Here is a 121,896-nt window from a genome sequence, read left to right on the forward strand (position 1 = left end):
TGGTCTTATCTAATCTAAGCGTGTTGACCCTCATTGATTAGTCTGCATGGCAAACTCACCACGCGTCTATATGGTCTGAACAATGCCGTACTCGTGCCACTATCAAAATTTCAACTGCAGAAAACACTTAAAATGGAACCTTTGTGTATATATGGTGGGATCTCTCGAGCGATAACCTCGAGTTAAAGGGAGGCAGTGTCTGCAGACCTGACTGGTACCTAAAAGTGTATTTGCATGAGGGGGCAAATATTACAGATGTCTGTACATCTCCTGTAGCCACACATACAGTTTCCTATTCAGACTAGTGGTGCTGGATTATAGATGTGTCCACTGGAGACCGCTTGGTATGTGTGGTGGGCTAAAATGAGAGCCTATAGGAGCAGCAGAGAAGACATTTGTAAATAAGATGTTAATCAGAGCTCTCAGGCTGAGGGTGGGTCAACCTCTGCCGACCACTTGAGAAACCTGCCTGTTTATTTTACCTTACATGAGGAATCTTGTACCAGCATCCAATCTACACAAGCTTTCAAAATGGTTTCTTTGAACATCAAACTTCATAGACTGTTTTTGTTGAAACTCCAACACTGAGGTCGAGATTAATGGAAAGGCTGGTAATATGTAGGTCACCTGGATTGGGTTACTTAATTATGGAATACAGAGTGATACAAAGTCATTCACAATATAGATGGCATGGACACTTGGTTTTTATTACGATTAAATTTAGTAGTTCTAACCTATAACAACCTATATTCTACACATTTAGTTTTGTTTCAAAAAGGTTGAATAGAAAACTGTTTTCTTTCCTTTCCTTTGTCATGATCTTAAAAACTATTTAAATAACCCTCCCTAAAAAGGTTACTTTTAGTTAGTTGTATTTCGTTTGGGAATATGTTCACAAAAGGAATAAAATAGGAGACATACACACACACATATAAAATATACACACATAAAAACCTAGAAACCTAATTGTTTTTCTTTGATTTTGTAACGCCATAAGATTGTGTTAGATATACAGATACGCTTTGGGTTTGAAATACATTATATTTTAAGTTGTTATTATGCACAGGCCCAGAGTAATGAGTGTGGTGTGTCCGGACTCCCGTGACAGACTTGTTTGCGTGTCACAAGAAATAATGGAAATGAATAAAATCAAGAACTTCCTTGATTCCATTGAATATTGAAAAAAAAAAAAAAAGAGGCTGATATTATGTTATGTCATTGTGCTCCTTTTCAGTCCCAAACATAAAAGCTGATATTGTATGGTGAAAACCCCCTATTTTTTTAAACAAACAACTTATTTTTTATGCTCCCAATATATATATATATATATATATATATATATATATATATATATATATATATATATATATATATATATATATATATATATACAAGGGTTGTAATTCCTTCGTTCATTATTCTATTTATTAATATATTATTACAGGGTACCTTTACAGATTCACAAGAATCTGTAAGAAGAATCTACACAGATGAATTTGCAAAGAATATGCTTCTTTTCATTGTATTTAATTGTGCAGAATAGTTTTCACGTTGCTTCAATTGGCGTGGATTGCATATATATATATATATATATATATATATATATATATATATATATATATATATATATATATATATATATATATATATTAAACTCTCAGAAGTAAGAAATACCAACTATTTAGAATTAATCAAGCAAAATAGGTGCAAAACAATGATAATAAATATCGAAATGTGAGGAGGAAAAAAAGCGCAAAATATATGGCGTCTAGTCACTTCAATTATATACTATCAAATGAAGAAAAAACAGGTCTTAACGGGTTCGAAATTGATTCGGAATCATTTCCGATCGCAGAATGTGGGGCGGGTCCGGGGTGGTGACGTGGCTGGAGTCACCCGTTCTGACGTCGAAAATTTAAACACATGTCGAAGCACAAATGTGGGCGGGGGAGGTTTTCTACTACTCCTCTCACTGAATACTAGAGAAGAAGACCACTACCTATCCGGGCGTATTCCTCTTGGAGAAGCGTAGAGTATCTTTACAGCGGAGCTCACGGCATTTTTTTTCTATACAGTCGTACTCTTAACGTTTGTGTAAAATCTCTGCCATGGCCAAAGGCGAGGGAGGAGAGCAGTACTCGAACGCCAGTTTGTTGAATAAACCAGACAACGGCACCGAGGTACATCCGAAGAAGGTAAGAACAATAATTTCCTTTGAGATTCATGCTGTGGTCGCTGTGGTGAAGCCCACATGAGTGGGGCAAATGCCGGCTCAACGTATGAATGGAGCGCGCCGCGCCGCGCCGGTAGCATGACATGTCAATGAAGTGAGTCATGTACGTTGGCTTCTGAGGCGGGACGGCGGTTCGGTCTCCTTCCCGAACCCGCTATCTTGGAAGACCGTGCGATGGATGGGAGGGAGATGCTTATTTAGGATCATCCTAGGAAGGCGTTACATTCATTCCCATTTTTCTTTATTGCCCCCCTCGCCTCCTCCGTTGACGCCGTTCATGTAAGCAAAAATAGTGTTAGAACGGAGTAAATGGTTTAGGTTGGAGGCTAACCTGATAGTGGTATTTCGGGTAATTGTGAATCAAAAGCGTCGTTTTTTTAGTGGATATTGGCGCCTTAGATGTGACACGGCGCTTGTATAAATCACATACACAAAAATCGTCACTCATTCCGTGTGGTGTGTATAATTATTTATATGTATATGTTTTTTTTATCAAGTCCATTTCTTATCAAGTGGCGGTGTGTTCTGTGCTGCGTTCACGTGTCAATAAAAGCTCGTTGTGGTGAAGCGGTTGGTCGTTACAATTTGGGAACTAAATTATTTTTTCTATTTCAGTCGCACGAGTGGCTAAATTACAATGTTATTAATAAATGGAAGTGTTAAAATACAAATAACAACTCGTTGCTTCGTGAGACAGGAGCATTTTGTTGCGACAGTGTCCCTTTCTCCGACTGTGTGAATGTGGCAGACAGCACACCCTCTTATGCGACGTGTCAGATGAGCAGCTGGATCCATGAATCCCATGATTGCTTTTCTTTAAGAATATACAATAATTTGGACTAGTGGAAATGTGAAGTGATAAATGAACAGACGTTACTCTGTTATCAGTCTGGAATGGTTGCCTATCGTTGCAGATAGCTGTCTCCAGATAAGCCCAAGTGAACATCCAGAGGAAGTTGTCTTGAAATGTAAATATTGTTTTTTATAGTATTGTTTTTCCATTTTGTATATTCTATAAAATATGCTAAAACAAGCACACATTATTCAATATTTTGGGCAGGCAAATTATGCCGAGCAGTTACTCCTATGCAAAAGTGGTGTTTAGAGAATTCCCCAGACAAACAATGGAATGTTGCATTTTATGACAGGATAAAATGTGTTTCTATTCCTTGCTTCAGCTTTTGCTCTTTTCAAGTTCCATTTATTCACAAGATGATAAACCTTGTCGCTGTTGTTTTTCTAGCCAGTTCTCGCAGTATTTTGAGTCTGCTCCGGGAAATCAGATGGAACTCCCGGATTGGTCTGTGAAGAGGGTGTATTTTCAGTGTGGTCAGAGTGCTATGTGCTTTGGAAGGAATGTGTTGGTATTTAGCCACTGCAGGTCGGTGCCAAGGTGTTGCCACTCTGACTTTCTGCTGTGGTGTTTTCATGAATTTGTGGCTACTGTTGGCAGTAGTAGGCTTCAGATTGTCACAGCAGAATATTAACAAGTGTAATGAAATTGTTGAACATATGCCCATTGGATCACAGAAGTAATGTTGTCGCCTGTGTTAAGTGTCTCCAAGTATGCATGACAGCGGAGTTGCACGATGGTTGAGATTTCCTCTTCGACTAGCTTTGGTTTGGCGCTGTTGCGACCAGCAATATAGTGAATGAAAATATTATGACTTTTTGAAACACTTACCTTGTTAGGTCTACTCAGGTAAAATGTTAAATGTAATGTAAGAAAAAGCAACAGAATTGATTATACACACCACATGATATAACTCTTCTTTTTTTTTTTTTAGGTGAAAACAAAGTTGACGTGGTATGAGAAGGTTTGCTTTGCCATCGGTGGAGCTCCATACCAAATAACTGGATGTGCATTGGGCTTTTTCCTGCAGCTGTTCCTACTGGACGTAGCTCAGGTAAGTCAGAACCAGCAATTTGATCTGTTTGCATCTGTTTTTTTAAGTGGTTTGAAGCCGGAATGTCTCATTTTGATTGAATTAACCATGTTGAAATTGTTTCCAATTTTTTCTGTTCATGGGGTGATTAATGGGGTTTGACGCTAATCTGATGGTGCAGGTCAACGTGTCATTTAAAGTCAAGTGTTTCCCAAGGTTTTACTTTTGTAGAGAGTCTTTACAGTCTATTCAGTGGCACAGCATGATGTTGGTTCTAACTGCAGCGGCTCTGTCAGGTTCAATTTTAAGGACAGTGCTGGACAAATGGACCAAATAGTCCAGTAAGCAGAGAGTGCCATGTCCAACAATGAGATGTCTTTTTCGCCTCTTCCAGCAGTTAATGTCATGGTGTTAGACTTTTTCTTCGGCATAATTAGGCCTATTTAAAGACATTAACTCTAATCCTATAGTATCATGAACAAGTGAAGTGAACAAATATCTTTTTCTCTGTGTCTTAGATATTAATAGTGTGTTTGGTATGTGTTTAATGTCTCAACTGTACTCACAGCATTGCCGAGTGCACCTGCTGTTTAAAGGAAAATGTTTTTACGCGCTAAGAATGTTATACATCTGGTTACAACATTCACACCAGGCAGGTTCTATGAGTGCTAATCACAGGTTTTTGGTTGGGTTTTTTTTGACAGTTGGATCCCTTCAATGCATCCATCATCCTTTTCGTGGGCCGAGCCTGGGATGCTGTAACTGACCCCACAGTTGGATTTCTGGTGTCACGGAGCCCATGGACACGTATCGGACGTATGATGCCTTGGTTAGTGAAAGCATTTTGTCTCAGATGGTATTTCTGAGAGGTATTATTGAGAACTGTTGATGTCGTAATAAGCCAAAAACCTTCCACCATTGACCACGTATAGCCCGGAAGCATTATCTTTGTGGTGGTGAGTTATAACTGCAAGTGGAAGAGTTCCAATTCTGTACTCTAAATGTTTAGGGGCGGAGCTTGAGCTCTTCACATGAATCACCAGTTATCGCCTGACTCTGGGTTACCAGAGGTCACTCTGATGCAGTTCCCGCTCTACTACTTCCTTGTTGCCAACACATGCGTTTATTCAAGGTCCGCCCCTCCCCCGGCTTGTCTTCTCGCCCTCTGCTGTTTCTCTCACTGAAATGAACCTAGTAATGTGTGTATCCCAAATATCAAGCATCTCATATATATATATCAATTTTTTTTTTCTGAATTGGTCTGCGAGGAGAGACCTCAGCTGGCGACTGGTATCACAAAGATTCCACAGCAGGCCTTTTGGCAGATCACTGATAAATATAACTCCTGTGTGCTACTGCTGAGCTTGCATGGCCTTAACTTGAGTTCACATGTGACAGGAGAGGCACTCAAGTTTGTTCTCTCCTGCATGCACTGGTCAGTTTGTGCAGCACTCGGTCTTTCAGTCTAATATATCACTGCTAGCTCCTTTTCCACTCCACTGACGTGAGAAGCAATATTCCATGAGAAATGACTTTCAATGGCAGCTTTGCACTCTTTTATGTGGCATCAACTTGTGGGAGGGGCTCATTTCGGATGCTTTTCTTTTGTAAAGAGGTTGCTGACCCCTATTTCTATGGTGCCTAAATACCCTCCCCCACGTCTTAACCGACCACCACCCAAGAAAACTGCACACTTTGTTTTCCTTGATATAGAAAAGTCTGGTCTTTTTAATGCACCCAACTTTTGCTTAAATGAAAGTCAGTCAGCTGCTGTTCGCAGGATATAAATGACCCTGTTATGTGAGAGATGGCACTAGGTGAATGCCTGGGACTTGTCAGCAGGAGATGTTTTAAAGCCTTAGTCCTTTTAATAGCAGGGTATGAAGGGGTTTGGGTGACAAAAGTGGCCTGCTACTGGTTAACAATAATAATTCAATCACTAATGCTATCGTAATAATTTGGCATTTTATGATCCTAAAGCTGGTTACAGTTCAACCGATGCATTGTGTTTCCGTGTGAATGGGAGACATAGGCTAATTTATTGAGATAAAATAAATGCTGGTAACAGTTGATCATTACCTATGTGACCTCTGATTTCACATCAGGTTGAGTGAATAACTAAAAGCAGGTTTGGCTTACATCAAACCCTCTCATACACGACGTGCAAATTCCACTTGAGGCTTGAACCGTCTGTCCAAATCCCTCTATAGCTTGAGGCATTGTTAGTAGATTGTTAGAGGCAGAGAAGAAGGAAGCAAATATTTGAATTTGAACATGAGCACCTGATGCCTCTAGAAAAGGGTCATCAGGCCATGGGTGAACAAGGTAATGACTAATCGCCCTGACCACTCCTTAACTTTTCAGTACAGACGTCTGTTGCCGGGGCCAAGACTGATTGCAAATGCCGGTGTTCTCACTAGATCACATTCAGCCGACAGGTTTCGAGAGCTGCCGCAAATAAACGGTGCCCTTTATTCAGTAATATTTTTTTCACTGTCATGACATGAAGTTACACCGAATAAAAGTTATGATTTTGTAAAGGGTGTTTTATATATATATATATATATATATACTATAATATTGAAGTTTAAGGAGTTGAAGGAGTCGTCAGCTGTCTCGGCGACCCCCTTTACCCTTGGTCTGACTGTTCATCACACCACCGCTTAGTGCGACGTTTGTGTAAAGGATCTCCGAATTCAACCAAACATCTCCAACCTGAAATTCAGTTAGTCACGTGTTTCTCTGTTCACAGTTATCTCATCCAGCCCTAAGTAGGTATATCAGTGTGTGTGTGCGCGCATGGCCTGAGTGAGGTGACTTGGTAGATGAGGGTGGAGGGAACAATCACGTTTGTTTTCAATGAGGTCAGATTGTGATGGGAGGAACGGTGATGTTTGATAACAGGGAAGGAACAGCGGAGAGATGACTCCACATCCACTGGCTTTGTGGTGTAAGGGAGGGGGGTTGGGAGTGGACCAGCAAGGCAAGCGTGGCTTCTGATTGGTCCAACCTACAACACACCACCGTTGAAAGCCAATAGCAGCGCATTGGCAGGAATTTCTGAGGAATCCAGAGAGGTTACTGGAGTTCATGTAGAGACGTAGAATGAGGAGTTGGGCTGCTGCAGAGGAAGTCACAAGTGAGATTTTCTCACATGCAGTGAACAAGTTTGTCTGTTTTAAAACACTGGAATGACCGCGACTTGTGGCAGGAAGCAGCAGGAGTTTCCTTTTCTTCGCAATAAGCTTGTTGCCAATACTGAGCACAGACACTCTTTGTTGTCTCAACAGGTATCTTCTAACATTGCCCTGACAGAATTATGAAGGGGCGTTTAGACTTCAGTAAACTGATGACTGTTCATGGTGGTGAAATAAAGCAATACGCATTCAACACAACAGATTATTACACATTCAATTGACCAAGTTACATTTTATATTCAAAATTGACGTACATAATTTAGCTTCTTTTTTAGATTTCTTTTCCCATGACTGAAAAAAAGATTGCACCGACGGATGACATAAAAATAGAACAGACATATGACCCTGCCTTGCTGCTGCTAGTCCTATGACGGGGAGCATTACCTGCCCTTTAGTTTTTTTTAAATCCTGCAGTTAAATGTGTAATAAGGTGTAGGACACAAGACCCATGGCACATCGTCATTTTCATCAGATTTTTATGTAGAGCTGATGTTTTTCCCCATGATCTGAATCATGTTGGCATGGCAACACTATTCCCATCAATCATTACGCCTAAAACAATAATAAAATTGTAAAAATGTATCGAATTGCCTTTTTACCTCATAGTAGTGGGCATTGCCATCGAGATGCAGAGTCACTTGATTCAGAGTATTTCTATATTTCTATGGGTTTAAATGCAGCCTAATTCAAGTTTAAATAGTTTGTCTTGGTCCTGAGGTATGACTGCCTCTACACGGCTCCTTTAGCAAGCAGACACAAGGGTCCACTTTAATGAGATCACACGGCTGACAGGAACTGCCTGATGTTCACGCTGATGCTGTGACGCAAGTTAATGAAGGAGCTGCAGAGAACATTGGCTTCCGTCAAGTCGGGCTCCGATCTGTTCAGCAGCGTCATGTGATCACACCATATCAGGATGTAGATGTGAAGTCATCTATTTAGTGGGTCAACATTTACAGTCAATATCCTGAATGGTGCCTACCCTGATTTGCATGTTCGGGTGCCGATTGGATGAGAGTGATCTGGCTATCAGAGAGGCAGACTTGGCCAATAGACTTCCAGTAGTCACTTGCCCTAGAACAGGCTGCTACCTGCATGTGAAATCATCATCTAGAGGGGTGTCCAGAGAAGGCGGGCACCCTCAAAACTACACTTACTACTCATCTGTTGGATTTGTCTGCAGAGGAATAGAACCGTTTTCCTAAACAAAGCTGGATCTGTTGCATGAGTTAAGTGCGATGAGTTACTTGAACTATACTCAGTTCAGGTTTAAAATAGTTGCAGGAGTTATTATAAACTCTAAACACATCAGTGACTCATGTGATAGAAGTGTGCAGTGTGTTGTGAGCCATGGTTCACATGTTATGGGAACAAAGTTAGTGACTCTGAGCTCTGCATAAAAAAAGGCTTTGCTGTGGAAACCCTCTTTTTTTGTTCATTTTAATGGCTCATGATTTTCATTGGCATTAACTCATGTCCCTGATCTTTTGTGCAAAGTCTGGCCACACTCCAGGGAACTCAGTCATACCTAATTGTTTTATTGAGAGGAACACACTAATTTGCTCACAATATGTTATGTAAGAAGTTGCCCCCCAACCAGATGAAGACTGTGGTTTGTTTACAGATTAGAGGTTTTCACGCTTGACTGAGGTCACGTTTTCTAACCGCTGCTCTTCTCTCTTCTGTTCCCCCCACCAAAGGATTCTGATCTCAACCCCGCTGGCCGTAATTTCCTATTTCCTCATCTGGTATGTGCCCCCGTTCGACAACGGCAAAGTGGTCTGGTACCTACTTTTCTACTGCCTCTTCCAGTCTCTTCAGACGGTGAGTTTGTCACATCAGCATTGTCACATTCAGATGCGTTACTTTAAACTATTTTTTTTTTCTTGTCCTGTAATGTATCTATGTTTTAACCCCCAACCAAAAGTATATTCAAAATGTGAATTGATTCAAATGAAATATGAGGAAAACCATTAACCATCCAAAAATACAACATTGGTCTTAATAACAAGAATATGATGTAAAATATTGTGATTTTTCTATGTATAGTAAGATGAACATTGGCAAGTCTGTTTCATTCTTCAAATGTTTCAATTTAAAACTATACTGTTAACTAGATGAACTGAAGTCCGAAGTAGTAGTGTTTCAGTGAATTTAATTCTATTAAAATTCCAGATATATTTCAATGGTGTATCTTTATTTGATGGACCATGTTCTTCTTTTCTCTCTTCAGTGTTTTCATGTCCCGTACTCAGCCCTCACGATGTTCATCAGCTCGGAGCAGAAGGAGAGGGACTCGGCCACAGCTTACAGTCAGTGTTTACCCGTACTTTTATCTCTTTTTCTATCCATCTATCAATCTGATTGTTGCTTATCTTGACTTGCATCAGGGATGACAGTGGAGGTCCTGGGCACTCTGATCGGAACTGCGATCCAGGGTCAGATTGTGGGCATGGCCACTGCGCCCTGCGTTCCCAGGTCAGAGGACACTGTGAGCAACCTTACCCAACCTTCAGGCCTCAATGAAACCGCCTCAACCATCTCTTTGGAACACACGGTAGACGATTGAAACCTTGACCACGACTGAAGCAGGAGCTTATCTTAACCCTGTTGTGCCTGGTTCTTCCCTGACAGAGAGCTGCCTATATGATCGCTTCTGGAGTCATCGGTGCCATCTACGTTTTCTGTGCAGCTGTGCTTTTCTTCGGTGTGAAGGAACAAAAAGGTCTGTCTCTGTTCATTTGACTTTGTTGTAATGCCTTAAAGTGAAGGCACTAACTGCTGTTTTTCTGGACATGTGATTGTGATTTTGTAAAACAAATGACAGTAATCTTGCCTAGCCTAGTGTAGAACAGGATTATTTGAAAAGTCCAATTAATAACTGGAATTCATAACAAATGTTGACTGGAAGCCAAATTCCACGTTGATGACTCAATTATCTTGGTCTATAATTAACTTTCTTCTCCCAGAGTCTTGCTGTCCAACCACCCAGCCCATTTCCTTCCTGGGAGGCATCAAGCTGGTGATGGGATACAAACCATATGCCAAGCTCATCTTGGTTTTCCTCTTCACCTCCCTGGCTTTCATGGTCCGTTCAGAAACAAAGTAGTGTAGTGTTTGTGTTAAGGGTACATGGTGATTCACCGCCTGTTTCCTTTCTCCCTGTGACAATTCTACAGCTACTGGAAGGCAACTTTGCTCTGTTCTGCACCTACACACTGGGCTTCAGGGACGACTTCCAGAACATTCTTCTTGTCATCATGGTACGCACACACCCAGAGACACACACAGACACCTGCCACTGACATTTCCCAACTCATAGGTCGGCAGTTGCTATAGAAATAAGCTCCCTAGAAAAGCGTTCCATCTTTGTGGAGAACATAAAGTGCCTCCAGTTCGGTGTGTGCTTTGTGCGCCATTTAAAAGCATTTTCTTCTTGAATATGTGAGCATAGTATATCTCCATGCCTCCACTAGTGTCTCCTAATGTCAGCGTGTTCTCACACAGAGAAGCAGACGGTTGTTTTTCTTTTCCAAGTGAAAGTTTACTGCCTGAATTTGGAAGAAGAAGAATCACTCTCTTCTGAAAGATTGACTTTTACTTCTACTGCACTGCACTGTACTGTAACACACACACACACACGCACACAAACAGGCGCTGAGTGGGAAAGTACAGTTTGGCATGACTGAAGAGATTACCCCTTTTGATCCTTAACATCATGGAAAGGATTACTGCGCCAATGAGGTGACCTTTTTCAAGTCCATTTCAGGGCAGGGAGCATTTGGAGAGATGGAGCAGAATAGTTATCTCGGATACCTGATTTTAATCCACCTGCAACCTGACATTTTGGACTAATCCGGATCTTGCAGACATGAATGGACAAATAGTCTACTGTATGTATTAAATATTGGTTGCAGGAGGCTTTAATTGGACAAAAAAATGTTTTTACAATTTAGTCAAATACTAACGTTTAATACAATTTGTTACATTGGCTTAGACTTTATTTTAGTCGTCCCACATTGACATAAAGATCCGAAGAGTGCTGAGAGTTCCTCTGGGTGAATAAACAGGCCAATGTCCTCGTGATGAGCTCTGTGAATGTGTAGGCACATGCTGCAGCTCCATGTGCTTCTGCTGCTGCTGCCAGTCCTTGGCCTAGAAGATGGCAACTCTGAAAGAGATGGCGACTCAAAGTTGATTGATTCACCGTTCAGTGTCATTTGTGAGGACATGATCAGCTTTGCAACATCCTTCACTAGTATGCATTTTGTTTCCAGCCAACGCATTGCTTCAGAGAGTGCTGTCAGACTGGTCGCTGTCTCAGTTATAGTTCTAATCTATTTCGAGAACAGATTTAGATAAGGACTGTTAAGGACATTTTTATGAGGTTTCAGTTGAGGTGGTCATTAGTCGCGTGTCGTAAATTGATTGGCAAGTCGGGTGAAGTATGTAGATCTGTGGTCCTTTCATCGGCGCAGTGCGGGAGGTCAAACATGTATCAGCACCAACTCTTTAAACATGTTCACACCCATAGGAATGAAGAAAAAAGGCTTGTCATGTATCAGCTTTGTGAAAAGAAAACAACTTGTGATTGACATTTGTGTATTTTTGTGTGTCTACGCTTCGTCCCTCAGCTCTCTGCGACATTGGCCATTCCCTTCTGGCAGTGGTTTCTCAACCGTTTTGGAAAGAAGACAGCGGTTTACGTTGGCAGCTTGGTAAGAGAAACACAGCAGACGCCAGCTTTAAGTCTCAAGAAGCCTCTAATTCATGTGAAAACAGCAGGTTCTCAACCTGGCTGCAAAACTAAACCAACAAGAAGTAAATACTTAGTGAAGTTTAACTGCATATGTAGGGAGAAAATTAGACCCCAGATTGAGGATGTAAAGAGAGTCTACAGATATGATCCTCTGGTGTGACAGGTTCTAGTTTAAGGAGGAAGAAAAATATGAAACTTTTTTTTTCTACAAAGGCTCAGCCAAAACATTTGAATTAAGCTAACACACTGAATTATGTCTTCAATTTTTTGTTTGCTTTTGGAAAAATGCTCAAAAGAAAGAGAACCTACATAGTATTGGTGCCATTTTCCCTGCTTAAGTTTCATATATGTTGTCCACGTGTATAATATCAATAACACCTCGGTCTTACTGTGAACTTTGTTCTGTACCGCCGGGGTGTCCCTGCCGATGATTTGGGAATGACTGACCATGGCTTACATTTGTGTCTCTCCCAGTCTGTCGTGCCCTTCATGATCATGGTGGTGTGTGTGAAAAGCAACCTGATTGTCACCTACATCACCTCCTTTGCTGCCGGAGTGGGTGTGGCCTCTGCCTTCCTGCTGCCCTGGTGAGATGTCACGTCTGTTGTCTGGAGTTGGACCTCTGAGCTCTGTCTCACCCTGAAATTGTTTGACTGCCAGGTCCATGCTGCCTGATGTGGTGGATGATTTCCAAGTCCATAACCTCAAGTCTACTGGCCACGAAGCACTCTTCTACTCCTTCTTTGTCTTCTTTACCAAGTTTGCATCTGGAATTTCTCTTGGCATCTCCACACTCAGTTTAGAGTGAGTATCACCACAAACACCCCTGAGGTTTCACAGGCACTGTGATTGCGACCAATTTTCTTTAAGAATAATATATAGATAAATTGGTCCAAAAACCATTACAACATGGAAGTACAATTAAACATTGCAAAATGAAGAATTTGTTTTTCAGGTGTAGTTTCACAAAATCACATAAAAAGGTAGCAAGCGGAATGTTGATTTCTGCTCAGGAGAGCTGACCCGATCGATTCGAGATTGTAGGACATGGAGAAAATACATTGCTCCTCCCAGCACTAGTGGGATTGCATTTAATCCCGTACTGCAAAGGTATTGCCAGCCAGGGGAACTCCAGTTGGACCTCGATAGATGTCTTTCTTTTGTTGGGTAGCTAGCGCATGTTGGTGACCACTGATAATGTAGTACTCAACATGCTCTCACAGTAACTTTGGATCTACTGCCTTCAGACACCGCGGAAAGAAGTTCACTAACGAGGCTAATCTTAATCCCACAGCAGCCAAATCTCACATCAAAGCGGACTATAGATTGAATTTCCAGTATAAGAATCACATGTTTTAAAGGAGTCGGTTCTAGCCCACATGAACTGCTTTGTGACTTGTAGTGCCACCCTTCGTCGAGATTCGGAACTGCACCAGCGCAGGCTCGCTCGATGAATGCGGCTTCAGTTATGTGTGCAAAGCGGAAGCTGTGTAGCGTTGCTTTGATTTGCTCATGAAGGGTGTCAGCTGATGGCCACTGTTTCTGTCTCTCAGCTTTGCTGGCTACATCTCTAGAGGCTGCACTCAACCAGAGGCAGTGGACGTAACGCTGAAGGTTCTGGTGTCGGCCGCTCCCATCGCCCTCATCATCACCGGCCTGCTCATGCTCACGACGTATCCCGTCAACGAGGACAGGAGGCAACAGAACCGCAAGTTCCTGGAGGATCTGAGGTGAGGCACGCTCACCAGATGTGGCACACAGTCGTTGGGTTAGGCTGCGGCTCATGACATTATTTTCTTGCAGGGATGACACGGACTCTGATACAGACTCAAATGAAATGAGAAATATGGTCTAGAGAGCCGAAGAGCTGCATGGGCCTATCAGGTGAACTCCTGGCTATTTTGCACTGGACGGGACCAACCGGCCTGGACCCGTTGGATCCAACAGACACTGCCTTGCCTTGTCCGCCTCTCTACCCCACAGCTGCTGCTGCTGCTTTACAAAGCGTGACGTTCTCTTGAGACCCCACAAACAGAACCACCACACTAACTGTTTTTTTCCCCTGGTTTTGTCTGGCCGTCTAGGTCTTTCTTTCGCACTTCTCAAGTCGTTTTTCTCGACTGTAGTTTGACAGTGCACAGATGAGAGCACCTGCATCTGCTCCCTGATGGTGCTATTTCTACCATTGAGCATTAAGGACCAAGAACACTGCGTCTGTAGTTCTCTTCAAAATACTTGAATCTACACTATGCCTTAAGGTCAGCTCGGGGCAGCGCTCAAATCTGACACAGCTTGTTGGTCACTTCTCTAAAGTGGGTTTGTGTTATCTTTGTGCGACAAGGATTGGAAATAGGGAAAAGAAAAGTGACTGTGGACGAGTTCATTGCAGCATCCCTGACAGGCAGCAAGGTGGAAAAAGGTGGCTGAACCAGACAAGCGAGGTTTTTGGTACAACCACTAGAGACAGAGCTTTCATACGCCATTATTTATTTTCACAGAAGCTTCTGTGAACCGTCATGTGGGGACGTGTCACAGATGGCAGTCATCTAAGCAAAGTATTTAAGTATTTATTATTATTATTATTTTTAAACGGCTGTTTCTGGAAGCAAAAACCGCTCCAGCTCTGTGGCAACAAGACCAGTGTTTTGCAGCAACTATCGTAACATTCAATTGTAAATGAACACATATCTTGAATCTTGAAACCAAGGTTAAACAATGACAAGTAATAGTATAGTGTAGTAATAGTATACATTTTTGCCACAATGTGCTGAATGGCATTTACAGTAAGCAACCCAGAAGGTCAAATTCTGAGCCTAACCATGAGCACAGACATGCAGCATGTGTGGTGGGAAACTCGAGCTTTAGGCTTGTGTTCTTTGGCCTTAAAATCTATGTTGAGCCCCAAGATTATGATAAGAAACAAATCGATCAAGCACATGATTTCAACTTTTGTGGTTCAAAACAAAACTCATTTTGAGCAGGATATGTTGAGCACAGAAGTTGTGTTTTTCCTTAAGAAACCTGAGCCCTTAAGCTCCAATCAGAGCTCTGTAATGTATATTTAAATGTATATTGGTGCAGAATATTTTTTGTTTGTTTGTTTTGAGTCTCCACGCCCCAGCAATGTTTAATTCAGTCTTTTAAAGTCGGAATGGTGGTCTGCGTATGTTTGCCTTTTTCTTAATGAATTCCCTCTAGTGCAGTATGCAATGGAAAATGAAAGATGTTGCAAACCGCCTGCCATCATTGCTTCAATGTAACTAAAAGGGAAGCACATGACTGTAAAAGACAGAACAGTAGGACATGGTCATTTGCCTTGGCTGTTTATTTTCCAGTTTAGTTGAGAGAACAAGATGCTTTAAAATCGACTCGATCCTTGTCATGGCAGTCGGATCGACCTGTTCATATCTGTTGATATGGAAACGTGTACATACCTGCATCCTATGTTATACATACATCTTTGAGTTCATACGCCTGCGACGTGTTGCTTCTGACAACATCATGGGAAGTTTTATATTTGAGCATTTTTTTAAAAAAATTTCTTGGCGTCTGAGAGAGGTTCTGTCTTTCGAGGACGGTGTCTACACTGTACCATATTAAACTGACATTTGTACATCTTGTAAATGACGTTACATAGCCTTGACCAATTTCCCATTAGAGGCCAAATGTGAACTTGAATCCCTCAACAGTGAGACACCTTGTGTTCACACCTCTTGTACAGATATGATGTAGATTGTAAATATTTGCTTATACTTTTGTGGTTTCGAGTGAAATGAAAGGTCTGGTCTCTGTCTTGTAGCTATTTAAGGAAACTTGTTGAAGACTGTTAATAAATTCTAATTGAAAGGTCTGTGTAAATGACTCGTTTTGTTGGATGAAGAAAATGTGAGCATGAAATGAAACGTATCACAGAAAATTCGCACAGCGAGTAACAAATGTAAGAAAGCCCAATATTGTAATTCGGAAAGTAACTACCAAATTTTGAGCAGCAATCATATTGGATTGACTGAGTCCGACACTAGATTTTTAATTGCCAATAAAAATTACTGGCAAATTAATCGCACATTTTTTATTTATTTTTTTATTTTTCTGCTCCTCTGAGGCTATTCTAAAGGCTGTTGTTAACAGTATCTGTTATGTTGTAGGAGTAAACAAATGTTTGCATGGGGAAAGCATTATTGACCACTTTGGTCTTAACATCTTCCTTTAAGTTTCATTTAGAACAGATGCATAATGTGGGATTCATTTGCCTTTCATTGCAAGGTAATCTACAGTGTCTTAAGTGTGTGAGATTTAAAAAAAAAAAATCCCCAGAATTAACAGATCCTTTTCTGGTTCGAAGAAGTAAAATTTGACAAGGGTCAACTGCAAGTCCTGTGTTAAAAAAGAAATCCACATGCGTAGATAACTGAACAAATGAACGCTTTGTTTGAAAAGATCTGCTTTAAACTCATTGCTTCATGCTTCCTAATGCTCCGTTTTTTGTTTTGGGGGGAGGGTTTGTACTGGCAGCATTAAAATATTTCAATATATCTGTCTATCAAGTCATAACGGTCCATCAACATTTGTAGTTTTGAACGTGAAATCGCCCGTTTTAGAAAAATGTAGTTTTGTAAATTAACACTAGGCGGCAGCACAGCAAGAATCAGTCCGTTGGTGCAGCGGAAGTGTTGCTCTCGTCTGTCTGGCAGCGGCCGGAATACGAGAACTCGGTAACATTGTTGTGCAGCCTCATGATGGTATGAAAGCGATGAACTGAAAGTGTTTTGCCTCGAACAGGTTCATCCTTGACATGGCTGCGAACCCTCCCGGGGTGGGCGTCCAGGACAAGAGAGCTGCAATCCTGGCAGAGCTGGACAAGGAGAAGCGGCGGCTGCTGCAGAGTCAGCCCATGAACAGTCCTGGAGCCAACACCGCCCTGTCGTCCAGACCCGGTGGGAAAGAGGTTCGAGACAGCGCCGAGCAGCAGCACATCGCTGCACAGCAGAAGGCTGCGTTGCAACACGCACACGTCCACTCGTCTGGCTTTTTCATCACCCAGGACTCCTCTTTCGGAAACCTCATCCTGCCGGTGCTTCCACGCCTCGAACCCGACCTGTGACCCGGGGCGTCCATAACCGATGTTTACACGAAGCCTGGCTGTGGTGGACACAACAGGCTTTTTTTTTAAACGACTCATTTATTTTAACCAGTTCTGCGTTCGACGGCGACTAGTGAGTGAGGGTGAAGCGAAAGTTTTGCTGGTTGAAGGGCTCAGTCGTTGTGCCGCTGCTCTCCAACCAACTGAAACGGAGTTAAAGAACAATATAAGGTTTACACTCACCACCTTATCTACTATCAATAGGGATCTGTTGTCACGGGATGCAAAAAACGGCTTTGACCCAGTAGATTGCGTGTGATTACTTGTGTGTGCTGTTATAGTGGGTTTGGCTTGGACCAGTTTTTTTTCGCAGTTGGATCAGAATTTTATATTCCAACCCAAACACAGCAGTCAGAAACGTGAAGATATTGAAGGGAATCGAAATAAGGTATTGCTGTATGCTGACGACCTTCTTCTTTGCATGAATAACCCCATAGAATGCATTCCATGCCTCATAAATCTGCTCTAAAGGTCCAAAAATATCTCGAGTCACAAATGAAACTTGAATAAGACCATTCAATTTTTTTAAATTAAATATCTGGGTCCCAAAACGTTTGTCAATAATCTAGATGAATACATCAATCCCCAAACTGAAAAGAATATGGCCACAGAAACTAAGAATGAAGGTGGAAATATTCTCCAGCTTTACTGCAGTAAATACTATAAAAATCTGAATTCACTTCCATTGATCCGACAATCTTCTTTCCTTTGCCATGGATTAATGCAGTTTAAGTTTTACCCGGGACCCGTTACTCAAATGACTGATTTGCAAAAATATGTCTGTCAATCCTCAGGCGTCTGTTATCAACTTTGTCTCTCCACCACTCAAACCAAACCCTTTTACAGCTGTGTTTGGAGTTGTAACAGCAAGAGTAGAACAGTCAAAAGAGAGCGATAGCATTTGGGAGTCTCCAGGGACCTCGTGTCTTCTTAATGACTTGGAACAAGCCCCTTTCAAAAGATGGATACATAAAGTGCTCTTTATTTCTGCAAGCACATAAAATGAGAAAGACCCTGAAGAGAACACCTCAGAACTTGGTTTGGTCTCTGTTTATAAATAAAGTCTTTGAAGGTCTAAAACGCTGACTCTCGATCGCTGACACATTGTTGATTTGAAAACTGATGGATGCTTCCCCCGTTTTTTTTTTTTCTTTGCATGGTCCTGTTGAGGGAGAAGTTTCTGTCATTGTCTGTGTATGATTGTATTGTATTGTACTGTTTACATGCCATTATTGTTTGTATGTTGTCTATAAAAATGCTAAATTTGAGGCCACTAGAGAACTGGAGGGCTGCTCCTTTGTCAGCACCACAGGGACATGATGAGATTTTTTTTGATAGTATTTTTAGTTAAATTACATTGTGATTTTAGATACATTTAAAATAAGTAATGGCCTCAGGCTGGAGAAAGACGAAGTGTTCTTGTGTTTCATCTCCACAGGGGTTAGTTATAGTATTGAAAACGTCTTGCATTGAATGCATGGGTTTTCCCACTGACAGATGGAGACACAGTAGGCCCAATCACTGGCACTGGTCAGGGATGAGGAGGTTGCGGCTGTGCCTACCCTTTGGCATTTTCCCATACATGATGTGGCCAAGTGTGCAAGCTCTTCACTTCTGCTATGGAATGTGTTGGAACACTCTGTGTGGACTTCCAGAGAAAGTGGACACCTTGTGCTCAGTTTACGAGCTGGGGGTTAAAGACAAGGAAGAGGTCTCTTTCTGTGGAAGAGATTCATGAGACCCATGTGGTTATGGCAGCCTTCCTCCGCATGGCACAGGCTTTCATGAAGGACAGCAGAAGGGGTTGTGCACTTGGGCATGTAACGTGGTTAGTCAGAAGATGGCGGAAGATGGCTCAGGTTAACCAAGCAGAAGCGTCCATCGTTAAGCGGACCTGATGAAGTATAGGCAAGGCATGAAGACACAACTGGCAGGAGAGGAGGAGAAGGGAGCCACCGAGCAGTGGCGGAAGCCATGGTGGAGCCAGAGGCCTGGTGCATCCAGCAGCAGCGGTGGCAGCTGGACAGAAGAAGAGTCCCAGTTCATTCTCAACTAAGGCCCTACTCCAGGGGTAAACAAACCAGGCCTGCCAGACTGCCAGGTTAACTGATCAAGGTCTCCAGACAAGGTGTCCTGCACCCACCTACACTAATAAGTGTAATAAGTTGCAGTTGTAAAATGGTTTGGCATGTGAGGTGGCACCACTCCTAACAATAAATTCAGTTAGGTGAATTGAAACTGAATGGTTCCCATGGTGCTCCGCACCCGTGTGAGGTATGTGTCTGTTACTGTTTCATTCTGCTTTGTTGTTCCTCGTAAACAGAGTGGACAATACGAGATGCTTTCAACTTCAATCTTGAGGTCTATTTATCCTTCTTCAGCAGCTTTCTTCAACCATGCTTCTTGCATTTGCCATTTCATGTACACTCATTACAGTCCTCTGTCAACACGACACAGAACAATGCCTATATTGTCGCAGTTCTGGTTCCCGCACGCAATTTTTGAACCAGTCAGCATGTTCAGACGGGAAAAGACTGGTTCGGAAACCTGAACAGTTGGTTAACGGCTGGAACCGACAAGCTCCTGAACCGTGACCTCACCACATTGGTTGGTCAGCTCCAGTGCACCAAGCTGCTCATGCTGGTGGAGTTGAACACCAGAGAAGTAGGAACACACATGGATGAAAACAGCACATTTGAGCACCTCATGTTCGGTATAATGCCAGTGGGACAGGCATTGGTGAAATGAAATAGATAATTTGCCTGTAAATCCCATAGTGTAGTAACCAGCACAATAATTGGTAGATGGGCTGCAAAGCATCATGGGAATTGTTCACGCTTATTCACCGTAACACCGAGTTTATTGTTGAGCGTGATGGCACCTCACAAGCCACGTAGATCATGCGCTGATCAAAGTTATGGAAACAAATGTGTTAGCCATGGTGAACTGGTACTGGTCCGTGGCCTGGAGGAGGGGACCTCTGGCATAGATGGTGTTATTCCAGTATCAACTGTCCGCCTCAGCTATACTGAGCAGCGGTTCGCAGAGAGCGCGAATACGTTAGCACAGGGTTGCCAAATCTATCAGAAGTGACGTAAAACTCGCAAAAGAGGCTTTTGACTTTCTGGCCCGTTCTGTCCTCCAGAAAGTATCTGGAGTGCCCTGAAGTCTTTTTCTGCTCGTCTAGTGGTTTGTGGATGTGGTGTTGTCTTTGGTCAGGATATGTCAAGCCAATAGTGAAGCCCACTAGAGGGTGAAGCACTTACAAGATGATAAGTAGTATGAAAAGTAGTAGCTATCTGAATGTAACTTTAGTTCTATCAATACATGTAGAGCCCTCCAACTGTGTGCCCAGCAGGACCTGTTTTTCCCTGTGTTTCCAAGAGAAGACGAATGACGTGGTGCAGGGGAGCCTACCTGGGTTGAGAGTCAGTCAATTTAACCCTCAGGTGTGAGCCGGGGCCTCAGAGTATATGAAAAAATAGCTCTGCACCTATTTATTGAGCTGAAGTTACATTCGGGCTTATACTACTTCTATTACTTTGCTGCATTACCAATAAGGTGGCACCACATACAGTAATAGCGTATTTCTTTCTGTAAGGACAGATGATGCCTGCACCTTAGATATTTATATATGTTTTAGGTTTGCAATAGATGTTACATATATCATCGCGGTCTGTGATCTTAATATAAAATGAGTTATTGTAAAATGTTCAATATAATATTTTAGACTGGTGGAACATTGGAATCAAACCTTTCAGCAAAAGCAATAATAATAATAACAATAGTTATACCACAGTCTGTCTTTCAACATACAACAGTCAATGTGACTCTGTGCTCGATTGTTTTAGCCTCAACTGCAATCGATAGCAGAGTCCGCTGATGCAACGTCTCTGACAGCCGGTGCTCTCCTCACTCACGCCTCCCCTGCGGCCACATTTGGAGGTAAATAAACAGCTAATACGGGTTATGGTCCTGTTTGGTGGATGTTCCAGTGACCGATTCTAGCGGGCTGACTACTGTGAACGGGTTGGTACTGTGAATTTGGAAGGGGTTCGGCTCACCTTTGCGTATCTGCTGAGCTTCACATGGCTCTAAAGCTAAGTTGCTAGCTAGCCACATTATCTGGTGCCCCATTCATTAACGCAACGTCATGTTCGCAGCAGTCGAACTGCCCCGGACTCAACATAGTGATGAATATATTAAGACTGTGGAAGAGTGTGGAGTTTGTCTAAGGTTTAAATGACGTCACGGTGTACTTCTAGATTGCATGAACAGTTTTACCTATGGAAAAATAATTTCCAAGAGCGAGATGTCAGCAGATGTCCTTAAAGGCCACTTCACCTCATCTTATGTGCACTTTTATTAAAACAATACATTCCTACTCAAGAATGCGATGTGATTTGATATCGGCTTATGGAGTTGATAGAATGCTCACTGTTTTCATAGTTTGTCTTTGTACAGTATGAAGTAAATAGCATGTCTTGTTGTTGTTATTATTATTTTCACTACTCGGAAAAGTAGTGATTTATACTGCCCAAGGTGTGACAGATTCATCATCCTGTCTTTTTCACTGTTTCTGTTTAGGTGAAAAATAAAAACTATGAATTATGATTGAAGACTTGAATTTGGACAAAACAAAAAACAAAAACCGAACAAATATAATCTTATTTAATCATAGTGACAAGATGAGAGATGAGATGACATGAAAATAATGTAAAATGCCTTATCCAAAAATACACGCTCATGCTGCAGTCGTGTTTCCAGTCAAATCTGCACCATGGCGGATCAGCTCAGTCCTGATGAGAAGTTCCACCTCATCACCAGGAATCTCCAGGTAACAGCTAAATAACATTGTTGGATCCACCGTGGGTATGTATGGACCAGCTGTGTTGCGCTTGGTGGTGTCTTGTAGGAGGTGCTTGGAGAGGAGAAGCTGAAGCAGGTCCTTCAGGAGAGAGAACTCAAGGTTTACTGGGGCACTGCAACCACTGGGAAGCCACATGTCGCCTACTTTGTTCCCATGTCCAAGATCGCTGACTTCCTAAAGGCTGGATGTGAGGTGTGTGTCCGCTGACTCTCAGGCACATGAAACACTGTGGATCAAATATGATTATGATCATTGTTTTGCTTTGTGTCACTGAAGTCACGTCAGTCCAAAGTGTTTCGTACTACAAAAACTGTACTTGTCCTAAAATGTACACTTATTTTATAATTCCATAGCGTATCAATTTGACTGTGATATTAAATAAAGTTTTTTTTTTGTTTTTGTTTGTTTTTTAACTGTTTTTTTCAAATTTAAAATTTTACAAAATACAGGCATTATGATTGAAAATGATACATACAATTGTTTATAACATGTAAGAAAAGACAGAGAACAATAAAATAAAATAAATAAATAAATAAATAAAATATAGACAGAAAAACATTGGGGATATTACAATAACTTATAATTACGATAAGGTTGGATTTCTTTGCTGAAAAATGTTCCACTTTGTTAAATAAAGTTGTTTTACTTCCCAGGTTACAATTCTGTTTGCAGACTTGCATGCCTACTTGGACAACATGAAGGCCCCGTGGGAACTGCTGGAGCTCCGGGTGAAATACTATGAACAAGTGATCAAGGCCATGCTGGAGAGCATTGGTGTACCTCTGGACAAGCTCAAGTTCATCAAAGGAACAGATTATCAGCTGAGCAGGTCCGCCAAGGAGGTGTGGAGCTTTGGAGCTGGTCAGCAATAACTTTTATGTCTGCCTGCAGAGAGTACTCCCTGGACGTGTACCGCCTGTCCTCCATGGTGACCGAGCATGACGCTAAAAAGGCAGGGGCTGAGGTGGTGAAGCAGGTGGAGCATCCTCTGTTGAGCGGTCTGCTCTACCCTGGGCTGCAGGTAGGTCGGGGCAGATGAGTCGATGAACTAACTCGTCTGACAGAGGAAAGTTGGATTTGATGCAGTGTCAAGTCATTTGCTGTACTATTAATTAGGGCCATTATGGACAAAAAAAAACATAAGTGTTGTGATTTCACCGATAACAATGAATATCACGATAAAAATATTTTCATTCTATTCCATGTGTTGGATACTATCATTTGTTAAATATAATAGTTTGAAAAAGTGTAGAGATGAGAAATTCAGTGCTTCACGACTCTGGTAGAAGCTGCTGGTGTCTGACAGACTGCTCTGCCAGCTTTATTTGGGGGTTAAATCGAGTCGTCTGTCTGCTGTATCTCCTGTCTCACGACAGTCTACTTTAACTATGGACCCAACTGGACACGTCTAGAAATAATGTGAATAAATGATCCTTTAGTCATATTCTATTCTTGAAATCATTATACAAACTGTCAGTTTTTGTCTTCTGTGATGAAAAACCTTTTCACAATTCTCTCTCCTAAAACTCGTTGACTTGTTGAAGATTTCACTAATACTTTGACTGGATCAGAATTTGTTGATGGTCCCTAACTGATGCCGCAGTGTAGTATTAGTGAACCGTAAGAGGACACCGCCGCCAATACCGGAGCGATGGTCCGTCCAATATCCAACTATTTACAGTGCAGCAGGAGACCTGCATGTGTTGATGTGAACCAAGGCAGGCGACCACGTCAGAGAACCTATGAGGACCACTCCATCTAATAAAATAAACTGGGATCCAGAGACTCAGAGTCGACCAGTGTCATTATCAAAGGTTCCCTGTATTAAAAATAAGTTACAAACGATATGATTGTGAACCAAAGTCCACCACACTCTCCACAACTGTCGCACGGCGGTGTTGTCGAATGCCACAGAGCTGGAGAGCGCGGCACACCATCACGGTCTCCTCATGTTCACGTGTGCAGGTCCAATGCAGCGAGTGTGTCATGTGTTTATTGAATTTATCGTGAGGTACAGAATTCTCAGCATGGGGACCGTTTTTGGCGCTAGTTATCACCTATCCCTATTATTAATACAATCATTGTCAAATGTTTTAAGTTTAAAAAGGTATTTCAACTTTGGTCTTTGGCCTCAGTTGTCTAGCAAGTGTATGATCCAGTGTGTCACAAAACTCTGTGGTTGTTTGTCACAGGCTCTGGATGAGGAGTACTTGAAGGTGGATGCTCAGTTTGGAGGAGTCGACCAGCGGAAGATCTTCACGCTGGCAGAGAAGGTGTCCTCTCATCATCGTATGAGTTCATCATTTTCTGTGGAAACTGCAACTAAGTTACTAATTCCTTCTCGCCCCAGTACCTACCGTCTCTGGGCTACGCCAAGCGCTCACATTTAATGAACCCCATGGTACCAGGACTGACTGGTGCCAAGATGAGTTCCTCAGAAGAAGTCAGTCACCAGAGTGATTTCTGTTGTGTGCCATCATATTTCTGTTGACATCACACTGCTCCTTTATCGCTCGCAGGAGTCAAAAATCGATCTCCTCGACTCCAAGGAAGACGTGAAGAAGAAGCTGAAGAAAGCGTTCTGTGAGCCCGGAAACATCCAGAACAATGGAGTTCTATCGTTCGTCAAATATGTTATCTTTCCTCTCCGTGGAGGTAAAACTGATAAGATGACATACTCTGCATTGTCTCACACATGATTCACTTCTTGCAAACCGCATCCTCCACTCCTTCATTCATGCTTTGTCCAAGAGTGAGATCGTACCTGAAGATTTTGTCTGATATTTGATTTTGTGTTCCAGAGTTTTGCATCAAAAGGGACCCGAAGTGGGGCGGTGACAAGGTCTTCACTGTTTTTGAGGAGTTGGAGAAAGAGTTTGCTGAGGAGGTACAGTTTAGGGTGTTCTGTCGGCTGTGGTACCTGTTGACTTCTGCTCTCACTGGTCTTCCTCTCTCACGTCAACAGTTGATCCACCCTGGAGACCTGAAGGCCTCAGTTGAAGTGGCTCTCAACCAACTGCTAGAGCCCATCAGGAAGAAATTTGAGTCGCCAGAGCTTCGCAAGCTCACCAACTGTGCTTACCCGGACCCCTCGAAGACGAGTGAGTGACACCTCCTGGTTGTAAAGTCAGTCCATGTTGCGCCGTCCTTGCCATGAACCTGCCGATGACTCAGCATTCTGCTGCTTGTTGCACTGATGGATGATTGCAGGAAAGGTAACCTCATTGCTGCATCTTGGACATGTCAAGGGTTTTATTGAAGCCCTCTTGCACCACCTGGCGGTCACGCACCTTCTACGTAATACAGCCTACCTGCAGTTACTCTAAAACTGTGATAGTGACGCGCCCATGAAAGTTGGGCAGCCTTGTCATATGTGATCCCTTCATTTTGATTCTATACATTTGGGATTAGAGAGCACTCTCAGGGTCTTCTGCCACGCAACTACAGGACACCAAGAGAGCGCTTTGCTTATCTTGTCTTATCTTATGCCTCTTGTCCAGTCCCTAGTCCTTCACCAACTCGCAGCCCATGGTGCCGTGCAGCACTCCAGGAAGTGTCCTCTTAATCTCAACGGCTGTCTGTTATTCTAAAAAGATAATTTTCCTTTTCAAAACGTGGTTTAAAAAGTAAAGTTGTTCAAGTAAACTGGTTGTCCAACACAGAAGAGACCACCAAAGTTGGTGCAGTGGCAGTAGCCGGAGCATCACAGCACAGTCTTCAGTTAGTGCAGTGTCTGTGCTCTGTCGTCTGTTCATCTGTGTTTTGTGTCAGTATAGTAGGTGGGCCACTGCCTTTATATTTTACTCGGCTGTCTGAGGTTGTGCAGCTGGTTTGACCGTCAGCAGTGTCACACCTCAGTAGTGTTTTCAGATTCTGATCTTCTTCAGGTAATGTGTTGACCTTCCTCTTCACCTTCTCTCAGAAGGAGCAGGGAAAGGTAACAAGGTGGCAGGGGGCGCTGTCGAGGAGGAGCTGGTTCCCTCCAGACTGGACATCCGTGTTGGCAAGGTCATCAGTGTGGAGAAGGTGGGACGTGTGTCTCTTCCCATGCTTTGTTGTGAATGCTCAGTTGTGAACAAAGGTGGTCGCTCTCAGCACCCAGATGCCGACTCACTTTACCTGGAGAAGATCGACGTGGGCGAGGCAGAACCGAGAACAGTTGTCAGCGGTTTGGTGGCCTACATTCCGCAGGAGGATCTGCAGGACCGGATGGTGGTGCTGCTGTGCAATCTGAAGCCTCAGAAGATGCGTGGGATTGAGTCTCAGGCCATGCTGCTGTGTGCCTCTATGTGAGCCCCGCCGACACACACGGAACAGGTCCAGCCACGAACAACGTTCATCAGTTTCTTGTCTTTTCAGTGAAGGGGAGCCGAGAAGAGTGGAGCCTCTGGATCCTCCTGAGGGGTCCTCTCCCGGGGAGCGGGTATTTGTGGAAGGGTATGAGGCGGGACAGGCAGATGACAAACTCAACCCCAAAAAGAAAGTGTGGGAGAAGCTACAGGTATGCCGGTACTGCTAATCCATTTGGAGAGAAAAGACATTTCCTGCTGAGCTCAGCCAATTTCTCTTAAGCCTGGATGCTGTTGAAAAGGCCCCACAAGGGACTGACTTGTGTTTTGTCGCTGCAGGTGGACCTGAATATCTCGGACAACTGTGTGGCACAGTGGAAAGAGCAGCGGCTGGTGACCAAGCTGGGACAGATCACGTGTAAGACACTAAAGGGAGGAAACATCAGTTAGGAGTTGTTGGTCTAGTATTTTGTGTCAAACGTCCTCCTGACTCTCCTGGGTCAGTGCTGCGGCCTGTTCTCCACAATCATGCTTTGAACCCCCGTCCACTCTCGCTTCTTTACACAGCAGTGGCGTGATGAATCTGAAGCGCTATAAATCATGTTGTCACTGTGAAGTGTCACTGTTGCCCATTGTAACAATGGCATGATAATAAAATGGAAAACCTTTCCGGTGTCAGCAAAGGGGAATTAAGTCAGCGTTTCATCTTTTGTCGTGAATGAATGGGAAGTGACCATGGGCTGATAACTCCGCAGCAGTGAAGGTTTAGCTGAGGAACCATTGTCACACTTGGTCTCAGAAATTAATGCTAGTTCAATTCTGTGCTTTCATTTATCTTCTTGTTATCTAAATATTTTAATATAAGTCTGAGAGGAGCTCAAAGAACAACACAGTCGGTTTCATCTGTATCATTTCCCCTCATATCCTGAGGAAAAAATATATTGTCTTGTTCAGGTACCCAACATCCCAAGCTTGCATGTCACCATGATCATTGACATTCCAATTATGCCAAGTCATCATGTTTGTAATCCCTGCTTTTAAAATGTGTCTCATCAGAACGTGTCATGAACCTGGTCATGTTTTGAGAGAAAATGAAAGCACACGACAAATTTGCAATAACTTTATTTATGGAATTAACACCTACATTTTTTTTCATCCATACCAAAAATAAATGCAACACTTAAATTTACTCCCATTTGCATTTTTCTAAAGGAAATATTTAAATAAGCTCTTGAATAGAAGCGTCTGCTGGCATTAAAGGTAAAAATGTGTGGAGGATAAAACCTGCAAAACATTTTACCAGCAGTCAAAAAGTCAGTCCATTTATTTGGCGAGACGATTGCACTGATCTTGCTGCTGCACACGATACAAGTGAATGTGAACATCAGATAACTTTAACAACTAAAGGGCAGCAGCAAGTCTTATTGATCAATAAACCAAATGTTCATGTGTCAATTTTTGTCACACACTAACTCTACATTTTCTCTTGCCTTGAAGTCGCTCATGTAACTGTGCCTCCTCATAGCAGCTGCCATTATCAACAGCAATAACCGCTTTCAGTCAAGCCAAGCGTCTGCTCATGGTCCTGCTGATACGTTGGGAATCCTCCTGTGTCTGTGAATTGACTTTGTTTCTCTGATAAGCACCATTTATTATCATTAACATAAGAAGACTAAAACTATAAAAGCTTAGTTATATTAAACATTTTTAGCATCACACTAGGAACAAAATGTATACAAATGGGATTGGAAATCAAAGCGTTACATTTCCAAACTGGTAAGTCAATTTTCTTGTCCACATGTGGTGTGATTCACACAAAATTACAAGAAATTCAAATTGTGCAAATTTCCTTAAAACATCTGGTGTGGGGATTTTGGATTAGCGCAACATCATTTCACATTTGATACAAATCTGACATCACACAAGGAGCATCCAGTGTACCGCCTTTTTTTTTCCCCCCATGTTGTGGTTCCTACGACGATGTAGTCAGACTGTACAACGTGCCTCCTCTGAGCCTCTTTCCCCGCACACTCCCACGCATCACAGTGAGAGGCCGTACAGCTGTAGCTCATGAGAATCCTCTGTACACAAATGCTTTAACTTGGAGCGGAGAGAAACACTACCCAATTCTTCCTGCAGGAGGCAACTAAGCATACAGAAATGCAGCGCCACCCTGAGGGGCCTGAGAATGTAGAAAAATACTCCGGAATAAAGCTTTTATAACAAAGTAGGAGTGCTGTTTTTGCATCACCATGTGGGAAGGCCAGAAGAGGCTAAGGCTTTTGGAAAGGAGAGATCACACAACACTGAATAATCTTGTTTACGTCGACGAGACCTCCTTCTCCAAGTGTTCTGCTTCTTCCTGATCGGCCTCCGCGACAGATCAACACAGACCTTTCAAAACAGGGTTTCGATGGTGTCGGCAGTCACTCGTGTCGCTGTGGAGGAGAAGAAGAGAGGTCAGTTGTAAGGATGACAGTGGAAGAATCTAATGGAGACGCTGCGGCCTGATCATGAGCTTTCTGTTCCATCTACTGGACGTGGCTGCAGTCATGAGACACTGCTGTGTTTTCAGAAAGAGATAGGTGGAGTTGTTGTTGTTGGTTTGTTTGGATTCTTAAAATGCCACACAAACATCCCACTTGGACTTGTGAGATTGACAGGAGAACCAAGAAAATGATAAAGAAAGTGATGGCGCCTCCAACAGCAAAAACTGGTTGAAAAGCACCTGTTGGAGCAGTTTAGTTGAGAACATTTTATGGCAGTACTTTCATTTACACATTACTTATCTTCCTTTGAGTTTATATATGAAAAAATATTTTTTAAATTTATTATATTGATCTTATTACCGTTTTTCCAATTTTCTCAACAATTTGCATCAAGTGTATTTTTTTTTCTTGAGGAAATGTGACGCACGTGGTTCTGCGGCTGGTAGGAACTTTCAATGACAAATATCTTGGCACTGATCACATGGTTTCATGTCATTTCACAAGCTTTTGGTTTGTTTACATGTGTAGTTATTGAACACAAATGAAACCTGTAATTCTCAGAAATCAATAATCCTAGTAATAAATCAGTTCTAGTCCTTGAATGCCATTTGTTGTGGAAAAGGTGGGCCCCAAGATCAGAAAGGTTCAGAAGCCCTGATGTAGAGGACGTCTACTGGACAGAGCTGGGTACCGATTCAAATTCCTCAAATTGATTCTATTCAATTCTGATCGGGTTCAGTTTGGGATATTTCAGTCAATTTATACCAACTTTGCATGAATATGGAAGAGGTGCAATGGATGAAAAAAAAAATCATGGTTGGGATTGAATCATGGTTTTGGCTCCTGCCCCTGATATGGTGCCTTAAATGTGGTTGATGTATTCCAGTCACACTGCCTTTGTGTGAACACAAGACACAACTCTGAAGTGCGTACCTAATGGTGGAGAGCGATCCGTATGGATCAATGATGATCCATTGCACCACTACGTACGACACATGGTAGAGTGTAGCATTTTGTGAATAACAAACTGAAAGAGTGGAGCATCATGAGAATCTTGGGGATGAGCTGGAGAAGGCGGTTTGCAGTGGTTGAACACAAATGAGTGACCTTGGGAAAACGTGACGTTGCAGAAATGTATCTAATGTACTTTGGTGGTCCAAAAAAATGTGAAGTGTGTCTTTAATGTATCTCAGACAGGCAAACCCAAGAGGCCCTCTGTCCCTGACCAAAGATGACATCAACCATTCACTGCTTACTTGTTGATTCGAGGCGATGAGTTGTCTCCTTTGGGTACTGGACTGCACTGCTGTTTCCATTGACTCCAATCTCTGCTCTGCCGGCGACAGGGTTCTGTAAAGAGCAGACGATGCTCTGGACTGGCTTCTTGGCCACTGGAGGCGGAACTCTGTCGCCCTTCACTGCGCCATAGAAGAAAGAACTTGATTGTCCGGAACGCTGCATGAACTCTGATACCAAATTCTGCTGAAGACTGGCTTGATCTTCAGGAGTGGACGCTGTAGTCACGACCATCTTTGTGCCCCTTGAGAAGATGAAGCTCGCAGTGGAGGCTGACGTCCTGTGCGTGTCCTTCTCAGGGACGTTGCTGTAGGCCAGCGGTCTTGTCGTTATTCGGCATGGAAGACTGTCTCTTGAAGACATGGCAGCTGTTTTCATGCGTACAGCCTCCTGTAGGCGCATGGATGTCGGTGTAGATGTCTTCAGGGTCTGAGGAGTTTTGAGAGAAAGAGACTTGCGGATTGGTTTCTGTGGAACAGCCTGAGGTGCTGGGTCTGCACTCTGGCAACGCTCCTGAGCGCCGTTCGTCTCGCTGGTCGACTTTCCTTCGCTGAGAGCTTTTAGTTGGTCTTCGCTCATGCTCACTGATCTGAGTCGGACCATCTGAAGCAAGGAGGGGGTCACCAACGGTATGTTGGCATCCTCCTTTGGAGAGGGAGCACATTTCTGACGACCAAGAATCTCCTTGTTTTTGATGTCCTTGGTTGCACCATTGGGCTGCCTTCTAAAGCTCACTCCGGGGGTCACGCTGTCCACAGGTAAAGTGGGGACTAACGGGACTGGTGTGGAATCAGCTTTTGGATTTGTGGCGTGATGGAAGAGGGGTTGATCTTCATGATGGATGACGCTCTTGCTGCTTAAAGAGGAGAAAGCGATGACTGATAAAGGGTAGTCCTGGGGAGCAGTAGTGAGTTGAGTTAAATCCAAGGACGATAAGGCATTCTGCAGGTCCTCTGGGAAAGTATCAACATACTCCGACTCTCCAGTTTCTATGTCACCCTTTAGGTGGACTGAAGGTGACTCTAGATGAGGGACCATCTCCCCTTGACCCAAGTGGTTTTCATAGGCTGAGACATCCGAGCGACAGCTGTCCATCTCATGCAAAACACAGTCCACCATCAAAGGAGGCGGCGGAGGAGGGAAGTCAGACTCATACGCCCCATCAAAGACTCCTTCTAGGGGAGGGGGGGGAGGCGGCCAGCAGGATTCTGCAGCATGGACCTCCTCCTGCACATGCTCTATAGGGTCAGGTGGTGAGGACACCTGCGAGGCCGTCTGCTGGGTCGCTGGTGCAGTGCTGGACTGTAGCGAGAGCGTCGTGTCATTTGGATGTTCTTCCTTACAAGTGGCTTGGTTTTCTTCAAGCACAACCTTCATCTTTAAAAGTGCACCACAGTCGCTCTCCTCCATGGAGGAAGGGTTCTCCTCCACAAGCGTATCAGACCTCACAGCTGGCGACATGACTGCAAGAGGGTCTGTCTTAGCAATGGTGTAACCACTTTCTGTTGAACTGCTCGTCTCCTCTTTACCACACTGCTCAGTCAAACACTCGACTATTTCGTCTTGTGAGCATTTAGTGTGCGGTTCTTCTGGAACCACTGGCGTCAGTTTAACGTCCTCCGATGTTTCAGGGACGTCACCTTGCGTTTCCCGCCTCTCAGAAATCGCTACCTCGCTGATGTCCGTCTGCGTCCCGGCTTGTTTGCACGGCCTGTTGTGTATGTGCACGGTGTTAAGGTCAGGACTTGGACCACACAGGAGCTCAAAGGTCCGCCTGTTGTGAACCCATGTCTCTGGAGGAGGAGGACATGGTGCCTTGACCTTGGGTGGCGGTGGAATATGCAACAGCTCCCTGACTTCAAGTCTCAAAATGGTTTTGTGTTGTTCTGTAGCAACATCAGTCACAAGCTCCTGAGCTGGTGTGTGCGGGCAGCAGGAGGACACTTCTGAAGACAAGGAGGCGAGTGAAGAGGACGGGGACGCTGACGCAGACCTCTCTGGTTTAACAAGGGTCTGTTTCTGTTTATCGGGGGATGTTGGCGAGGTTTCCCGTGGGGACAATGTTGGGGTGCCACTCTGACTGGAGTAGCCACTGGAAGGGGACAGCGTGCGTTCAAATTTCCCAATTTCTGAAGGGACTGTTTGAGGGGAGTGGTTTTGAAGTTGTGGTGGAGGACCTGAAGCTTTCCTTGCTTCAGATGAAGATTGTTGACTCAAGGCGCACGAACATGACATGTTGACGTTTCCAGGCGTCACAGGGATCACGGTCTTGGTGCTTTCTTCACCAACCCTCTCAGTGATGATGATATTACCAGTGGAAGTTGCTACCGTGGAGGATGTGGAACCATTGACACGTTCACCCTCTGCTGGATCCCTGACGTCGACCCTGATCCTGCTGCTGTGTAGAGAGTGCGTTCGCAGTGGGGGTGGCGGGGGCTGCTTCGTTTTCACAATGGAGAGACTGCGAGAACAATGTCGCTTCGGCATTGCATTTTCCCCATCCGTGACAGTCACGCTTGACTCTGACTCGCCACCTACAAACATATTGTCTATCGCAGTACTGGGGCTGCTGATCATGCTCGCTGAGCTACGCAAGCTAACAATATCCTGCGCTGCACAGCAGCTCTGGTCAACCACTTTTGCACCGTTCTCACTACTCTTCGAGGACGGGGGAGACGAGTTCAGAACGATGGTCCTCGAAGACTGTGACTCGCTCCAGTCCGAGTGGGAAGGTGATGGGGAAATTGCTGTGGAGCTTTGCGAGTTATCTGTCTGGGATCCGTCAACGTCCAACTTTCTGGTCAAGGAAGGGCTGAGTGATGAATCCAGGGATACCAGGCTGCCTTTGCTCACTGAGTGAACACTTCGGCCGTGACCAGCTGTGCTGCTGAGTGTCCTGCTACTGCTGCTGCAGTCGATCTCAATCACATCGACGGACGCTGGCAGCACCGCGTTAGGAATGATTGTAGAAAGGTAAGTAGCCTGGGGAGATATGGACATGACAGGACCCTGAGGGAGGCAAAAAGAAGTGTTAAAGAAATTTGTCAAGTAAACATATGGCTATGTTGAAGGTACCTGGGGTTCCTGAAGGAAGCAGAACATGGAAGAAGAAAAGCTGGAGGAGCTGATCATGCCTGGCACGGCAACTGACTTGGGTCTCAGCACAGACAAGGCTTTGTCGTTGGTGGCACCATCATCCTTGTAAAGCACCTGTAGGTGCCTTTTCAAAATGTCTTCTTCTTTAGAATCCACCTTCAGAGACACAGAAGCACATTAGCTCATGAAACATAAAGATAAATAAAACTTGAGAATAGTAGTGAAGCGCCTGAATGATAATCTATCGTTTCTGTTGCACCACTCCCAGAGCGAACGTCCCGCTGCTTCAACTTCACCGAAGTAAATGAGGTTGGCATTTTGAAATGGATTAGTCTGGTTGTTCATCTATTACAGGCCTCTCACATGTGTTATAAGTTACAGTTACTTAACATAACTGAGAGTTCAGACTGTGTCATTAGAGTAACGAAAGTAAGAATGGTAAAAGAACTTTAAAATGGTATGAACAAGCAAACTGAGTAGATAACTGTGACCCGATTTACATATTTACAAACACACATTTCATCATCACAACTTGCCTATGAAAATAAAATCACAACTTTTTCACTCTTAATAAACTCTCACTTCTGCTTTCAGAAAGTGAATTAGTATCGCACTGGATGTTTGTAACTTATCACACTGAAATGTCAACTCTGGATGCAAGTGCAGGTGAATCTGGTCTGTGTTTGGACGGTCCCACAGCCGAAGTGCTGGGGGCTACTGGAATCAGTCCTACGACTCTAAAGCCCAGGTTACCTGCTTCCAGATGGTGCTTGAATTTTCCTCATAAGCTACAACCCCCTCGGAGTTAAAGTCGTTAGAAATGCACGAGTCAATTACAGTCTTACAGGGTGGAAGATACGTGCTTCTTTATTTATTCATCACCCCAAATAACCACCTGGAAACATCTAGAGTTCATTTAGCCTCCCCTTACAGGCTTCCACTTTTTATCTGCTTATGCGTGCAACACGATGATAGGAAACAAGAGACGAGACAGACGACAAGTTTATTTCAAAAGTCACCTGAATCATAGATGACATTCATACATATGTGGATAACCACGAACCAACAGAAAATGAACCAGACTGGGGAGTCGAGAGAGTTGTATGTTCAGAAAGCATTAGAATGAGTCAGAAAATGGACAGAGAAACGTGTAAAATACAGTCAATAACCACATGAAGTTGTTGGTACTTGTGTGCTTATGTTTGTCATTTGAGTAGGTGTAGGTGCTGTAGGTGCGATTTGATGATGGGGCAGAGATTGTGAGCTCACCTCCAAATCAGACAGGTGGACTCTGGCTCCTTCCTGGTTCATCGCTGGAGTTCCTCCATCGACCATTGGTATAACAAGGACTCCTGATCTGCAGTTGCTGTCAAGTGGGGAATGATGTGGGAGCTGCTGAAAGGTGGAGTATCTGTGGAGTGCTGGAGAGCAGGGAGACTCACATCAACAGAATCAGCCGTCATCGAAGCTTGGAAGGTCAGTCAGAGAGCCTACCTAGCTCTTTCTGGACCTGGTTGGGAATGCCCATGATGGTGGTTCGCCTGTTCCTCCTCCAGTCCTTGTCATGCCTTTTCACTGGATTCAGAGGTCGGAATGTGGAACCTATAATAAAAAGTGCAAGGCAGGGGAGCGACATTAGGCATTCAGAATTTCATTCAGTGTGACTGTGAATTCTAAAAGAGCTTGTTTCCCATGAGTTTTTCAATATGGAGGCTGGAAATTCAGTTCGGAATACAAATCATGATCATCAGAAGGCATGCCTGCCAGCTGTTGTGTGCAGGGAGAGCAGCAGCACAAGTCACTTGCTCCATTTGAGAGTTACTGACACAGGAGTGCGTGTGGAAGTGAGCAGCGGTTCCAAGACCAAAATGTGCTTTTTGACAAAAATAGCAGTTAAATCCAAAGCTAAACCGAAGTACTGCTAGGTGTGTGTCAGTGCGTATATCCTCAAAGACGAGCACATATACGGGAGAGAAAAGGAGAAGAATGAGGACCGTGAGACAGAGTGCATGTCTCTTAGGGTCTTGTTGAGCTTGTAACTGGTTCAGCAGTTACAACAACTCTACATTCATCTGTCGTGTTGAAGAAGCAGTGCAGACACTTTACAATTGGGTCTTTTAGCCAGCTCGGACCTGAATCGGGTTCTCCTTCACCTTGTCGGGTGAGCACAGGTCTGATCGATGCAGCAGGGCTTTCTTCATTTCCAGATACAACGCTGTGTTCAGGAGAACCAGCATCATCCTTGGAGCCAATATCAGGCTCCGGGATATCGACTGACTGCAGGTGAAAGAGACACAAAACAATTAACTAGTATCATACCCATGAACAACTTCAGAGTGTTTAGGACTTTTGGGCATCTTACAGCGGCGCTCTCATCGTCAACGGTGGTCACTCCTTCCTTGTTCTCTGTGTCAACCAAAATCAATCAAGTTAGTATTCATCCTCCACGGGCTCATCTCGCATCACGCCAGGGTGACAACAAATGTATGAGACCTTCTTGCTGGAGGATCTTGAGTCCCTCCTGGGCCTCGATGTGAAGATCTTCCAGGAACTGAGGTCTACTGCCTTCGATGAACACATTTTCCTGATAGTGTTGTGAGGATGTGAAGTGGACCGTCAGCCTCCTCTGGTCCTCAGTGCCCTTGGGCCCAGCTGCACAGAAGGAAAATGACTCAGTTAAATACACGGAGAAGCATGAGAGCAGTTTTCAAGAACGCTATTAAGAAGATTTTTGTTTTGTTTCAGCCACACACTTCACATTTTAAGAGGTCAGACTAGAACTGATAGTCATAGGCACAAGGAGCCCATTAAATATCCTCACACAGTCACTGTGTAATGAGAAGAATTTGATGCAAATTGGCCGCTTAGGTAAAACTGTAACTGGCCTCGCTCACTTAACAAGCGCTTAGAAATCATTTGAATTGCGGCTCCACACACGCGGCTTGTCACCCAACGTGGACATGAGTGCCATATTAGCTGACCCTTGTCCAGCTGAACTACAAGCAAACCAGGAAATCTCAATAAGGCAACTGAGCACAACTGACTGAATGTTCTTGTATCGACTACTACACGAGTACACAACCCAACATAAAGGCCTACTGTGATGAGGTTATTAAAATGGAATCAAAATCAGCCAGGCAAACACGTCCCCTTCTAGGGCTCCTCATTTCCTACATCTTGTTCTTCAGTTTGAAGACTGAACTAAGGTTTCTTTGGACATAATCTGCGGTGACATTTGCAGTGTTTTCCTTCAAACCCCAACTAGACGCCAAGGTTACTCAAAAACACTTAAAATGTTGTCGGGTATGTCACTATGGAAGACAAGCACAGCCTCCATGTGAGTGTGATCATTCACACTCTGGTCCGAGTGCGCAGCATTAACTGTTTAAACCTGGCTAATCCACTTCTCTTTGGTCGACTCGAAAGAATGAGATAATCTGGATTGTCATCATTCAGCCGTGGACCTCCTGGGGCTGCATCGTTGTCCTTTTCGGGAATGTAAAAAATGTCTAGTACTTTTTCCTACACAGGAATGATCAAACTCTTGACGGTGGGACACCACTTCCCCTCGCACACACTTTATTTGAGAAGAGTTGCACCATCACGTAAATATATTATGTAATGGAATTTATTTATGACTCGAGCTATCAGACATGTAGTCTTCGGGTATAAATCAGCTCATGGCTGATCGGACAGGAAGTGAGTTGCTGTGACCAGAGTGGGCTTGACAGGAAGTTTATCTGATTCATGGAAAAGCTCTTTTCAAAAGCACTTAATGATGATGAAAAGTCAACAAAGGGACACTACTATTGAAGACAAAATCATATGATGCCTGACCTAAAACATGGGAGGTGACTGAGGGTTACCAAAGTGGCCATGCACTGATGTCGACAGATATATATGGATGTTAAGGAAACCTCAATGGCGAAGGAATAATAATGGTAGCCTGAGTGAGTCACCTCAAATATTGCGCAGCTCTGCAAACAATCAACTGTACTGTAAATCTTCTTCAGAGGCTTTAAAAACAAAACCAAAACAAATATAGGGGCTTAAAGTAAACAACCGTTTGAAAGGAGCATAACTCAAATAGAGCTATCAGATAGAAACATGAGAAAGCAGAATCATTTTGAGGTGAAAAACGGTGTGCTGCGTCACAGCCTCCTGCTGTGACTGACTGCTTTGGGTGACAAGTGAGCGTAACAAATTGCTATATGAGCGAGAACCCCATATCTCTGTCAAAGTGTCAAGTTACTCTGATATCCTGAATAATAAACTGCACCCTAAAAAGCTCCGTACACGCGAGGTGTTTGATGCGACATCACTCCTGTGTTCTGACTGCACATATCTGCATGCTCTGTTTTACATTTTAACTTCTTAAGATCAAAAATGTTACATTAAAAAACATACACCGCTATAAGCGTCACTCTGGATTAGGAGAGGGAGAATCCCCTCCCTGAGACTGTAGCAGAGGTTTTAAGTCTTCTGACTGATTAAGGCGATCATAGCGAAGGCTCTTTATCTCATTAGTGGTGACCCCCATGTTAATTCTAAAAATCCTTCCATGCCTGAATGGTTTTTATAGACATAACGTACTTTTTAGTGCTCAACATTTCCTCAAAACTAAAAAAGTTTTAGAAAGTGGCGTCATTATCCGCCTGTCCGTGTTCTCACACTAGGAATGTTGTAATCTGTCGCATTACTGTGTGTTGTTTAATCCAGCACACCTTACTTTCCAAATGTTGCTGTCGGTGACTCACCCTTTTTCTTGAAGATGGATAGCAGAGAGTGGATGCTCTTCCTCAAGTAGGCCACCATAGCTAGTCCAGCACCATGTCAAACCTTATACTTTCAAATACAGGAATCCAGCGTCACCAGCGTAAACACCAACAATAGACGATGGATTGACCGTCAAAAGTGAAATATTGGCAGGACACAAAGTTTGGGGTGTGCAGCCACACAGAGGGCAGAAACACAATAAACCTGCTCCCAGACATGTCGCCAGTCCCAGCTGTCTTATCCCCAAGTCTAATACCCCGTCCCTCAGCCCACAGACCCCCCCCACAATCTCTATTTTTCCGTCCATCAGGAGCAGCATGGCACTCTAATAACAAAAGAAAAACCCCCTCTGTCCCCCAACTCCAAACTGTTGTCAAAGTTTCCCTTTCCTCGTCCTGCCCACCCCCTTATTCTTATTGTAGACACGTGTGGGTGCTTACACACACTCCCTCTCCCTGTAGCTAATTATGTCTCACCCTGTCGGCAACAGTGCTGATATATACATACATACATGGCCAGTTAACCAGCGCTTAGTCCTATTCACGGTCGTGTGGAGTGCTGAACCTATCCCAGCCGTCCTTGGACGAGAGGCAGGAATTCTGTAATATAATTAGTATGTATTTATGACATTCAATGGAGACATTAGAATAAAGGTATTTTTTGGCACGTCCCAGATTTGGAATGATTCTGAGTTCAGTGATGGAGACCCATAGGACAATATTTGACCTGACTAGTATAGGGAAGCTGTAGGGGAAACAGTGGTCTCTGGAACATTGATGGCATGGGCCACAGAAATAAGTCAGCTTGCGTTGGCAAACAATAATCCAGTACCAGCTCTCCTTCTTAAGTATCATGCATACAAAAAAGTGAGGTAAGTGCTCTCGACAGCTTGACAAACTATCTGTGACCATAGCCAGGGAGTATATTTACGAGGCAAAAACAAGTGTAGATCAGCTTCATACATTTCACCAGACCAGAATCCCGCAACTGTCCCATCAAACTAGACAAAATAATTCCGAATACTCCTAGAGGTACGTTTGCTTCGAAGTCATACTTATCTTGGGATTCATTTCGTTAGACTGTGGTTGATATTAAGACATAAAGGAGGAAAAAAACATGGAGGAAAATGTACTACATGAAATGAGAGTAAATAAGAAAAAGAGAGACAACAAACTACATATTGTTCTTCAGAAGCAATTTTATATATATATATATATATATATATATATATATATATATATATATATATATATATATATATGGTGAGGGGGGAAAAAAAGGAAACCAAGGGGGCGAAGGGGAAAAAATGGAAACCAATGTGATGACACTATGAGTAGGGCACAGGCACTACTGATTGAAAACTCAGGGCGTCTTACTGAAAAACCAGGATGTCCAATTTCTCATGTTTTGCAGTTAAGGCGTCCCCAGGATGCCCAGACGCCCCTCTAGCTAAAAGCCTGTGAGGGGATCCAAAAACTAGGGAAGATTTACGATACTGCATTGCACACATGTCAAACATAAAGCCAATAAAGCCAAAAGGGAAGTGCACCACAAACCAGGTGAGCGTTTGTATTAATCTACTCCATTTATACACTACCTCTACGCATCACAGCTGCAGAAGTCAGTAACTTCCTCTGCAGACTTGGGTACGTCAAGCCACAAGGCACTGAGTTAAAAACCTGGCCAATGTAACCATACTGATTTGGCCATTGTACCAAATGTCAAAATAAAATAATAATAAAAAAAACAACAACAGTGAGCAGGGCCGACCGCTGGGGACATAAGTAGATGTTAAATGCAACTATATAGTACGTCTCATAAAATGGTGTCCTCTAACCTGACCAAGTTGCCGTCATAGCAAAACATTTTGCCCAGCCATATGTATGTTGATGAGGCAGTCAGAGTTGATGACTTTAGTCAGACTTCAGTCCTCACACAATTATTATTATTTTCCCATTGTTCTGCTGTCTAAAAATATTTCGCATCCTTGTTTCGTTGCTTGAAGTTTGAACGCAGGATTATTTACTAGATGGAGGGATTTCAATTAGAGGTTGGATTATTTTACAGCCCCAAAGGAAAGATAAATTGAATAGCACCGCAGAAAAAATAAAACTCAGAAAATCACTCAGAGAGAGCAAACCTCCACTTAGTATTTTTGTTGACCACAAGATATCATATACACTTCCTCCAGCACCAGAATTCACTACACTTCCTCAGAACACCACCAACTTGACCCATTTTCACATTTCCCATTTCCAAAAAAAAAAAAAAAATGGCTGTTATTGCCCAAGCACTCACCATCAGATTATTTTGGCATCAATTATTTCAGTGCCGCTGGGGAATATTTGACAGTAAAGGTTATGCCGTTTATTTTCCTCAGCATTGCTTTCAGCTGCCCCTTTATTTGGGATATAAATAGCTGCGACCCTACTCCATGGTTGTGTAAGTGTGTCAGATTATGTTACTTGCTACTTCCTGACAGAGTATGGAAAACAATATGAGATATCTGTAGCGAGAAAATAAACAAAAGAGAGTGCAGTGTCGCTGGATTATTTGACACAAAGTGTGTTTGAGTACTGTATGTGTAGAGCTTATTTTGTCACATGAATCATGAGACAACACTCTTTTCTAGTATATGTGCAGAGTACACAGAATGGATTCAAATACTCCCTGGTATTTATATGTTCTCCACTTAATAATGAAATATGGCATCAACTTTGAGCGAATCATCATCATAATTCTGATGTTGTCAATACTAAGATGTTTGAGCGGAATCACTCAAATGATCACGCACCTGTGAGTTTCATCTGACTACTGCCTTGGCTTCATTTAACCATGACCCTGATAGCAACCTTGCGCAACCATGGACAAAAAGAAAGTGACAAGACAGTAGTGTGGATTAAATTAGAAGAGTGATTTCACCACTCAATGATCTCATGAAAATGTCACGTGTTAAAACACACTTTGCTACTTACTACAATGCCATCACCAACTTGCGCCTGGCGGTTAATCGGCAGCTACGCCGTGTAAACGCAGTGAATTTTCTTGCATTCAGTCGTATTAAGCAGATTTGCTGTGGTGAAACTGGGGCCTCAGCTTCTTTTCTCATAGTATTAGATGCTTGAGCACCAGCTCCATCATGGTTAACTAGAGTTACAATCACTCCCTTGAAAGAAAACTAAGTCTTGAACTAAATATCTTGAACTCACTTAATAGTAATTTCATCTAATCCCTCACCAGATCCTCGGTCACTTTTTGTGTCCTAGATGCACAGCAGACTTATGTGTTTGTTTGTCTTCTTTCATAATGCTGTATATTTATGTTGCTCACAGGACTTGGAAATTATTATTATGTAAATCTACTGACCTAAAAATGATGTACAATGTAAATAAAAAATAACATGTAGTAGTGGAGGTAGACAAGGCTAGACGAAGAAGACGCCATCACTTCAGCATCTGAACAAGACGCATGGACAGTTTTACTGTACCGTCACTTAGATTAGCATTGTTCGAGACAGGCTTATACCGTTACTGTATATATTATATAATACTACTATTATATGACATTCATTATTTCTATTTAGGAATGCACCAATACCATTTTTTTTCCCAGTTCCTCAGTATGTTTTTCTCGTCCATGGGTGTCAGTCACAAGTTTCGCTGCAGTACAAACATAATTTTAACAAGATTGTCTTCAACTGACATTCAATAACTGCCTGCTGCTGTAAAGTGGTATCAATTTCAGGATATTGGTGGCCATTTTAAGTACTGAAGCCCAGTATCGGACATCCCTATCACAATTCCTGCAGTGTTCCTGGACAGAGGGAAAAAATATTCACAAGATGAGGATCAGTTTAAGAAAAAACTGTCACTATTAATATGATTTTTTTTGGAGCCAAACAGCGAATCCATGAAGCAGTGAAGATGACTGCATAACTGCTTTCCCTCCGATCCTCCAGTCCCTTGGTGTGGCTTGTGACTCCCTCACTTGTTAACCAGCACTCTTCAGGACAATAACCATGAGCTCCTAAAAAGAAGCCATCTGGTCTCTTTGAGTGGGGGGAGAAGAGAATCGAAGGGTGTCGCGTCCACACATGCCTTTATTCAACACACCATTCCACTGCGTAAGCCAAACTGGCTGGGGCGCAACAATAGGGCCCAAGATATATGCAGCCTCCAGGCTGATTTACCAGGGTCACATTTTGCTGGGTGGAACCTCAAATGGCAAGCATCAACCTGTCAATTAATGACTTATAAATCGGCACTTCTAAATCCAGTCAAAGTGATGGTCACGGACAATGAAGGTCATTAGAACATATGTTGAAGTCAAAGGCCAAACAGAGACTTCAAAGTCAGTGGATGACAGTGATGAGTGAAACTAGTGTATTGTGGTTATAAAGCATGAATTTAATCTAGCTCAGCTGAAGAACCACATGAAAGCTTCAATAGCCAGGACAACTTAAAAAATGTGTGCTCAGTTGAACTGCACAAAAGAAGTAGAAGAAATTGCTTGAGAGTGGGCACAGCTTCTAGCGTGTGAAGTCACCAGTCCTGTTGAATCTTGACAAGACAAACTTACCAATGTATGTTAGCTATAATGAACCCCTTTTGTTTTCTTCGATCCGATCCAAGACTTTGTTTCCCTCCACACAAACTGTTTAACCATCTGTTTGAAAGAAAATTAATTGGTGATGCTAAGCTAGAGTCCAGAATCAAGAAGCACTGCAGCCTTAAAGGAAGACACTCACTTCAGCTGTAGCTTGGTGTGCGCTAATACCAGGGATAAGGTTGCGATGCACATGAATCCCAGAGGACGGACCAAGCCCAACCTCCGACGCTAATGTACTTACTGGCAAATATGATTCTCATGAACGATAGCTGGGGAGTGTGAGATCATGAGCTCACGTCCTCAGATCACCCGCCCACAGGGAAGAACAGAGATCTACAGAGAAACACTGTGTGTCCATCACTCGTGCAACTAGGCCTGAAGGCATGAAGCGTTAACCTCATCCTTCCAGAAGAGCTATTGGGAGGAAGGTCAAAGGTCGAGAAGCATCACAAGAGATTTCAATTTGTGTTGAATCCGAGTTATTGATGAGCATTAAGGTCAAAATACATTATGTGTAGAAAGGACTCGAGTTCAAAACACCCTGATGGGAATACTTCCATCAGGACTTTAGCTAGCATTTTGAACCAAGGCCAAAGCCACACCCCCAGCCCATTCCCCTGCAGACACAACAAGTCAATGACTGACTCTACTACTTCCTTTGTAAAAAAAACAAGCTGTAAACATCTATATGTACAAAAATACCATACACCCTCATAGCTAAAAGTCTGCTTGCCGTGGTGCCAGTGCCAGACCCGAGGTCATCATATTGACCTCATTGCAACTGTGTAATAAACATGTTTGGCCGTTTTACATTTAGAAATCACTATTTGTTGCATAATACACACTTGAGAACACAGAGGCCACAAGGACTGCAGAAGGTTGAGGGGACACTGAAGGTTCCAATCTATCAAGCGCACACAGGAGGGCAAATCAGGTGCGAGAAGACTGTAATTGGTTGATTGTCATTCCGCTGTTGCTTGTTTCATCTGACACCATCATGTTCTATTTGACTGGTTGGCACTCAGTGCGGCCCTTTGATGACTTGAAGGCCCCGTAACACAAGTTTCAGTTTTTACAAGTTGACTCTTTCTATGTGTCAAACAGAGCTGCGACATGGTTCAAAAATAGCAACACTGAAACATAGTCTGTTCTCCCTCTCAGATAAGGGGATTTCAGGGTATTTTTGCCAGGGGAATATGAGCAGTTTCGCCTGTCACTTTGAGTTACAAAGTGAGTGGCTGTCAAAATGGAAACTTTGAGAATGCAGACATGGACACGCACTGTTGACACAGTGTTCCAAAACATTATCATCAGCCGTCATTGCTCATGAGTACCAGAGCCATTTATGACAGTCTGTTTTAACTGATGGGTTAGGAATAGGGCTAGTTTTGGTGGTATGAGAAAACAGCATCTGACATGCCTACGTGCCTCGATCCACATCTAGGATCTGTGAGTACTGGTACATTTTAAACACCATTCAATCTTCTCTATACTGTACCATGTCACCACAAAAAGTCTTCACTGTCTTTTGGTATATAGCCATCAGGCTCAGCCAAAGCAAGTCAGCCTCCTGCTCTCCAACCCATCTTTGTCATGTTACCCACTCACACCAGTTATTTTCATCTCTTATCTGATCCATGAACCTCGAAGGGCTGTCTCTCTTCTTTCTCTTCTCCTTTGCCTGGTACCACCATTTCTACATCATGGCAGGTCTCATTGCTGTACTACAGCACTTCCTGTTCACTCTAGTCCAGGGGTCACCAACCTTTTAGCAACCGCGAGCAACCACAAGGGCACAGTGAGACCCAAAGGGCTACCATTGGTTCAGTACACACTTCTGAAATCACGATTAACAATGGATGATAAATTATATTCCCTCTCAAATACTTTTCTCATCGCTGAATTTTCACAATAATTACCAATGGTGTAACAAAGAAAGAAAACAATCAAACATTACCTACTCTTATTTTATTTTTTCAATGGCCCGCGCTCTACTCCCTTGGTCTCTGCGGGCTACCTGGTTCCTGTAGGCACCATGTTGGTGACCCCTGCTAAGCACTAGGACACTTCCACCCTGATGGTTACCCTTTTTGTATGCATTCAACTTCCAGTTCAACCATATGGGAAAGTATTAAATTATTAATTGTGCCCGCACCATCTTGTGATAGAACAATATTAGAGCCATTTCAATGAGAAAAAGATGGGAGGAACGCAAGCATATGCACAACACTTAAACAACAACATAAAGAAATTGAAGACAAATTAAAGAAAACAGGACTGGATGGAAAATTGACATATTTAGTAATAATAGCATTATTATTGATGACAACATTGTTAATAATTGTCCACAAACATGGACATTCGTCTTTGCAAAAACAAGTTCCTTTCCGAGAAAGTGCAGTTATTACTCCTAGGTCATTCCTATCCCAGGTTGAATTGCAAAAAGCAAAAGTCAACAACCGCTAAGGTCTGAAGAATTTCTAACTGTTGTGGAGCAATGTACAGCAGTATCTCTGTTTCTTGATTTCATTTATTCACACGCTTACTACAGTTGACCTCAGTCTCTTTCATGTTGGTGATTCTAAAGTTATTTCTGTGCTTTGGCAGAAAATGGCATTGATCAAGTGCTCAGGGTCCGTTTCAGTAACATCAGAAGATTCTAGACTTCCTCAGGTCAAAACAGTTCTAAGCAAAGAGCCAAAAACCTCCACCACTTGTCCTTCTTTGGCAAAGTTACTTTTAACTCACCCAATGAATAACTATCAGCCTTCATAAGAAGCACAACAACTTTGCAGATGCTAAATATGACAAGCGAATGGAAGCTGCGTTCATGGCGATGGAAAACATTTGCTGAGCTGAACTCTGACCGACAGTAAACCTCCTCCAACCGCGTTCAGTCACCATCACACTGAACAAATTTGGACTGAACACACTGTGCTTACAGCACCTCAGCGCTGCAATTGCAAACAATGAGTGTGTGTCAACTAAGAGAATGGAGTGTGCGTCTGCCCACAGACAAGACGACAAGTCATTAATGCTGCAGACATCTTTTTAGACCGCCTCACTCTTTCTCTCATTTATCACGGCCAATGAACTGAGCCGGCCTTTTGTAAACAAGTGGAATCAGGTTTCATGGTGAAAACATTTCAAGCCCATTGAGCACACAGTGCTGGAATCAACTGGCTGCCAAAATTCTGAGAACAAAAAGGGGCGAACCAGAACCATCTGCCTGGTTCCACACCTCCCTCACCTTCACATAGTATCGATGTGTTCCAGTGGTGTTCAGACGTCATTTTTCCATTTTTGTTTTCTTCTCACTTTAAAAATGGAACCATATATAGAAAAACTGTTTCAGTTGTAGTACCAAGTGTCTAATTATTAGTACTGCTCTAATTCACTGGAGGTGTAGACACTAAGGCCTGGAAGAGTCAGCAAAAGCCGGTGTTTGGATTGAGTGAGACAACACAACATAACGTGACTCATTCTGTCTTACACTGTGTTTGGATGAGGACTGACGGATCACATCCTCTAGTGGCAATGCACAACCTCAAATGACACTCCCTTCTCTCTCATTATTTGCAATTACAATATTCAGGTTCCTCGAGAAGTACGCTCTCTCGTGAGATCCTAACATCCGAAAGCCTGTTCTCATCCCTGTGCATTGTTTTGTTATAAACCCAGATTGAGACCAGGGCTGTTTCTGGGACACTTCTGAATTGCTGGGGATACCTTTGGGACTTGGAGAGGGGCCTTCATGTTTATCCATGACTCTCAAGAACGAACAAAAGAACCATCCTGTGATCAATAGGTCTTTACAGGTAGACCAGGAATCGACTTTTGGGGTTGTTCTCACAAAACTGCCAGGGAAATACTCTCAACTCCCACACTCTGTTTACAGCCAGCGTTAAAAAACAGAATTGTATGCTGTTAAAGCTTCCCTCTCATTAAGAGATAGTTCTGCCGGAGGGAACGTGAGAACATCAGTAGTGGAGAGACCATTGGGATGACACTGGCCCAAATGTGAAGCTATAGGTGGGAAACTCAGCTCAGCAGGCACATTGCCGACCTCAGAAGTATGAGCACAGATGAGGCTTTGAACCTAGAATACAGAATCCATGCCGCTGCTCAATAGTTTAGAATGCTTCCCTTCTAGTCAATGAAGCTATAAAATGTTTAACATTCATCACGTTTCCCCTTCTATAATTTAGGTTCTGAATTTTGCTCAGTAGAGAAGCATGATGATAAAAAATACAGTCAAACAGCCACTGATACATGACATGCTTGTTATGAAAAGAAATTCAGTTCCCAAATAAAGAGTGACCAAAGAGAAAAATTAGAATGAGATGATGAGTAATGCAGCACTGATAAGGACAAAAACAGTCACTAAGAAACTACCACACCCTTTGTGATGACTTCACATCCAAGTGGCTACTGATTCTTTCATGACACTAGTTAAGTCATTTCTATCAGTCTGAGTCTGAGCAGGTTTCATTCTTAGCAAATGTTATGGAATTCTACCCAGCTTGCCAACCACAGACAATAGTATGAATCCAGGGCTGGAATAAACACTTAGAAAAATTATCTGAAGGCTGAATGGTGGTGTGTTGTGTAAGCTCTGCAGGGACTCCTACACTTTGACAGTGGCAACCAGTAAATGGGATCTTCAAAGCTGGAGCGCCTTATACCCGATTACAGAAATCAAAAGGCCTAAGGAGCAGTCTTAGGCAGCAGGATAATGAAATATGGAATATCACAAACTGCTCAAAATCATGAGAATCGCTGTACTTCTACTACACACATGTTAACATGCTCCTTTCCCTCTACAGGAGAAAGAAAGAAATCACCTACTTATTTTCCTGCCCCAGTTCTGTCATGCACAACACCCTCGTCCTCATGTTTATGTGGCCCAGTATTCTATTTCCACGGTCAAATAAGGAAAGTGTCATTGCATGTGTTAAAGGAAATGAATACATGTTCATCAAAGGGTGTGCATGAATGACGTAACAATCAGTTTGCAAATTAAACAACAACATTTGCAAATCCTGCTACAAAGGATCAGATGCGATCGTTCGACCAAGCAGGCACAAATGTACAAGTGTGACAAACCTGCACGTTTGGAATTTGATCAGACGATCAGACCTCTATTTTTGGCAAAAGGGAGTTGCCAATATCCCAGTCTACAGTATGTAGGTAATTTGGTCTACAGAAATCTACCTAGAACAATGAGGTATAAAAAAGCATGATCAACCATGCACACAACCATCATCATAAGCTAATAAAAACATCTATGCAAAATAAACCAATAGCTGTATATACAGTAACTAGGTCAGAAAAGATCAAAGGAATTTCAATATTTTTTATGTGAAATGTTGCTGCAACAGGCTGAGAATGAAGGAGATCCACAAACACAGGAACACATGAACACACTTCTATGGCTATCCCTATGAGGACCTCTCAATGACATAATGCTTTCCCCAGCGTCTTAACTTAACCATCCAAAACAAATGACTAACCTTAACCAGGACTCTGAACGAAACTTGCACCCAATTATAATCTTCTAAACCTTGTGAGGACAGGCCAAAATGTCCTCACAAGAAGGTGGCTTGTCAAGACTTGGTACTCGCAAGTATGGCAAAACATGCCCACGCGCACACACACACACACTCTGCTGGAATGCAGAAGATAAACTGCACCTCGTTCAAGGTCAAGGATGAAGCAGCATGAAAGCAATATTGTCTGGCAGTGTGAGAGATTATAGACTGAACCCGGTTAGTGCTTTGGTTATTGAATATCTAATGCTTATATTTTGGGTTTCCCAGCTCATTGAATAGATAGCTTGATATTCCAATTTGAAGTAGGGACATACTGAGCTGGAAAAGGAGTTAAAGTTATGAGAAATGAAATGTGAAAGATCTGCAGTGAGTCAGACGACTTTCATGTCGGATGAAGGACAGCAGAGTCCTGAAGTGAGCATTATCACCTGTGGATACAGTTGATCTCACAGTTAATAAATACCATCAATGCTGTTCTACGTGTTCAGTGTTTACCACTGTCTACCAGTGTACTCTGTTTCCATGATTATCTTTTCTTTAATTACTGTGTGTGTGTGTGTGTGTGCATGTGTGGGAGAATCAGTTATATCTTAATTTAATAGGCACAACAAATAACATCCTTCGGAAGTGTGGGGAACAAGCATATGTTACCACCCTCCATGGAGAGAATTTTGGCAGCCTATTTTACACAGGAGTGTTAATTAACCTCCAACATGTTGTCAAATAAATAAAAAGGTTTATAGAGCGTATTTAAAATAACGTCATCGTTCCATTTGTATGCATTTGGAGCTTGACAAGTGATGCATGCTATGGTGCCATCACTCAGATGATCAGATGTTGCCATAGAAACCAAGGCCACCAATGGAGGAGCAGATTCAATTCTAAGCCGTAGTGGTGAATCATGATTTCAAGTTCTCCAAAAGTTCATGTCATTGTGGAATGAGAATATAAAAACGGAACCCAGCCTGTTGCTGTGGCTTGTGAGTCAAAGCTTTAGTCAATATTTGAAAAAACATGACATATCAGTTACAGGACGTAAGCCGCCATTACGCTTTATAATCTAAATGTATTACAGAAGTCTTCAGGTAAACTCTGGGGCACAGACTTGCTAAATTTAGAGCAGTAACCACTTACTTTGTCCAGAGGATTCAGCTAAGATTTGCACCTGAGTCAGAGATTGATAATAAGCAGTCATAGTTTATGGAACAATTTTTTTTTTTTTAATACCCTGGCCATTATCTATTATTGTGACACAGGACTGCAGCCAAGGTAACATGATACAATCCCTTATCAGTCTTCATCTGTGAGTGCAGAGCCTCATCCGAGAGTCTGATCTCTATTACAGTGCATTCCACCTCAAACATTTCAGAGGTATGGTATGATTGCTGTTCCCTAGTAGGAAGTCAGAAACATAATCAAAATTCCAACCTGCAAGGACAAGTGGAAAGCAAAACTCCAACATTTCCTTTATTGACAATGCTGAGCAGCGTTCACGAGAGACAGAGAGATGGAAAGGAGGCTCCAGGCCATACACTGAGGAATGCACCAAGGACAGACGAGTTAGCATGAAAGATAGGGGTGTCAAAGTGACCCACTGGAGAGTCATGAGTTCAGCTTCCAGTGACATGTATGGTGGAGGGAAGACCTCTCTTCTGACTTGTGGTGTCAGTGGAATATTGGAAACCAGTAAAAGGAAATATTGTTTGACAGCATTGATGGGGAAGCTACTGCACGTAAAGTAACTGTCTTCATTAATTGTCAACTGCTCACATCAGTTGCAGGCATTTTATAACGCAAGTGATGACAGACCCCAAACCGCACACCAGTCTACAGAGGCTGCAAAACAAAAGAGTACTACTTGTTGTCTCTCACCTCCAGGTCATTTCTCGAACAAACCAACTATCTTCAGTATGTTTTCAGGAGGAAACCAGAGCGGCTGTAGGGAATGCAGTGATGAAAGATATAAGCGTTTAATAAACCCTAAGATTCCGTATAAAGTCTGCTCAGCTATTGTTTGAGTGTGTGTGGGTGTGCGCCAAACGTCTGCAAACTGTCACATCCAAAACGAGATAAGACAGACAGCCATATACGGACTGAGCTTAAACACTATTTAGTTAGACAACACAGTCGTGTGTTGAATCTCTTTGATCGCTAAACAGACTGAAAGCAGTGTGGGACTCGCAGTTAAACAGTCAACATTAACAAGGTGCTCACTTCCTCACAACATGCTCTGCGCACCTTGGCAATGTGCAGGGAGCCGTGACGCTGACTAAGGTGAAGTGGCGGTGGGATGCTGGTTACTCAGCACTTTACCAGCTTACAGAAGCAAGGGACCACACCAACGTTTAAAGTTGACATCAAACTCGTCCCAAGTCAACCTACATAACATAAAGCAGTGTTTTCCTACCTGCTTTCAGCTTCCCTGCTCGCGCAAACTGCCAGAAACCTTTGGGTTTTTCCCACTCGGGGCTCAGGAAATGTGACGATGATGTGGCAAAGTTTGCCTCTGCTTGGACCCTTTGCTTTTTCTGGACGGTGTTCCCCATTTCAGGGTGGTCCTTAATCTTTGTAAAGCGCCATCACATCTTTGTCGGCTGTCCACAAACCAAGAAGCCAAAGGGTCCGTGCAGACAAATCATCTCCACCAACACTGACACACCTCCATCTGTGTTAGAGACCCACTGACACCCTCCCTGCACGACACACAGATCCAGGGCACAAGCGAGTGAAGCTCCGTCAGTGTGCACTATTCCAATCCGGCAGCTCCAGCTGAGGGAGCGACAACAGCATCCAGCTCTTACATGCTCACTAGGTCTGAGTGTGTGCGTGTGTGTCTGATTCTGTGTGCCCCTCCCACTCTGAGGACACCAGAGACCACTGTGATCTGAAGCAGAACATTTCTAGTGTGCCGGCACAACCACCTATGCTGACGTGCGCACACACAAATAATAAAGAATAAGAAATATTAAGAATAAGAAATAAGAAATAAAGAAGAGTAAGGATATAGACTTTTAAATAATTCAGTTCAGTTCAGTTCAAGATCAAAGGTGCTGCTCTTTTTTGAAACAACCAACAGCATAGCTGATCAAAGCAGCTTTAGTGATTTTGACTGTTGGGCAAGCAGCAGACCCTCCCACCACGTAACTTCTCCTCTTTTCCACCAACGATGACTTGGCAATAACGACAGCTTTGTCCAACAGAGATGATGTCAAGACACTTGATGCGAGACGCTCCTTCCCCACCAATCGATGCACTCTCGAGAAGCAGGTCAGAGTGAGACAGGAGGAATGATCGCGCTCATATGAAAGTGAGATTCATCGTGGGGACAAGATGGAGGAAGAGGGAGGGAGAGCAGGGGGATGCTGATGAAGAGCAGGGAAATGAAACCTCATCATGGTCACTCTGATCACAACCCACCCCCGCTCTGTTTGTGAGATGAATAAAAAGCAGATTTAGACCAGGGCGAGGAGGGAGACAAGCTAGACCACCGTTCCATTTCTTTAGACAATTCAGTTAGTACCGCCTGAAGATTTACACATTAGGGATACAGACAACGATGAGAGAGAGGGGGAGACAGAGGGAGAGCGAGGCGTCAGATGAATGAATCATATGTTGGCTCTAAACGCAGAACCATTAGAACCCCACCCAGCACATTTGTGCTGGTGGAGTAATCTGTTACTATCTCATCTGTCAATGAGCAGCGAGAGAGAGCCTGTCATCGTCTTGCTCGCTCCCTCTTCACCTGCAAAGCTGCCGTAACACACATCAAACATGCCCCCAGCACAAACGTATGATCAAAGCAAGAGTTATTCTCCAATGCATTTTAAGGATCTGACAGCTGCAGGGGACCAAAAGTGGAGCGCAACAAATCACTGTCTCCAGCGTGTGTGTGCATTAATAGATGTGAATGAAGCAAGCAAAAAAAAAAAAAAAAAAAAACATTATCAGTTCATTCAGTCAATTTCTTCACTTTTTCCTAAATGGGGTCACAGGTTCCTGGAGCCTGTCCCTTCTACTCAGGGTGAGAAACAGGGTGAACATTCTGGATGTGTCATTAGCCCATTGCAGTGCGCAAACAGACCTTTTGTGTATACATCACGCCTGCATACAACGTTGAATCATTGCTAAAGCTCTGATGTATATACATCAGACATACTCTTTACTCTTACAGGGTCCACGTTTCAGACGCACATTCAGACAAGACTCAATATGTCCTGGATGAAATGACCTTGAACTTCTTTACTATGTCATGTATCTCCCACCCAACCCAGCACCTCCATCTTGTGTCAAGTATTTGCTATGACACACACAAATCAAATCTGTTGACTATCTGTTATAGCCCTATATAGAAAAAAAATGAAATGATTATTTAGCCCACAGCCCATCTCCCCAGCTTCTCTCATTCTTTCCCGATGCACCCAAACGCAAAGCTACTCTGGGAGGGAGAGCGAGCCCTTGAGCGCGAAGCTCTGCCTGCCAGCGAGAGAGCTGTTTTCACAGTGTGGTGGACGTTAATATTAGCCACTGTTAGCTGCCGACTGGGTTGTCTGTACAACAGCAGCATGGTATTCACCATCAGAACCTTGGACGCTGCATCCAGCGTTCTAAGTCACAACAACAGTGATACAGTAGCTGCTTCTTGGAGATGTTTCAAAATCCATTGATTATTTCAAGGTGGATAAATGCATAAGAACAATCGCTCATGCGTAACCTGAGACAGGGGTGATAAACCCAACCGGTCCTTCATCACGCTGCAGACACGCAGGACGAGTGCTCAAATATTGAAGTTTTACAATCAAAGAAATGACTTCTTCTCTCATGATCTCATGAAAAATTACGAAAAAAGCTTGGAATGTGAAATCACAGCTTACAACATCAGAGCCACAGAAAAATCTATGCGTCTCAGTTACACAAGTCTGGAGAAAAACTACTGGTGAGAAATGCCACCACTACCTTCAGTCATTTGTGAGCCACATATGGTGCCAGTAATGTGTCACTGAATTGACTTGACATCTACCAAATACTGTATGTGGTAGTTAACAACTATGGAGAAGTTCCTGAAAAGAAAAAGTGGTAAAGAAAGTGATGCTGCCACCCCCAACAGTAAAAACTGTTCATGAAATGGTTGGCTTTTGGATGACAAATATTATTGCAATGATGCACATGGTTTCATGTCACTTCACAAGGTTTTGGTCTGTTTACGAGTAAGTAGATTAAATATGGTTATTGCTCACAAATGAAATCAAGAGTAATGAATCAGTTCTGTTACTTGTATGGGTCCTGGGCCTATTTGTTCTGGGAAAGGTGGGTCCCAAGATCAAAAAGGTTCAGAACCCCTGCTCTGTATATCAGCCCTGTTTTTCGTGCTTTATTAAGTGATAAAGAATTTCACAGTTCACTGAACATGTTGGAAGTATTGTTTTCACAGAGAGGAGACAAGCCCAAAAGTGGTGCTTCCACTACAATCCAACAGCCGCTAGTTTATAGTTCAATGAAACTTACTGTAATATTTCATGTCTTCTCATTGAATAATCATCTGCAGTCGCAGTGACATGTGCTGTAACTACCATGCACACAATCGTGGGAGCAAGCCAGTCACAATTTACTGTAAAGTTACTCCCAAAACATTAATCCCACTCTGATGTCTTCCAGATGCTCCTCTGTCACATCAAACAAAGCAGCTCAAGTTTATCGTTGCAAGTTCAAATTTATAAACCAAGGAGAAGCATGTAGGAGAGCCTCTCGCCGTTTCCTTGTGCATCAGTGTTAGAACAGACGTGGGCTTTGTATTTTAAACTCCCCAATATCATGATGTTGCGATTTTCATGTAAATGTGACTGTTTCATTCATTCATATTCAAGTAAATATCTTATACCAAGGACATTTTTAAGCTCCACTGAGCCAGATGGTCACTTCATCCAAAAAGATTTTTTTTCCACGCTTGTTATTTTCCGACAAATTGCAAATTAAATGTTGCATTTTTAAAACAAAATGTAATTAGTTGTAATTAATGTATCTAAATGAAGATGTATGGATTTTAAACAGACACTGGAAGCTGGAACCAGTACTTTGTACTTCCTTTGCGTTTTGCACAATAATTAATGGACCTCAGTCACATTAAATTCAGCCCTTTATTTACTCCCCACAGCAGCGCTGCCATAACAACGACGTTACCAGGGAGACGTCTGCCTCACCTCTGTCTCTACGCGTGATGGATGAAGGTATCTGCTTACCCAGGTGAATTACTTCTCTGATGTGTGTGTGTTGAGCGATGTTCACCGAGGTTATTGTGTGGTCGCATTAAACTTTCACACTCCTCCTATCCTGCCGCAGCTCCTTCCCCCTCGCCCCCGAAATCACCTCACTGTCAGAGAGCATTAAAGCAGCCTGAGTTGTGGTCTGTAATAAAGGGAAGGTTGTGTGTCATGTTCTCCCTGTAATGAGATGTTTGCTTCTCACTTTCCTCACTCTGTAATCTGGGCAATAGTTTGTAAATCCACACACCCGACTGTACAGCTTGTAAACGCACACGTAACTATCAGTGAGACTATACTGAGTCACATCTGGTGGAGAGCTGAAGATACATGCAGACTTATTTACTCACTGTTACTTCGCAAACATGCAAAAGTACTTACTAGAATTAGCTAAAATATTATCTTTCTTACTAGATTATAATTTTTTTTTAAATTTTAGTAATGGATTTCTGTATTCATCATATTTGAGTGGAAGAGTAGCGGCTACTGTCGGCGTAAACATAAAGGGTCAGAAGATTCAAAACAGATTTTTTGTTTTATTAATGACTGCGAAACTGACTTTCGCTGGTGAGTCGTTGGCTTCAGCACGCATGTGCTGGAAAGTATGGCATTTTTGAGTTACTTTCTGAAAGCGCCCTCCTTAGAATCTCCAGGTGAGCCATACACATTCCTCATAAATGTTTCCAATGTCACCAGCTAGTACAACGATATTGCAAAACATTTGAATGGTCCTGACCAACAGCCTTCTTCAGCGCACAGGGACAGTGACGAATGAATCAACTTCTCATTCAGTATATATAATTCTTCATTCATGAATGCATTTCACTTCCAACCGATGCAAAACTGCCATAGTTTCTGTACTGTACTGTGATGAGAAACGCTCAGCCATGGACCGACCAGAATGATGAGGGCGCTGTCAAGGTGAGGAGAATGCGATGGTGCTTTATTTTGCTTGTAAGGAGGAAGTTTCTACAAGTGCACTCCCCAAGGTTGGATTTCCATCCAAGATTGGCTTTCCTGAGAGTAACTGTTTATTATGTGTTATGTATTATTGAGTGTTTCCCAAAAGAGAGACTCAAAACCTTCCTGTGTGGGAGAACTTACAGCAGCAAGTGTGGCTCCCAAGAACCATACCTCAGCTCTCATCTCATCAGCACATATCGTCACAATATACGCAGGTGAATTTAGGATGAGCTGGATATTGACTGAACTGATTATTTCAGATCATTTAAAGAAGCCAACAGACGACTGAAGTAGGTCACTAATCAAGCAGAGCCAAAAAGCCAAATGGCAGCTTCCCTACTTGACGGGTGACATGACAGGAGAAGGGATGATGGGAGAGTGAGCTACTGGCTGAATCATGTCAGCGCTCATGTCCCTCACAGCCAACTTCTTGTTATCTAAGAGATCAGCCAGTCTTAACAAGAGCTACAAAACACAACAAGGAGTCATATCACCTCCAAAATAAACCAAATATGCTTAGGTTGCATCACAAAACTTTGACATGCACTTGGGAAAAGTTGCCTAGGTTACCTCAGATACAGCATATTAGCAGTAATTATCAGCAATGTTCTACTAAAACATTGAACAGATTTCAGAAACATTTTCACTAGAGAACTGAAAGTACTCTTTAGAGATGTTCTGCTACTGTCACTGTCCCTGTGGGTACTTGTCCATGGGCAGCATGTTGGGTTACTGATGATAAAAATCTATAGCTTTTGAACTCTATAGCTTCTGCATTTTTTATACAAAAACATTTTGTTTGGTTGTAGCTGACACACTAGAACAGCCAGACATTGGTTCACTTTTTCAAACGTGGCCAGACCAACTTGGTGATTTCGAAATCCCTTGGGTTGCTGATGATGAACGTTACCATGAGCAGGGCACCACCCAGGGATCAGCAATATGCCTCTGACACACAAATACTGAGCACCACCGACACACACACACACACCCCACACATTGTGATTGTATAATAAGAGAGTTGAACCAGCATGGCCACAGCGTTGCTGCACAGACATAATCTGCACAAACCATTTTGCGCAGTAATGATCGGGTGAAACAGAAAAAGAGACCTGTGTATGTGCACAATTGTGTGTTAAGAATTATAACTGCATTGAGAAAGCTTTCGCTTACCGGGGTCTACAATTTTGTGATTTCCTCTCATCTCAACACACCGTCACATAAGTTGAGACCCAACCAGAAAAGAGTATGCAAAGTAATATTCACACCCATACTTTTAGCTAGGAGGGCGTCTGGACGTCCTGAGGACAAAACATGAAAAAATGGACGCCCAGTCTTTTCTCAGCAGGACGCCCAAAATGTCAGATTGTTAGTGCCTGTATAATGCTCTACTCGTAGTGTCATCACACTGGTTTCCATGAAAAAGGTTCATGGTTATTTATGATTGAAATGTGCAGATTCTCGACCCTTTTGCAGCTGTAGCTTGGCACCCACATTTGTTTACCGGCATAATCTCATGGTTATCTTCATCTCGCTAGTCGCCAAACTTGCGGCATGGAATATATATATATATATATATGAAATGTGTTCAACACAAAAATAACAACCATTGTTGTCTCTCGTGTGCAAACAAGGTGACAAAGGATGATTCAACACAAAACAGTCTTGTGACTGCCATTGCAGGCATTTGCTGTACAATGTTTTGTTCTCATCAGACTGGCTTATTGATCCAGCAAGTTCATAAAGACAGAATATTGATTACTTGAACGACTACTCCTCACCTGTTATTGACAAGACAATGTGCACCAGAAAACGGAAAACAAAAGCTTGGTTCATATGGAGAGCTCAGGCATTAGCAGCTCATGCTGGTGAATAAATGAACACATCTGTCACCCAATGGAAACAACACTCCCTCTGTTTAAATGATATCGCTCTCCCAAACACACACTCTGTTAACACCAGATTCACTGACTTGGACCAAGTTAATGTGGGTGGATGAACCAGACGGCCCAGACGCCACGTCAGAGTCAATATATGAATGTTGTGTTTTACCCTAAGACGTTTGAATTGTGAACCATTTTTTGTGTCTGCAAGTGAGCCGCATGCCCCTAACAGTTAAGTGTTGGGTTGCCCGACTATAGCTCCCCGACCACTGACTGTTGACCCATCCTACGTTTCCCTGGATCTCACAGTACCATGGGCAGATTCCACCCAAAAAGGGACATAAACAGAACAAAATAAATGCTCCAGATGTAGACGGATGTGTTCATGTGATAGATGTGAAGGAGATGCTCACTTTATTCCTGGATGGATGAGCACCGATGTCATCCATCCTCACTCCCATGACATAATATATTGACATTGGGAAAGTGGATTTTTGGATCCTATACTGACACAGGAGGCAGCCTTCAGCATTGCGTGTTGATGCATTAGGCTTTCAATATGTTCCGCCCTCTGTGGTATTTTCTGACGCTGTGGGCAGCATGATACAAACAGTCACGCGTTTCAGTCATGGAAACTTTCTGATGGCCCGTTAGTGAGGAGTAGAGCTACATACATAATTATTCAGTTAATAAATGCCATGCAATATTGAGATCCCAAAAACTGCTTTTTGTAAGGTAGCCTTAAAGATGCTGTTGTCAATCTCTCATTACATTAGAGATGATGAGATGCAGAAAACAAAGGTTTGAGTTCTGAGCTCTCTGAATGCATTTCCACTTATCAAATGTGCTAAGAAATAATCCTAAAACAGATTTGGCAATATCTCCTTTCTACTTCAATATCTCAGCACCATAGGCACCAACACATCTTTGTGCATTCACATTTAAGCAACAAATACTTCTAATCCAACACTCCAGATCTCTCCACGTATAAGTAAATGGTGCCAGAGGGCTTTTGATTTGATCCCAGGAGCCTTCACTCAAATATTATTTGTGGCGTGTTTTAAGTGCTGTGGATCAAAAGGAATTTACTACCGTTTTCCATAAAGAAGTAAAGTGATTGCAAAATGGTGAACATTGCCATTCTATTAGTCTGATATCAGTAGTTACTGGGGAGCAAAATCATTGCAGTACATACCTGTAATATCATCAATCTTGTTCTTCAACAGCAATTTTATTTAAACATTTATAATATAAATATCTGTCCAATTACACTTCAAAATGAGCAAAGATTGAAGTTCATTTCAGGGGCAACAAAAACAAGAAATGCAGTTAATCTCTTGTCTGCCAACAAAGCAAAGGCATCAGTAAACAGAAGAGGGATTAGACTTCAGTATCGCTATCTGTCTACATGTGCATCACAGACTTTAATCATTTTGTGTTTGGTATCTCTGGACTGATGTGCGGATGATAACATATCCAAGCCCTGTGCTCTCGAAACTCTCCACAACATACGGGTATTACCCAGCCGGCAGCATAATAAAATATTCAAAACACTTTTGGCTAAGCTAACTTTATAAACATCATTTGTTATTCCTCATCTTCCTATAACGCCTTTATGCAAGATATTTCTACTTTCATTAAAGTGAAAAGCAAGGCTGAATAGTGGTGTGTGAGTCAGACAACATGCAGCAGGTGTGAATGATTATTTCACTTCAAATTAAATTAAATGCAATGTGTTTTTGAATCACAAATGAAAGGAAAAAAAAAGAGAATGCAATAAAAAATCTGGCAACCCACTCCATCATGGAGGCGTCATAGTGGAAAATCTGGCGTGATGACTAAGTAGGAGCAGTTCAACACTGGTCAAAAATGATTTGGACTGTCCGACCCATTGGTCTTATGTATGTTATGTGTCTTATGCTATGCTCTTTATGTGATCACTTTCTTCATCAGTTGTGTCAAGCATCAAGCACAGTGTTAGCTTTAATGTATATGCAGTATTTTTTATATTTAATGTGCTGTAGTGCTTTCTCTAATGTTATTCAAGTTCATGACAGTGATATTACATGTTTATAAGTTCATGAAAGTGATACCGCATGTTTATGAGGATTGAAATCAATCTGGTACAGTGATTCACGGTTTTTCTTTATACAGATCAGTAGTTGATTAAAAATGTCTTGCTTGGTGTGATTTTTTTGGAATGCAAAGACATCAGAATACTCAATAAACATTTACTCTCAATGAAAAACATGTCTAACTACGTGAGTGATCTTAAATAATCATAAATTAACTTGTTAAAGAAACTAAACTCCATCATCGGTTAGTCTTGAGCTAATAGACACATTGGTTTTTATTGACGTGAAAGCTGTGCATAATGTCATGAAGATTCCCTTCACGTATGAAAATATCATACATGCAGCTGCAACAGTACGTCAGCCTCCTGCAATGGCTGTGTATGAGTAGGTGCTCTGCAGTAGTTTTGGGGGAATACCACAGTGCTTTCACGAGCCAATGTGAAGCGGGGAAGTTCTCTCATCCCACTGGGAGAAATCTTCTGGCCCACATGAAGATGATTTGTAAAACCAAACACATGTTCTGCAATACTTTAGTGGCAAACATTTGCAAATCTGTTTTCCAGCTCTTCTTCTGTAACCCTTAATATATTACTATGATTGTTATCAACACAAAAAAGCATACTCAGACCTTTGTTCCAGGACCAGCACCAACTCACTCAGCAGCTTAAAACGCAAGCATTTCAGGAACACTGCCTTCCTTACTGAAAACACTTATGACTGACCACTGCAGTCATGACAGCATGTTGGCGTGGCTTGTTGGTGTGTTAGTATTGCTCACAATATAATGAAGCTAGAAATGACATGACATTGAAATCTAAATACACACACCAGTCCAGACCTGTCTTTAACAAGTTCACTGATTGGAACAAAATAATCTTTCTACTGTGGTGTTTTCAAGATACACGCAGTATTATTTGCTAGCATGTTTCCGAATACATAGAACGCCTTTATGATCATATCATAACTGCTTTGTATAACTACGAGCATAGGAAGTACTAATTTTAAATGCACAGGTTGATGTTTTGAACTCTATTTTGGAAGCTTCTGCAATAAAAACTACAAGACCATCTATCTAATCTAAACAGAACCGTGCATCCATCCTCCAACAAATCTACATCTACAGTATATGAGCATAGATTCATGTTTTATGCTTAAAAGTACCTGGACAATTGGACTTTAAAGTGTAAGAAATGAGTGGTGGGTGGTATGAAATAATAAGAAGAATTCGGCTCACCTTTTCCAGAGCCATGACTCTTTGTTGATACTTTTCCATCCCTCACAGCAACATCATTCCGATAAGGTCCATTGCCAAAGTTCTTCTTCCTTCGACTGCCTTTTAACCAACTCAACGCTTGCCCTAGTGAACTTCCTGTCTTCCTCTGGCTCCGCTGAGCTCTTGCCTCCTTCACCAACACCTCTGTGATATCCCAGGGTACGAGATCTCCAGTGGACCTCCTCCGGGACATCCTGGTGGTTGGACCTGGGAAACGAGACCAGGTGTCACTCACTGAGTCAGGAGCAGCTCAAAAAGTAGAGGGTGAACAAATCTTAGTTGTTTTCTAGAGGCTGTGTCTGTCTGAAACAACATCAGTAAGATGAGATGGACCAGAGTTATACTTGAACCACTGAAAAAAAATAAGTTCAGACTTAATCAAAAACATTGCTCTCATACAGTTCTGTTTCAACGTGTGAGTTGCCTGAATTTTCCACTCTTCCCAGTCATTTTTGTGCTTGGTAGTGCAGAAGCCCCCTGGGACAGAGCTGGACAACCATGTCTGGGCGTGTGTGTGTGTGTATATGTATGGTAGTGTGACATGTGGTTCACATCAGTAGTGTGTGTTACATTCATGTATAGCATTGCACGTTTTTGTTTACAATGTTGATCAAGATCGGTTAATTCTGTGTACCTATCATATTACAGCAGAATTTGTACTTACTCAGCATGTGTCACCTCTTGTGCTCCTGTCTTCCCTCTCCGCCGGAGTTCAGTCTGAGCGAACTGTCTGTGTTTATGTGTGCATGTCTGTGTAGCAGAGTGAATGAAGCTCCATCATGCTCACCAAGCTCCTCCCTCTGAACAGGAGCCAGTCTCTCCTCCCACCTCTTACAGCTCCTCCTTATGCTTCAGACGAGCCTCTTGACCACATTTACATCGCCCTTTGACCCCAACTGTAATGGAGGAGACGTACACATGGGGTGCAAAAGTTGTTGAACTGAATGAACAAATGTACACTTCATTTTTTAAAGAAGTCATTTTCACCAAAAAATATTTTGGCCTTCAAGAGAGGATAAATATAAAAACTTCCACATTATGACAATCATCAAGAATCCGCCACACATTTATTTGGACTGCTGGTTGTTTGTCCTTTGCTTGACACAATATAAGTTGGGCAGTCAGAGGATGGGATGGGTTGAAATGAGTCACAGTTTGTGTCAATGATGCTCAACAGACTGAAATGTTAGAATGTTTCCATAGAAATAACAACGAAAACACACACCCTCTTCCTCTGGCTGGATGGCAGCAACACTGTTTTTACAGTGTGGGACATCAAATCAGACATGAATTAAACCAGTAGAGATGTAGCCATCTACAATGTGATGCGTTCACTTAATATTTTAACAATGTGTTGACACTGTAAACCGACTTTTGGAAAGCGGAGGCCTCAGACCAAAATTTCGTTGCCATAATATAGTGATATGTTTCAGACAATAAAGAAAGTCAAAGTCAAAGTAACTACTCAGGAAATGGTGCCTAGAGTGAATTAGTATTTGCCAATTGGCTCCATAGGCCAAAAAAAAAAGCTTGTTTACCAACCTCTATGAAAAAAGATTACATTTAAACGTTATTGGTTCAGTTTCATAACTGGTCTCATCAAGCTAACTAACCACACAAACATAAAAAAGCCATCAAGTCGATTTCTAAAAGCATCAGTGTGTCAATAGTTGCCCAGTGTGTGTTAAAGGAGAGTGAAAAGAGGCTGCGGGCAGGAAATCCACACTGCCGGTTGGGATAAGCTTCACTCTCTGAGTCCAGCATTATGATTCTCAACCGGCCTTTGTCCTTCAACAGACACATTCTTTCTGCCCTAACTCGTCCTCTCTTTTGCCCTTAAAGCTGAGCACTGGAAATAACAAAAACTGCTCAACTCAACAGTCCACCTCTTCCTTTGCTTTTTTGTTTTATGTTTTTTTTCTTTTTGCCCGTACTAAATTGTGCAACAATGTGTAAACAATCTCATTGACTAATCACAATCACAATACAAGTCGTGTGCGTAACCTGATGCAGTATGTAACCCCACTTCAGTGAGAGTTTCCACACAAGGTCATTGTTACACACGTCAAAAAATAATAAGTACCCATATTACACAAACTATTTCGAATTCAACATCAGGGATTATAACAATGTAGAAAACAGATCATTCATTGTAGAATCAAGAAATTCAAACACAATAGATCACACATAAAACAGACATAATATTATATAGAAATCTCCCACTTTAGATATCTTTTTTTTTTTGTCCCACAGTGGGGAAATTCAAAAAGATATGATTATTAAACAATGTCAACATCATACATTTGAAATGCGTTTTTGGTTATTATGATCAAATGTAAATAAAAAATATATACATAATAATGGCTGTATTGTATGTCTGTGATTTCAAAAGATAAAAAAATGCCAATAAAATGTTTTTGAAACCCATATTGAGTGAAAAACAGACAACTACATTTATCTTTATTGTAAATCAACTGTGGGCCATTTATATAAATGAAATACAGTATTTATTTATTCATTTATTTATGCACATTTGCTTTATTTTTTGTTATAACTTCATAACATCAAGTCAGTCTCAACACTGCGTCCGTTTGCTTCTACAATGATCTAGACACAAATGAAAAACTGCTCACATCTTTACCATTGTTTCCACTCATAAATGCTTCACAAAAACGAAAGATTGGAGGAGTGGGATGTAGAGACAAAAACAGAAACATGGCCTGTAATAATCATTTTTGAGTGATGATTCAGAATTCATCTCTCCATTCTTTCAACAGCTTTGCCCTGCAGTATTGAGGCTGAAAAAGAATCCAGTGGCTACATGTGGGTTTTAAGTCTATAAAAAGCGGAGAATTGACAAAGAAAAGTTTTTTCTAGATGATGAAGAAAATAAGTGAGCTCTCGTGCACCCTCCTGCCGTCTTACCCTGGGCACTCATGGCTCCCAAGAGCAGAACAAATAATGTGGCATCTGAGAGCATCAATTTCACAGCGCACATCAGAAGGACAAAGCTGCAACATGTTGCAAAACGAGGTACAGTCTTCTTTATGAGCCCTTCAGGGAACAATTTGCTCACAATCACCAGGAGCACAAAACTGCACAGACACAGCAATGTCCACACAGACTCTAATATCAACAAAGACAACTGAACCCAAAGTGATGCAACATAAATCGCATCATGAGTGTTTTTAAATGAGGGAGATGAATTGCTGGAGAGTATACAGTATCTGTGGTCGTATCTAAGACACGTGGGATTTCCATGTAGGTAGTCCACAGGAGATCTTGCTGACCTGGACCATCAGCAGTCAATCAGCTCACCTTTGCACGGACAAGTCGCAACTGGTCCATTGATACATCTAGTTTGGAAATCGATCTTCCTTAACCATGGAGGTCAGATTACATATCTTTTATTGGCACCTCAGTGGGAAAATTCAATAAGGTTTAAGATGGCAATCAAGTACAGGAACGAGTGCAGCAAGAGTGAATGAATACTCATCCTTGCCCATTTATGGAAAGTAAGTGGTTTCTCACAGAAGGAAGCATTCACTCATTCATGCAGCAAGAAAAAAATCCTATAGGACATTTTTAGCTTGTATTTTGAAGCGGGCTCTTCGGACTGTTTTCTTAAGCCATTGTGTAACCAGTTGGGCAGTCTGCTTTAAGTCATCATTTGGAAGAACAACTGACACCAGAAACTACTGGGCTGAAAGCTTGAGACGCTTTAATATTTTATTTATTTTTCACAACTATTCCTTCTTAATGATCAGGCCATTGTCCTTGTGGCCTTATAGACCTGTACTCTAACAATCTTTAAGAAACATCTTGCATTTAGGAAAAGTCTTCTTTTTATTTTTTCACCAGAGTAGGTTTATCTGTGGCATACTGTACAGTACCATCTACTCCCTGAGTACTACTATGACTGAACACTTCCATGGTACTCATAGAAATTATTACTAGAAATTATTGGGAAAAAAAAGAATCAACCAGACTTCTGCAAGTCCACAAGTCGATCCTAATATCACATCATGATGTGCAATTCCATTTTTTTTAACAACATTGACAAACACTTCAGTAAGAGTCTTAGTTTCGTAGTAATCATCAAAGTGAAAATAATATTTGACTTTTGTTGCACATTTCCAAATACAAACCTTGATAACACTGAAGGCACTGATTGGAATATTTTAATTATATATTAACCAGGTAGATTCATATTTATTAAATTGAATCAAAGTCGTAGCCATGCACCCGTATCACCTTATATATTTTTCTCATTCAAAATAGAAGAGAAATCTCCTGCACTTAAATTCAACGGAGCCATCACTTTTAAAGACATACGTGTATACATACTTTTCTTTGGCACTATCATCTGTATGTTCTGTTTTCCGAACAGATCCCTATGAATAACTGCAGAACACAGGAGAAAAGAAAACTTCCCTTTGTTTGGACACGGATGATCTGCTCTTCTACACTGATGACACAAGATATTTTTGCAGCAGGAATTCCTGAGAGGGTGTGGTTGCTGCTGGACAAAAACAAGCCACAACTTTCCATCCATCCATCTTTCTCTTTTACTTTGTCTTTTACTTACAGCCAATATGTCTGTTTTTTTTTATCACAGCGGGGTCGGCTAATACAGTGACGTCAGAGTATGGGACCTAATGTGACCTCTGTGACAGCTGGGTGTCACAGCCAGTTCTGTGAGCATTGCAAAAGCAGCATTCCCTGTTTAGGTGACGATAAATAATGATAAAAATGATAATGACTGAAAAAATGATGACTGAACTGTTATGAAACATCATCATAACATCACTCAATCCTTTTCTAACCAGTGCATGTTGCCAGTGCATAACACAGCCCTCATGTGCATAAATTCTTCTGACTGTGGGAGGAAACCGGAGTGCTGTTTTTTAAATTTCATGTTCCAGAAAAAGTCATATGAAGCCATTCCCTGGAAAACAAGTAAATGTGGGTGTAATTAAAACAACATGTAAGTGCCCTTCCAATCTGTCCTCTTAAATAGGCATAATGCAGCAGAGTGGAAAATATCGGAGCATTCAAGGACCCTGACACCATTCATTTCAGAGCTCCCTCAAGACCAGGACCAGCCAACTGCTTCAAACATTGGTCTCCTGATGACAGTGACAGAATGCTGGCTGAAAGACACTCATGAAAACAAACACTAAAATATGTTCACTGTCACTAAACATCACTTACTAGAGCAATGTAGTGGTGAAGGGGAGAATGTAGATAAGATATCTGTGGCTATCAGATAACCTGCAGGACATAGTCAGAAGACCTAAACAAACAAATCAGTAGTTTGTCAGAGTCCTGCAATAAATTGCTGACAACGTGCCTGGGAGCAAAGGATTTACCTCAACATCTCCACAGTCCACAGGTCCCAACAAACTTTACCTCTGACCTTCAACACCAAAATGTTTTCACCTCCTTCTTCCTGTATTGTAACATTATTTTACATTCATATTTTTCACATTGCATTCATTACTCATAAACCATGATAAAACTTTCATCAGCTGGATATTTCAACCAAGCGTAACCTGTAAGCAGCAATTTCATAGAATTAAGGTTTTTTTTTATTTCTAAATTACAGTATGTTGCAACATTTATAAATCAAATGGAAAACAACTTGATGATTTTCGTAATTTGTTGTTCGGTCCTGGAACAATTTTTGGTTTTCCCCTTATGCGAGAGATTTTTTGGGAGCTCCAAGAAAATTACAGTGTGCTGAGATCGACCTTCCGAAGCCTGAGGTTGGCAACAGTAATCTGAAGTTGGGCAAACAATGCACAATTTTAGCATCGTTCCATACTAAACACAACACACACAGTACAAGAAAATCATAAAAACAGAAAATGTGATGGTCAACTACAACAGATCAGTGACACCATGTTTTTGTCAAGTTTGTACCAAGGAACTTGGCTATCAGATGGGGCTGAAACAGAAGAAAATGCCTAGACACGCCCATGCCCATTCGTCATTAGGGCAGATAAACACTGACTGCAGAAATGCAAATATAACGTATTTCACTTTCAAAGTCCCCCGTCAGTGAATAAATCCAGCTGAGCAGCTCAACGCTGCCTAATACAGACTGAGGTGATTCACATAAGGCTTTTGCTCCGTCTAGTGGTAAACCAGAGTATGACACTGAATTTGTCATACATCGTCCACCACAAGTTGACAACTCAGTAGGCAGTCTGATTTTGTTATTGAACCACCAACATTCACCTGCTTTCCCAAATCCCCTTTCACGTGTGTCATTTTTCAGGAATTTTCCAGATGAATTATTCATATCTGGAAGCCATTTGCTGGCCATGAACTTGTAGGTCCATGATATCAACTTGTGTTTGTGATCTACTTTATATCTCACTTGAACCCATTTGATTTTCATTTTATGTACATTGACCCCCTTTTTCCAATATATATATATATATATATATATATATATATATATATATATATATATATATATATATATATATATATATATATATATATATATATATGTATATGTTCAACATAATCTTCCAAACTAATTTTATGTGGCCCACAGAGGCTATATATATATTTAGGTATATATATTTATCTGATTCTTCTTTTACAGCTACACTGTTGAACAAGGCCAGTGTATGAAGTAAATAAATATTTTTAATGATGAATTGATTTAAATTTTATGTACATTGAGCCTCTGTGGGAAAGATTATTTTGATTATATATATATATATATATATATATATATATATATATATATATATATATATATATATATATATAGAGAGAGAGAGAGAGAGAGAGAGAGAGAGAGAGAGAGATTCTTCTTTTACAGCTACACTGTTGAACAAAGCCTGTGTATGAAGTAAATAAATATTTTTACCTCAATGTTATGAGATGCAGATGAGTATATTTATAACAACATGGATAAATTTGATTTCAAAAATATTGCGTGCCATACAGTAATATTGGACATTAATAGATAAAGTGATGAAACACGATAAAGAATGCTATTTTACAAGACACTGTTGCAGCATAAAGGAAAGAAAATAAACACACAAGGATTGACATGCATTTGCTTCTTTGACTCAAATGCAATGACTACATAGGTGTGCATGAAGTGGTCTTGGTCTGCCAAAGGACGACATGGGGCCCCACTCACCTACCAACTAGATTATATGGCATTTTAAACCCATTTTTCACAATCGTCAATTCTCCTAATACACCCGCAGTCTGAGTTCCCCTTCAATTTCCCCAGTTCATAAGCTGCACAACACCACCTGTTGGTCTATTGTCAGGGTCAGAGGTTCAGTGGAAAACCAATCCTCCCACGGGAAGCAACCCGAAAAGCGCAAGTGGCTATTTAAAGATGTCAGGATAATGAGGAGGCACGGCTGGAATTCTGTGACCATGTTCTCCCTCATCATGATCATAATCACCAACAGCCATATTGGACTCCTCCCCAGCTTTAAGATGCTGTATTTTTAAACATGCATATTGTTAAATAAATCTTCTTCACCACAGAGCATCACTGACACCACCCTTTGTCATTCATTTTAGTTCTCAACTTGTGCCTGACCCAGATAAAAAAACTCTTGGATCCTCTTCCTTGCAGCCGTTTGCTTATAAATAAACCTAAACAGATTTGAGGTCGTCATGGTCACACATAGTTCCCTGCTGACTGAGAAAGAGGGAGCGTCGAGAGAGGGTGAGGGGACTTGCCATTCCGCTTTCTCTCTCTTGGACTCAGCACACTCCACTCCTGCTCTCTCAGTTTTGGCACCAGAATGAATCAGGGAGACAAACATCCAGCTACAGAAGGAAGTAAGTCCCGTTTAATGCAATGTTTCTATGTTGTTTTGTAATAAAATATTTTGAGCAAAGCTTAGTAAGAAACAGCAAAAGCTCTGTGGTTAGGGAATGTTCTGTGTTTGTCCTGACAGCTGGTCTTCCTCCCAAGAGGGACAGTCACATATAACTGTCAAACAGAAAGAGCTTGCCTTCACTGGAAACTAAAGTTACTGCTTCTATAAAATAAGGATTACATTGAAATATGAAATTCCCGCAGTGCTCCAATGTGGACCACAATTTCATAAAGGTTTCTTTTTTTTTTGCCAATGCTTTTACAGGATGTATCACACGGAAGTGTGATTCAGTCAGGTCGAAGATATGGACACTAAAACTAAGTTCTTTGTCATATAAATACATTGAAATTTGTAACTCCATTTAAAATACAATTGTTAGGGTTTCAGAAAACAATGTCCTATAATATATTTATTTTGTTTTTATGAATTAAAATAGTCAAAAGCAAACTTCAGAAAAACTGAAACCTTCACATATGGCACTCACTAGAAATATGAATCACGGAAGTCAATAAAAAATTACGATGCAATCACAACAAAAAAAATGTCAGTTTGCCAGACTTCAGTCGGTCCAGAGACCTCCTCCAGATTTTCTGGGTTAAAGGAAACCAATAGACGTAATCTCTACAGACAGTCATGGGTCTAACTCCAGGCTTCTTTCTCAGTTTGGAATGTCCAGAACACGTGACCTGGAGCAGGTGTACTATAAACCTCTTACAGTCACTGCCCAAAGCATGCTATAGGCAAAGATACAAACATTTTCACCATTAAATTAAAAATGATTCATTTGCAAAAACAGCTTGACAGCTTGAACACTGTCCATTTGTCGCTCCATCCCTCCCTTACTAGTGAGAAAGACAGTTGCAACCTGGACATTGCACCCTTTGCTGTCAGAGAACCATGGTCTTAGACTGAGTGAACTAAACTGAGCCTCAACTAGTATGTCAATATTTTTCAATATTGTCAATATTGTGCGGTGAGAGACCGTCACACTATTTTCCTGAATTTGTCTGGAGATAGAGCGGTGCCATATCATATCTGTCAAAGTAAGAAGATTGTATGGATTGTTTTGGTCACATTCGATGAATTACAGATCTATGCTGATGCGCTGCCTCTCACAAAAAAATCTAAATGTGTCTTCATATAAGGAAAAGAAAACTTGAAGAAGATACTTGAACAATATCCTAAAGCTGGAGGAAGCATTTTTCATATTCATTTCATATTGTCAGATTTTTTTGCCTTTCAGGACTGTTTAAGACTTGGTTGAACTAAGCAGAAACATGCAAATTAGTCTCAAAAAAACTTAAAAATACAAGATGAATCAAAATTATAACTTCAACATTTTAAAAAATGTGATATGACATTGTTGCCTTATTGCCCCTAACTACAGATGATTTCATTTTCTGCAAATAGCATAACAACATAGCCAAGTGTCAGTAAGTACAATTTCAACAAATGAATCGGGATTTTCTACAATTTCATTAGAGAACACTGTGGCTTAAAAAGGTTGAAAAACACCGCTCTATATTGTATATTCAGCTACATATAACCTCACGGGTAGAAGGTCTCGGCGTTACAAGCCAAAATACCTCACAGGCTATGCAACTTAATTCTGTTCATATAAAATTATAAACAGAACCGATGACAAGGGCTGACTTTCTATTGAAGTCAAAAAGCTGGTGGTTCTTTCTATATTCGCTTCTTGTCATGTATGGTATGTTTCATTCTATAAAGTGCTCACATAATCTGTTTCGGACATTTTAGTGTTCAAAGAAACACACACAAAGAAACACACTTTAAATTCTGTCTGTCTGACAAAGAGTTTAACTTTTCTCTGAAGATTGTATGTATATTTGGACAATCTCCTTCAAAGATGAAAAATAATTCTCCAGGAATAATTCATAAAGTAAATATATTGTTCTAGCCAAAATAATGCAAAAAATAAAATAAAAATAGATCTCCACTTTTTAAGGGTCATGTATTAAAACCTAAGTTTGTAATCAACCAGGAAGCAGGTGTCTCTAGGAACAAACTATTTTCCAGCATTGAGAAATTTTAAAACAATATGAACCTTATCAGGACATAAAACAACTGACAACATTCATACTGCTAGTAATCATTCTCTCAACCATCACATTTATATTTATATATTTCTATGTATATTTCAAATATATAACTTCAGTCACATAAATTTATGTACAGCACTTGTTTAGATTCATTACTTAGCATTTAATAAAGAAAGTAAGTGTACTTTACAATCAATATTTTCAGCCAAAAACTGTTCATTATTACCTTACAATGACTGAACGCAAGGAGAAATATAAACGTCAAGAGATCAGTAATTATCCTCAGTTTGATTGTTGTCGTTCTTATTATGTTCTTTCCACATTCCCTTAACGGAAACAGCTGACTATTACATGTCAATAATTTCTTTGAACATTACTTTAAAGTTTGAATTTTTGAAAGTTTTATTATAGATTTAATGGACCATCAAGTGGTGAGTGCTGCCAAACTGTCAAGCGATTAAGTTACATGACACCCGATGTGTCTGCTGTCAGGCACCTTCCTTTTCATGTCCGTGTCAGGTTTTAACTGTTCAGATACAGGTGTCGAGCGCCTGTCTTACCTGAAATAATGCACCCGCTTCGGTTCGACTTGAAACGCTGGTATGTTTTGGGGAGGCTCTGGAGAGCCCCGCGACGGCTACCCAAACATTAGCCTGATCAATGCTAGTTTGAGTTTGGTCGGAGCGCCTCACACCGGCGTGCTGCGTTCCAGGCCAACTCGGACATACGTGAGATGATAAACCAAACGTGTAAAACAACAACAAAAAAAGATCATAAAATGAGATTTATGATTGTAGCTCGAGCAGTGATAGTGTCGTGTGACTAGTGCGCGGTAGCATCAACTGCTGTTTTAGAATAGAAACTGGTGTGTCTAAAAGCTCCTTGTTTGAGAAACAAGCTACAAACGTTCTCAACGGGTCTTTCCTCTTACAGTGCTGTTTCATACTGCTTGACCCACTGTATATCTGTGAGTGTGTGTCTCTTGTGTTGTGTCTGGAGTGCTGGCAAATGCTTTGCAGGACACAATTAGGGCAGCTACATCCATCTGCACCGTGGTATGTTATGATAATCTGACAGCGAATATATACACCACATCTGCGTGAGGCATGACCATTAGTGAGCGTCACTTGATCCCAGGTGTTTATAGTCAAGTCGCAGCTGACATTTGTTGAACTGCTTCAACATTAAATTACTGTTGCTGTCACAGACAGGAGCTTAAGCTGGTTCTGAGGACAGACTTGTCAATGTATCATGTATGAAATTTCACTGAGAATAGATCTAACAAAAATAGCCATTTTAATATTTCTCTAACTTTTTCTTTCCTTGAAAGGATGACAATTTGTTCTCCACAAACAGAGCACTGAAAGAATTAAAAGCAATGGATGACCTGGAGAGCAGCGATTCATCATCTGAGTTGGAGCCTCTCATGATACAAGAGGAGGATGGTCATGCCAGTAGACCTCAGACAGAAGAAATGGGGACAATAAACACAGACTACTCTGAGTTTTGCTTCTCAGCAGCACAGTTAAAGCAATCCGCGCTGATGAGGCCGTACCTGCAGGAAATGGACAACTTACTGAAGAGCTGTGAGGAGCTTACAGGATTCACTATGGCTACTAAATACAATGACACAACCCTCAGTGTTACACCAAGTACTGATAAAATAATCAAGGCCAGTGATGGAGAGGCAAGTGTCCTTACAAACTATCTTTCAACAAACTACATTGACACCAGGACAGAAAATGCTTCCCAGAAGACTAACATGCCCCTCACATCAGCTGGGAACAAGCTGAGTGACAACTTGATGGAATATGAGGGGCAGCTTTTGGGGATGCTGGCCATGCTAGATGACAGTATGGAAGAGACAGGTGTGGACTTGGAACGGCAAGTCTGGGCAACAGGCCAAGAATATGTGCACATCAGTAAAATGCTTCAAAGTTGCATGGACCACCAACTGAACACTGAACTGTATGAGGCAGAGGACACTGAACTGTATGAGGCAGAGGAAATGAGCCAAAACGACACGATAATTTCACCTATTTGTGAGACAGATTTAGGCTCAGAGATGTCCGTGGCATTGATGCCAGTTGAGAGGAGAGAACATCAGCTAGAGTTGAGCAAAGGGATGAAGCAGACATGTGGAGACGTCATGGAGGAAAGTGAAGCAGGTGCAGAAATACTCTCTAAATCTGAGAGTTTGTTTAAATTGGCCTCCAACTTAGATGAATTAACAGCATTGGGAAATGATTTTGGAGAACATATAGAGCAAGTGCAGTGTTTGGAGAAACAGAGACGAGATCTACTCACTGAGTTACTCAAGTTACTTGACCAACAAGAAACCCAAAGTGGTGAAGAGGAGATAAATATGGAGGGAGAAGAGACAGAGGAGCAGATTTCCAACAAAGTGGATGCGTTATTGACATCAATGAAAAAAGTGGAGGCGGTCAGTCGGGAGGAGAAGAAGAGAACCAGACTCATTCTAAGAGAAGAAAGATCAAAAGCAGAACAAAGTGTTTGGAAGGTGATTCTAGAGCGGCAGGCACTGCAGGAGGAGCTCAGGAAGCTAAAGAAAAGGCTTTTCACCATGGCTTGGGAGTGTGCTCAGAGCCAGGCCACGCTCCGCAGACAGCAGAGCCAAATGGAGTTGCTGCACAAAGAAGAGGTAGGAATCACAAAGAGTTATATATTTGCATCGGCCTGATTTGTTTTTAAGCAGACTATTTGATTGTTATTATTCACTGGAAGAATCAGAAATGGACTCAAACCATTAGCACCACAGCTGTTCTTTACTTTTGTCAGGAGATGAAAGGAAAAAACGTAATACTAAATCAAATAATTCTTACACATTTTTCAAACATTAGAGTATTATACATTAATAATTATGATTATACAACATAAAAAATAACTTTTAAAAAATAACTTAAAATTTGGCATTGCCTTTCATAATGTGTATTTTGTTGTTGTAATCATAGAATCATGAACAGAATACACTGCAATTACAGTATGGCTATCTCACCTGTTTGCTGTTGACAGGTAACACCAGCAGTCAATCATTATCCAAACACTGGCTGCTACATACATACAAATAGATGGGGACGGGAACACCAAAGAGGATACCACAGTAGAGCTGGCCATGGTGCGGGCCGTGTCGAGATGTCCCAGAGAAAGTACAGCATATAGCAGCAGGGTGTAAAATGCTAGCAGGATCAGCGTACATTGCCTACATAGAGAGGTGCAACCAAGTGGTTGGGATAGTGTACAGGAACATCTGCACCCAGTACAGACTAGAAGTACCCAAATCCCAATTGGACGCACCACCAGATGTGGAAGGGAAAGACCGCTGTAGTACTCGTGGAAATAGGAGCGTTCTGAGGGGTGACCCTCAAATTGGAAAGTGGCTCCAGCAGAAGGTACAACATCAACACCAGGAACAACATCCGAAGCCTCAGTCCTGAAGAGTGAGTGCAGTCCTAGGAACAGCTAAGATACTGCGCAGAACCCTCAAACTCTCAGGCATCTGGCAGAGGACCCGAGCTTGAGAAATAACCTTGAATTACCTCCCTACGAGGGTGAGAGGGACATTTTTTATTTATCTATTTTTTCCCACAATGTACATCAAACTGTGAGAGAGTGCATGAGGATACTGAACAATACTGATCGATGTTCATCATAATATCAAGGCAGTGCGCTTGCGCTTGCATCTGTCACCTACAGGAGATTATTGAAAGTAAACTCCAGCATGTCTTCTAGGACAAGCTTCATTCTCTGCTCCTCCAGCTGACGGAGGAAAGCTCCCAGTTAAGGTCAGCTCATCAGCAACAGCTCCTGAAGCTGCAAGAACAACTTCAGATCACCAGCCAGACCTGCCGTACGCAAGAGGAAATGACAGAATATAAGAGACATTCCTGTGGCGACATCCAGCAGTATCTGAGCGGGGGTCTCCATGCGCTGGAAGAAAGGTGCACTCACTTATCTTTTCCCAATTTTCCCTATTTCTTCCTAAACACATGTAGCAAAGTTAGTTTCATGCATTTTCAATTAATCTCTGCCATACGCATGAATTACCATTGTCATTACATACACAAGGCAGAGCTGCAGAATATGTCTCACATCTTTAATTCTATGCAGGTACGAACCTATTTTGATGGCCCTGTTAAAAAGAAGAGAGGCAACAAGTGGAGCTCTTGTGAAAGCCAAAGAACAAGCCCAACAGCTTAAAGTTCAAGTGAGACCTTTAAAGGAAGAGGTCCAAAAGCTCGAATTCCACCGGGTTTGTTTGGAGGAGAAACTGAAACTCTGTAGCCTGCAGAGACGAGAAGAATTGGGACAATATAAAGTAAGTGGTGGAAAAGGGGAATGATTTACTTTTACTCTTGTGAGCCAACAAGTATGATCTCTTTCAACCAGGAAATGGTGACTTGTCTGGAGGAGAAGAGCAGAGAATTGAAAACTGAACTGATGATCCAGAGGAGAAAAAGACAAGATATAGAGGAGATTAAGGAGAGCCTCACCAGACAGCTGCTGGTTTACAGGTGAGTGGTAAGTTCTTTTTTGCCAAAGGATGTATAAGATAATAAAAATCTTTTCACCAACAGGGCTGCAGATGGGGATCACAACGCACTTGACCACAATGAAGAAACGTGATTTCGATTTGATAGGACTTTTTTTTTTCACCTGCAGTATTTGGAATCCCGCACTTTAGGCTTTACAAGACTCTCAAGATCTTTTGTTACCTTTTTATACAGTTAATGGTCATTATTGTATTCTGTGCCTTTGATGAGAAGCATGCCCATATGTGAAACGATTGAAGCATAAATATCATGCAGTCCCACTAGCGCAAGACTGACATTTACTGACAGTTACTTCTTGTTTCTCTGACTTTGTCATGATAATTGTTCAAATGTTTTTATCACATAGCATGCATTTTGAGATCAGCTAGAGCAGGGGTCGGAATTGTGGTATGGGGAAAAAAGACTGTGTTTGTTATTGAGCTAAATCTTTCACTAGCAGTGTCTTGGGTGATAAAGAAAGATGAGGGCTGGACGGGGACATAGAAACGGCCCTGGCATATTTGTCTTTGGCAACCCACTGTGATTTTGCTGCTGCCAGACATCCAAATTCAGCAGTCTGCATGGGAGGAGAGAGGTTGTGGTATGTCCAAGCTATCATTGATCTTAAAATTCTCTCAAAATGACATACAATAATCCCTACTGCCATGTGAAACTGCTTCTCCTTCCAGACCTCCACTTTTCTTACGTAACTCGGCCCATCGCTGACGCTTCACGTTCAGCTGTTTATCTAAATGACTGGAAACTTAGTCAAGAATCCGCAGAATATCATCCAGGAGTAGCGAGGTGTGAAAGTTTGAAAATGAACCAATGGGCTGCTTTCCTTGTCATACGTGTCGGCCACTGAGAGGAAGCTGCTCGCTAACAGATTTCATTGGACATGTTAATCAAAACGTCAACGTTCCGTCGGCCATTCCAATGTATTTAAGAATTGGGCTGCATCGGCCTAAAATGGGCATTGTCTGGTGCATGTATGTAGCAAATTGGTAGTAACCATTTGGATCACTGGTGGCCATAAAGTGACGGCTGTCTGGTGGTTTTAAAACGGTTGGTGATCCCTGTACTAGAGAGTGGAGGATGCCTTCATTACATTATGGATATTATTGTCATGATACAGTCTCAACTTGGTTGCTTCTATGTGTATTTCTGTGTTGTTGTCATGCCATGCTTTGCACCGCCAACAAATATGTTTGTATTTTCAGTCAGCAACTTAGACATTTATGTGTTGAACAGTGGCTTGTGTTTTCGTATTCACCTTTTTTTCCTAGTAATGGTACTCAATAAATCTTTTAACTCTCGCGTGGCCCTCCCATTTACTGCACACTAATACCATTCTTTTTGTGAACCATTTTTATTTACTTTTTAAACAAACAAACATGGAATTCACGATTATCTTGAAATGTATGGTTCAAATTACACCAAAAGTTTGAGTACAGCAACAAACTGGATTAAATAGCCTACCCAACTCCTGTCTGTCTCACATTTAATACATTTATGGTTTTTTTTATTATTACTATTAGTAACATGAGCGGCGCATTATGTTATTTATGATCAACTTATGTCAAATTTCGGATCTACACTAAATGGACTACTTTAGCGTAATTTGCAAATACAAATGGTGGTAGATCACGCTGACTTCTCTTAGAACAAAAGACGTAAAAATGTCTCGATTTTGTCTACGTTTAAAGACACGCTCGGGCACACAAATTCTTTCCTTGTTCAGACTTTTGCTGAGAATATTTCTTATTTACATAATGTTTCCCCCGTCTTCTCACCCTTAACCTAACCATCCTAAACAAATGACGATCAATATATACATCATATCACATCAATCCGTCACACATACACGCACGCGGTTTCTTTTTTTTTTTTCTTCTATTTTCTTTCTGTCAGTGGCCACGTGCTGCCAGTAACATAACTCCTGATTGGACGCGCTGTAGTAAACTACTCGCTCATTGGATGCGGCTGTTTCAGGCGTCATTGGTGGCAGCGCGGGGATTTATTTGCATGTATTGCTATATTTATTACAAAAAAACATGTGCTCAACTGATTTATCCCGAGTTGTCGGCATTCTCCGCTCGATGTATCCACAAGTCGAGACTCTGGAGGGGTTCTCAAAGAGGATAGTGTTTTCAGAAGGACGTCCGTTGGTTCTTGTGGAGGAGTCTGACTCAAATCGCTTCAAAGCATTCGTTACTGAAACGTTTGTTTGCTACGACAAGATTACATTACAGGAACCAAGCTGCAAACAGGTAAGTGTCAGTATTGTTGCTGGTATTTCAGCTACGGCTGGAACTACCTTTGTGAAAAAACAGTCTTACAAAGACCGAACATTTGGCTGCATCCACTGTAAGTCTCACTGGAGTCGTGATTCGAGCTTGGTGCTCGCTGCTGTCCTGTGGTGTGATATCGAAGTTACACAGCACAAAACAATAGGAATAATTGTAATATAAGCATCTTTCTTGGTGTTTATGGTGCATTGTTATTTGTTGCGACGACCAGACGTGTGATGAACCTTTTGGGTGTTCCACTCTGTATTGTTATGTGATATACAGTATAATCTGTATAGTATATGGTTTAAATTAAATTGAGATGTTGCCTTATGGTCTTTGTAGTCATTGTTTGCTTAAACTGTTTTATGGTTTCTACAGATCTGTTCTGTGTCAGAGCTTCTGGCTTTCATCCTGAACACTTTGAAGAGGAAACGGAAAAGAAACATCTTAACATATGGCTATGGTTTCAAGTTTAATACCCAAGGAGAGCAGACTGGAAACTGCTTTGCGTTCCAAAGTAATTTGTCTCAAAATGCAGCCTACATTTTTGGCAGTGACCTGTGGACGAAGGTCATTACGCGTCTGGGTACAGATGTGACGCGGTGTCTTCTGGAGAACTGCTCTATATTCGTAGCAGTCCCTCCAACATGTTTGTTTCAAGTGTGTGGTGTGCCTGCCTATGACCAAGTCCCACCCACCAGTCTACTGCCTGGATTCAGCCTACAATCCCGATCCCGGACAAAGAACAAAGCTCCGTTTGGAGGTCGTAACACTCTGAGAGGGAAACAATGCCTTGATAGTCAGGCATGTGCAGTTATGGATGACAGAATTGTTCAGATGAAAAGGAAGAGATATCAAATGAATGAAGATGAAACTACTGAACATTCCAAAAAAAGGAGGCGATTAGATCAGTATGAGGCCACCAGTATAGACCAAAGTTTATCCACAGATTCAGCGGCTGCATGTGATCTGGTTTACGACAAAGGATCTGCTTCTAACAAATCTCCTCACACCTCAATTTTAACTGGGAACGAAGAAAATGTCTCAAAATCAGTGCCTACCAAAACTTTGCCTCCCTCACAATACTTCATTCGCACTTTGGGCTTTGTTTATGGAGGCACTGGAATGTGTGCGTTCATCCTTAACAAGAAGAAGAAGGTTGGGGAAGCATCTAGACGACTGCTCGGAGAAGATTTGGTCCGAATAATTTTCCTCAAAGGTCCAGATTATCTCAAAGAACAAGAGAAAAACCAGAGGAAATTACCCAGGCGCTTATTTTACATGGTCCCGTTCTTTACCAAGCTACTCAGCCAGCACAAGAAATGTTCTTACAGGAGGCTCCTACAGAAGATGTGTCCACTAGTGAAGAAGACAAGCGATGGAAACGAGGACTTGAACTTACTCCTTCGCCAGTGCTGCTCACCTCATCGTGTGTACCTGTTTGTGAGGGAGTGCCTAGCCACTGTGATTCCCCCTGAACTCTGGGGCTCAGAGGACAATCAACGACATTTCTACGCAAGAGTCAGCAGTTTCCTGCGCAGAGGGAAGTTTGAGATGATATCTATAGGAGAACTCATGTGGAAGATGAAAGTGAATGATTGCAACTGGTTGAAGATCAGTAAGACAGGTATTCACGAGAACAATGTTAATTGTTAAGCCAGTTTAGACTCTTTTATAGAGTACATTGGCCACCGTTTGAGTAGTTACTCACCATAAAATGTGACTACCCTGCAAAGTAAATTCTGTAGTTAAAATGCCCAAGTTTAAGAGAGATTGCTTGTTGTAAATTTATAAAGAGAGTAGTGTTAAAAAGAAAAGGTCTGACTTGCGGTATTTAACAATAATGTTATAATATAGTTGTAGGAGAGATATCCAAATGACAATCTGTTCCTATTCTAATGCTCGCTCTTTCTCTTTAGGCAGGATCCCACCCAGCGAGCTTGCATATCGCACACGGCTCCTGGGTCAGTTTTTGGGCTGGCTACTTGAAGGTTATGTGACTGGCTTGGTAAGGTGTTGCTTCTATGTGACTGAGGGTGTCAACCAGAAGAACGCTCTGAAGTTCTATCGCCACGATGTCTGGCCCAAATTGCGAGACTTGGCTTTCAGGTATACACACGCTGAAGATGGAATGTGCGCACATTATGGCATTGAAAGATATATTCACATACTTTTAAGAGCAATACAGATGCTCACCTGGTCTACGGTGCGATTTCTTAAGGGTAAGCATGGCAAGCCTGAAATCAAGGCAAGTGAAATGGAACTGATTACAGTTACAGACTAATCTAAGGTTGTAATTTAATGGCATACATTATTCCTCAAAATTGTGCACATTAATATGTCTTGTATGTTTTTTTTGGGGTGGGGGGGATGCAAAATTTTCCTTTGTACTGTTGCTGGCATCATCCATCTTCGTTGGAGGTTCAGCATCGCAACAGCTGTTATACAACAGAGAATCGATTATATTCAAATACCAAGAAATACTTTTTGCCTTCCTCTCACTTTTTTTTTAAATATGTGTTTAATTCTGCAACATCATGTAATCATGGTTTTTATAGATTTCATTTTCCCCACAGTTTTAATTTCTTTTTTAGGAAATCGCCAATTATACAAAATCTGCTATACAATCTGCAAAATTTTTATTGGGCAAAACGAAAAGAAAACGCAACAAAACAACATAAGGTGATGATCTCAATTTTGTTATGTAAATAGCCCCCCCCCACCTTCTCCCTTCCTTTCTATCCCTGTACTAAATTAAGATAATTAAAAATGTGGAAATTAAATAAATGCATAACTAACAGTGAATAATTAAATAAACATATCAATGAATAAAAATAAATGGATTTGAAGAAGAAAAAAAAAAATAAGTTCAGGGTTAGTTTGTATTATAGTGAACCTTCAGCCATTATCCTCAACCAGGTCAAGGGTATCAATCAACAATAACAATGGTCGCCACATTTTCTCAATATCTAAAGCTTTCAATGTGAACCTAAGCATCTGTAACTTAACAAATTCAACACAGTTTCCTTTGTGCATTGTACATGGGAAGGGGGTGAGACATGTTTCCATTTTAAGAGAATCAGGCGTCTTGCCAAACAAGTAAACTTAGGTTGTCATTCATTGGAGATTGGATTACTTACTTCATGTCATGTGGGTGACCCTTTCTTTATGTCATGTTCTGACGCTTCATTAAGTAATCGGTCTTGTTGATGTTCTCGCTCAAGGTCCACAGGAATTGTCTGGATTGCGTGTCTGTCCTCCATGGAGGTTCTGTCTGTGTTCAAAATAACACACTTATGAACAGATGGTGACAGATGATTCAATTTTGGGAGTTTTTAGCCATCAGTTAAAGCGTTCAGTACACAGAATATACGCACTTTCACAGTCTGTCTAGGGGTGAGGATTCAGTGCTTTCGTCACTGCGGACTGGGTTTGATTGTGTCTAAGTTCTTAGGATTCTTTGCTGGAGATTTTCGCTCTTGAAAGCTTTTATATTTTTTCTCTTTTTAGAAACCATGTTTCTGAATGCCAGATTGAAGAGCTGGCCCCTGATGAAGTGATGTCCCTCCCCAGTACAACAGTGATCTCCCGCCTTCGCTTCATTCCGAAGACAGACGGAATGAGAGCAATCACTGCTGTCGTTGGAGCTGACGCCAAAACAAAGGTACAACTATTACACTCCCTCTCCCTCTGATGCTTGCTTCTGCTTGTAATTGTCAATGAAGAGTGTTTCGTGGAAATTATTATTTTGTGATGTAGTTTTTCTTCTGCAGTTTCACAGAATGCGTCTGCAGGACCTAAAAGCCATCTTGCTAGCTTGTGTGAAATCGTCTCCATCCCTTCTGGGTTCAACAGTTTGGGGAATGAGTGGAATTCACAAAGTGCTGTCTTCCTTTGCTCCATTGAAGAAGGAGAGAGTGGAACCTTTTTACTTTGTAAAGGTATCTGCATTTTGTATTTAATTGTGTAGCAGTGAGAAGGAAAAGCTGTTACATTATAAAATGAATGGATTTCAGAAAGGGTAGCTGACATAATTTCAACTTAGTACAAACTATTCTTCAGGGAGAACTATTACTTGGTTTAAAAAAAAAAGTGCGATACTACACGACACAAAACTCACTATGCTTTGCAAATCTTAAATGTCACGGGAAGGTCATCTCTGTTTTAAATCTCTCCCTTCTTTGTTTTTTTTACTGGATAAGGTGGATGTGAGTGGGGCTTACAACAGTCTTCCTCACAAGAAACTCCAAGAAGTCATAGGTCAGGCGCTGGCCTCCGTCGATGACAAAGACTTCAACATACGTACGTTTGTTAAAATCTGGGCCGACTCCCATGAAGGTATTCGGAGGTCCTTTGAACTAAAGGTGAGGTCATTCAAGCATGGTCAGTATTGACTTATACTTTTATTGTTGGAGTGTTTCATTAAGTTGTTTGTTATCAATTTCTAAATGAATTAAATGAATGTTAGCACAATTCAATTGAAGAAGTAACAACCATTTTGTTTACGACTTTTTACATTACCTTTCTTTATCATTATGTCCATGGAATGAGATCAAAAGCCATTCAGTACAAAAGTACAAATCTAGTTGGGATCTCATCCTTTGCAGTACATTTTTAAAGGACGACTTGATGGACACCCTTTATGTTCTTACTTTACCATATACACATAAGAGTATATATAGAGTATATAGAGTACAAGATCTATAAGAGTAATAATAAGTAAAGTGAAGATGAATCATCTGCTGATCCTAGGCCTAGGAAAACAGAGTTCTGCAGTGTAGCTGCCCCTCTAAATCCCCAGCTGATTCACATTTGATGTACTGCAAGTGCAATTCTGAAACAGGAACCCCAAAATAGTTGATGACATTAAAGTTCTACAGGATGAGTCTTTGAAACAGTCACGCACATAGTGGAAAATGAACTACTGTTGGCCGGTCTGACAGAAATGGAGGCTATAAATGTAACAGATCGTTGCGTTTGTTCCTATAGGCGAACATCGTTGACGAAATTGCAGGCACACCCAGCATGAAAAACTTTGTTGCCTCACTGCAAAGAAGCAAGACAGCTCACCATGCCATTCTGGTGGAGCAGGTCAGAACCTTGTGTGTTGGAATGGAGATAGATAATGAATGTGTTTGCCTGCTTTTCTAGATACTAGCTTATTGCTTTATATTTGTGTATGTTTCTTGTGCTTCTCTGCTTCAACAATGCAATCTCCCAGTCTAGGAACAGTTAAATACGCCTGTCCAACCGTCTCTTTTATTTCCAGCATTTCTCTTCAGGTCACTATGTCAAAGAGCAGTTGGAGTTCTTTACACAAATGCTTACAGGGAACATTATCCAGCACGGGAAGAGGTAAACATTCCTCCTTTTCAGTGTTTTATTGTGTTGAGACAGCTGCTGTTTTTAACTACTGGTAGTAGTATTCATAGTAGTTTTCAAAGTTAGTGCAAAAATTTTCTTTTCAGAAGAAAGCTTTTTTTTTTTTTTTATATCTAAGCGTGCGGCCGTGCCCAGAGGCACCATGGAAGATTGTCATCACGTTCAATATTTAATCATCAGTTCAAGAACGTGATATTTTTAACATTGAAGCGTCACATTGCCAAATGCTGAGAGGAAGTTATAGTGCTGTGTCGCTGTTTATGTTAAGTAGCTTTTCTTGAATGCATATGATGATTTTATTTTTAATCCACCTTTTTTTTTTATGTAAACCAAATGACATGTAATTAATTTTGAAGTGTTCTTTGAGACAAATCCATGATGTCCTGGTTTTTGTTTGTTTTTCAGAATGTATCGTCGGTGTCAAGGGATTCCTCAGGGGTCTCTTGTGTCAAGTCTTCTGTGCTGCCTCTGCTACGGTCACATGGAGAACACGCTCTTTAAAGATTTTCCGAAAGACAAAGTGTGCGTGTGAAGTTTTTAGTTGTAATTGTGTCATGCCACCAGCGGAGGGAGCTGATTCTTTACAATGAATTTTCTCTCTCTGTGTGAAGGTGTTTCATGAGGCTGATCGATGATTTCCTGCTGATCACCACGGAAAAATGGAGAGCCAAATCCTTTCTCATGTATGTTATAACTTGGTAACGCGAACATCTATTTGTGGAATGACATGTAATTTTTGAATGACAATATGAACTGTATTGTGCTTTCTGTAGGACCTTGTTTGATGGGGTGCCTGAGTATGGCCTTGTAGCCAACCCGCAGAAGGTGGTGGCAAACTTCCAAGCGTCCACATGGTCCCATCATGGCATTACCACGCTGCCCTATCACTCTCTCTTCCCCTGGTGTGGTTTACTTCTTGACACAAAATCGCTGGAAGTCTATAAGGATTACTCCAGGTGTGGCTTCCTGTCCCTCACCATTTTCGCTCAGTCATTTATCCATGAAACGTATTGAGGTTTTTATGACTTTCTAAACTGTACTTTGAGCTTGGTCATAAAGATTCTGATTGACAACTTGATGTTGATCTGATACTCTGAGCCTCATTTAACACGTCGGCAACTTGTTTCTTTTACCTCTTGGTTTCACAGCTATGCAGGTCTGTCTCTACGCTACACTCTCACCCTGGGCTCTGTCATCTCACCCGGTCAACAGATGAGAAGAAAATTGATGGGCATCATCAGACTCAAATGTCATTCTGTCTTCGTGGACTTAAAGGTTAGGAACGTTTCAGTAGAACAGTCTGCTGAAACTTTTTGTGGTTGAATTGATAACAACTCTTTGCATCGACCTCACGGATGTGCCAATATTTGAAAATAAACTCACTGTGTCACCTATTTAGTCACTCATGACTGAATGGTAAGTTGACTCATTAATGCCTCTTTCCCAAAGCACACTTACTTCTAAACCCCTTGAGTGGGCATCATGAAACAGCAAATGGCTTTTCTTCTGGTGCTTAAGTGAAACAAATAGTCTGTCCATATGTATGTGCATCATTGTGAGTCTCTGCCAGATCATTGCAAGTTCTGCAATGTCATGATTTGGAATCGTTTTGAAGAGGCATGTTTGATGAGTGATAAGATTCTTTATGGATTTCTACACCTAGTAATTTATGCATCGAAAGATAAAGCAAAGTCTTGACCAGTTTTTTGCTATCATGTAATCGTGATGATGCTGTAATCTTTAGCCTCATGATTTCCTACCAAACATAGCTGATGTAGGTCAAGTTCAGCTGATGTAAGATCATTGTTAATTATTGTTAATAATCATTAATCATTACCCAGTCCCAGTCTAAATGGTCTCCAGTTTCAAGATGGACAATAATGGGCTGTACAATAATGTCAAACATTTTGAAAGGGAAAGCAGGCACTTTTTTCTCCTTAACATTGACAACACAAGGGCCACAGGGGGACAGTGCAACCACCAAAGATGATTCTGTGTCACCGAAGCAACAACACTTTTGTGTTGATTGATTTATTGCCTGCACAGTCTCATGAAATAAAAACTTTTATATTGCAGACCAACTCACTGGAAACGGTGTACAAGAACGTCTACCACTTGGTGTTACTTCATGCATGCAGGTATGACTGCGTCAAATTCTCGTTTTTTTTATTGTTTGTCATAATTGTACTTGGTTTAGAAGTATCTTTTAGTTGAATCTAAGCATAGCTTTAGCCACTTATTTTCTGATCTGCTCTCACCAGGTTCCATGTTTGTGCCCAGAGTTTGCCCTTTGGCCAGACTGTTTCGAAGAATCCCCGCTACTTCCTGAACATGATTCAGGATATGGCCCACTACACCAACAGGCTGATCAGACTGAGCAACAAAGGCAACAACATGCATTTTCGTCCTTAAATTCATTGTCTTGCCTGTCAATGCTTGTCATCGTAACATTCAAGTGTTAGAGCCGATGAGTGAAAATACATTTCTGTCATTGTTATAGACTTGGGAGGCGCATGCATATTCTGTGTCATGTAAATTCCACTAAACTTTTACGTTTAATTATGACAGGAGTCGTATCCATGCGCACGAGGAGCACTTTAATTGGCAGTATTTACACTGATGTATGTCCACATCATTATGAAGCTTCTGTTAGTTACTAGTATTTGATTTGAGGTCTACCTGACTGCTATAGTCTTGATATCTTTTCTTGCAGCCACATGTATATGCTTGAGAAATTAAACTGATAATAGCTTGTAGTTAAGCATTTTTTTCCCCATTGGGTGGAGATTAGGTTCCTTTATTAGTCACAAGAGAGGACTTCCACAATTGCAGCAGCAAAAGAAGTAAAACACAATCTCAAAGGAATACAATACAAGATCAAAGAAACAACTTGAAAATGCAAAGGATACCCAGATATCTAGGTTAAGAACAGCTGTCTGGGCTAGTTTTAAAAGATCTCACTGAAAAGTTGCTTGTGGCCTTGACTTTTCAGCAATGAATTCTTTTCTTGCAACTTCTTGTTGGCTGTCTTTGCAGGTGAGATGTTGGGTTGCAAGAGCCAGACAGGCATGCTGCAGTATGAAGCTGTGGAGCTGATTTTCTGCAACTCATTTGTGATGATGATGTCTAAACACCGCAGCATGTACAAGGATGTTCTTCTGCACCTCCGCAAATGTACGTATCAAAAGTGTATTTACAATGATTTCAGACATACCGACTGATTTACTCATATTAAGTGTGTGGCCAGAAGTTGCCCTTTGGTCCGACTGTTTCCTAAGTTTTCAGACCCCCTTAAAATTTAACACAATGGAAAAGCTGTCTGTTTCCAAATGTGTGGCTGCATTATACTGACAGAAAAAAATGCAAATTATATTTTTACTGGATTCAGTATGACAGAGCTCAATAACAAAATCAACAAATGACAGAGAATGTGTTCGAAACAGAACAAAAAGTAAATAAATAAACCATCATGCCATCTAATTAATATTTAGAAGACCTGCCATTAGTGCGCAGAAGAACGCATGCACCACTGTATATAGATCCAGTTGAATAAGTCGCATCAATGAAATATATTTGGCCTTCATTTGCTTGCTTGCATTGTTTACATCATCAGATGCTTATCGATTTTGCTTCTCTCCAACTTGGCACGCTGCTCAACCATGAAGCTCGCAAACTCACCTAAAGTAAATGAAACATCCTGGAATCTGGTTGTGGCACGTAGGCAAGGTTCTGGATTGAGCACATGAAACATGTATTCTACACGTACACATGTATTTATACCTTTATTTGTGCAGAACAAAGCCCCAGATTCAATGCAAACCAAAGTCATTAGAAACTGTGCAGTTACAGACATTATGTCACTCTTCAAAATTGGAAGCATAAAGCGACTTAACTGTGTGCATGTTGTAAAGGTGAACCACTAGGACAAACCCATAAATCGGCAGAGGAGCCATTGACTGCATTTTTCATTTTACAAGAGTCATTTTAGCCTTTTTTTTTTTTCAATCTGTAACTTGTGTTGTCATTGACCCTGACAGGGAAGCGCAGCCTGGAGCAGCGTCTTGGAGATCTAAGGGTGGCCATAGTCAGACAGGTGACTCAGTCCAAGACCCCAGTGGACTTTTTGGCCTGCTTGTTTTAGACTGGCACCAACGTGTTTAGAACGAAAGGACCACAGCAGCAGACAGGAATTGGTATGGAATCACCCTTTACGGAGTACTCTTTAAACTTACTCTTCTACTTGGATTCCTTCACATCATCTTGTGGTTTCAGTGGATAAGGGTTGTTTGGCTGTGTTTCAAAACAAAACAATTACCTTCTTATCAGCTCCGAAAATATGAATCACTTATAAAACAATAACTCTAGCTGCAGGAGGAATGAAGATGGCGGAAAAGTGTCCACGAAAGACGCTCATGGTTGTTTGGACTTTGATTTACACTTTGCAGTACTTTTCCGTGAAAAAAGTGCCAGCGCCACCACCTCGTACTTAGCTGAAGTCGGATCTCAGAATCACAATCATCTCTTGACTCTTTTCTCACACTGTGCTTGTACATACCTGTGTCCATGAAAGATTTTGCCTTTTGGTCTGTTATTTGGATGTGTATAAAAGAAGTATTCAATTATAAAACTACAGTCATGAAAATCAGAGGAACTGTCCAAATGAGTTTGTGTCTCTAAACACCTTGCCGCTTGTATTCCTGTAAGTCACTGTCGAAGCCGTGGTTGTCATATGGGCTTAGTTCCCTTTTTTTGGAATGCCTCCTGACTCCCCAGCATATGACTTTGTAGAGCGCCACCAATGGAATGGAAACCACAGGCACGGAGGAGAGGAGCACTATGATGGCAAACACCCAGTCTGGGTAAGGCTTTGTCTCCGTTTTAGGGAACTCAGACTGCAGAAAATAAAAGGCAGAGAAACATATTTGTATTTTTCAGTGGCTGTCGATCTCGGAAAGGTGCGTACAGGGACAGTACATACTGCATGCTGACTTGAAAGATCTGGTATAATGGTTGCTACATTTATCACATTGAAGTTATTTGTATTTAAGTTTGATTTTGAAAGCTTGTAAAGCAACTTCAAACTATGGTTGACTTTTTTTTTTAATTTCAAATGATTCAATACTGTTGAACAATCCTGTAAAAGATGTGTTTAGAAGCATGGCTTACATAAAAAGGGTTCCAGGAAGGGTAAGTTGGGTGCTTCTGTGCCTGGAGAATGACGTATGCCACCAGCACAGTGAGGAGCATCAGCGGGCTGATCACCATCCAGCACACCTTCCAGTAGATATTGGGCCTCCTTCCAGTCATGTAGTAGATGTCTTCGCTGAAACTGAAAGGAAATGGATTATGGCAGACCTCTGCTGTGTATAAGTACATACCATCCAGCTCAGAAACGTACTTTTTCATTCCATACACATAAATGACTCCAAAGATCTCAAAGAAGGCGATAATGAGCAGAGGTACGGAGCCCACGTAGCCATTGAAGACCTCCACCCAGTAGTTCCCAGATCCCAGGGTGAAGATGAGAGAGATGGCAAAGGTAAATAAGCAGATCAATCCTGGTGAAAGAGATTTAGGAAATAAAATGTAACATTTGTTTCCATTTCAGTCTCGGTTGAATTCTCAGTACCTGTCAATGCTTCGTTAGGGAGCCACTTTGGCACCAAATTGAGGTCATTTATGGGAGTGAGAACTCCTTCCAAGTTTCCAAACATGGAGGAGAGTCCCAAGCTGAAGAGCATCACGAAGAACAGAATGGCCCACACCTGGGAGCCTGGCATCGACAGCACTGCTTCAGTAAACACAATGAAGGCCAGGCCGGTTCCTGAAGCGCTCTGGGGAGGCAAGAGAAATACTTTGGCTGCTGAGCATGTCCTGTACAGAGTCAAACTACAAGAAGGGAGTGAGCAGCAACCTGGTCAAGGAAATCATTCAGGTCACATTCTTTCAGCGGTACGTTGGCGAATTCTTCAGGCCATGTCTGATTTAAATACTTCTCCCAGTAGTTATAGTTCTCCACTGTGATGTTCTGGTCAGGCCACTCAAAGTGATTAGTCAAAGCTATGATGTTCCTGCACGAGAAGAAAGGGAGGGGTGATTTCAACAGAGAGAGAGTTTAGTGAACCTTTAGTGAAACTTCACATACATAAAAATATACAAAAAAGCAAAACAAAGCAGTTACATGATGCCACTAGGACCCAGATTATTGGCTACAGTGATGGTGACGACTTGGCTGACCACCCTCATGAGCCCACAATGTAATGTCATAGTCCTTTCAAGAGTCCTTGCTTTTAAATGGTCAAAACAAAAAGGAGAGCAGCAGTTGTCACTAGTTTGGATTTAAAAAAAATGTCATCAGTCAAGTGGTTGTTGTCAGTTGTTGACAACTGCAGTTTCACGACATCAATTGCCTGTTAACTGTGTTTCAGTGATTCTCAATAATGACATGTTTTTTTATTTAGAAACTTTGACTATTTTTTTGGAAGTCCTTTTGATATTTCATTTCCAGTGTTCCGACTATTTTCGTTTCAACTTACTCATCCAGGCACGCATTGAGGGCGTTGTTTGCTTTAAACCCCAGGATGGAGAAAATAGAGATGGAGGCATAAAGAGATGTGGCACTGTTGATTATCCCGACGACGACCGCATCCCTCTCACAGTCGTTTCTGACAGAGACGAGGCGAAGCTCAAGCACAAGTTGTTGTAAAACAGCGGGTGTCTTGTGTCTCTTACTTTTCCTCACTGTAACTAGCAAATGCAATCAGTCCACCAAAGGCCACGGAGAGAGAAAAGAAGATCTGCGTGGCAGCATCCAGCCAAACCTGCGGGTTCATCAGTACATCCCACTGAAAGAGGGGAAATATGTTTTTATAGAGTTATGAATCAGGGAGTGATCCTATCTCTACAAACTGACTTTGGGGGTGAAAAGATACACCAGTCCATCTGTCGCCCCCGGCAGAGTCAGGGCCCGCACCAGGAAAATGGTTAGCACCAAGTAAGGGAAGGTGGCAGTCACGTATACAGCCTAGAAGACAACAAGAATTGAAGGGGTACAACACTGAAGGTGGTCTTTTCTTTGCTTTGCTCACCTTTCCCATTGAGTTAATTCCTTTGATAAAACAAATGTAGACCACTGTCCAGGCACTAGCTAAGCAGATGACCATTTTCCACTGCAGGGAGCCACTGATTTCAATATCGGAGGTGATGTTCAGGGTCTCACGGTACCAGAAGTAATTGACTGGTGTGCTCTTCTTGCATTCCAAGTTGTATTCTGCATGATGAGAGTATTCATTGCATTAGACAGCACATCAGCACAGCCTTCACTTATGTCTCAGCATTTCTTTTGACCATGTGGTCAGATGCGGCTAGCTTTACATGTGTGATACAGGTGTGTCCATGTCCAAGGTCTGAACATGGGTGGTTGTCTCCACGTATTTGCCTTAAAGAGGCCAGGGTCTAGACTGTTAACTGTACTGGGCTGAGCCCTCACAGGAGTTTTTGAGGTGAGACTTATGCTAATGTTTAGGCATGCCAATGGGGGGAAAAAAAATCCATATAAAATATTAAATGACACGTGACTGACGTTAAATTCTGTTGTGCAGGAAAAATGATTGCCCATTCGAAGGGTTCAGAGATGGCCTGAACTGGGCTTTCTTTTTTGGAGTATTGCATTATTGGAGGGTATTTTCTTTGAACTGCTAAATAAGTCAGTTACAGAAATACTGTATCAATGTATGCTGAGTAGAAGATTGAGGGAAAATAAAGAGCCCCCGCTGCATGAATTCCCTTCTGGTTCAGAGCAATTTGTCACACAACTTGTACCGGCCAATTTGCCACTTAAGGTTTTCAAAGTGCCACTATCTGAGGCTATTGCTCCTTTTTGTTGTCGAACCCATAGAGCATAAAACACAGGCACTTGTATAACCATAAAAGTAGTAATTCAGTTATTGTTGTTTGTACATGCTGTTATGGCCCTAGAACCATTGAGAGTCATAAAAACAAGTATGATATTTGACTGAGCCGTCACCACCAATTGTCAGGTCATAGCTGGCAATTTCAGTCTAAATTGCTGATGCATCCACCCAACACTTCTCATAAAGTCATGATTCATGCGCCACGGGGACGCTGTAAAGTAACATTGAGCTGTTGGTAATGAACAGTTTTGGCCCAAACATGAGCAATGATGCACTTTAGCTGTTGGACTGTACAACTTCACCTGTAAAGTTTTCATTGATGGGACATTGACTCCATGGCAAGGGTTCCTGGAATGAGTTGAAGAAGTACCAAAGGACCCAAGCCAAGATGGTGTTGTAGAACATTCCCACCAGAAAGGACACCACCAGGGAAGCGATGCCTGCAGACACAGCAAGCATGATGTCTGACGGTGTTTCAGAAAGTTGAGTTTATTCTTTCTCTGTAGATCTACCCACCAACTCCTCCAAGATATGGAGAGATAGAGTTCCAGACTCCAATGCTACCCTTGCGAAACCTCTGTCCCACGGCCATCTCCAGGTGGAGCAAGGGGAGACCCTCGAACACCAGAGCTATCAGGTAGGGAATGAGGAATGCGCCTGAAAACAAAACATCTAACGTCAGTCTTTTTTTAAATCACAATAGCATGAGAGGCTAGTATTACCTAGTATTTTCCAAGTGAAATTTGACTGATGTGTTTACCGACTGTTTTGTGCGTTTGGTCCATGCAGTGCCACACACTGAGGCTCTCATTGCCTAACCAAAAATACCAGATCTCTTAATGGGTTTGGCTGTTTACTCAGCCCTGACCCTGATTGTCTGGGGTTTTGTGATCCTGGGGCTCCAGATAACTTACTAGGAACTATGAGGAAGTGAAAAGATAAAACAGAGTTGCCTCATGACACAGAACGGTGCATTAACATTGTCTGGCACAGTGCTTCTATTAGATCGGTACAATGAAGTGTTAAAATGTAACTAGTCAGTGTGAGACACTATGAAAAGATCAAATATTAAGACAATAAGAAAATAAAGTATTTTAAGATGATAGCCAAAACTTATGAATATGCAAATTGTTTTAGAGATAATTTAAAGACCATTATAATATGATCAAATATTTCAACATAAAATGTAATGTACACTGATTCAAATAAAAGGAATGATATAATATAGTAGCGCTTTATATTGGCTTCAATATTAGGAACTGGACAAGGATTAAAAAAAAATACTATACACATATGTACTACGAACAACAACATTAATAGGGAATTTTGTGTTTTAATGCAGATTGGAAACATTATTGAAACTCCATGGTGCTGTTGGTTTTGCTTGACTTTTGATTAATCGGTTATCAGCAGAAATATTTCCCCGTTTTGAGATGTACAAATAAATTATCCTTGTTACATAAAAATATATATATATATGTTTTGTAACATTTACACAGTCTTATGTTACAGCCTCATGACTACAAAATTCCATAGGATTCAGGATTCTAACTGGCTGCTGCAATTCCTTTCACAGCAAAATGAGAGTTTAGTTAACTTTTGTTAACTGAAAAATGAATTCCGACTCACCTCCTCCATAGATTTGACATAAGTAGGGAAAACGCCAAATATTTCCAAGTCCCACTGCAAACCCGATGGATGTTAACAAGTACTGAATCTTGTTGTCCCATTGGGGTCGTGGTGGCTCTTCTTGTCCCATTTTGTCTCCTGGTCTAACGTGTGTCTGGATCGACCAATTTTAAAAGTTTGGACTGAGGGTTACATCCCCCTGGTGGGCTGTCCTACAATTGGCTCCTCGTTCTAGTATAAAGACACCATTTGAGCAGATAGTCAATGGAAAATAAATCATAAACATTTAACAGCTCTAAGATTGTTTAAGGGTGTGATAATCCAAGCTTGCATTAATGGATAACTTCTGTGTGTGGCTGGGATGTTGCAGCGCCCTAAAGCAGCCATCAATAAAACACATCAGGAAAGGTGCACTGTGGTGAGCAGTAGACAAAAAAATTAGTGTCACTAAAAACATGGTACAGGACTTGATGTAGATCTGCTGTAGTTGGATGTATGTAAGTATGATAAGACTGAGTACAGGGCTGTTTTGGACAATTTTGTCCCATGACGTGAACAGAATCATCTCCAATGGGGCCAAAATCTAGGGGAAAACCAAGGTGCCTGTCATTCCTGTTGTCATTAAGGCGGTCAGTGTTGACGCTGTGGAGGACTACAAATATCTAGGGGTACTGACGGCTAATAAACTGGAAAAAGAAAACTTGACGCCCTCTACAGGAAGTCCCAGAGCCGTCTCTGTGGCTGAGGTTTTTCAATATCTGCAGGACTATGCTCAGAATGTTCTATGAGTCTGTGGTGCCCAGTGCTATCCTCTATGCTGTGGTACATTGGGGCAACACGCTGAGGGCAGCGGATGCCAATAAACTGATCCGCAGGGCCAGAGATGTTTTGGGAGTGAGGCTGGACTCGCTGATGGAGGTGAAAGGAGAATGCTTTGATTCATGGACATTCTGTAGCAAGGAACACATCCTCACTGAATCAGAAGCGCAATGAAGAATGCTTGGATGTTTACTCAGCCCTGACCCTGATTGTCTGAGGGTATATATAGATCTATCCATCTATCTATCTATCTATCTGTCTATCTATCTATCTATCTATCTATCTATCTAGACATATATATAATAAGAAGTGGAGAGGTGAAGCCACATTTTTAAATTTGAATGAATTTGGTGTATTACTGAATCAAATGATGGACCCACACATACATTTAAATAACAAAATATTGTTTATTTTGCATCAGTTTGACAATAGCACAATGAATCACGATGGTGGCTATATACAAGTTTTTATATCACCTTATTTAAACTAAATCTCTTTTAATGTCTTGAAAATATTTGTATAAGAATTTCAATTGTGTAAGAATTTCAAGTACATTCAGAGTAGTGGAAACCTGGCAATTGTGTAGCGAAAACATCCCTGAACAAAAGCAAACAGATGCTTTTGTTTGCTTTTGTTCGGGGATTCCTCCATGTTTGTTGTTGTTGTTATCATCCTAGCTGCCACGTGTCTTGTGCATCAGTGTGATCAGTGGACCAGGAACTCCTGCACTTAAAAGGTTCCCTGTTGTCTGGAGAGCAAACTGTTTAATTAAATTAAATTAAAATGAAACAATTAAATGCGATTAAAATATGTAATGTTTTAAATATATATATATATATATATATCCTGAGTCAGTCCGGATCATCTTGAGGCTGTAGGTACAGTACCTTTTGAGGACTTCTTACCTCCATCAACGAGGTTGTGTTTTTGACAGTCTTGGTTTGTCTGTCTGTCTGTTTTCAAAATCATAAAAAAAACATTTTGCAAGTGTCTGGGTAACTCTCTGGATCCAGAACTTTTATAAAGTGTTCTTTAACTTTGGGACCATTTTCAGGATATAGTGACTGGACTGAAGCTGTTTAGAGGAGGTGTGCGCTCTCTCAGTGCCTTTCTGTTTCTTCATAGAATAGCACTTCAAATGAATAAAAGCAAATTTGACTACATATCAAACATGTTGTGAATGACTCTGGCCAGAAAACACATAGGTTGAGGACAATTACTTCACATGACTATTTTATTTTACTACACAGGAAACATTCATATCAACAAAAGACTAACCTTGAGAATGTGACCGAAAATAAATCAACATTCATACAGCAAGACTGTGGACACGTTACTGTTCATTCACTCGTGTTCAGGTTCCTAGGGAAGACTAGAGGCCTCTGGAACGACAGCGTGGAGAGAATCACTGTATCGTGGCTTGGTTGATTTGTGTGATGAGCTCCTTGGTGGAGTAATGCGCCATGTCAGTGCTATTCTGCTTGTTATTTCATTTATGCATTCTGCTGGTGATATATGATTGTTAAAGCAGGGACTCAAGGGCCTGGATACAAATAAAAAGATGTGCTCCTCATGTTTCACCGAGAACAAACGCAGACACTATTTATTTCATGTATTTTTAACTGATATTGCATGTGCACAAACACTTTCTGTCCCTCTAACTCCTGTACGGGGAGTAGCCGCTACTGATTAAAAGCTAATACATTTTACTCGAATAACTGGTTGTGAAATATCAATTGATTTATTATTCGCTGGATATGAGTCCTTTAATTTATGGACTTTTAATGGCATTATTTATTTAAGGGCAGCATGCTCTGATACCATTCTTCATGTACTAAAGACTCTTCATGCCAGCATTCATTCACTTCACCTGTTCAGTAGCTCGGTACATGCAGATGCATCCACATTCTAGTCAGCGATGTGCTGACACGGACTTGACCCAGTCTCTCTACAGAATGTAGGCTCCGATCCATCACTCCGTAAATGCCACTGTGATTCGCTTGATTCATTGATAACAGGTGTGAATGTTGGTGCTGTGTTAAAAGAACAGAGTAGTTTGTACAGCTGTGTAAGAATCTGTTTGTTCTGCTCATTTAAGTGGGTCTCGACCGTAGTTGTAAGTGAAATGGTTGCCAAGTCAACTTTTTTGTGCCATTTGATTTCAGATATGCGAGTTGAACACTCCTTAACCCAAAGTACAGAATGTCTCGTGTTTTTACTCCTCAAGGTCGAAATCACTGAACATGAAGATTAAAGTCGCATTTTTTCCTCTATGGCCCAGTGGGTTAAAAAAGGTCAACTGCTTGGCTTGCCTCCAGCTTTTACACTCGTGTCCTCCTGTTGCCAACAGTGGTGGTGCGTTCATTGCGTTCAGCATTACTGCCACCTACTGGCATCTTCAAGAACTGGATCTCACTTGACCAGGCAGGAATGGTGCTGTTTAGTTTTCTCTCAGTGGTGTCTCAACCTGATCTCCTTTTGAACAGTTGATAAGAAGCATGTAGAAAAGTTCAAGTAGTTTAATTTACATATATTTAATTATATGGTTCAATCGGAGGGCAGCCTGCTGTCTACTCCAATTTCTAAATAGGTAATAAATCTCTGCTATTACGAAGGTCCATGTCATTGGAGTGGGCTTTTAAAAGGGTTGCAGACTTGATGAAAAAGATCTGTTTAAGAGGTGCGGAGCTTCACCATATTTGATACGCTTGCTCCAAATGTGTAGATACTAACAGGCCGGATGCGACCCGAGCAAGAGTCTATATTTGTTTGTCAATTGAAAATAGTTGGTCAAACGTATTTGACTGGTTAGGAAACCCCTGCTCTCCTCTTAGGTCTAAATATCGCTGTATATTGTGGGTGTATCTATTGCAAAGGGATAAAAATGGCACAATTAACAATGCTACTACACTGCCATCAATTCAAGACTTTTTTTGCAGTTGCAATTTTTATCAGTGCAGATATAAGGGGACACACTTTGACATGGTTTGATTTATGTCGCTAACATCCTTCAAAGGGTACTAATTCTGACTGCAATTTGGATTTCCTTGATGTCTTGTCATCACAAGAGCATGCTTGTGCACGTGTGTGCTTTTATTATGGTCGTAAAAAGAATGAACTTCATCACATTTTTATAAAGTAATTATGGTATTGTATAAAAATAAAAAAATGTCATGCACAATCTGGAACAAAAATAGTTTGAAGTCCAGTGCTTGTTAAAATATCTGCAGTCTACAGCCTACGTAACTGATCCTGGATCAGCATGACGTCTTTCACTAACCCAGACCACTAAGCTGTTTTTCTATTGTTTTTGGTTAAATATGATGCAATAGGAGGATGTCAAAGCTCAATGATATGAATCACATCATCAACCAGAATCTATTTCTTGTGTGAAATATACTGTAGGTGAAATGAAGTTGTCCAGAGAGAAACACGCTTTATCCTTCCCTGATATCACTCTGTAATCGGAACAGTACCTGCAGAGATCCTGTAGCCCCATGCACGGTTGAGTGTCCTATGGCATTCAAACCACCAGGTGGTAACGTTTACAACGTTTGATTAAGGGGTTCCATGAATATACTTGCTTACTTGAGCATTTCTTCTTCACTGTTAGCTTTATATAGATGTACTCCTCTTTAAGACATGAAAAGTCACCGAATCCACACAAGCCATTTCATAAAGGATTTGCTTTCTATTTATAAATATTGAGGAAAAACGACCAATGTGTAACCAAAGAAGCCTATTTTAGGACATTACATTCAACATTTTAAAATAAAGATTTCATTTGTTGCTTTTGCGTTATAAGAAAAATATTTAAATTACTACTTGTTTCCTGCAGCAGCAGGAAGAACATTCTGTTCATGACGCGTTCCAATGACTATGTAATGTGGCTGATCTTATTGGAAGCTTCAGACAGACTGGTGTTTTTCTTGTTACGCACATAAATGAGTCTACCCAGTGCATACACGGGCACAGCTAGGCAGGGAACACCTGCAAGGACAAAGATAACAGCATTGATCCACGATGGGTAGGGTATTGACGCCAGCAACGGGAACTCCTCCTGCAAAAGAAAAAAAAATATGATGAAGGTTTCTGACACTTCCTCTGGTGCATTCAATGGCGGTACTAGCAGCTAATTTGAAATATGAATTAGAGCACTTACAGAGTTGGGGTCCCAAGTTAAATAAGTGGGCGTCTGTTGGACTTGAGTGACCAGGTAGAAAACCAGAATGATCATGAGGATCAGAGGACTGACAAATCTTAGTGTGACCTGCCAGTAGATGCCTGGTTTACTACCCACCATGAACTCCACATCCCTGTTAAACCTGTGGAGCAAAACATCACTTTAAAGCGACAGATTCTTCGACCCATCCTGTGGTATTTACATCACCTGATGAAAACACTGAACATGGAGGACACCATTTTTGCAAATATATTGTAATGTACCGTACATTGTACAACAATGGGATGCACTGATTCATACAGGGAGTTGGAGGGGCTGGTTAGTCAACTCTGAATATCTATGTAAATATTCACTGACATAAATGCAATCTAAACATTTGATTTTGCTGACTTTGAACCTTATGCAAATGAGTTACACTTCCACTCAAAAGAAACATAACTTCATTAAAATATTAACAAACCTGTCGATACCATAGATGTAAACCACTGCTATCATCTCGAACAGTCCAATGGTAAGCAGTGAAAACGATCCAGCAAATCTGTCAAAGAGGGTCAACCAGTGAATCCCAGATTGTTGTGCAAAGAGGAGGGAGATGATGAAGGCCACAACACATGTGATGCCTAAAACACACAAAAACCAGTCAGCTGAAGGAATAACAACAAGGAATAACAACAGCAGAGGGGAACGCCTTAACATCTTCTGTATTCTATCATGTCGATGCTCTGAATTTGACTCTGTATTGCTCAATCTGGGGCTCGGGTGTAGGGCTCGGGTCTTGCTGACCGAATGTCAGTCAAGATGTTTTTTAAAAAATGGCCGTTTAAAAAAACAACAACATGGTCCTTTGAGGCAAGTACATCATAAAACAGTGTCGTTGTAGGTCTGTTTGGTCATGCCACGTCATTCTCAAATGCTGAGACATGATAAAAAAGTTACCTAATTGCAACTTTATGCTTGTAATAGATACCCAGGTCCTGTCCCTTAAGGCTGTGCAACAAACGTTCTTGTCTTACTGGTGCCCTCTTTCCCGGCACCAAAGGAGAACACACTCAATACACTCCTGTGGCATTTCTATCAGAGAATTTCATTCAAGTCACTTGGTCCACTGAAATAAGTCCCTGAAATGAGCGCTAGGTCAGCACAGAGCATTCACTTTACCTGTTAGAGCCTCCACAGGCCATTTTTTCGGGAATATAGCCAAGTCTTTCAAGGGCGCCACCACTGCCTCAATGGTGCCAAACATAGTTGAGAGACCCAAGCAGAGCAGCATGACGAAGAAGAGGACCGACCAGACAGGTGAACCTGGCATCTTGGTGATGGCTTCAGTGAAGACGATGAATGCCAGGCCCGTCCCCTCCACTCCCTGGGTTAGCACCAGAATTGACACTTAGTCTGCCAATGGGATGTAGTTGATTTCATCCTTACCTGGCTGAGGAATGTTTGCAAGTGGCAGGACTTTATATCCAGCCCCTGCACCACATCTGGGTACGAGCTGTTCAAATGGGCATATGCTGGCTTGAAGGTCTCTGCAGTTATGCTGTCTTCAGGAATATCGAAAGCATTTATCAAGGTCAGGATGTTTCTGAAGACCAAGAAAATGAGTGCATATGAGTTCATTATTCCCATACATTGCACTGTGATCAAGCATTCAGGCGTACATCATAATCCTGTAGTGTGAGCCCTCCTACGTTTTCTACCATACAAATCCCTGGACTTTTGTTCCTGTCTCTGAAGACGTTCATTTTGGCTTAGTCTTGATTTCCATGTAAGAGCACTGGCCAAGTTGTTTGATCTATGACTGATTGTGAAACGTGGGTAGCTCATTTTTGGATAAAATAATAACACAAAACATTGCATTTGTATAAATTATGTGTATAATTAGTTGTATAAAATATCACAAAAAGGTAAAGAGTAAAATAATTTGTTTTATTCCTGATATTATTTGTTTTAAAGCTACAGTGGTACCTCGGTTCATGACCACAATCCATTCCAGAAGGCCTTTTGTGAAGTGATTTGTTCGAAATCTGAATCGATTTTTCCCATTACAATTAATGGAAAAAGAAATAATGCGTTCCAAGCCTTAAAATAGGCTTTTGTAGGAGTGAATGTAGAGTGTCTGCTGCAGGTGCGCTGTTCGTCTATGTGTGTGGCCGCTGCATGTGGGAGGGGTTGCCGAGTGAGTGACGTCTCTCCAGAAGTGAAGAGGTGCCCGGTGCGTGTCCAGCTCTGAATGTGTGCTTCTGTGCGGTTTGGCTGTGACAAAGTCATAAACCAAGTAACGCTCTGTCCCAGACTCGCCTCATCCCTGTCCGACCTTCAGCCGACAACAGGACATAAAACCCTGGAGTGTGCGCTCCAGCCTCGGAGGTGTGGAGAGCGAGCACCTCCCCTATGACACTCTAGCACGGTCCAGTGCGGAGACAGGAAAGATTTTACACCTCAATATAAAGAAAAAACAGTCGGTAAATGTAGCTAACAGGACACGTCTGCATACAGAGGCTGCGTTATACACAATAACAAAGCACGTCGATGGTCAACTGATCTGTCCGCGCACGTTATGTTTTTGGGGACATTACAGTTCCGGATTTTCATTTGCAAACAGAAGCAAAAAAATCTTGAAGTTTTTGTTCGAACTCCAATTTGTTCGAAGCCTGGGACGTTCGAAAACCGTGGTACCACTGTACATCTTTCATCTTTTTACCTGTTCTGTTGCTCTTACCACCTTTATGATTTAGCACACTTCAAATGACACCAAAGGTAATGACATCTTCTGAGATAGAGAAAACATTTTTGGACTCACTCGTTGATACAGTGCTCGTACTTCTCCGTGGCCATGAAACCGATGATCGTGTAAGTCACTGCAGCAGCGTAGACTGACGTAAGGCCAGTGATGATGGACAAGAACACAGCGTCTTGCACACAGTTGTTGCTGTGAATAGAGGGAATAGACAGTATCATACATGCAGGCTTGATTCTCAGCTCTGTTACTCTGTATTAGAAACCCACTGAACAGGATTGTAGCTGGAGAAGGAGATGAGGCCTCCCCATGCCAAACTGAATGCATAAAAGACCTGCGCACCTGCGTCCAGCCATGTTGTAGGATTACTTAACTCTTCCACCTTCAAAACAACATACAGTATAAGGAAGATGTTGCATTACATGCTCTTTATATTTAACATCCATATATTGATTACTACATACATCTGGTGTGAAGAGATACTGAAGTCCAGTCAGGGATCCTTTTAGAGTCAGTCCCCGGATCAGAAATATTGCGAGGACGACGTAAGGAAGGAGAGCAGTGACATAGACGACCTAGAGAAAATGGGGCTGTTAGGAACATTAACCCCAGCTTTCGGTGTATCAGTGGTACACAAATACCTTTCCAGAGGTGCTGATGCCCCTTATGCAGCAGATACCAACTATCAGCCATGCTGCCACTAGACAGACCACCATGGGCCACTGCATTTTGCCAGACTCAGAAATGGTGGTTGAACTGTCCAGAGTCACTCGATAGAAAAAATAATCCACAGTTGAGCTCCGTTGACAATCAGATACAAAACCTGCGAAAGAAGCATAAATCTGTACATTACAGTCATGGCTGTGGGATTAAGTGGGCAAAGTTCCATACCTGTCCTGTTCTCGTTGAGAGGACATTGCGACCAAGGCAGTGGATTTTGAAAGGAATTGAAGAGATACCACATGACCCAGGCCATTATTGTATTGTAATAGACCCCTATGAACAATGACACCAGCATTGATGCTATACCTGCAACACAGAAATGTCTGTTACTTTAGTCACACGACTGCCGTTTGTTTTCTAACAACTGCATTGACATACCGATTCCAGTTAGATATGGATTTATACACCTCCACACCCCAACACTGCCTTTGCGCAGGCGCTGGCCAATGGCAAATTCTAACAGCAGAAGTGGCATTCCCTCCAGCACCAGCAAGATCAGGTAGGGAATTAAAAATGCTCCTGAAAAACAAGCCAAAAGGCAATTGTTCAAAAACATAAGTTAATGTGATGATCAAAGAAAAAAACGTTTCAAATGTATACAAATGTAACAGAAAGTTGGGACGGCGGGGCATCAACCTACTCCCTAGGTACCCACTCAGGTGCACTTGAGGTATGAGCATCGGCTCATCTGGCCCAGCGACATACTGTCTACTAGTCATGAGCCAAGGCTTCATTGAACAGTTACGAGGGAGACTCAAAAGTTTTGAGCCTCTTACTTGCTGATTCCATGTAAGATCATACTGGTCACTGCACGTTGTGAAAGAGACATACTGCAACAACACGCAAGTCTAGACCAATCGAATTGCAATGGAAGCGGCTGCTGTGGAGAGCTGGTTAGGTGACCAAGATAATGTGTTAACTGATCAAGAATGAATGACTGGCAAACAAGGTGAAACAACTGTGTGGAGTTGGACAGGACTATGTTGAAAAGTCAACCAGTATAAATCCAAATATCATTCTTTCTGTCTAAGACTCAAAACTGTTCCTTATCCCCTGGTACATTGATACATTTGGTGCTTTTTATTCTTGGCCTATGCTGCTTTTCTAAACATTTTCTGAGAAGAAGAATATGAGCAACATCCAGGAACACTCCAGAAAACCCCAGAAGTGAAGTCCATTCTTACAACTCGGTAGGATTCAAGCCTTGCGACAACCTCTGAGTCTCTTTGATCTTCTTTGTCCAATAAATCATTCAATCAGTAATAAAAGTGCTCCCGGACCGAGTGATCTCACCTCCACCCTTATCTGATGATTTAATATTGCAGAATCACGCCATCATGCAGAGTCACCAGCTGATCTACCATTCCTCTCACTCACAACCCTCCTCCCCCGAGCTGTTCAACAAAACCTCTCTGGATGACAAAGTTCTATCTCTCAATCGGCCTCACATTTCCAGGGGTTATTTAATTGGAATATGTAACTAATAAACACTAAATGTTTCATTGTTTACTGATTGAAAGTCATTGCTGCTGCTTTGGGAAGTCAGATTATTGCTGACACCTTCATAACCACATTCTCTGCCAAAATTTGTTGCGATTATCACTGGCTACCAAGACAACAGCATCCCACAATGTCTTCAATTGGAAGTCCTGTCCATAGAAATTGGGAGTACTGTTAAAAGCATTGTGTCAAGATCTGCCACATCTGTAAACGTCTCATACCCCATGCTCTTAGATCATACCTTACCAGACTGCCAAACTGTTGAATTCCTTTACCAAGTTAACTAAACTAGACTACTTCTGGAAGATGAAGCTCAGCCGGCAGATACATTCTGCCATGCCACCATCTATATGGTTATGCCATGTCCTCTAGCCACAGAATGCATTCTTGGACTATAATTCCACCGCTGAACTTTTTTTACTGTAGACTCTAAAATTGGAAAATTTTGTGGCAACTAGTGATCTCTTACCTTTCCAGAAGTGTTTTGCTTTCAAGCAAACTTGAATTCAATTGATCATTTGAAGACATCTCCAGACATGCAGGCTAACTGGTGGGGAGTATTTGACATGTTTCTGTTTGATAATTTCTTAAAACACTGTTCAACACAATGCACAATGAAGTAGAATGAAACTCTGCAAATGCAGCGTCACAAAGTTAAAGCATTAAGATGAGTTAAAAATCCCACTAATGCCAATCACACAATGATCAATGTGTGTGTATTCCTAAACAGTGATAATATATTTGTAGGATGGGTGACAACCCCAAAACACCAAAAATGATCCAGTTAGATGAGTTTTGAAAGAGAATATCTGAGCCGCTGCTGGTCTTCTGCCTTACCTCCACCATGGCTTTGGCATAAGTAGGGGAAACGCCACACGTTGCCCACACCAATACAAAATCCCACACAAGTGAGGATGTACTGAGCTTTGTTGTCCCATTTCGGCCTGTCATCCGTCTCTTTCTTCTCCTTCTGATCCAGATCATCATAAGAGGGGATCCGGCTTTCAAGTCCAGGGTTCGGAAGTAGCAGCTTCATGTTGATCCTCCTCAACTTTAGCAGAGTTGTTCTAAACAGTGAAGGGAAAACATTTGCATATGTTCCTGGCAAAGCAGGTTTATGAGTTTATGAGCACTTACACTCCAAAGATTATCCAACGCGTTTGATGCCCTATCACTCAATACAGAGCAACATTAAAACGGAATTCAAGTGGCTTTGTGGGAGTGCAACGAGCCAGTGATTTTCCCTCCTCTGAATGGAAATTCCCTGTGCAACCACTTACTAACTGTTGCCCTGAAACTCATTATCAGACAGATTGCAGTTGCAGTGACAAGGACAAAGTACTTAAAGACGCTATATATGTGTGAGAAAGTATGGTCCAAAGGGTTGATATATCCCGATTGTTAATAGCCCACTGCATGACACTCAGAGCTAATATACTTAATAATTAACAGACGCTGTAAAATGCCAGAGGAGATACATGGAATTACATTTGGAAAGTGAGACGCAAAATAGAGACCCCCGGTCTTTTCTTCTTTCTTGCCAATTCTTGCCAAAATTCTGCACAAATCCGAAGCTAAAACTTGTGAACTAGCCACAAATTTGTGAGTCTTTTGCTAGAGTTTTGCTAAACTCAATTCAATTTGAAAACACAAATCATTTTGCCTTCCTGCCTTCGAATGAAAAACTTTCATACCAGACCCTATATTTAATTAAACCGGTCCAATCGGATATTAGATTTATGTGGCTATTAGATGGTGCAATTGTTAGCACTGCTGCCTCTCAGCAAGCAGGTCCAGGGTTTGCGTGTTCTCCCCGTATGCATGTGGGTTTTCCTCCCACAGCCCAAAGACATGCTCATTAGGTCAATGGGACACTCTGAAATTGCCCAAAGGTGTGTGTGTGACTGTCCTGTGATGTGTATTCCAGCCACTTGTCTCTTATTGTTCTGTTCTAATACACATATTTAAACAACAGTGAAATCTGTTAAGTGAAGCATTCAGAAACCATGTGACATAAACTTCCACGTGTCCAAAAGGATCTGCCATTTTAATACTCAAAACATATATATATCGCTTCATTTATGCTTTCACATAAGAAAATGAATGTCATATTGTTGGTATTGCGGATGTTTCAAGTGATGTTTGCTCGTTTGATTAGTAAATCATCTGTCACCCTGGCACGTGTAACAGTGGCTTATCTGAGATTATCAGTGTTGCCATGCACATGAGGCTAAAATAAAATAATGCTTAACCAGCAGTCAAACCACTGCCAATAGAGATGATAGAAATCTTACCATCAAAGGCGCCGGCCACTCAAACATGGAGGTGAAAACAATACCAAGTCAGTTACAGTGTGAATCAGTATTTTATTGTTGTGGAAGTTAATACTGTAAACAAACCCTCGATACATGCAGGACAGGCCATTTCATTCATGATAGTGATCCCACATGTTTGTGTCCCTGCAGAACTTCTGAACTTTGAAAAGTTTCGGAATATTATAGAAACAATGACAGTTATATTTCCGCACACTATCAAATAAAACACTTGTCTGTAAAAATAGAATCTATTATTTTATTTCCCTAAATGCTTTTCATGGCAGCAGCAGACATAAAGGTATCTGAAGAGGGCATACAGCGGTACAGTGATGCTGGGCACTCCCGCCAAAATAAAGATGATTACGTAGATCCAAGAGGGATATGCTATCGCCGCCAGAGAAGGAAATCTCTCCTGAAGAGCAGAAAACAGTGTTAGTCAGGTATTTGCTGAAGCGTGGTGTTATGCCTGTCTCTAGTATCTGGTCATCAGTCCACTGAATGGCCAGTTTTCATAAAGTTATCATCCCTTCCTATGGGCCAGATGGCTCCCACTGTGCCGACTAGTTGGTACACACATTATATCAATGGAACATTACCTAATCCTGGCTCAGACTTGACACTCAGTGGCCAAGCATCTTTATAATTCAAACTTCTAGAACTAGTCCATGTGTTGTTTAGAAGGAGAGCTTACAGTTCATGATAGCGAAAGCAAAGTAAACCAGCTGCAAAGAGTTCAGACCTGGCGTTTCAAAGGTTTCAGACAGAATTGATCATGTTGAAATGCCTATCCGACTCTGTCCACACAGTATGGACAAGACTGTATGGACTCCTCACCCATATGAATGGGTGAACTGTAATACCATGCAATAGACTGAAAGCAGCTGTATTTGGTGATTTGCACTTACAAAGTCCGGGTCCCACACTAGATATGTGAGTGTCTTCTGAGCTTGTGTGACCACGTAGAAGACCAGGATGACAAGGACGATCGCAGGACTCACAAACCTCCATGTTACCTGCCAGTAGAGGGAGGGCTTGTGGCCAGTCATGAACTTTATGTCATCATTGAACCTGTCGCATAAGGAAACGTATTAAATAAATGCCCTTTCTTTTTGACGTTGAACAAGTGTTATAGATTGAACATACAGTGACCATTACTGCCACAAAACATGTGTTACTCATCACTCTGTTCATGCACGTCCACTGTGTTACTGCCATTATGATTGTTCAACAATAGCTCATTTTCTGCTACGCAATTCACGTACCTGTCAATCCCATAAACATAAACCACAGCAATCATCTCAAACAACCCAGTGGTCAACAGTGGAATCGATCCAGCAAAACTGTCAAAGAGTGTCAACCAATAGAGGCCAGATCGTTGAGCAAAGAGCAGCGAGATGACCAGGGCGACGACACAGGTGATTCCTAGAAGAGACAAACATGACGAGAATGATTCCCACTTAAGGTTTCAGTAAGGGCGCAGATACCTGTCAACACCTCATGAGGCCATGTTTTTGGGAACACTCTCAAGTCCTTCAACGGGACCACCACTCCTTCAATATTGCCAAACAGCGTTGAGAGTCCCAGACAGAAGAGCATGACAAAGAACAGAACCGACCAAACTGGAGAGCCAGGCATCTTGGTGATGGCCTCTGTGAACACAATGAAAGCCAGACCTGCCCCCTCCACGCCCTGCAGACAAACTCATGTTGATCCTCATGTGGAAGACGTGGTGGACAAACAAGTGCATCTATTCACCTCACTGAGAAAGGTTTTCATGACACAGGAAGGCAAATCTAACCCGAGAATGACGTCTGGACTGGTGCTGTTCAGGTGGTCCAACGTGGACTTGTAACTGCTGGCCGTGATGTTAGTCTCAGGAAGGTCGAATGCGTTCAGTAATTTCAGAATGTTACTGTGGAGAAAGAACATTTTTACTTTCTAACAAAACAAAACAAACCAAAAAAGGGCAGATTTGTAAAGATCTCATCTTTCTTGATCTACATTGGGTATGGACTTGAGTGTGGCAGGCCAAGTTCAGAGTGACAAAAGCTAGTTACCCTAAACAACATCAAACAGTGCACATGAAAACCGCATTGTTCAATGTTGCATGAGTTGCATAAATAACACAAACAAAAAAGAAAAGCGCAATTAGAGTAAATGGCAATAGATAACTGCCATTTCCTCAGCTGCTGTAACATTATATTATGTGTTTTATTCCAGACCCTGCTCTAGTGTACATCAACTGGGAAGGATTTGTGCAGTGTTGTAGTCGAGACCACACCAACCGAAAAAAAACAGTAACATTTCCCTGCAAATGTAACTAGCCTGTGTTGCAGCTTCTTTTATGGTACTCTAATCTAAAATAAAGCCCATTATAGTCAAAACATACTGATGGCCTTGTATTTCAGTACTTGCAAGCCATTAGCAAATCAGACAGAAAGTCATACCAAAACATCCAACACAAATGGGAAATATGGCAAAAAAAATCTGTATCAAATGCAAACAAGATTAAACAGGCTAAAACCTATTGACAGAATTTTGAGAAACATGTTCAAAAACTTGATTGATTGAAAGCAGATTTTTTGTTTTTCGCAGAGAAGCTCGAGACGTTTGTCCTGTTTGGTGCAGAACTCACTTGTCAATACACTGGTCGTATTTCTCTGTAGCCCTGAAGCCGATAATAGAGTAGGTGACCGCAGCAGCGTAGACTGAAGTAAATCCAGTCACCACAGACAGTATCACAGCATCCTGCACACAGTTGTTGCTATGGAAGAGAAAAATGGGTTAACTCGCTTTACACTCTACGAGCTCTAGTGAAGCCATACTGGGACTGAATTTTTGGGAATCTTCTTGATGAAGAAAAGAGAAAAAATATATCTCTGCATTTGCATAATTGCTTGTGGATTGCTTAAGGAAAAAGAAAAACCTTACTCCTGAATAACTGCACCACACAACCCAGGTCCCTCTGGCGTTGTTATCATTTGTTATCCGTTACTAGTTTATAGAAAGCTTAAAGAGAGCTGATGTGGTGCCTTCAAGCACAGTTATTTTGGGTGATTATTATGAAATAAAACCAGGCCAGGACCTTTGATAAATGTTATCCAGTGTGACTAGCATATACCGTTTGTGAATGCAGAGCTGTCTTACTGAACAGGATTGTAGCTGGAGAAGGAAATAAGTCCTCCCCACGCCAAACCAAAGGCATAGAAGACTTGAGCACCTGCGTCCAGCCATGTTGTCGGTTTCATCAGCTCTTCCACCTGCAACGTTATAGTTAAGTTTCACCAGAGAACAATTAACTACCGTGAAAGTCAAATGCCACTAGTTACATCTGGTGTGAAGAGGAACTGGATCCCACTCAGGGCACCTCTGAGGGTCAGACCCCGGATCAGAAAGATTCCCAACACGATGAAGGGGAGGATCGCTGTGATGTACACCGCCTAGATGAGACAGGAAACACTGTAGCAGAGCCCAGCAGTCACTTTGTGCACTCATGCGGACCTTTCCAGAAGTGCTGATTCCCCGAATGCAACAGATGCCGATGACCGTCCACGCAGCGACCAGACACACCACGATCGGCCAGTGAATTCCTCCAGACTCAGATATGGACGTCGTTGTGTCCAGTGTGACTCGGTAGAAGTAATAATCCACAGTCGAGCTCTGTTGACACTCTGGAACATAACCTGCAGGAGCACCGCGCTGTTGACTTTCTGTGTCACGCTTACGACGGACAACAGGTGTTACCTGTACTGTTTTCATTGAGCGGACACTGAGTCCAAGGCAGTGGGCTTTGGAAGGAATTGAAGAGATACCACATGATCCAGGCGATCAAGGTGTTGTAGTACAGGGCCACCAAAAAGGACACCAGCATGGAGGCGATTCCTGAGGGACAGCATCACGGTCACATGACACCAAGTACCGTGGATCTTGAAGTTGTTGCATACAGACCAATCCCAGTTAGATAAGGGTTGATCGTCCTCCACACTCCCACACTGCCGCTCCTGAGACGCTGGCCAATGGCAAACTCCAATAGCAGGAGAGGCATTCCCTCCAACACCAGGAGGATGAGGTAGGGAATTAAAAATGCACCTGGATGAAGTGACGAAACATGAATTTTGATTGGAACAATTTCTTATCGTGAACATGCATGAACAAACATCGCTTTATGTTTAATTTTACCAACCCACCCTGGACTGGGCAAACATGATTGAATGTGTGTTTTTAGCATTTCATAAACAGTTGTTCTTTTCTTTGCAGATACTTGATGTTAAAAACTATCTTGTGTTCACGGAGTGGCCCTCGGGCACCAGTCCCATCGTCAATGATTACATCTGTAAGTGGAACACAGAGTTAACAGGTCACTGAACATGTCTAAAAGGTTATTTCAGGATTCTATGCATTACTGTACTGTAAGACACTAATAATTTAGACATATGAACGTGAAACAAGGTGACAAAGTGCTTCTTAATAGGTTTTGCATATTACGCACCCCAATGGAGCGCACGTGAGATTTCCAAAGCATGTGTTTATATACTTAAAAAGCAGCGGGAATGACAAATGTGAATATATATACGCACTAGATTTTAACCCAGTTAATGAGCACACATTTATATTTATTACTAGGTTAACTATTTATTTAAGGAAACGTTGTTTTTACATGTTTTGGGTAAGTTATGCAAGAAATGCACTCGGAGAGCACTGACCTCCACCAAGTCGAAAATCCTTACTCAAATATAGATTTTTATTTTTATTTATTATTATTATTATTATTATTGTTATTTTAATTTAATTTTTTATTTATTATTTTAAACACATAATTCAGGGTCATATTTGAAAAGTTAAAACTGGCAGCAGCATTTCGGAACTCGCTTGTGCAAGACACACAACAGGAGCGAGCAAGAAAGGAAACTCCAGCTGTAAGGCATTCTGCATCACACAGAGCGACAAGGCTTCTCTAACCTAACCCTTAGTGATGATCCAAACAGCCAGATGAACTCAGACAAACTCATAGCTTCCTAAAAATTACGTACTAGGCCAATGTTCAGAGCAGGAACAGCTGAACATCCAATAAGTCCCAGGAGAAAGCATCTTATCATATGCTTTATTCTAACAGGAAACATACACATAGGTACACATACTGTAGAATACTTATAATAACAATAATAATATATTTTAAGTCTTTTCTGTGCTTCAGTCATGTGTCTAAGTTGCCTGGCTACTGTCCACAGGGTAAGATTTTCTGTTTTCCATGTATTCAACCTCAACTCTTTCTCAAATGCCACTGCTTTTATATGAAGCTGACTCAGGCTCTCACATGTGATGTCACAAGTTTAAATATCTAGAAAATTATTGATAGCCGAAGGTGATTCTGGGAGAGCTGAGGTCAACAATGAGTGACCAATTTAACTTGGCACTTACAGGTGGGAAAAAAAACACTTCGGTACAACGGTCCACTTGACCATCTAAAGCGAAGGTGAATTTGACTTAAATGCCGAAACGTTCACTTTGGTAACTGTGTTTGTGTCTCAGCTTACCTCCTCCATGACTCTGACACAAGTATGGGAACCTCCACACGTTACCAAGGCCGATGCAGAAGCCCACACAGGTGAGAATGTACTGCGCTTTATTGTCCCACTTGGGCCGGCTGTCAGCCTCCTGCTTCTCCATCCGTTCCAGGTCCTCATGGTTGGGGATCCTACGATCCAGTCCTGGGTTCGGCAGTACGAGTCTCATGGTGTCCGCATGTGCACTGGAGCTGTCTCTCTAGAGATGAGCCATTAATGGGAGGATTTGTCCACAATACAGCACTCAGCAATGTTGAAACGAGTTTATGATCTGTAGCTTTATCTTGCGCGGCAATAGATTAGTCACTGAACGCTATGTTCGCTGTATTTATATAACCCACCTTAAAAAAAAAAAAAAAAACATCACAGGGTTACTCATTAGTTTTTAACATTTAGGATTTTATAGCATATTGGTTCATGGCTACAGTAAGGTACAATTAGCAGAGGTGCTGGAATAAATAGAATAAGTAAGAAGGTAATATAAACACAATCATAATCATAAAATCAATTAGTAGAGATAATTGCTGAGTAAACATCAATTATACAACAATAAAAAAAAAAAAAGAAAAAACACTCCCGATGTCAAAACATCCTTCAAAAAAAAAGAGTCCTGTAACCAAATGCCACTAATGTCGAAAGTGGTCCTATCTGCTATTATGAAAGACAAAAGATCCTTAATCCAGATGGTGATGTGGATCACTCCCAGAATTGAATCATTTGTTCCTTCACCTCTATAATGTTTCATGCTTTTCTGACCACAGTCAGAAAAACAGGCAAACCAATGCCATCAAAAACATAATCTCTTTGTTAGAGGTGAAAACATTTTGAGTGTATAAGAAGTGACCATCAAACGATGGATTGATTCATCATAGCCACCTTGACAATGAAACATTCATTCTGCAAATACGCAAGAGCTGTCTTTTTAAGTAACTCAGTGTGAACTACTGATACATCCACTATCCATCTATTATGTGCTACTCATCTGTGTCCCAGTCACAGGCCCAGCAGTCTCAGTCGTAAAGTCCCAGAACCTCCTCTCCCAGGTCAATTCTACTAGACCACCTCCTTGCCAGCTGGGACATATGGTCTCCCCAGCATATCCTGGGTCTGCTCTCTGGCCTCCTCCTGGACAGAAATGCCAGAAACACCTCCCCAGGGAAAGATCTGGGAGGCATCCATTCCAGAGGCCCAAACCACCGCGTCTGGCCTCTCTCAATGCAGTGGAGCAGCGGTTCTAGTTTAAGCCTCTCCAGGATGTCTGTGTTTTTTACCTTAACCTTAAAGCTAAGCACTCTGAGCCTGGACTCTGTGGTGAGAAAGATTGTTTATGCTGTTTGTACTGGCAGTATTGCGCTTTTGGTCATTAAAGGTGCGGGCTGGAATGTAGATTCACCTCAGCTTTCACTTCACTTCAGCAGACGGCTACAGCATCACTGCCAACACTGCTTTGATCTGGAGTACTTGCCCCAACTTCCTCGAGTACCTCCACAAGTACTGCTACATCATCATTGAAAATGTGCTCAGAGAAATACATGACAAGATACTGTTGGACAATTTTAATGTAGCTTAAAAACAAAAAAAACACTATATGTATAACCAAAAAGTATTATGTCACATCCCGTCCCTCAAAATATTGGAGCACAACTCATACAAATGCAATATGTTACAAGTGTCAACAAAATCAGATAACGTACAAAGATTATGAACACACATTAATGCTGTGTGTGAACTACTTCCAGCACGGAGATTTATTGGTTCAGCGGCTACCAACGTTCATTTCAGAAGTTGGACATGGTTTTTTCTTTAACATAGAATGATCATCACTGTTGAGCTGATTTATAGAGCAGCAGGGTTATTATGATAGCAGGGCGGGAATTTGGTAACAACACTTGTAAAACAGCGGGTTATTAAAATATCTGGTTTATTAAGATCAGCCCGCTCTATGTTATGTTTATCTATCATCAAGCATGTAGAAGATCCTGAAGCCACTCTGCCTTTCTACTCGAGAACAGGGGTAGGATGATCCTCAGCTCCCCCCCTGAGCTGCTACTTTATTTGTATACAATTGCAAATACATGCATTATAATACACTGGTTTCCAGAGAAATAAATGTTGCAGGATTATTGTAGCTACAATTTCCCAGATATGCTCTTGACAGTGTCACCACTGTTGCCCCTGCTCTTGCAGAGTCTCCTCTGGATAAACTTATAAATGGCAAATCCTGGAACGGCTAGACTAGGAATTCCGGCGAGAATAAAGATGATGGCGTACACAAATGACGGGTATGGCGTAGGTGCCAGCACTGGAAAGGAGGCCTGTGGACACATAAAGAGAACACTGTGGTTAGATTTGCTTGCTAAAACAAGTCTATTGATTCAACATGACATTTGGATTTTGAAAAACAGATCTCTTGTGTTCCAGTTTTAGTGACAAGGAAGAGAGCGATAGGCCCCTGCATATGACGTCCTCCAGGTAAAAAAGCACAACCATCACTGTCTCACATCATTTCTGACTTCCGTCAAAGAGCCAGGTCATACAAACCAACTCATGACCAGGGCATGCTCTTTGCTACACGCTTCACACGTTTAATGAATGGAGATGGGTCCTTGCACACCGACGGCGACGCGAACAAACGGTATGAAATTGTGAAACATTTGGGTAGGAATATTGACACACCTGTCTTTACACATCAAGGGCATCACAATTAAATGCATGACATTCGCAAGTCACAGTGACCGTAGGAAATATTATCATGAAAACTATGAAAAGTCCTGCCACATCATATTTTTCTTTCTTTTTTCAAACCTGCTGTTTTTCAATGCAAGCTTGCACATCAGCAACATTATTTCAGTGGGTGAAATTGCTTCATATATTTTGCGGACTGAGGTACATTTTTTAAAAGTTTAGATTGCGACGAGAGCACATGAGACTGAAGTGCTTCTTGTTGATATGTCACATACCAAAACATTCAACATGGTGGGGCGTTTGGTAGTGTTCATATCCCAACACCCGGTTCTTCCTTACATGACACATAAAAACTGATAGACAACGATTATAAAGACAAAACGATTGGAGGAGAATAGCAGTGGAGATTGAACGTGTGTATAATCAAGCTCATGTAAACTGCTGGCGCTGTACAGTGGGTCGGCATTGAAAGGTGGATAAATACGAGCCACCCACTCCTGTTTTGCTTGGTCCATAAGGGTGGGAAGAGTCTCTGTCAGTGACAGTGTAACAGCAAGGATGCACACTGCAGAAAACAGGACATGTAGAAAACTGCAATTGCCATTATAATCAACAACGTTGTGGAGTAAACTAGAAGCGAAGAGTGAACTTCCATTCAGTATTAGGGTCCATGATTGACATCTAAATGACACATCTGATCTTGAGTAAGCCACAGGGCAGGAAGGGTGGATGGGGCCTGGATGTGGAAGATGTTCACCATCTCCACAGAGTGCACAATTATACAGAGAAGCTGCAACCCCTCCATGACCGAAGAGCAGAAAATACCTTCGCAAGTTTTTCATTTCAAAACATATCAAGCACTTACCGAATCCTCATCCCAGACCAAGTAGGTGAGCTCTTTCGTCACCTGGGTTACCAAGTAGAAGACAAGGATGACCACCATGATGAGGGGGCTGATTACCCTCCAGGTCGCCTGCCAGAAAATATTGGGCTTGTGTCCGATCATAAACTCGATGTCCCTGTTAAACCTGTGTGAAGGCGATAAACAGGTGCGCAATTGTCAGCAAAGTGTGGATGAAAGCCTCAATAAAACACAACCTTGTACTTTTATTGGTTACAGTAAACGTGGCAGAGGGTGTGTGTTGAACATGTGAACTGGACTCGAAAGGCAATAAAGGTGTGAAAATAGCACCATTAGTTGTCGCTCAGCATGGCACCTGTATTTGTCACAGTATTTGGAGTCAAAAGTGGTGAAACACACTTGTGAGATTTCAGCATTAATTCCTCATCTTTATCTGCCTTGTGTGACAAGTGAGACCTTTGGTCCAAGGCCGGTGCTGTTGCACAACTGCTGCGCGTCTAATAACCTCGTGCTTTTCAGGAGGCCAGCAAGTCGTGTTCACAGCCGACCAAGGGCTTGTTCTGCACCAGGTTAATCCAGGGTCATTCCAACAAAATAGCTGTCACTCCTATCATGTACCAACTTATAAAAAGGAAAACGTCACATTAGCACTAGCGTGGCTATTGACCGAGGACACCGTTTCTAAACTCCACCTGGTCATGACGGGAAGTATCGCTTCATAAACATTACTCAACAAATGTTTATTGCCTCCTGTCCAACGCCGGCTATCTTATCGTACATTTTGCAACATCAGAGGAGTTGGTGCATTTGTTAAAAGCATGTCACATGACTCTCAAGCGCAATGAGGATGGGTTTATGTAACGTGATTTTGTTGTTGACTCTCAAGTCACTGTTATTAAACTGACCTCCAAGACTTCCCTTGCTACTCGAAGCGAGAGAATCCAGTCCTTAAAACCATGGTTCCCAGTGTTACACTGCTAAAACTGTAGCGTGTGTAGTGAGACTGCCCATTCGGGGAGTTATGCCATAATGTTTTTAGGACTCAGTGGACTCAATAATGACTCGGTCCATCAAAAAAGAGAGATCTCAGCTGTATATTGAGAAGAGGTTTGTCTGGTTTGTATGTTTTACTTCTTTGTGCCATCTAAGAGAAGACCTAAGATCCAAGATTTATAGCCACCGAAATGTGTCTTTGCACAGAAAATGCTATTTAGTTTAATACTATTTCTAATGTAATCTTTTTATTCTGAAAATCAGGATGATTGTAATGCCTCACTAAACCTATGTACTGAACACAACATACAAGGACGGGTTTAGAGATGTCCGCTGACATAACCGCTCGTTTTTACACTGAAGTATGTTGTTGTATCCCTGCAGTGCAGTAGTCGTCCTATATACAGCATGTCTATAGGATGGGTCTCATTATACACAAAGGTTAATGATGTTCTGTGACGTGGCAAAGGATCTCCAGACTTTGACCTAATTTGATACTCCTTGAGGACCATCACTCAAGTCACGCTCCAGTAGAAACTGCATGTCTTACCGATCTATTCCGTAGATGTAGATAACCGCTATCATTTCACAAAGTCCGATGACCAGGAGAGGAATTGAACCGGCAAAGGTGTCGAAAAGAGCCAGCCAGTAGTTTCCAGATCTCAGAGCAAATAAAAGCCCCAACAGAAACGAGACGAGACACGTTAGACCTGAGGAGCGAGCAAGGTTTTGTTGCATCAGCACACTGTTTTGAGATATTTAATTCTGCGTATTTATCGGTCCTTACCACAGACGGCCTCTTTGGGCCATCTCTTGGGCAGCACTCCTAAGTCCACCAGAGGAACGACCACTCCTTCAATGCTTCCAAACATGGTTGACAGGCCCAGACAGAACAGCATGATGAAGAAGAGCACAGCCCAGAGGGGGGAAATTGGCATGTTGATGATGGCCTCGGTGAACACGATGAAAGCCAAACCTGTGCCCTCAACTCCCTGTGGAAGCAGAAGCACCTTTCACTCTTCACTCTTCATGTTCCTGGCTCATTGTAGGTGGAAGGTGACCCACCTCAGTGAGCAATTTCTGCAGGTCGCACTTCACAATATCAAGACCAGCAATGATGTCCGGGTTGGTCTGGTTGTAGTGGAGCAGAACGTCTGTGTAGTTGCTGTCAGTGACGGATCCCTCTGCTAAATTCAGAGCGTTCATCAGCTTCATGATGTTGCTGCAGAAACAGAAGCAGTCACGTAAAGCTGCCACCATTCTGCCAGGCCGCAGTGGTGTCCAAACTCACTCTCCGTTGCACTCATCAAACTTCTGAGTGGCTCTGAAGCCAATGATGGAATAGATGACAGTGGCGGAGTACACGGAGGTGCAGCCGTTAATGATGGAGATGAGAACAGCGTCTTGCTCACAGTTGTTGCTGTAAGAAGCAGATGAGGGATTAGAAAAGAGAAATACACCCATGAGGGCCTGATACTCACTGAACAGAGTTGTAGCTGGAGAAAGAAATGAGGCCTCCGAAAGCCAGTGAGAAAGAGTAGAAGACCTGGGCGCCGGCGTCCAGCCAGGTCGATGGATTCATCAGCTCATTTACCTGCGTAAAGGATTCAAGGATTCGATATAATGTGGGAGATTGGCAAACCATTTGTCACAGATCAGAAGTGCCAGTCGTGCCGTGTCATTTGGCAACACTCGAGAGCACATACCTCACTGAAGACGCTCATATGTACACACATTGGGATTTTTGTTGCATGAAATTATTGCCTTTTTCTGCCTATCTATTTGCTATGAGCTCAATCGGACAGCAGGCGGCAGCAGCGCTCTTTCAGCACACACAGCAGTGAAGGGTTCCTTACTGGAGGTAGCGGTGTTCAGACTCATGACGGCTCTGTTCATGCTGTTTTACCGATTTATATTCATTTTGCGATCCAACCCAGTCACATTATTGGTGGAAATCGGTACCCTCAGATGAATAACGCCTCCCGAAAGACAAAAGCGACAGAAGCTTCAACTATAGGTTCTTGCGCAGGACATGAACACTGAATGGTTAGCATGTTATTTGTGAAAATACGATTGCAAGGGGTTTTCTTTGTTGTTTTCATCACGCTTATCCTTTCCCTACAGTGCAAAAAAAGGTATTGGTATTGTTGAGCAACTTGAAAGGACAGTTCACCGAAGCGCCACTAGGAGGCAGCAAAGCACTGCTGCTGTCACGAGAACACAGAAGCGAGCGCGCACGTGCCTCCTGTATCTCCGCGGAATGAACTGTAAAACAATGACCATGGGCCTGTAAATGATCTCATGCTGTCGAGCGCGGAGCAAGATCCGCGGTCCTCACTGAGTTTTGAACTTACATCTGGGGTGAAGAGGAACTTGATTCCATCCACCGAGCCTTTGAGAGTGAGTCCTCTGATGAGAAAGATCGTCAGCACCAAGTAGGGCAGGGTGGATGTGATGTAGACGGCCTTTGACCAGAGGAGAGAGCACGGTGAGTCGAGAAGTTAACGAGAAATGAAAAAAAATGAAGCAAGATCCAGCTTGCCAAGAGACATTTTACTGAATCAGTTGCACTCATTGGGTCAACGTGTGTTTTCATTCTGAAACCTTGAAGGTGTCTGGTGGCAGAACTGCCAGTATCACATTGCTCTCTTGACTCTGAATGTGTTTCTGGATTTACGACGCTTCCAGTAGCCTTGTAGTTTCGGCTGCTTCACTCACCTTCCCTGAAGTCTCGATTCCACGGATGCAGCAAACATACAGAAGGGTCCAGGCTGCCACCAGGCAGAGCACGATCCACCACTGCAGACCTCCCGACTCATCTATCCTTGTCGATGTGTTGAGAGTTTCTCTGTACCAGAAGTAGTCGACCGTGGTGCTCCGCGCACACTCTTCCACCAGACCTGCACGACAATAGGAACAGGACCAACTGTTTAGAAAGTTGCTTTTATTCATCTATTCAATGAACTTCATTTAGTGAATGATGAACCAGCAAGTCAACTGCACCGCCACTGTATCTCACCCTAGATGTGATTTTTATTTTTGCCCTGCAAGATCATGTCGTGTGTGTCTGTGTCAACTTATTTCACACAGAAACCAAAAATGTAATTTCTCATCTCTAACTGACAGGAGAAGTGTATCAGGTTAAATCTTACATAAAGCAATGCCTTCCCCTGCCCTGGGGCTGAGTGAGCTGAATTTAAAATCCCAATTGAAACAAAACATTAACTAAGTTCTTGGCAAGCTGGAGTGCCTGTGTTTTTGCAGCCTGGTCTGAATACTGAGTAGCAATATTCATTTGTTGCTTAATTCACGGTGAATATCATTGGTCTACCTGTTTTGTTTTGGTCCAGAGGACACTGACTCCATGGGAGAGGATCCTGGAAGGAGTTGAAGAGGTACCACATGATCCAAGCCATGATGGTGTTGTAGTAGACCCCCACCAAGAAAGAGGTGAGCAGGGAGGCGATACCTGCCACAGGAGAGCATAGAGGCTCAGTATTTCATGACCAATTGAGTCCGTAGGGGATCTCACCCACCAACTCCAGTCAGATAGGGGTTGATCGACCTCCAGACGCCCACGCTTCCTTTCCTCAAGCGTTGGCCGATGGCAAACTCCAGGTGAAGCAGAGGGATGCCCTCCAGGACCAGTAGAATGAGGAATGGGATCATGAAGGCTCCTGAACGGGACAGTGGTTGGTGTGAATTGTAATAATTGGAATTTTGTTAAACAGCGCAATTTATTATTCATTTAACACTGTTTTATTGCCATAATAGTCGTTTATTTATTTGAAAATTTCCTAGAAAAAAAAGTAATTATATTTGATTTTTCTTCTGATCAAGCTGTTTACATTGATTTTTATGTATTCCAATTTTGGATTTTCCAAATGAAGATTAAAAGTAAATATAATGCAACGGTATTTTTGTTCAAATTTGATGGGAAATTTGGTGGTATTATTAGTTGGAGAAACAAATTTACAAAATAATAATACATTTTGAAACAAGCGTAATATTACCTCCTCCATGACTCTGACACAAGTAAGGAAACCTCCACACATTCCCAAGCCCGACGCAGAAGCCCACACAGGTGAGCAGGTATTGGGCTTTGTTGTCCCACTTGGGCCGATCGCCTGCTTCTTCAACCTCCATCTTTTCCAGCTCTCCATGAGTGGCGATGCGGTTCTCCAATCCTGGGTTCGGAAACTTCAGTTTAATTTTCATCTTGGATTTGAAACCTCAATAAACAAAAATCCAAGTTAAGCTCCTTGCGCTTCTTGTGTCCCTCTGGACTGCAGGATGTTTATCTGTCCTGAGACAAATCTGTGAGGGCTGTTACTGATTCTCAGAGGAGTGTTGTCCTCGTGGTGCTCTGCCTCTAATGAGTTTGTGCCGGAGGGACATAGAGGTATCGCCTGTGACCTGTGGTGGCAGTTATCAGTTGCTTATTAAATTCTGTCTCGTATTGTCTTGCGTCAGCAACTTTGATTTGAAGACGCCCAGCCTGCTTTTGTGAAAGTCCAACATCAGATGACACTCCCACACACAATGGCCTAATGAAGTACAACAAGACAATAGATAAAAAACATTAAACTTGCCTGCTGTTTTTTTACTTGTAAACAAAACTGTCATAAACAGACAGTCACAAAGGAGAGAAACCTTTATGTAGTGAGGATCATATATCATTGGTCCAATAAGAAAGATGGTTTTGGAGGATTGACATACTGTAGCTGTTTTAAAAACATGTCAGCAAACTGAGTCTTTCCGGATCATTAATTATTGGTTGCTTTGCATACCAGAACCGAGCCTGTGCCTGATTCACTGGCACCCCCCTTCATTCAAATGTCCTCAAGTCAGTGCCAAGAGATGTTCTGCCGTAGAAGTACCACAGCAATGACTTCCTCCCAAAGGAAGGAGCTGTGAAAGGCATTGCTGCAGAGGCATTTTGGAATCCCAAACTATGACTCTGACTTGTAAATATTGGTCGGAAGCCCTACACTTGTATCAAACCCACGACCAAGGGGCCAAATTTGGCCCACCAAGTCATTTTATGTGGCCCACAAGAGCTTTAAGCATCGAGTGCTGGCTTTAATCCTAACTTAAAGCACACCATTCATTAGATCAGCTACAACGCGTATAGGTATCATGATGCCATGCCATTCTACAAGCACCCTTTGTGAAAGCAGAGTTTCAAATGCCAGCAAGTCAAGGAGGACAAATTTGGCACTAACCACATTACCCTCGCGTAATTACTGGTGATTAAATATTAGCCTCTGGATAAAAACCTGTGTTTAGACGTCCCCCCGACCAGGACACTTTGTTATGTATACTGACAACCTTGCTCTAGCTGGCGCTCACATATTAGCCTGGGTTTAAAAAGTCCCTTTGCTGAAACAAAACATATGCATAACAGCAGTTGATCCAGTTGATTCACATCTAATAATTGAATCTCTATTGTTGATGACTGAATTAATCAAAAAGAATGGAATGGATTGATAATTTAGAGTCACATGTACTTGATATACCTGACTTGCAAACCTTAGTTTGAACCTTGGTATGAGCAAAAGTTCATCAATACACAAATGTTTTCCATCGCAGCTTATCTAAGCGATGCGACCTTCCGTTTTCCATGTTGTCTTATGGCCACACCCAGTTTTATTGCTCCCACATCCGCTCACACATTATATCATTGAGCCAGGATTTTTTAAAGTTGGTGATCAAAGGCTTAGTTTTACGGTGCTTGAGGAAGTTTTTAGCTATGAAATTTAGTTAGTTCAGTGGATCATATCTGTGAACATATCAGCATGATGGAATTATTCACCTAGACTATGATGACCACTGCATTTATGCAGATATGTGTTGTGAGAACTCTCTTGGCCAAGGGTTAAATTCTTTCAGTAGTACTCATTGTTTTCTTCTAACAGTCTTAACCATTTTAATCTGAATTTGAGAAGTTTCATTGTTCTGCGATGGTGGACTGTGATAAATGTTCTTCACTCCACCACTGCGATTGACAGGGTTTTTGGTGAAACTAGAGCTGTTGAAACACATCTGCGCATTTTAGTGGGATTTTGAGCTTCATGAGATGTAGATTTTAATTTGGCTGGAAAAAGTCTGAGAATTTATACACATATAGAACCTGACTATACCCGCCCATGCTTTAGAATCTTGATAACAAGAAACCTGTCAGCAAGCCTGTAAAATAGTTCTCCGAATCCACAATAATTTTCTGACCCCATAAAAACATGCTGTACAGGCAGTGAGTCACAACAAGCTCATTCATGAAATTTCTCGAGAGTTTTGCAGCACCTTTTCATAGCAAAAACTGAATTCATCGTTAATTCCTCCCAATAGTTTTGGAGCAGTGGTGGCTCCTGAAGTTTCATGGGACGGCAGTATGTAACATCACTTGAAACACAATTGATCTATGGTTTCTTACTTTGTCCCAGAGACAGAGATTAGAACTTTACAGTAGACCGTGAGTCAGCAATTCAGTTTTCTAGTATCACTGCTTTCATAATACTGTATTGTTTTCTTTACAGTCACGTCACATGGTCTGGTGAAGGAGTGGTTCCAACTGAGGATTGGATCCATGAAAATCACAAAATTGGAAGTAATTGGAAGTAAGACAGGAAGTGACTCTGACTCAGTCCCACTCATTTGAGAGGTTCCAGCCGGTGTTAGGATTTGCTCTGACAAAAATATGTGAAAGTCAGGCATCAGGAAAATGGATTCCCCTTGTTCCTCTTATTCCAAAGTGGCAAATGTTTAGTTCTGAGGGACAATTGAAGCAGAAGCATTACACACAATCACATCCCAAGGTGGTAGTGTTGTAGTCAAGACCAGAGCATACTGAGACCAAATTCAAATGCTTTTCATAATAAATCAAGGTCTGAAATGGTTTCAATGGAACAAACAAGTAGTGTGTTCTGCATTCAGTTTGGTCTTTCTCTTATCTTCCTCAAAGATATGTTATATGCTGCAGTCTTGACGACAGCACTACTGCCGGGAGATGCGAGCATTCTTGTAGCCATGTGCACTGATATGATTTATGTATCGACTGCTTTGGTTTGTTTTTATAATGTTTATTTGTCTTTTTAAACAAGAGTTTTTATTTGAATCTTGAATTAGACAGCTATTCAAGTTAATAAAAACCTCCATGTCCAACAACATTTGACTAAAC

The 121,896-nt window shown here is 41.8% G+C and overlaps 10 protein-coding genes and 1 long non-coding RNA gene across 19 annotated transcripts; 6 read left to right on the forward strand and 5 right to left on the reverse strand.

Annotated features, from left to right (window-relative positions):
- The first annotated feature begins 1,939 nt into the window (after nucleotides 1-1,939).
- Nucleotides 1,940-15,929, forward strand: mfsd2ab (MFSD2 lysolipid transporter A, lysophospholipid b). Of its 2 annotated transcripts, XM_053863194.1 has the most exons (15): nucleotides 1,957-2,195; nucleotides 3,148-3,201; nucleotides 4,021-4,140; nucleotides 4,824-4,948; nucleotides 9,017-9,140; nucleotides 9,550-9,628; nucleotides 9,707-9,873; nucleotides 9,951-10,041; nucleotides 10,286-10,404; nucleotides 10,496-10,579; nucleotides 11,951-12,034; nucleotides 12,550-12,662; nucleotides 12,736-12,879; nucleotides 13,629-13,805; nucleotides 13,879-15,929. In XM_053863194.1, exons 4-15 carry the CDS (start codon nucleotides 4,938-4,940, stop codon nucleotides 13,928-13,930), a joined length of 1,245 nt encoding a protein of 414 aa, XP_053719169.1. In that variant the 5' UTR covers nucleotides 1,957-2,195; nucleotides 3,148-3,201; nucleotides 4,021-4,140; nucleotides 4,824-4,937; the 3' UTR covers nucleotides 13,931-15,929. The 2 variants fall into 2 exon arrangements, with proteins under 2 accessions (XP_053719168.1, XP_053719169.1); XM_053863193.1 differs by lacking the exon at nucleotides 3,148-3,201 and having other exon boundaries at nucleotides 1,940-2,195.
- Nucleotides 15,930-16,720: 791 nt separating this feature from the next.
- Nucleotides 16,721-19,277, forward strand: LOC128757529 (SOSS complex subunit C-like). The gene is made up of 2 exons (XM_053862885.1): nucleotides 16,721-16,787; nucleotides 16,855-19,277. The coding sequence occupies exon 2, from the start codon at nucleotides 16,868-16,870 to the stop codon at nucleotides 17,174-17,176; it is 309 nt and encodes a 102-aa protein (XP_053718860.1). The 5' UTR covers nucleotides 16,721-16,787; nucleotides 16,855-16,867; the 3' UTR covers nucleotides 17,177-19,277.
- A 1,787-nt stretch (nucleotides 19,278-21,064) lies between these two features.
- Nucleotides 21,065-27,757, forward strand: yars1 (tyrosyl-tRNA synthetase 1). 2 transcript variants are annotated; one of them, XM_053862767.1, is made up of 14 exons: nucleotides 21,065-21,160; nucleotides 21,983-22,052; nucleotides 22,131-22,277; nucleotides 22,739-22,914; nucleotides 22,977-23,106; nucleotides 24,278-24,358; nucleotides 24,436-24,528; nucleotides 24,605-24,740; nucleotides 24,887-24,972; nucleotides 25,051-25,186; nucleotides 26,008-26,111; nucleotides 26,181-26,374; nucleotides 26,445-26,586; nucleotides 26,714-27,750. In XM_053862767.1, exons 2-14 carry the CDS (start codon nucleotides 21,996-21,998, stop codon nucleotides 26,822-26,824), a joined length of 1,593 nt encoding a protein of 530 aa, XP_053718742.1. In that variant the 5' UTR covers nucleotides 21,065-21,160; nucleotides 21,983-21,995; the 3' UTR covers nucleotides 26,825-27,750. The 2 variants fall into 2 exon arrangements, with proteins under 2 accessions (XP_053718742.1, XP_053718744.1); XM_053862769.1 differs by lacking the exons at nucleotides 21,065-21,160; nucleotides 21,983-22,052 and having other exon boundaries at nucleotides 22,137-22,277; nucleotides 22,758-22,914; nucleotides 26,714-27,757.
- On the reverse strand, nucleotides 27,482-71,251 carry kiaa1522 (KIAA1522 ortholog). Of its 5 annotated transcripts, none has more exons than XM_053862763.1 (11): nucleotides 71,134-71,251; nucleotides 61,427-61,535; nucleotides 60,601-60,846; nucleotides 35,749-35,907; nucleotides 35,618-35,661; nucleotides 35,388-35,532; nucleotides 34,750-34,857; nucleotides 34,525-34,676; nucleotides 33,235-33,411; nucleotides 30,120-33,168; nucleotides 27,482-28,812 (listed from the first exon to the last, which is right to left on the reverse strand). In XM_053862763.1, exons 3-11 carry the CDS (start codon nucleotides 60,830-60,832, stop codon nucleotides 28,772-28,774), a joined length of 4,107 nt encoding a protein of 1,368 aa, XP_053718738.1. In that variant the 5' UTR covers nucleotides 60,833-60,846; nucleotides 61,427-61,535; nucleotides 71,134-71,251; the 3' UTR covers nucleotides 27,482-28,771. The 5 variants fall into 5 exon arrangements, with proteins under 5 accessions (XP_053718738.1, XP_053718737.1, XP_053718736.1 ...); XM_053862762.1 differs by having other exon boundaries at nucleotides 35,409-35,532; nucleotides 61,304-61,535; XM_053862761.1 differs by having other exon boundaries at nucleotides 61,304-61,535.
- Nucleotides 68,338-76,409, forward strand: sync (syncoilin, intermediate filament protein). Its single transcript, XM_053862766.1, has 6 exons — nucleotides 68,338-68,469; nucleotides 71,904-73,235; nucleotides 74,324-74,532; nucleotides 74,702-74,909; nucleotides 74,981-75,105; nucleotides 75,169-76,409. The coding sequence occupies exons 2-6, from the start codon at nucleotides 71,952-71,954 to the stop codon at nucleotides 75,215-75,217; spliced, it is 1,875 nt and encodes a 624-aa protein (XP_053718741.1). The 5' UTR covers nucleotides 68,338-68,469; nucleotides 71,904-71,951; the 3' UTR covers nucleotides 75,218-76,409.
- A 730-nt stretch (nucleotides 76,410-77,139) lies between these two features.
- tert (telomerase reverse transcriptase) lies at nucleotides 77,140-88,952 on the forward strand. Of its 3 annotated transcripts, XR_008414381.1 has the most exons (19): nucleotides 77,140-77,393; nucleotides 77,793-79,041; nucleotides 79,334-79,523; nucleotides 80,925-81,078; nucleotides 81,188-81,355; nucleotides 81,617-81,778; nucleotides 82,404-82,505; nucleotides 82,684-82,769; nucleotides 83,202-83,318; nucleotides 83,408-83,479; nucleotides 83,570-83,752; nucleotides 83,945-84,071; nucleotides 84,873-84,934; nucleotides 85,058-85,182; nucleotides 85,833-85,970; nucleotides 86,834-86,989; nucleotides 87,585-87,655; nucleotides 88,228-88,335; nucleotides 88,405-88,950. XR_008414381.1 is itself a non-coding variant. In XM_053862872.1 (16 exons), exons 1-16 carry the CDS (start codon nucleotides 77,178-77,180, stop codon nucleotides 86,935-86,937), a joined length of 3,255 nt encoding a protein of 1,084 aa, XP_053718847.1. In that variant the 5' UTR covers nucleotides 77,140-77,177; the 3' UTR covers nucleotides 86,938-87,688. The 3 variants fall into 3 exon arrangements, 1 of the variants encoding a protein (XP_053718847.1); XR_008414380.1 differs by having other exon boundaries at nucleotides 86,834-87,655; nucleotides 88,405-88,952; XM_053862872.1 differs by lacking the exons at nucleotides 88,228-88,335; nucleotides 88,405-88,950 and having other exon boundaries at nucleotides 86,834-87,688.
- slc6a18 (solute carrier family 6 member 18) lies at nucleotides 80,555-92,468 on the reverse strand. Its single transcript, XM_053862873.1, has 13 exons — nucleotides 92,339-92,468; nucleotides 91,226-91,366; nucleotides 91,012-91,149; nucleotides 89,885-90,066; nucleotides 89,710-89,820; nucleotides 89,529-89,641; nucleotides 89,333-89,461; nucleotides 88,711-88,867; nucleotides 88,426-88,630; nucleotides 88,195-88,354; nucleotides 87,963-88,125; nucleotides 86,475-87,688; nucleotides 80,555-80,688 (listed from the first exon to the last, which is right to left on the reverse strand). Exons 1-12 carry the CDS (start codon nucleotides 92,466-92,468, stop codon nucleotides 87,470-87,472), a joined length of 1,848 nt encoding a protein of 615 aa, XP_053718848.1. The 3' UTR covers nucleotides 80,555-80,688; nucleotides 86,475-87,469.
- A 4,566-nt stretch (nucleotides 92,469-97,034) lies between these two features.
- Nucleotides 97,035-103,336, reverse strand: LOC128757223 (sodium-dependent neutral amino acid transporter B(0)AT1-like). The gene is made up of 12 exons (XM_053862330.1): nucleotides 103,138-103,336; nucleotides 101,179-101,319; nucleotides 100,969-101,106; nucleotides 100,719-100,900; nucleotides 100,542-100,652; nucleotides 100,347-100,459; nucleotides 100,141-100,269; nucleotides 98,766-98,922; nucleotides 98,499-98,703; nucleotides 97,801-97,960; nucleotides 97,320-97,482; nucleotides 97,035-97,217 (listed from the first exon to the last, which is right to left on the reverse strand). Exons 1-12 carry the CDS (start codon nucleotides 103,334-103,336, stop codon nucleotides 97,035-97,037), a joined length of 1,881 nt encoding a protein of 626 aa, XP_053718305.1.
- A 1,535-nt stretch (nucleotides 103,337-104,871) lies between these two features.
- LOC128757224 (sodium-dependent neutral amino acid transporter B(0)AT1-like) lies at nucleotides 104,872-110,354 on the reverse strand. The gene is made up of 12 exons (XM_053862331.1): nucleotides 110,150-110,354; nucleotides 108,564-108,704; nucleotides 108,360-108,497; nucleotides 108,117-108,298; nucleotides 107,945-108,055; nucleotides 107,763-107,875; nucleotides 107,251-107,379; nucleotides 106,371-106,527; nucleotides 106,100-106,304; nucleotides 105,878-106,037; nucleotides 105,521-105,683; nucleotides 104,872-105,027 (listed from the first exon to the last, which is right to left on the reverse strand). The coding sequence occupies exons 1-12, from the start codon at nucleotides 110,346-110,348 to the stop codon at nucleotides 104,872-104,874; spliced, it is 1,854 nt and encodes a 617-aa protein (XP_053718306.1). The 5' UTR covers nucleotides 110,349-110,354.
- Nucleotides 110,355-111,859: 1,505 nt separating this feature from the next.
- Nucleotides 111,860-118,937, reverse strand: LOC128757046 (sodium-dependent neutral amino acid transporter B(0)AT1-like). Its single transcript, XM_053862053.1, has 12 exons — nucleotides 118,733-118,937; nucleotides 118,256-118,396; nucleotides 118,051-118,188; nucleotides 117,438-117,619; nucleotides 117,074-117,184; nucleotides 116,201-116,313; nucleotides 116,011-116,139; nucleotides 115,785-115,941; nucleotides 115,507-115,711; nucleotides 115,270-115,429; nucleotides 113,730-113,892; nucleotides 111,860-112,494 (listed from the first exon to the last, which is right to left on the reverse strand). Exons 1-12 carry the CDS (start codon nucleotides 118,935-118,937, stop codon nucleotides 112,309-112,311), a joined length of 1,890 nt encoding a protein of 629 aa, XP_053718028.1. The 3' UTR covers nucleotides 111,860-112,308.
- LOC128757047 (uncharacterized) lies at nucleotides 116,988-121,598 on the forward strand. Its single transcript, XR_008414354.1, has 4 exons — nucleotides 116,988-117,207; nucleotides 118,070-118,169; nucleotides 118,242-118,411; nucleotides 121,256-121,598. It is a non-coding gene; the product is annotated as an uncharacterized LOC128757047 (long non-coding RNA).
- The last annotated feature ends 298 nt before the right edge of the window (nucleotides 121,599-121,896 follow it).

This window comes from Synchiropus splendidus, chromosome 4, assembly GCF_027744825.2.
Source record: "Synchiropus splendidus isolate RoL2022-P1 chromosome 4, RoL_Sspl_1.0, whole genome shotgun sequence".
Taxonomy (NCBI): Eukaryota; Metazoa; Chordata; class Actinopteri; order Syngnathiformes; family Callionymidae; genus Synchiropus; species Synchiropus splendidus.

Bases quoted from the DNA above. Each gene is read 5' to 3' on its own strand.
- mfsd2ab (XM_053863193.1), top strand. From the start codon at position 2,109: ATGGCCAAAGGCGAGGGAGGAGAGCAGTACTCGAACGCCAGTTTGTTG. The intron at 4,949-9,016 runs GTTAGTGAAAGC...CCCCCACCAAAG, and splicing joins ATCGGACGTATGATGCCTTG to GATTCTGATCTCAACCCCGC. The intron at 12,663-12,735 runs GTGAGATGTCAC...TTTGACTGCCAG, and splicing joins TCTGCCTTCCTGCTGCCCTG to GTCCATGCTGCCTGATGTGG.
- LOC128757529 (XM_053862885.1), top strand. From the start codon at position 16,868: ATGGCTGCGAACCCTCCCGGGGTGGGCGTCCAGGACAAGAGAGCTGCA.
- yars1 (XM_053862767.1), top strand. From the start codon at position 21,996: ATGGCGGATCAGCTCAGTCCTGATGAGAAGTTCCACCTCATCACCAGG. The intron at 26,112-26,180 runs GTGGGACGTGTG...GGTCGCTCTCAG, and splicing joins AGGTCATCAGTGTGGAGAAG to CACCCAGATGCCGACTCACT. The intron at 26,587-26,713 runs GTATGCCGGTAC...TTGTCGCTGCAG, and splicing joins AAGTGTGGGAGAAGCTACAG to GTGGACCTGAATATCTCGGA.
- kiaa1522 (XM_053862761.1), bottom strand. The intron at 35,533-35,617 runs GTAAGATGCCCA...TTTCACCTGCAG, and splicing joins TTGACGATGAGAGCGCCGCT to TCAGTCGATATCCCGGAGCC. The intron at 28,813-30,119 runs GTAAGCAGTGAA...TCTCCTCCACAG, and splicing joins TCATCGCCTCGAATCAACAA to CGACACGAGTGACTGCCGAC.
- sync (XM_053862766.1), top strand. From the start codon at position 71,952: ATGGATGACCTGGAGAGCAGCGATTCATCATCTGAGTTGGAGCCTCTC. The intron at 73,236-74,323 runs GTAGGAATCACA...CATGTCTTCTAG, and splicing joins AGTTGCTGCACAAAGAAGAG to GACAAGCTTCATTCTCTGCT. The intron at 75,106-75,168 runs GTGAGTGGTAAG...TTTCACCAACAG, and splicing joins AGACAGCTGCTGGTTTACAG to GGCTGCAGATGGGGATCACA.
- tert (XM_053862872.1), top strand. From the start codon at position 77,178: ATGTGCTCAACTGATTTATCCCGAGTTGTCGGCATTCTCCGCTCGATG. The intron at 81,079-81,187 runs GTACAACTATTA...TTTCTTCTGCAG, and splicing joins GAGCTGACGCCAAAACAAAG to TTTCACAGAATGCGTCTGCA. The intron at 81,779-82,403 runs GTGAGGTCATTC...TTGTTCCTATAG, and splicing joins GGAGGTCCTTTGAACTAAAG to GCGAACATCGTTGACGAAAT.
- slc6a18 (XM_053862873.1), bottom strand. From the start codon at position 92,468: ATGGGACAAGAAGAGCCACCACGACCCCAATGGGACAACAAGATTCAG. The intron at 88,631-88,710 runs GTTGCTGCTCAC...TTGCCTCCCCAG, and splicing joins TGAATGATTTCCTTGACCAG to AGCGCTTCAGGAACCGGCCT. The intron at 87,689-87,962 runs GTAAGCCATGCT...TATTTTCTGCAG, and splicing joins CTTCCTGGAACCCTTTTTAT to TCTGAGTTCCCTAAAACGGA.
- LOC128757223 (XM_053862330.1), bottom strand. From the start codon at position 103,336: ATGAAGCTGCTACTTCCGAACCCTGGACTTGAAAGCCGGATCCCCTCT. The intron at 97,961-98,498 runs GTAAAGTGAATG...TGTGTGTTTTAG, and splicing joins GCCTGTGGAGGCTCTAACAG to GCATCACATGTGTTGTGGCC. The intron at 97,483-97,800 runs GTTTGTTAATAT...TTTGCTCCACAG, and splicing joins TACATCTATGGTATCGACAG to GTTTAACAGGGATGTGGAGT.
- LOC128757224 (XM_053862331.1), bottom strand. From the start codon at position 110,348: ATGAGACTCGTACTGCCGAACCCAGGACTGGATCGTAGGATCCCCAAC. The intron at 107,380-107,762 runs GTAAGACAGCTC...TCTCTTCCATAG, and splicing joins TCCAGCTACAATCCTGTTCA to CAACAACTGTGTGCAGGATG. The intron at 105,684-105,877 runs GTACGTGAATTG...CTTATGCGACAG, and splicing joins TATGTTTATGGGATTGACAG to GTTCAATGATGACATAAAGT.
- LOC128757046 (XM_053862053.1), bottom strand. From the start codon at position 118,937: ATGAAAATTAAACTGAAGTTTCCGAACCCAGGATTGGAGAACCGCATC. The intron at 117,620-118,050 runs GTAGACCAATGA...ATTGTCGTGCAG, and splicing joins TCTGGACCAAAACAAAACAG to GTCTGGTGGAAGAGTGTGCG. The intron at 112,495-113,729 runs GTAAGTGCTTGA...ATGTGTCCACAG, and splicing joins TGGTCTGGGATGAGGATTCG to GCCTCCTTTCCAGTGCTGGC.